The sequence below is a fragment of the Zonotrichia leucophrys genome, chromosome 4A (assembly GCF_028769735.1).
Source record: "Zonotrichia leucophrys gambelii isolate GWCS_2022_RI chromosome 4A, RI_Zleu_2.0, whole genome shotgun sequence".
Taxonomy (NCBI): Eukaryota; Metazoa; Chordata; class Aves; order Passeriformes; family Passerellidae; genus Zonotrichia; species Zonotrichia leucophrys.
The window spans coordinates 2,797,195-2,937,420 of NC_088174.1; the positions used below are offsets into that span (position 1 = coordinate 2,797,195).

Genomic DNA, 140,226 nt, shown 5'->3' on the forward strand with positions numbered 1-140,226 from the left:
GCTTGCTTGGTCCTTTCTTGCTGAATGTCCTGTCTACCTGGGGATTCAGCAGTGTCCTGCTGTCCCTTTTCCCTCAGCTGTGGCACACAGCTGTCCCAAAACACAGGATACAGTGTTGGTGCCACCACACACTGTGACATTCCTGCTTCACACATTTTTACCCCTAGGAGGTGACAGGAGAGCTTTTGAAATGAGATCCTTGTCCTAATGAATGAAGCCATTTCCCAGGGAAGGCAGGGCTGTGGGCTGCAGCTGGGAAGAGCTTTCCTTTCTGAGTCAGCATTGAGGAATTTAACCTTTGCCTTTGCAGAAAGCAGCACAGCATGAAGTAGTACAGGAAGAAAGAAAGGGATTAATTTCAGAACAGTTAAAGAGTTACAGCTCCTGTGGATCCAGAGAAGCCTCCCTTATCTCCTCACAGGAGTGCCTCTAAGGTTTGTCCACCTGCTGTCACTTGTGCTTCTGGCTTGGATTAGAAGTGGCTCTGGCCAGCTGTGCTTTGAGCAGGGGATCCCAGCTCCTGAGGGGAGGCTGGGCTCAGGACCCTGTTAGGATTTGACTCTCAGGCCTTGGTGAAGGCTGGACTCACACTGACACTTCCAGGTGTCCCTGCCCACAGGGGACACTGCGAGCACTGTGCAGGGGCTCTGGGTCACAAGGATCACCCGGTGGCTGCAAGGTTGGCTCTGATTTGCTGTGTCACAGGAGGGACCCCTGGGTACCCCCCAGGTTTACTCTGCAGTCAACATTGAGACCATTACTGGGCCTAATTTAATTTGAACCTCGATTGTAGATTTACAGCAATATGAGATAAACTACAGTGCCACACACTGACAAACTAAAGGGATGTTCCTGGTCTCCTCCATCCTAATTGGTGGCCAGCTCACAGGAGATTTCATGTCACCCTCAGTTTGTTTCCACTTGTGTAATTCAGCGTTTTTTGCTGTTGGGACAGACACCTTTAACATGTCTGGGAGGCCCATCCAGGCTTTCCTGAGTCTTGCAGCAGGAGACTCCCACCCTTCTGCCTCAGGCTGGGTGTTTTTACTAGCCTGGCTCTCTAGGAACCTTTGTGTTTCATTTCTTGTCAGTGTGTGCTCATTTGACTCAGAATCTTTTAGGTTGGAAAAGACCTCTGACACCACTGGATCTGATCTTTGACCGATCACCATCTTATCAATGAGCAATGAGTGCCACATCCAGTTCTTCCTTGAACACTTCCAGGGATGGTGACTCTACACCTCCCTGGGCAGCCCATTGCAATGTTTAACAACCTTTTCCATGAGAAATTCTTCCTGCTGTCCAACCTGACCCTCCCCTGGCCCAGCCTGAGGCCGTTCCCTCTGCTCCTGTCCCTGTTCCCTGGAGCACAGCCCGACCCCCTGGGCTGTCCCCTCCTGTCAGGAGCTGTGCAGAGCCACAAGGTCCCCCCAGTCCCCCTTTTCTCCAGGCTGAGCCCCTTCCCAGCTCCCTCAGCTGCTCCTCATAGGACTGACTCTCCAGACCCTTCCCCAGCTCACTGCCCTTCTCTTGACTCCCTCCACACCATCCTGTCAGCAGAGAACTGATTTTGTCACCACCACTTTCTCAGCGGTATCTGTACATTTTTGTGAGCGTGGCAAAAAAATAACCCTGTCAGCAACAGAAAGCCCTATCCTATGGGCAAAACACAAAGGACCATGAGCTCCTTTTTCACCCAGTACAGTGCATTGCCCTGTGCTATTGTCACCCAATGCACAGCCCAGTGCACTGCGTTAGAGGCTGCACGTATGTTGGGGCAGGTGATTTTGGGCTGCACCCAGAACCTGCTATGGAGGCATGGAGTGACACAAAGGGAATGGCTGTGACCTGGCAGAGGGCAGGGTTAGGATTGCCTCCAGCTCTGGGGTCCCTGCACAGGAAGGACACAGAGCAAGCCCAGAGGAGGCACCAAGATGATCAGAGGGATGGAATACTACTCCTATGAGGAAAGGTTGAGAGAACTGGGATTGTTCAGCCTGGAAAAATGAAGGCTTTCCAGTACCTGGAGGGAACCTACTAGAAAGAGGGAAAGACTATTGACAAGGGCCTAGAGTGACAGGACAAGGGTGAATGGACTCAAACTGAAAGAGAGTAGGTTGAGATTAGGTTTTAGGAAAACAAAATCTTCCCTGAGAGGGTGGGCAGGTCCTGGCACAGGGTGCCCAGAGCAGCTGTGGCTGGCCGTGGATCCCTGGCAGTGCCCGAGGCTGGGTTGGACACTGGGGCTTGGAGCAGCCTGGGATAGCGGAAGGTGTCCCTGCCCACGGCAGGGCGTGGAATGAAATTATACTTAAGGTCCCTCCCAACTCAAACCACTCCGTGATTCTACTAAACCATGCTGCTGCAAGGTATATCCCTTCAAACAGTTGTTTTGTCCCCACTTGTCTTGAGAAGTATTTATGTAGGTCACTTAAAAATATCCCGGGTTTTGTCTCGTCCTTTACAGTCGACTCATGGCCTGCCCCAGGCCTATGGCTCAGCCGTGAAGTGCCTGCCCTTCATCTGAAGGATTCGCACCAGCCGACACACGTTTAGACACCATTTATGGGTGATTTTCCCTCAGATAAGGTGCAGAACCGTTAATTTGGTACTCAGGGACAGGACCCCGCACTCTACCGGCGCCCTCAGGGAGCGGCGGCTGCGTGTGGGACGTGACCGGGGCCGGCGCCGCAGCCCCGCCCCCGTGAGGCGGGATGCCCGCTGACGGACAGGAGGTTTGACCAATAAAAACGCAGAGAGGACAGCACGGACCAATCGCTGACGGGAGGGGCGGGGCCAGATGCGCTGGGTGGTGGCGGCGCGGGCGGCGCTGCGGCAGAACGCGGAGGCGGCGAAGCGGAGCAGGTTGAGCGGGACGGTGTGGTTGCGGCGGGTAGCAAACATGTCTCTCTCCAACAAACTCACCCTGGACAAGGTGGACGTGAAGGGAAAGCGCGTCGTCATGAGGTGAGGCGTTGCGGAAGGAATGTGCGTCCCCTGAGCGCGGCCTTGTCTGTGCTCCACGCTGGGGCCGGGTCGGTGCCCCCCGGTAGCAGCCTCTTGCCCGAGCCTGGCGCGTGTCGATATATGCGGTTTTCATTTCATTTGTTTCGCTCGGTGGGTGTTGGAGAGGCTTCTGCATCATCGTGGAGCCGGCCCGGCTCCCCTGCGGGTACGTGGCGGCCGGGCAGGGTGTAAATCCCGGCCCTGGATCACCCCGCTCGCTCGCACGTGTGTCGGCCACAGGAGGCTGCAGGGCAAATCCATCCAGTCTGCCGAGCTTTTATTCCAGAGAGCTACTCCAAAAAACGCTTATTTCCCAGTAATTTTTTTTCCTTAATGCAAATTCAAAAAGCACTGCAATAAAAAAGTGAAGATACGGCTCTGCTCAGCTGTCCAAATACCAATAATAATTAATTTCTTAGGAGGAATCCAGTCATAGAATCACAGAATGCCTGGGTTGGGAGGGACCTTAAAGCCCATCTCTTTCCATCCCCATGCCAAGGGCACGAACACCTTTTGCTAGACCAGGTTGCTCCAAACCTCTCCTAGCCTGGCCTTGGACACTTCCAGGGCTGGGCTGTCACCGCAGGTTTTTTCAGCACATCCTGGTCTAAAACCTAAAATAGGCAGTCATTGCTTATTTATAAAGCATCAGTGCCTGAACGCCTCACGTTAAAATTGTTGCCAAGTCCTGGGAGATAAGGGCACGAAGGTACATCGTGATAGGTCCTGCTCGAAATACTTTAATTATGGGGTAGTTTGTTCAAGGTCACTATAACGTGGTTACCGTGTGTGTGTTATCTGCTCTGTGAGTAGGCAGTGATAGCAAAAATATAGCTCCTGTTAGTCACAGTCTGACACACAACTTGCTCTTTTTACCCCTTGTCTCTTCAACCTTGTTTTGAACTAGTTCCCTAATTTGATTATCGGAAACCAGCCCATGTAACAAGTGCAGAAGAAGCTTGCTCCGGATTTCCGTGCACTTTCTAAGTCTGATACAACAAAAGATCTCTGTGTAGAAATCTGTACCTGACTTTTTTTTTGGCCATCTGACTGGTTTTTTTCCATTTCTGAGTCATGTTACAGAGAGCAGCCGTGCATTGGCAGGCGGTGGGCTGGGTTTGCCCGCTCAAAATCTCCGTTAATTAATGCTAATTAATTAATTTTGCTGTTCCGTGAGGGGCTACCCAAACCCAGCAGGTGAGCTGCCGGGCTCCGGGTCTCCTGAAACGAGTCCCCACGTGCTCTCAGTAGTACTAAAATCGATACCTCTTCTTTTTCTCCTCATGGTCATGGTAATTTCGGCTTACTCACATCCTGCTTAGCTTCGGGTCCTGGTGCCGAAGCTTCAGGAAAAGTTGAGAATGGGGAGGAGAGAGGGCTCAGGGAGCTCAGATTTCAATGGCAGGGGGGAAGAAGGCTGAGCTGGAGCTTTCTTTTGTAGTTTTATGGCTCTGTAAAGCAAACTGTCCTTTTATTCTCTCCTTTAGGATAATGGTGCTTTTCTTTGCCCCTTCTAGAACTCGACCACGGTGCTGTGGGGTTGCCAGTTCAATTTCTTTCTGCTCAGCTACTCCTGCTTTGCTGGCAGCTTTTGTCCTTTCTTCCCGTTTGTTTCACGTGCTGAGTGGGCTGCGGGGGGATTCATTCACTCAGCTTGCTGAACGCGGTGTTTTTAATGTATAGAAGGATGAAGGATGCACGCTTTGCTCTCTGCTCCAGCCATGGGTGTTCCCTGCCGTGGCTCTGGGAGCAGTTTCTGCCTCCGCGGTTACGCAACGCTGCTTCCTGCACATGGGCACGGGGATGCCAGGCCCTGAAACTCCTCCCTGCCACAGCTCCAGCTGGCACGGCTCGGGAAGTCACCTCAAGATCCAAGTCAGGTCTTCCAGGGAGAATGGGATAAGCCACAGCAGGGAGATTAGAGCTGCAGAGGACAGAAGTTAAAGCTTCCTTCAACTGCCTGCTGGCCACAGTAGTCCAGCCAAGTATTTCTGAAGCCTCATTTGAGGACACAAGGTCACTAGTTGTTCATTTCCTTTCCTTTGGATGTTCCTCGTTGGGGTCTGAAATCATATTGTTTAAAAATGAAAAGTTGTATCTGGGTTTATTTCCTGCTCAGCATTACTGCTGCTCTGGTCCTGAGCATTAGGATGTATTGGTGGCCCAGCTTTCCTGAGTTACTGTAGCATTTGTGATGTTATCACAAGCAGAAATGGCTGATAACACATTGATTTCAGAACAGAACTTGTTGACAGGCCATAGGTGAACATCTAACTCTAATTGTAACACTGCTTTTTGAGCCAACACCTTTACTGGCAGGTTCCCACACTCATTTGTTGAATATTTAAAATGAAATAAATAAGTAATAAAATAAATTTGTTGAATATTTAATTTTGCTTCTGATTTTTTTTTTTTAGGGTTGACTTCAATGTTCCAATGAAGGATCACAAAATAACCAACAATCAGAGGTGAGCTGTAATTTCCATCCCAAATGGAGATCTCAAAGTCTGCTGTGTCTCTGACTTCATCCCAGTACCTGGAGCATTACCTTGATTAAGCTGTCACTGCTGAAACCAGAATATTAAAGGTGTCAGAGAAAGTCCAACAATTTTTAATTAAACCCCCTGCAGCTGCTAGCAAACTACACTTAAATACAAGGCTGATACTCACTGTGGCTGCTGTGGAAAGCATATGGAAAAAATATATTATTTTAGAGATTAACTTAAATTTCTTAAATTGGCTGTGGCCATTTCACAGCCACATTCCTTAGGCTGTGTGTGAAAGTTGTCTCTCTTGCTATCCAGAAGTCTCTGTGCCTCCTGCTTACCCTGGGGCTGTGATAACTTGTTGTCTTTGTTAGAGTAATTGTTGCTGTGCAGCACACAAAACCCTGGAGTTTACAAACAGGGATGCCACATGCCTTGCCCTGCTTGTGTGCCACTTGCAGAGGTGCCAGCTTTGCTCACCACAATATTCTCACTGCTCAACATTTCTGTACTGGTGCAGGATCCCAGAGTAACCCAGGGAGCCTGGTACTGGTCAGGTGTGTCCTGGCATTTCTTAGCTGAGCAATCAGCAGAACTTAGATTACAAAATGCATTTTAATTCCATGTCCATTGAAGATAACAGTGAAATGTATGAAAACAGGCTGGGATGGAGAATTTTCTTTAAAAGAAAACATGGAGAATGTTTTGCTCTTGTGCTCTGTTTCTTTTGCCATTTTTGAGGGACAGCTCCCAGGGCTCATGTGTAAGTGGTACTAATGTGCTTGCCTGGTAAACTCTAATTGATTCCTTATTAATTAGCTGTTGTGTGCTGTTACAGAATCAAGGCAGCTGTTCCTACCATCAAGCACTGCCTGGACCATGGGGCCAAGTCCGTGGTTCTCATGAGCCACCTGGGTCGCCCCGATGGTGTCCCCATGCCTGACAAGTTCTCCCTGGCCCCAGTAGCTGTGGAGCTGAAGGCACTCCTGGGCAGGTAAAGTGCAAAAGCAGCCTGGTGTGCACCAGGCCCTCCCTGCCAGGGAGCCTGGATGTTTTTCTTTCCACCAGGAAGCCGCTGGTGAGGTTCCAGTGTGTGTTTTGTGTTTGCAGGGAGGTGTTGTTCCTGAAGGATTGTGTTGGTGCTGAGGTGGAGAATGCCTGTGCCAATCCTGCTGCTGGCTCAGTCATCCTGCTGGAGAACCTCAGATTCCACGTTGAAGAGGAAGGCAAAGGCAAAGATGCTTCAGGGAACAAGGTGAAACTTCATGTGTGCCTGCTCTGGTCTTACCTGCTGTTTGCTGCAGACTGACAAGGAGCCAGCAGCCTCTCTAACACACTGATTGTGAGCCTGCTCTGAACAGGATGTCAGAGACCTTTAGTTCACTGTGTCCCACTGTTGTGCAAAGGCTTTGAGTGGAGTGCAGTGAATTTCTGAGATGAAATAGCTCAAGTGAAAGGCTATAAATGACTGTCAAAAAAGGAGAAAGAAACAAAATAGAGCTGTGCAAGAGACTGCTGCTTGTTAGGCTTCAGTATTGGGTGTCTGCAATGAAAACCAATATGGAGACAGTTTGTTGCCACCAGGCCCATAAGAATGATGCTTCCTTTTTGGGTTACATGGCTAATATTTCTGCAGCACAGGGATTATCAAACCCCCTAAGCCTGTCTGCTCTTCAGAGCAGTTCTCTAGAAGCAGGCTGCCTTGCACCTCTGACATTTTGCTGAAGGTCAGCAGAGTGCTTGCTCCAGACAGCTGCTTTTCTTAGCGATGGTGACCCCGCTGGCTCACAGAGATCCTGTGCTTGGAGGGAATGCTGACATGGAGTGTGCCCTTTATGGGCTGACACAGGACTCCTGCAGCTTAGGAACACAGCACAGAGTGGGTGAGCCTGTGCACAAGGCAGGGGGAAATTGAGCAGATCTGGAATTATTCACTGCTAGAACTGTGTGCCACTGCAGGTATAGTGGCAGGGAGAAGAGTGGGGCAAGAATTTCATTTTCTCTGGGAGACAGTCTGGTTTTGTGTGTTTGTGTAATTCCCAGGGGATTAGCTGGGTGTGTGCATATGGAAGCACACAGTGCACTGAGCACATCAGGGGAGAGGTGCCAGTGTCAGAGCTGCCTCTCCCAGCAGAGGTGAAAGTCAGTGCTATGGAAACAGTGATGCAATACAGGGTTGCTGACTGGTGCTTAAACTGTGTTTTTCCAAAGTAGATGCAGTGGTGGTGGTTCCTTGTGTCAGAGCCTCTTGTGTTCTGGAACTGGTTCTAACTGCAGCACTTAGTCTCTGCAGCCAGGCAGTTTGCTGAGTGAAGGAGCAGTTGGCAGCATTGTTGTAGAATCTCTGTTGTCTCCTGCACAGTCTCTGCTAAAAAGGGCCCCCAAGCTGTGCTGAGCCCTGCTGCCATCCCCTGGAGTGCCTTCCTGCCATTGTCCCTGTGGTGTCACACCTGGTGCTGGCAGAGGCTTCCCTGGGGTGCTGAGCTGACTGAGCAGAGCCCTTGGGAGGGGCTGGCCTGGCTCCAGTCTGGGCTGTTCCCTGCACCAAGGGGCTGCCAGCTGCCCCTGAGCACTCACCTGCTGCCCTGGGGGCTCTGCTGTCTCCTCATGCTGGGAGGGAGAGCTGGACTGCAAAAGCCATCCTGTGAGGATTTGGTAGGATGCTTGGAGGAGTCTTTTCACAGAAATACACCTGTTCTTACCCACTACATACTGCACTCATCTGTATTTCCAGCGTTGGCTGCTTTCACTGTGGCCTGCTGTAGTGTGCAGGCCTTTTATCAGACTGTTCATTGGTTAATCCTCAGTGCAGTTGCTAAATCAGTCCTTCAGGAGCTCAACCTTTTACTTGTATCTCTTGGAGATTATGCTTGCTTTGTTCAGTGAGTGAGCATGAATTTGTTTAGCCTGATCCCTGCCTTGTCTCTCCACACCCTTCCTGTGCTACCTGTGTTCACCACACAACACTGGAAGTCTGTTGGAGAGAGACTGGAAGGTTTGTGGTGCTGCAGTTCAGAAGTGGGAACAGTTTTCAGCAACAGCAGTCTGGGGGAGTTTAAAGTGGAATTTAAACCATTTAGACTTTGTTGCTTCTGCTGGACTGGGAAAAAGCAAATGAAGACAGTGACCCACTGGATGAGTTGATGAGTTCCTCAAACTGACCTTTGCTTTGGGTTTCAGTCAAATAGCTGACTTTGAGTTCAGATTCAGAGTCAAATCTCAGGGTACAAACTTGTCCTTCTTTCTCTTTTTAGATCAAGGCTGAGCCTGCAAAAGTGGAGGCTTTCAGAGCCTCTCTTTCCAAACTGGGAGATGTCTATGTCAATGATGCTTTTGGCACTGCACACCGAGCTCACAGGTGGGTACCCATTTCCCTTCCCCAGGCAGAACTGCAGAACAATATCTGCTGTGGAAACACATCAAATACTGCCCCCAAGGAGTTCTAACTTGCTTTTGGGCTCACCCCACTGTCATTGTGCTGTGTTTGTCCCTCAGTAGTAGATTTACTGGAGGAGGTTGCCATCAGTGTATGCTCTTTCAAGTTGTCTTGGGGTACAAGAGAAAGCTGAAACAAGATCTTCACACTTGCATTGGCATTTTTTTAGACTTTAAAGATGTAATGATTACCTGCTTAGGGCTTGTATAAATTGCCCTACAATCACAACAGCCCTCTTTTCCAAAAGATAATTTGCTCCAGAGTTATTATTTCATGGAGTATATTTGGATATGTGTACTTGCAGACTGCAGTGATACTCTTGGAAGAAAAAATTCCTGCTCTTGGCTATTCTTATTTGTCCTTCAGTATCTTGGATCACTAGTTGAGATGATAAATGTCTTGCAAATCAATATTTCTATGCAGAACCAATGTCAGAAATGAGGCATGCACAGCTGTCTTGTCAAACTAGGAAAACAAAGCCCCTGTGTGTTTTCATGCAGGTGCTAGCTGTTCTCATTGCTGCAGCTGACTAAAGGGTTGGCTTTGTAATGCTGTGAGACATGGGGCTGTTTCTACACCTTCATGTCTCGTGGAAAAAGGAAATTTTTTCTTTCCTCACTTTTTACTTTAATTCTGCAGCTCCATGGTTGGTGTCAATCTGCCTCAGAAGGCTGCTGGCTTCCTGATGAAGAAAGAACTGGATTATTTTGCCAAGGCCCTGGAGAGTCCAGAGAGACCCTTCTTGGCAATTCTGGGAGGGTAAGGCTCGAGAACATTGTGACTGTATTTCTCTAACTGCCCTAACAAATGACATGTTATTTAAGCAAGTGCTTTCCTTTCTGGTTTACCAGCAGTTCAGTTTTGTAGCTGACTCCTGAGATGTGAGGTGTGGATTAGAGAGGAGCGAACTGATACATCTGCTCCTGTGATGGTACAATCTGGCTGTTCATTGTCATTCCCAAATCAAGACTGTCCCCAGCAGTTTTTTGCCCAGATGAGCCAGGAGAGCAGTTAGAGCCATGAGGTGGCCCAGACATTGTCAGTGACCTTTTCCCCCAGTTCAGGGTACAGCAGTGCTCAGGCTCTGTAAATTGACATGACCTCTCATTATGCAACTGGGGCTGCATGGGCAGTCAGGGGAAATCAGGCTCTAAAGGGCTAATGAGGTTTATATTTAAATAGAAAAGAAGAAATGGAGGGCTGAATAATGCTCTAGGAAGTTGAATTTTAATGCTGGCCTGCTAACTTGCAAAATTCTCTTTTTGCCCATTCCCAACAATTCTTTTCTTGGATCATTCTCTAGAGCAGCCTTGACGTACCAAAGTCACAATATTCATTATTAATTCTTTTTCCTTTCTCTCTTACAGAGCCAAAGTTCAGGATAAGATCCAGCTGATCAATAACATGCTGGATAAGGTCAATGAGATGATCATTGGTGGTGGAATGGCATTCACCTTCCTCAAAGTGCTCAACAACATGGAGGTATGAGGAGAACAATTCCCTGTCTGCTCCTAGTGGGGAATGTGGTCTGAATGCTCCTTCCATGTTCTGGGATTGAGCCCTGGCTCTCTTGGCTCTCTGCAAGAGTAGGGAGCACTGAGAAATTACTTGACAATCCCTTTGCAAAACTCAGATTGCTCCTCTGTCTCTCCGTGTGCTTTAAGAAAACAATATTTCCAGAATTGCTGTCTGAGCAGTTTGGGTGCTGATGTTCTCTTCTGTCATGACCAGGAGCTAAACAAACACTTCTCTTAAATTTCCCAAATGTTTCCTTTAGATTGGCAACTCTCTGTTTGATGAAGAGGGATCAAAAATTGTCAAGGACCTGATGGCCAAGGCAGAGAAGAATGGTGTGAAGATCACTCTGCCTGTTGACTTCATCACTGCTGACAAATTTGATGAGAATGCACAGACTGGGGAGGCCACAGTGGCTTCAGGCATTCCTGCTGGCTGGATGGTAGGTGTGAATGGGACAGGGACTGACAGGGGGAGCAGTAAGGAATAGGGTGGGTAGGACACCTCTTAAAAGAGAGTAATTGTGAGCCTTGGCAAATGTTCCTGAGGGCAGTCAAGCTGTGTGGAGTCTTTTGGTTTAATGCAATTGAAGCCCTGTTGTTTGTTCTGAAATTTTAAGTCTAAAGTAGCTTCTGTGAGATTTGGATTAAACCAGCAAAATTCTTCTCCCAACATGCAGATCTGAATGCAGTAGAAATCCCTTTTATTTAACTAGAATTTAAGTAGGGTTGGCAAAGTTTTCTAACTAAGGCTTCAAGAGTCTGACATTGATTTAAAATTGACTTACTGGAAGATTAAGAAGTGTTAGGAAGATAAATACCCCCCCAGACTCCACCCTCCTGCAGCAGCTGCTGGCAAATCTGTCTGTGAATAGAGAGAAATTCTTGTTTCTTGTCTGGGGTGAGGGGGAAGCTTCTGGCTGGGCATGGGGGATTGGAGCTGGGGGTCAGCAGTGATGACTTCTCTCACTTCCTTCCCTTAGGGCCTGGACTGTGGCCCTGAGAGTGTGAAGAAGTTTGTTGAAGTTGTGGGAAGGGCCAAGCAAATCGTGTGGAACGGTCCAGTGGGAGTCTTTGAGTGGGACAAGTTTTCCAAAGGAACCAAAGCCCTGATGGACAAAGTGGTAGAAGTTACTGGAAAAGGCTGCATCACCATTATTGGTAAGTAGTTGTGTTCTTGTTCTTCTGTTTCTAAATGCATGGAGGAAGCTTGTGATGGCCAGCACTGTGATAAAAATACTGTCAAATTGTTTTCCTCAAGTTCTCCTCTGTCCTTCTGTTGGACAAAATGTGTATTTCTTGTGTCTCATGGATTCTGTTTGTGCTACAGGTGGTGGAGATACAGCCACTTGCTGTGCTAAGTGGAACACTGAGGATAAAGTCAGCCATGTCAGCACAGGAGGTGGAGCCAGCCTGGAGCTGCTAGAGGGTAAATCCTCTTTTATCTTCATTTGTTTGAGTAAATGTGGAGTTCTGGGTGCTTTGCCATTAGCATTTATCAGGAAAGCAAACAACAGTGTCATGGTTTAATGCTAACCTCTTTCACCAACCAAAACAAAACAAAAAAATTTCCCTTAAAAGTTCTCTACTTTTAACCCCCTGTATTCTCAAAAAATATCCATGTCCTCAATAGCCACACCAAATACCAATATTCAAATCTCAACACTAATTAATTTAACCACAAACTCCCAAAAAACTCACTTCCTTATCAAACCTGGACACAGAGCAATGTCTTTTCTGTGCCACCATGTGGAGTTAGTTACATGTTGCTTTGGAGCTACAAGCTCCTCTTCTCCTGTTCTGTGGCCCTCACAGAGGAAGAGAGGCAGGAAAATGGAATATTCCTGCAGACAACACAGTGTGCTCCTCCCAGAAAGGAAAAATACTGGGATAGAAAACAAGAGTGGGCTGGGTTTTGTCACTGATCCCTCAGGACATGCCAACCAGCCAGTTGAAAACGCCCGGTTTCTGATAGGGGAACCTCATCAGAACAGTCTGGAATTCTTGCCAAAAGCTTCTTCTTCCTGTTTGGAATTCCCTTGGGTTTGGGGAGCCCTCTAGTGCTCACCGACAAACCTGCACGAGGGTGCTTGGAATTCAAAATGGAGAGGATTGAAGGGATTCTTGTAACGAGTTCCATTGTTCTCGAAACGACTTTTCATTTCCTCTGGTAATTTGCCGTTTCCCAGTGTGTGTAAATTATCCGATGCTGTCAACTCCTCTGGAGAGGAGAAACTTCAATAAACTGCCTTGCAGCTGCTGTTTGCAGGAGTAAGATGGGAGACAGAGCTTTTGTTTCTGTTGCCTAGGGAGTGATGGGGAAGGGAAAGAATGCAGATGGCTCGAAGGAAATGCTGTGTATTCAAAAGCACAAACTTGTCTAAGTTTTGGCCCAAAATATGGGTTTGTGTGTGTGATCTTTTAAATGTAACGGAAGTCTGGCTAATTAGAAAAGCTTCTGAAGATGAAGAAAGGGGAAAAATCCCTGAAAACTCAGCAAACTAGTGAGTTGTGAACAGTGTTACAATTCAGTCCTGCTGCACAGCTTGAGCATTGGAAGGTTGTTTTTCTGAGGAAAGGCAAAACCAGAGTGGTGTCCGTTCATTATTAAAGTAGGACAAAAAAGCTATAAATGCTTTAGAAAATGTTGTACTTTATTAATCTACTACTCAAAGTTGAGAATATTCTTTGATTCCATCAGTTGGAAGAAGACATGTAAATGTCTCAACCTGAGTGTTTCAGTTATTTAAAGACCTGAGACTCATAGGAGGCTTTTTCTCTTAATTCATTCTTAAAATTTCCACCACACTCCCCAGAATTCTATTTACTTGCCACTAGGGATTTAAGAAAGCATGCAGCAACTCTCTAAATCCAATCAAAAATCTGTTTGCCATCAAATTTAATGGAAAAGGATGTTGGGTGTTTGGATCTGGCCCTAGCAGAGACTTGGACAGAAATGTGCCATTGCTGTTAATTGAGAGTTGATGCTGGGCTGTGTTTGGAATCCCTGCTGACATCCGAGTGCAGCTGTGCTCTGGGTGGATTCACTGTGTGGAACAGATCCATGGAACCACCATGGTCAACTGTAGCCATGATATTTTCTGAAAAATCCCTTTGCCAGGTTTTTTTCTCCTGAGAAGCCTCAGAGGAAAAGAAAAACAATGGTTATCTGCTGCTGTGGAATGCAGCAGGTGCATCCTTGATTGGTCCATGTTGGTTGTTTCTAATTAATGGCCAATCACAGTCAGCTGGCTTGGACTCTCTGAGAGTCATGAGCTTTTGTTATCATTTCACTTCTATTCTTAGCTAGCCTTCTGGTGAAATCCTTTCTTCTATTCTTTTAGTATAGTTTTAATATACTATATATCATAAAATAATAAATCATGCCTTCTGAAACACAGAAGAGATGAGGATCTGACTCTCTCTACCTGAGACCCCTGTGAACACCACCACAGTCAACGTGGAGCCAAACTCTTCAATTTTCAACCTATAATTCCTGATTCACTTTTTAGCATCTCTTTGAATGTTGCAGAGTTGTTTGAGAGGTCCCTAACGCTGCTGCTGTGTTTTCTGTGTCCCCAGGTAAGGTTCTCCCTGGTGTGGATGCCTTGAGCAACGTGTAGAGAGCAGAGCCCCAGCCTGGTCCCGTGCACAGCCCCTGAGATCCAGCACTTCAGCGCTTCCGTGTTCCAGCTCTGCCAGAGGCACATCCCAGAATGTAAACCAGAACGGGGCCTGGGAGCAGGAGGGAGCAGCAGAGAGCAGAGATTTTTCCTGACTGCAGTTTACATGATGTGGGTTTGTCCACTGTTACCCCACTTGAATTAACGTAGTTGAAGCTGTTGTTGTGAATTTAGAGTGTATATATTTATATTTTGCCTTTTCAAAGAGATTAATCCCTGTTAGATGTATATCTCAGAAAGGAGTGCACTGTCCAGCTTCCATCCTAAAGGCATTTTCATCACTTGACACGGTTCAGAAACCAGAGGGACTCCAGTTTTTTGGAGGTTGGTTGTAATAGCTGCTGAATAAACATATTTCAAGTGCTCCCAGTTTGTATGTTGTCCTTATTTCAGATTTTTAGAATGGTCTGCATTAAAATACCTTCTAGCATCTGGAATCTGAGCTATTTCTCTTATTTAGTCTTTGTTTCTAAATCTCCTTTTGTGTTTGTCTAGTGGTTCTATAAGCACCCACTCATCATCAAAGTGAACTTGGGAAGGAAGTAAATTGCCACAGATGAACTGTTATGTTAAAACTTCAATGCCCCTCTTAAAAAAGTAAGATGAAAATTTGAATGTGCAAGTCAAGTAAGAAAAATGGGAGTTCAACTGCTTGTCATTTAGAGAACTTGCCTCATAGTGGGCAACTACTGTATTTAATGTCAATACAAGGGGAAGTCCCTGGCAAACAATTGCAATGTGCCTCTGTTCCAGTTTGTGGTGCTACAAGCACTGAAAGTAGCATGGTGAAACTGCCCAGTTGGCCACTGAGGTTTGTGTGTGGCTGCAGCACAGGGCAGAATTGCAGGTACTGTCAGTGGAGGCCCAGCAAGGTTCCTCCAGTGCCTGGAGCTGGATTTCCACGTGGGCTGCCCTGTGCTGGCTCCTGTGCTCACTGCAGGGCCCAAATGTGAGCACAAAACCAAACCTGGGACTTGTCCAGCCTCAGCTTTGGGTTCTGGCAGCAGTCACAGCCCTGCTCTGAGGGGAGGCTCTGCTCCAGCTGAGCTGCTGCTGCATCTTCCTGCTGGATCCAGGAAGGGTGAGTGCTGTGGGGCAGCCAGGGCCTGCTCTGATTGCCACTGAAATCCCAGTGGTGCTCCCAGGAGCTTCTGCACAGCACAAAGCATTGAGGATGAACCGTGGAGGGAATCCCTAAGGTAAGCAACAGGTCACAGCACAGATTCTGCTTTTCAGTTCATTCCTATATATGAAATACTACCAAAACAAAATAAAAGTGTGTGTTAGAACACAGACACTGCCAAATTTTTTTTATAAGGGAGTATGAATTCAAACTCAATGCTGAAGTGTGGTAAAGCTGCTATGAAATATAGAGCTGTTAGAGTTTAAAGCTAAAAGTAACTATTGCAAAGAAAGTAGAAATAATGCAAATTACTGTAGCACTGTGGTCTCCTTCTCCTCTTCCTCCCCTCCTTTGTAACTCTCCCAAGCATTGTCTGATGGCACATGAATGATGCACATTTTTGCTGGGCTGTGCTCATGTTTTCCAGGCAGGGGTGCAGACCTCCAACAGCTGCAGGAACGAGGCAAAGAAAGGAGGGGGCTTGTCAGCCACAAAAAGAGCATGGATTTTGGAAATCCAGTACTACAAAAACAAACATTCCACCGTGTCTTGTAACAGATCCTCGTTGTCTGGCTCTGCCAAACAAGACCTCGTGACAGCACAGCCCATTTTTGTGTCACTCTTGTGCCCCTGTGCTGCTGGACTCCCATGGAGCAATAACAGCCTTTCCCCCAGCCCTCCTTTCTGGGTGTTTACAGTGGAAGGTTGGTGTGTGGCCACTACCTCTGCTGGCTTCTTCCTCTCTCCATCAAAAGCAACAAAACAAAGCTCTCTGTAATTAAATACAGCAAGCAGTAATAATGCTCTTTGCACACAGATGCCTCTGCTTGAAAGCCACTTTTCCACCTGAATTTGGATGCTTCCTACTCACATCTCTAAAATATCCTTTTGTTTCCATATGGCTTGTTTTGTGTACTGTGTTCAACACAGGAAACATGGCACAGCAGGGCCAGAGAGATACTCAGCTTTAAATAAAAATAAATCGTAGATAAAAATGTAGGAAGCATGTAAACATGAGCCCATATAAGCTGAACCCTTGATGGCCAGCAGCTCAGTTTTTCACTGATAGACTTTCCAGGGCCTTTCTTTAAGATTTGCCTGATAATCCTGCTTTGACAGGTTGGCTTTTACAGGTTATTGTTTTTGTTTAGAGTTCCTGTTGGAAACATGGTGGAAGAAAGTTTAGAAGCAAAGCTGTTGCAGAAAGCTCATGATGTGAAGGAGGTAATAGATACAGCAGGTTTAGGGGGCTGATGCTAAGAGCCAGGTAAAATAAAAAGTAAAGAACTTCACCCACACCTACTCCATGGAAGACTCCAGGCTGGGCAGAGGGGCTGGAAAGGGCCTGGTGGGAAAGGCCCTGGGGGTGCTGCTCACCAGCAGCTGAATGTGAGCCAGGTGTGCCCAGGTGGGCAAGAGGCCAAGGGCACCTGGCCTGTCCCAGCCATGGTGGGGCAGCAGGACCAGGACTGTGACTGTCCCCTGCCTGGGCACTGCTGAGGCCACTCCTCAAGTGATGTGTTCACTTCTGAGCCTTTCAGTTCAGAAAGGACATGGAGGGGCTGGAGTGTGTCCAGGGAAGGGAATGGAAGTGGCTGGAGCCCCAGGAGGGGCTGAGGGAGCTGGGAAGGGGCTCAGCCTGGAGAAAAGGAGGCTCAGGGGGGACCTTGTGGCTCTGCACAGCTCCTGACAGGAGGGGACAGCCAGGAGGGTTGGGTTCGGCTCCCAGGGAACAGGGACAGGAGGAGAGGGAACGGCCTCCAGTCGTGCCGTGGGAGGGTCAGGCTGGGCATCAGGAAGAATTCCTCATAGAAAAGGTTGTTAAACATTGCAATGGGCTGCTCCCAAGCAACCGGTGATAGGACAGGGGAGGTTCAGGTTGGATATTGGGAAGAATTTCGTCACGGAAAAGGTTGTTAAACATTGGAAGGCGCTGCCCAGGGAGGTGGTGGACTCCCGTCCCTGGAGGTGTCCTGGGAAGGACTGGAGGGGACCCGCAGCGCCCTGGGCTGGCTGCCAAGGTGGGGCTCACTCACAGGCTGGGCTCGCTGCTCTCAGAGGCTTTTCCAGCCCCGCCGGTGCCGCGATTCCCCTCGGCCAAGGCGCCCTGCCCGCAGGCGCCGGCGGCTCCCCCGCCCGTGCGGAACTACAGCTCCCGGCCGGCACCGCTCGCCGGCCCGCCGGGAGATGCCGGGCGCCGTAGTTGCAGCCGCCTGCTGAAAGTTCCCCACGGCATCGGCGGGGGGCCCTTGCCGGAGCTCCCCGGCGTGGCCCAGCGCCGTGCCGGCCCGGGATGGATGTGCGGGCGGCCGCGGGGCCCGGCGCCCGCGGGGTAAGGGCGCTGCGCGGGTGAGGGCGCGGCCGCGGCGGCGGGGCGAGGCCGGCGGGCGGCGCGGGGAAAGGCCGGCGCTGTCCCCTCAGGCGCCGCCCGGGACGGGCCCCCGAGGCGGGGCAGGGCAGGGCAGCCGGGTGTTCCCGCTGCCCTCATGGGCATCTCCTTCTCCTTCCCCGGGCGGTGCGGGGCGGTGCCGGGGCTCAGCCCGCGCTGGTGGTGGCTGTGGGGAGGCGGCGGGGCTCGGGGGCTCTGGGAGCCGTCCCTGCTCCGCTGTCGGGGCCAGGTGGGGCCGGGGATGTTTTGTCACCCTCAGGCTCTGCCCCAGCGCCAGGGATGGTCCCTGCTCTGCCCTTCTCCTCCCGCACCTGCCCCAGCTCTGAATTTAACAGAAATATCTCCAAATCCTCCTGCTTTGGTCTCTGGGAGAGCAAATTCGGAGGGTGATAATCCAAAGGGTTAAAAGCTTTGCATCCGTGCCTTGGTTCGGCCGTCCCCGGTACGATCATTGTGGATTTCATTCACAGAATGAGTCAGGCACGGCCATAAATATTCACCGTGACTTCTGCCACATGGTCTGAGCTGCTCAAACCCCTTCTGCCTCAATTCCCGGGTACTTTTTGGGGAAGGTGAGGGCTGGAAATCTTCATTGTGAAGGGGCTGTGGTGGACACAGGAGTGGGGGGATGTTGAACACCCATTGCTTTTCTTGGGGCTGGCTGCAGCAGGTGGGAGAGCCCAGCACTTCCACATTTCAGACTCCCGGGGGCTGAAATAATTTGAAATAATTTGAAGCTGAAATTTCAGACTTCTCACAGCATCCATGCCCCCACCCTGGCATCCTCACCTGCACTCTCCCATCATAACATGCATAAAGAAGATCTCCACTCAGTTTTCAGGTTAAAATTTTCAGCATCACGCCTCTGATAAATGGTTCTTAATTCAGCCCCAATACAGCATAAAATAGAAAATTCCATTTTAGTTCATTTTTCATTTTTATTCCACTTTCTAATGATATTTTTTTCATTAAGCGTCTAATCACATCCTAGCATTTCTCATCAGTAAGGCTCAAGGTGCTTTACAGAAGAGGGAAAAATATGATTATTCCAATTATCCTTATTAAGGCTTAGGTTTTGGGCAGCTTTTGCAGATAATACAGGCCATAAATAATTAAAAGTACAATCTAATTAGGAGAAATCCCCAGTTGTAAACTGAAGTGCCACATCGAAGAAGGTGGTGTGTTACAAGGCATGGCCTGGTAACCTAATCTCCCTGACCAGAACAGTATCCCATTAACCCACAAATCTCCCCTCTCCTGACCTGTGTGCCCCTAGGACAGGTAATTCCATGTGCAGGATCCAAGGGAGGGAGTCTCAGTGACCAAAAAGCAGCTTGGAGAGTGTTCCAGTGAAGTTCCTTGGCATTTGAATAAAGGTCTTTTGTTTACCAAAATATCCAGCCTGAGCTGAGCAGGGTTGGGCATAGAACTGATGGAGTATTTTAGCAGAAATAGGGCTCAGAAATAAGAAGCATTGCTCTAACTGGAGTCCAGAAGATGCAAAAGTTGTGGCCTGGATCCAGTTCATCCACATCCTAAATAGAATTCTCACCTGAAACTTGCTCTGAGCTCTTTGTCAAATTTCAAAAGTTGGAGATGGGCTTTCCTGTTTGGGAATTTAGTTTGCTTGTGCTGAACTGGGTCTGTGTGTCCCGACACCTGCTGTCCTGCTGGGGGCTGGCTCCATCAGGATCACTGTTTATCCACATAACTCAGCAGCAGGGCTGCGTGGATGAAGTCCTTGTTCTCATTCCAAGTACCTGCTGTCACATCTGAGTTATTCTGTGGGAATGTTTCTGCTCTGATCTGTGCTTACCCAGCTCTCAGCAATGACCTAATTGCAAGCTTCTCGTTAGGCAGAGAAATTTCTGAGTTTGGCTTTGCAGTTCACCTTCTCAGCAAGTAAATCTCTGCTCTGTGACACCACCTACCATCACTTCAGCCCAGTGTTCATGAGGATCATGAGGCTGATGGGGGCACTGAGTGTCTCTATAACAGCTTCTCCCACTGTAGCATTGCCATTTCTAACTCAGAGCAGGTGTGGACCATGTAGTCATGAAAATTCCTGAGTCTGGTGATCTCTAGCAACTTTTTACCACTAAAGGAGCTGCACCTGTGTTAGTCTGGTGTTGTGGAATTTCCTTGTAAGTGGGTGATATAAGAGCAGCTGCAATTAAAGCTGAAAAAGCCCAGACTGCCTTTCTGCCTAAGTCTGATGTTCCTTAATCTTGGCTAAGCTGGTGTAATTTTCAAATGTAACTCAAAGGGATGCTGATTGAAATGAGTCCCAAAGTTCCTCAGGGTCTTGGACAGACCTGTTTCTTGATATATCTGTGCTGTAATGTCTTCATTTGTGTTGTGTTGTCATCTCATTGCTGGAAGCCCTGAGTAGTGGGGCATGGCTGGAGCTCCCAGGAATGCTGGGGGTACTGGGATGTGCTGCACATGGCAGGGGAGGATGTGCAGAAATGAGGAAACTGGGACTGCAGACATTTTGAGAAGCAGAATGAGGGAGGGTGAGAGGGAAAAATAGAAAAGTCAGGAATAAAATCTAAACCACCACCAGGGTTGTGGGTGATGATGGGTTCCCTGAGAACATTCTCGTGTGTTGCTGAGGAGAGGGAGAAGAGAAGAGCTTTCCTGGAGAAGAGCATTTCCACAATGAAGCCTTTGGTTTCTTCCCTTGCATGTTTGTAGAGCACTCACATCTTTCTTTCTCAAACCCCAGGAGAAATTCCTATTTCCTTTCATTTCCCAGTGTTTGGAAGGAGATGAGGCACTGTTGGGCTCCTTTATTAACTTCACCTGTGGGAAGCTCCACGTAAATCCCTGGATTTCCCAGTCCTGACACTCAGGAGGTGTTTGTGGAGTCGAACACAAGGTGGAGGTTCCTGCACAGGGAGGGTTTGGTGCTGTCCCAGTCCTGTGACTCTTAATCCTGCCTTGCTTTGAAGTCTGAAGCTCAGGAGTCTGCATTAATGATCAAGGGGCAGAGCTGAACACAGAATTCCTATGGCACAAAGGTAAAGGTGTGGGTAGGAATGTGGGAAGAAAATATTTAAGGGCAGCCTGGCATGTATAGTTAATAATATTAAAAAAGTAATCATGTTAATGTCCTATAGGTGCTCAGGTTCTCAAGGCTTTCAGCATCTTCTCATCCCTTGTAGATCACTTGTCTCTGGCTGGATCCTGTCATGTGCACAATATTAAATTCCTTGAAGAGCAGAAAACTTCAGGTTTGAAAACTCTTGTCCTTGTCTGCGGTGGGAAACTTGCTCTGCCCCCTTAGGCAGCAATGTCTGTTCCTCATGCAGGGTTTCAGAGCTGTGCTTGGCATTTGGCTGTCACTCTGTCCCACTCTGCCAAGTGTCAGTGATCCCTGAATGCTTAAAGAGTTCCTTGGGACTCTCAGCAAATGTGAAGCTCTTCTAAATTTGAGATCTGTCAGGAGCAGAATGCATTAGAACAATTATTCCTGACTTTGACTTACAACTATGTTAAAACTCACTTATTTTTACCACAGAGCGTGTTCTTTTTAGGGCTGTGAGCTGTTTCTCTAATTCAGGAGCTGTTCTTCCCAAGTTTTACTTCATAAAGGAATATAGTCAAAAGGGCTGTATATCTCTACACATACTATACAGATATATACAGTGTTGTGAAGTCTTGTGTATTTGTTTTTGTTAACATGGAATTTCTGTATGTATTTAATAACTATAGTGTAAATGAATATTTATGGATGTGTCTGAGGTTTTCAGGTCAGCTGTGTCAGGTAAAAATTTCATCCAAATCCCAGGAGAAAAACCCCACCTCTGACATTGCATTCCCTTCTTGTCCTCAGGGAATTGAAGAGACAAAATATTTTAAGGCATTGAACGTGCACTGAGCTTTGGTTCATTAGCTCAGAAGGAGTAGGATGTCTTTCCACAGCTACATTCAACAGTGAAGAACAAAAAGCTACCTTGAAAAATGGCCTTTGGGAAGCAGATGGCAGAAGCCAAGAAACTTGAGCCCTTTGCTAATGAATACTCTGTCCTTAACATTGTCTCTTTTGTTTCCCACACTTCCATGAGCTGCACATGGGTTCAATTTGCCAGTTTTTAACCCTTCTTCCTGGTGCCTGATCCGAGCACAGTTTGGGAGCTGGGGCAGCTGGCACTGAGGGTTTTGCTGCCTCTTTGTCCCTGTGCCAGCTCTGGCTCAGGTGTGTGAGGCAGCCCAGGAGAGGTGGCTTGGGTGCATCCTGGGGAGAGGGAATCCAAGCTTTTCCAGCTTCCTGGCAAAGGGTGGAACAGACACAGGGCTGGGAGCAGGTTTGCTTTGATGAGAACACAGCAGCATTGCCACTGTGGCTCCTGTTGGGGAAGGTGTTGCAGCTGGGCTAGGACTTCTTAAAGGAGAGCTGTTTTTCTTGGCATAGGCCAAAAATTGATGGAAAGTCAGGGTGGAGCCAAGGGATTTGGCATTATGGGAATTCTCACACCAGCTTGTCTTTGTGTGGCAGCACCACAGAAGTGCTTTCTGCTGAGAGAAGCATTTACATCAGATGTTTATTTGAGACAGTGAAATTTATTCCAGTGAGTGATGATTGCCCCGAGTAAATGCAGTTCTTAGTAATGGCTGTGTTGTTTCCAAAAGCATAGCTAGCTCCTAGAGTTGCTGTTTGCTGAATTGTTAGGGACCTAATTAATCACCAATTTAAAACAAAAATGGCATTTCATATCAAGAACATAATGCACTTTCATCCCTCATTTTTCTCCTGATAACTGCTGAACAAAGATCACCAGCAGAGAGTGCTGGTGCTCTTCTAGAATGTGGCAGCTGCCTTTGAAAATGATGGTAAAATCTAATCAGACTTTTTTCCATAATTCTATTTTTAGTTTTTCATTTACATGAAAATGAAATGTTAATCAATTACCTGTAACTTGATATCTTGCTCTCTCTAATTATCAGTCTTTTGTAGCTTACTACAGGGAAAAGACTGCTTTTAGGAGCACATCTATGTATTCATAAAAATTCTAATTGGCACTTTTTGAAGAAGTTGTTTAAGAGAAATGAATCTATTTTATTGCAATATGTTTTTTGTACCTAACATTTTTTTCTCCTTTCATTTCTCTTCTTTAATTTCATGTTCAGAACAAGCTGGTTACAGTACAGCTCCTCTGTAGCAGGGGAAGATGGCTCTGCTCCTGCAATTACAGAGCTCTTGCATGCACATGGCACTGAGTGTTTCACTGAGACCATGCCTTTACCCTTCCCAGGCATTGCAAGGTTGCTCCCAGCCAGAGATTGCTGCTGGTTGGGCCTCTCTCATTTCTCACTTTTGAGTCTGCTTCTGATATCAGCATTAAAAATGAGTTGCAAGAGCTTTAAATCAAAGAGTCCTGTCCCCCCTCCCTGTGGTATTTATCAATACAGCTGCACCATTTTAAGGCCTGGAGCCTTTGGAGAGGTTGGGTTTTTGGTATCAAACCAGCCATGGTTGTCCCCTCTTAGGCTTTATGGTCATTGAAATATCAGGATTAGCAAGTCTGGTTTTTGCTGAAGAACCTGCTGTACATCTTGTTCACTTGTAATTTCACACAATCTTTAGTCCTTGGGAGCAAACAAATATTGTGCTGAAGTTCAGTGCTCCCATGCTTTACTCTTACAATTCACTCTTGTCCAAATCCACTGGAAGTTGAGGGAATCTTTCAGTTAACTCCAGCAGATTTTAAAGACACATCTCTATTTAAAGAGATTTGAAAGATAAGGGTGCAGGGAAGCAAGGGAGTGGTCAACTTTCCTACATCAAGATTGTTAACATATAATAGACATCAGCTAAAGGCTTACAGGTCCATCTTTGGGAGAAGAAGAGTGTTTTTTAAGGAAATGACTTTGTACCAGACTGACATTATTTTGCCCAAACTACATTTAACTGCAGGGCACTAGGTGTGAATGTGTTTAGGGCAAAGCTGCAACATTTGTTTTTCCATAGTTGGCAGTTGTTTACCACTCTCCTGGATACACAGCTCTCTTCTGCAGCTCTGCACAGACAGGGGCCAAGGTTCAGCAGTTAGAATAATTCTCCTTACAGGTGGTACCTGATCAATCACCTCATGGGTGACATGTCACTGCTGACCTCTATATTACATTTCACTGTGGTAAGCTGTTCCTTTTCTCCCCCTTCCTTACAGGCCTTTTCTTCACCCCAGGAACCACGCTGCACTTGAGTTACAACCCATTAGAGGCACCTCCCAGACTGACAGACTTTTAAAACTCTTCACACACAGCAGCATGAAAAATCTTAGATGAGCTGGGGCTGTGTTACAGTGTAAATCACAGGAAAGACAGGACATCAAGTTGGCTTTGCAGAGGTTTCTGTATCAGTTACTTCCCTCCCAGAAGTTATGTGGCCATCAAAGTTTTATTGTGTAGAATTGGTAAAATAATACACTTGTATGGAGAGACACAGCAGTTACTTTAGTGAAGGCCAAAGGAATAAGTAGTGTGTAACTGTTCCTGCTCGTGTGTTTTGAGAATACAATTTTTCTAGCAATTGCACGCATGTCAAGTTTGATGGTGGTAATTTCTGGTGCTCTTGATCTGTGAATAGCTGTTCTTGCCATCTTGGTGAATAATAACTCGTGTAGTTCATGCCTCAGTCTCTCATCTGTCTGATTCCCTTTCCATTCAGAAATCGTAGTGTCTCTCCAGCCATACCCAACGCAGGACCCAAGGGTGCTTTTCAGGCCTTGTTACAGCTCAGGGCTGGATGTGGCAGCAGCACCAAATCCTCTGCAAAGGACTCAAAGATGGCCATGGCCAGCCTGAAGGTGTGGGTGCTAAAACCAGGTGGTGAAAGAGCAGCAAAAGCTGCAGTACTGCATGTCTGAGCTCACTGCATGTGGGCAGCAAGGCCGGGCCTCTGCAAGTGCAGCCTGAACTCCCAGCCTGACTTTGGACCAACCACTCAGCCTTCTGGTACCTTGGTGCTTTCTCCACACATTTCTTGTGATTTTCACAAGGCTTTGAAATCTTTTAGTCTGGTTTTGATCTGTACTCCCAAACATGTGGTCATGGTTTGCTTACTTCCTTTTATTCAATGAGTATCTGTCAAACACACCTGGAAGTGTCCAAGGCCAGGTTGGACAGGGCTTGGAGCAGCCTGGGATGGTGGAAGGTGTCACTGTCCAAGGCAGGAGGTGGAATGAAATGAGCTTTAAGGTCCCTTCCAGCCCAAACCATTCTGGGATTCTGTCTTTGTCTTCTATGACAAGAAATACGCTCTCCCTTTTCAGAAATTCCTGTTCCTTGCTCCTGGCAAACATCCTCAGTTCCTCTTCTTAGGTTTTTTTTTCCTGTTTCTTTGTATTACTGTCTGTTTACTGTAGGGTCATTATTTTGCCCAATAATATATTTTATAGACAAAGAACCCCTCACTTTGGTGGGGACGTCCTGTCTGGCCCCAAGAGCTAAATGCCAATTCTGAGCCCTGCTAACACTTTATTTTTATGTGCGAGAAGAAAAGCTCTGTTAAACTGGCTCGAGATCAGAGCTGCAGGGAAATGAATCCAGGGCCCTGTGCAGTGGTGAGTGGATGCTGAGCTGAGCTGTGTCTGTACAGGAGGGATCATATCAGCAGCTTCCTGAGCTCCAGCTGCTGCGGACAAAGGGCGCCTGAGCTGCAGCCATTCCTGCAGGCAGGAACTTTAAGATGGAGGAATTTTAAAGAATGTGAAGGACAACCTCTTAAAAAATTGTAGGTGGAGCTACTCTAGGTTTTCCTAAGCCAGAGATTTATTCTCCTGCTTTGAATTAGTTGCCGTTGTAGCGTTTATCTTTTGTGCTTTTTAGCACAACCACCGTGACCTTTGTGTGATTGCATAAATTGGCCCGAGCACGCTGGAACAGTTATTAGGAACCCCTTTCTTGTGTTGTTTCCTGAATTCCCACATTGTGGCGTGATGTGTGTATGGAAACTGCTGGCTTCCTCCGCTGGCAGCCGTTCAGATGTGTGCTGGAGCTCCTGAGCACCGGCCTGGGCGGGGAGCTGGGTGCAGGGAGGATACAGGGGGAGAGTGCTTTAAGGAAGAGAGTTTGGATTTCATGCAGCTTTGTTCTTTTGCAGCCCCGATAAGGCTGCTATCTCCACTTGTGTGGGTTGAACGCGAGCGGTGCTCCTGGAATAGGCAGCGGAGGTTAACGCGCCTCGGGCAAGGCTCGCTGCTCCCCAGTGCCTGCATGGAGCAATGCTTGTGCTTTCCTGATGGCTCTGCCTCCTCTCTTTACTCCCATATTTTCTTTGAGCATGTGGGAGGGAGACAGGATGTGTGACTGAAGCACAGTTTATAACTCTTTCCCTCGCTCGAGCTGTGCTAATTCCCCTTGCAACGCTGCCCCACAGCATCCAGCAAATGTTGCCTTCAGTAGCTGCTTCTCCACTGCCTGTTTTTTTTTCCTTTGGCGTTTCAAGCTGTAAGGTTATGGGATGTTAATGAGCTGTTTACATGTGTTTCTGCATTTCTTCCATTAAAACATTCCAGTGAATGAATGTTGGTTATAAGGGGGGGAAAAAAATAGATGTTTATAGATGCTGCATTTGGGATTTCTGTAATTCGACTTCCTGAATTTTTGGCCAAGTCTTTCTTTTCAATGTTAACATTTGGGAATGTTGGAAAGGATTTATTTGCTCAGAGTGATTAAAAGGTAAATGGCTGAATCGTGCCATCTCTCCTCACATGAAAGCCAAATTTCACAATGCAGTTTTTGCACTTTCAGGGTTTTTTTTGGAAACTGGTGGCATCTTAGCCTCAAAACTTACTGCTTAGTGGGCTTCATATTTGCATGATCAGGCCTTTATGTATTAAATCAGCTGTGGACACACCATGACAGCTGCATTCAGTTTTCTGTTTTGCTTTTTTTTGAAATTCCAAGGAAATGAGCAGGAGCCAAGTGGAAGCTGTCACTGGGAGATTGTCCTCCTCTGGAGTTCAGGACAGGAATGGCCTCGCTGGGGGAGGATTCCAGTGCTCCCTATGCAAAAGCTGGAGGAGGAGGTGGATTGTGAGAAAGGCAGGGTAGATTGTTTGTACACAAATAAGTCCCCACTGAAGGACCAGTTTGTTATCTCTGGGCCTTGTTTAGACTGGGGCTTTGCCCTGATTACAGGGATGGGGTGAGCAGAAGTTGGTGCTGCTTAGCCCATTTCAGAACAAGAGCTTTGCCTCTCTGGTGCAAAGACTGGTTCCTCTGCAGAGCTGACTGTGTTACTGCCATTACTAATCCTCTATTAGATCTTCCAAAACAAGACTGCCTTAAGTATTCCTTTTTAGCAGCATTTTGGGATCCTTTTACAGGCTTTTGAATGGGGTCACATGCACAAAGGTGGTGAGTCCATGCTTTGCTGTAAAGGTTGTGGAATGTTTAAAGATAAACTGTTTTAGGAGTTGAAATTCCACACTCTGATTCCAGGCACTAAAGCCTTTAGTAAAAGCCACTTCTGAATGTGGCCACCATCTTTTGTCATGTGATAAAATGCTGAAACACAGCAAAATCAGAGTTGTATGTGGGGAGAACTGAAGTGTCTCACCTTTCTACACTCATCATTATTTCCAGCTGTGGCAGAGTAGTAGAGGTCTGTGGGTATTTCCCATCAGGACAGCCTAATCTTTGGAAGATCATGTGATATACATTTTGGTTTTAAGTAGAACATTATATACAGGGATCTCCTTTAATACCCTGCCTATGTGCAGTTAGTCATGATCAGTTCTTGCCTTGCTTTCATTTATTTTCAGCATTTGGCCAGCAAAAAGGGGGGTGAATCCTGGGGTGGTGTACACTGCTATAAACCCATTTCAGTCCAGTGGCTGGGCAGGTTGGTTTGGTGGGGCTGACTCCTGTAGGTGCTTCCACAGCTGCCCAGGTGTGGCAGAGGGACCAAGTCTGTCCTGGGGGGCACTGGGCACAGCATCACCAGCCAGGCCAGGGAGGGGATTGTCCTGCTGTGCTGTGCTCTGCACCGGGCTGATCTCACCTCCAATGTTTTGAGCCGTTTTGGGCACGAGAATATAAAAAAGATATGAAGCTTTTAGGAGAGTGCACAAAGGAGGCCACGAGGATGGGAAAAGGTCTAGATGGAAACTCTTATGAGGAGTGGCTGAGATCACTTGGTGTGTTCAGCATGGAGGAGACCTCGTTGTGTCTTCAACATCCTCCCAGGGCCACTGGAGGGGCAGCTCCGATCTCTCTCTGTGGGCACAGACAGGAGCCCAGGGAGCGGCTGGAGCTGTGTCAGGGAGGCTCAGGCTGGGAATTCGGGAAAGGTTCTCTTGCCCCAGTGGGTGCTGTGGCACTGCCCAGGCTCCCCAGAGAGCTCCAGGAGCGTTTGGACGCCGCTCCGGGCACAGGATGGGGTGGTTGGGGTGCGTGTGCGGGGCCAGGTCCCGCAGCGCTGCTCCCCGCGCTCGGCTCGGGCCGCTCCGTGTGTCCGTGTGTCCGTGTGTCCGCACACAATAGCGGCGGCGGCGGCGGGCGGAGCGGAGCGGAGCGGGGGCGGTGCCGCGGGCGGGCGGGGCGGGCCCGGGGGCGGCGGCGCTTCCTGCCCGCCCCGGCCCAGCGCTCCCGCGGGCCGCCCGCGCCCTCAGCAGCGGAAGGAGGCGGAGGAGGGAGCCCAGCCGCCCGTGCCGCCCGCTCTGCCCGCTCCGTGCCGCCAGCCCGGCCCCGCTCCGCTCCGCTCCGCCGCCGCGCACAGGTAACCGAGGAGCAGCGAACCCAGCGCAGCCCGGCCGGGCGCGATGCCGCGGGCCGCCCTTCGCTGCCGGGGCCGCGGGCGCTGCCACTGCCCCGGGCGGCGCTGCCACTGACAGCCCAGCTGCCACCGCCGGACGCGGACTTTCCCCTCTTTGTGTTTATTCTGCCGCTCTCGAGGTACCGCTATCCTCCTCCCAGCGACCGCGGGCAGGTCCTGGCTGACTCTGGGATTTTTTAACCCCCCTTCCAGCTCGATTGCCTGTTCTGAAAGTATATTTATTTTTAATAAAAAGTCGAGCCATAAATCCAGTTTGTATCACATTCCCCGTACTGTGGAGTCCGGTTTATTTCTGCGGTTAAAAAAAGTTTACTCCCCTCCTCCAGTTTTATTGACACTGAGGATGAAGAAGGATTTGCAAATGAAAGCGCCTTGAAATACAGCATCTTTTGGAGAGAGCTCTGCAGTTCTCCAGCCCGTTAAATCTCGAATTCCACCCTTTGCCCCTGCTGAATCCACTGTTCTGCCCTTTACTCTCTGGGGTAAAAAACCAAACAACAACAACAAAAACCCGAGGGGAAAAAGAATACCTTTGGCAGCAGGGAAGCTTTGTGTGACTGACCCAACGAGCTACAAGTGTCCAGTTTCTGAAAAGAAGAAAACCCTTTTGTCTTCAGCAGATCACTAGGTAAGAGATGTGCTCATGCTGCAAGGGACTCTGCATTCTTTCTCCAGCCTTAACCTGGGATTTAGACTGGCTCTCTTCTCTGTCAGCTTTTGTCCATCACTTCTCTCTCCTGTAAAGTTTGCTTTTCATCTTGCAAAAGAAAAAAAGAACAAAATACGCTCATCCACCTATTTCACCAGTGGTAGTAAATTGCCAAAACGAATAGTGATGTACTTGTGTGTAATTGGATTGAGTAAAACTCGGTGGAAGTCGCTGAAGTGGGTTTGTGTCAGGCTGTGTTTGAAAGCAGCCGTTTCTTGTGGTGCTCTTTTCTTTTGAGAAAATAATTGCAGTCATTGTGCTTGTAATCCACGTGTTGAAATTGTCTTTGCTGGTCGTGCTGCACCGAGGAGCATCTCTGTGCATTTCTGTATCACACGTGCAAACAGGGCTGCCACGATCGGCTGATTTCTTGTTTCACACTGGAATTTGTTTTACATTAAGTGCTTTACTGCTGTGTCACAAGGTGCAAAAGTGTTGCACCCATAATTAGCACGCCTTAACAGATTATTGAACATGGTCAGGAGCATGCTTGGCACTGTGCACAGTGAATATGAGGGGATGTTTTCTTTGTTTTGAGATTTTTTCTTCCCGAAGTAAGACTGAAAACGCAGCAGGGACATGTGCACATAATAACTGGATGGAGGCCCAGTCTCTGTGCAGGGAAACATATTTTGCAGAATACTCCTTTCTGTAGGGGCCAAGTGCTGAGTGTGTCCTGGTTTACAAGTGATAATACCACAGTGAATGTCTCATTTTCCTTCTCCCCCAGCTCTGTACCCGCATTCCTCCTTCCTTCTTTGTTAGCAGGCATTTCTGCAAGGGAAGGACCTGTGGAATTTTGTGTGGCTGCTAGTGGGACTCCTTGTGTCAGGGAAGATTGTATTGTTCCCTGTGGGATCACACAGCATCCCCCAGCAGGAGGAACTGCCTGTTCACGTGGTGGAACCAGCCTTGACACTGAGCTCTTCCCCGCTGCGTGGGTTTTTCCTGTGGATGATACAGGAAATGCTACATGTTGGTCTGTCCTGCTCCCTGTTCCGCTTTCTTTTTTAAGGTTTGTTTTTTCCCTTCCTCTTCCCTGGAGGGATTTGTGTGGGAAGAGAAGGTGGGATAGGTGGGGCAGCAAGGCAGGGTGCTGTGAGCTGCTGGACCCTCAGACCTGGGGGTGCCTTGGTCTCTGCTGAAGTGCAGCAGCCACTGGGGCACCTTGAGGGGACTGCCCAGGATCCCTCCAGGGGCTTGCTTTTGGCTGCTGTCTCACCTTTTTCTGCTTGACTGTTTCAGGGCACTGAGCCTTTGCTACCAGGTCAGGGTGGGAACACTGGAGCTGTGTTCTGGAGCTTTCCCTGCGCCCTCGTGCTGCTCCCCTGTGAGCATGGGCAGCATCACGTTGGGTTTTCAGGGCTGCTGTGAAAACACGAGCCCTACCATCAGGCCCATGACCCTGTTAAATCTCTGGGTCAGACTTTCACCAGGGTTACCTCAGTGATTGCTCCTCGAGGGAGCAGGGTCACGAGCTGAGCCTGGAAAAATGTGTGCTGTAGTTGAAGTTGCAGGTTCATCTGGGACACCTGGTCTCCCTCTCTTGTGCTTCCAGGACACTTATTTGGAACATAACCCCATCCTTCAAAGATTCCTACGAGCTAGAAAGACAAGAATGATTTATTTTTCTTGAGGAAAGGGTGGGATTTCCAGAAGGAGGGAATGGGGTGCCTGCTCATCCCACAAGTGCTTTGCCTTTTGGATTCTGGAGGTTTTTTGCAGGCAGTGCTGGCTGCCCTGGGGAGGGGGCTGGAGGCAGAAGGGAGCTGGGCAGAATGGCCATGTGGGATGTGATCTTGGAGCTTGCCATGACACTTGAATTTAAATTGTGCTGGCTGGTTCATGTGCTGCTAGCGTGGTTCATCATCCTGCCTGCTCTGGTGACACACAACATCAGATTGTGCCATGAACGTGGGACAAGCAAAGCATTCCCCTTTCCCAGAGCACACTTTGCACTAATGCTTTGTGGCAGAGCTTTGTGGCCACAGGGTTTTCATATGCCTGATACAAATGTATAAAAATTCTCTGTGGCCTCTAATACAGCTCAAAGGGCAGCTGATTTAGACGTGCCTGAGTGTTGAGGTCAGGAGATCACATTCCATAGGTTACTAGATGAAAGTGCTTCAAGAGGGTATAGCATAAATATTTGATTCATGCAGAAGGGATTGGTGCAAATCTTTTGTTCCTTCCCCAAAGATGTTCTGGGGGAAAGCACTGTTAGGAGGGGAAAAAAACCAAACCCACCGAACAACAGAAAACTTGTAACTTCTTTGTGCTGGAGGAAGTTGGATGGTAACATAGTGTATTATTGCTGAATTCCACTGAAATTCTTCTCGTGGGATACACGGTCTTGGAGAACTCTGAAGGGAACTAATGTTTTTAAGTGTAAAATGACTCATAATGCATGGGCTCTTGAGGTTGGGTTTAACATTGTATGCAAACATTGCCAGCTGGTGGGGATCTTTTGGGATAAATAAGAACTGTATTTGCACAAGAAGGCTTGAATGATGCATTTCAGATGCATCCTGATTAGCATAAGCCATTCACTTTGCAAAAGAATAGCCAGAATCCCAGAAGTGGAGATAATTTAATAGTTCTCTTGTTCTCTTTAGTCTGTCTTGCATCAGCAGACTGACCAATCTTTTTGTTTATTTAGAAATAAGGTTGCATTGCTTTGCTGCCACATTTTGCTAGCCATGACAGTGAAATTGAGAATTTGCAACCCCCATGCTTCTCCCACTTCTAGGCCTTCCTTTTGTTTCCAGTTGAGTGTAATGTGATTTATATTTTTTTTGATGGTTATTTTGATAGAACAACTTGCACCATTTAATTCTTCCTAGGGCTCAGCACAATGATGCCTTGCTCCATGGCTGGGGCTCACTGTCACTGCAATGAGCAAGCAGCTCAAGTAGAATTTGAGCTCATTAAAGCTTAATTTTCTTAATGTGGAGTAAAATCTGAGCTTGGTTTAGATTGTTGTAGTAATGTATACACAGGAATAGGTCTTCAGTTTTAGAATTATCAACAGTCCAAGAATGTGTTAATGTATAAATACTTCTGGCAGTGAAAGAATTTGTCTGTTTATACCCCCCTTGTGGGGCAGAACTCCTTGTGCACTTTTTGTTTCATTCTTACTGGTGGCTTTCAAAGAGCTGCAGACCTCTGACCTGCAGGGAAGACAAAACCCAGTATAATACAGTTCTTACAATTCAGAGTATGCATTAAACTAAAACCTGGCTCCAAACACCTGTAAATGATGAGATTCTCTGTTTGGTGCAGAATATGTTGTGAATTAAAAAGAAAATGATGACCTTGTTCTTGGCAAAAGATTCTTGGATTAATGGATGTTCCCACTTTGGGCTGAAGTGTAAATGCTTTCAGAATAAAGTAAGATGTCTGTTTTCCCCTATCTGGCTGTTGTTGCACATTCCCACATTTTAAGGTATTTTCAGACACTCACTTTTGAAGAAGTCCTCTCAAAGTGCTCCTAATCAAAGCAGCCTTATGGATTTTTCCCCCCTCCTTGCTATTGTGGAGGATATAGTGGGAGTGGAATGTCCTTGGTTGCCAATGTTTGCTGCTAGGTATCCCCCTTCCATGGAGACCAAGTGTTTATAAAAGTGTGAGAACAGCCATTCTTGGGGATTGGCAATAAGGCCCAGGCTCTCTTTCTCCTCTTGTGTCCACTGGAGTACAAGAGAGGACTTGGTTCCTCATAGAAGTGTTCCAAACTGCCTGTTGCTGGGCTTTTACACTTGCAGGAAGCACTGGAGGATTTGTCAAAGTGATTTAGTCCATTGTGTTGAATCTGGGCCACAACCCATTTCTCTAAGCTCATTCCTTTCAGGAATTCTTTGCTTTTTTTACTTTCTGATGAGTAGGTACTTTCTAGGTTAGGCTTCCACATACCTTGGTACCTGATTTTTTCTCTGCACATGCCCCAAATGTGGCAGCAGCATCATATTGTAGACTTAAATCATTGTCTTTTATGAAAGAGCAGGCACCTACCTGCCCTGTGAGTCCAGTTTGGCTGCAGGAGTTGTTAAACCCTTTTATACAGGACAGAGTATATTCCCAAGCAGCTCTGGAATGCAGTGCTGGCCACTGAAGGAAGAACTTCATGCTGCAGCCTCCATGGCCATACCTTCAGCCTTTCCAAAAGCATTTGGTGCATGCTTTGGACAGATCTGATACTGGAACTGTGTCCATGTGAAAGGAATGGGCTGTATGGAGAACTCTAAAGTCAGCAAATATCCAAATCTTGCATGTTACCTGGCTCTCCAAGAGCAGCCTTGAAATGTCTTCAGCACAGGAAAAAGATCCAACAGCTTTGGGGAAAAATAGTGTGAAGTTGTTCCTAGGAGCAATAATTTTTTTAAACATGCTTTTTTAGTCTTTTCTTACTGCCTGCTATGCCTGTAAGTGAAAGGAGTTTTTTGTGGTTGATGGAATTTGTGTTTGGATGTAATTTTTAAAGTAAGAATAGATTTAAAACATACCTGTGTATAAATGGCCATTCAGGGCAAACCAGGCATTTGATGTCAGCAAGATCTCGATGCATGAGGAGTGAGTAGGAATAGAAAATGAAATATGAATTAAAAAAAAACAACCTTGAGAACAGAATTCAAACCCTCTCAAGGCTTTAAGATGCTGCCTTAGCAGAGTGGAGAGGTTTGTGTGAGAGCTCAGCCCGGGTGCATGAGGAACGTGTGTTGGAGTCTCCCTGGGATGGAGCTGTGGATCCCTGGCCCTTGGATGTGTCATCCTCGTCCTGGGCAGCTCCCACAGGGCTTGGCTGGCCCTGGACGAGTGAGGGCTCCCTCCTGTTCCCAAGGGCTGAGTGTCTCCTCTGCTCCTGGCAGGCACTCTGCATTCCTGCTCCTGCAGAAGGGCTTCACAGATAAATGCTGCCATTCAGGCTCGCCGCTTTTTTACTTTCTTGTCCTCTCTGAGAATGACTCTCGTCTAGTTTGGTTGTGTCTCAGCTTAAAATAACTTTTTTTTTTTTTTAAATACTAAATATTTGAAATTCTTGGGGAGTTTGGAAAGGTCTTTGGTCATTTTCCTTGGTAACCACTGTTGGGCTAAGGCTCATCAGTATTGGTCACAGTACAGAACCAGACTTTGTGTAAATGACAAAAAAGTTCTCTGATCCAATAAAATTGGTTTTTAAAGGCTTATTTGTATTAGCAAAGCACTTAGAGTGTCCAATTGTAGACCAAGATGTTGTTGAACAGTTCTCTTATATGAATGTTTATGAATTAAGCCAGTTTAGGATTTTGTTTAATGAATTAATTAGCATTTGTAAGACCTTGTCTAAGAGTTGTGTCACGGTAATATTTGCTTAAAATGTTTTGTGTCTCTACAGAACTTGTTTTTTGAAAGAATTACTTAATATATCAGGAATATTTACTGGAACCCTCAAGGAAAGTAATTCCACATTTCAGTGACTTTGTTCCCATCAGGGTTTGGTGGACTTTTCCTGCTGTTCTAATTTGGGTGGTTCTGTGTTCAGCTGAAACAAATTTGATTGCTTCATACTGGGGCTAGCCTGTCTTGCTGTGGGGCTTGGGAAAATATATTTTCCTTGTTTTCCCATTGTCTTTTTGAAAAGAAACAAAGCTGAAACCTCCTCGGTATTTTTGGAGAGCCAGAATTTAAAACCAGTGTGAGATGGCATCCCTGCCTGTGCTGGGGGGCTGGAATGAGATGGGGTTTAATGTTCCTTCCAACTCAAACCAGTCTGGGATCCTGGGGTAGCTGTGGAGGTGCACAGGGAGCTGGTAATCTGGAATTTTCTGGAGTCAGCACAGCTGAGTGCTGATATTTGTGCTGGGTAAAAACAAATTTGGAACATTTTTGACTGTAAATGAGGAAGGTTGAAGAGACCAAGAGCCATTACATAGCCTGTTCCACCCTTCCTTTGGGTAAGATGAGGGATCTGTGGAGAGCAGGCACAAAAGAGCACTCCAAAGTTCCATGAGAAAGAGCAGCTTTTGCTCTTGTCGAGCTGGGATTGGGTGTGGAGCACTTGGATCTTCTTTAGAAGAGAAAAAGTTATGAAAAAAAGCTTAGCACTGCTGGGGGGAAGAGTGGATTTAGCATGTGCTGAAAGCCCAGTGGGTTTCTGATTTGGGGAGCAGGGCTGGCAATAGGAGCTGTGTGTGGGACACTGCTGGCCCCATCCCCTGCTGCTGAGGGGAGCTTCCATGAGCAGTCCAAAAGGCTGGGATGGAGGTCAGGGCCCAGGGAGGTGCTGGGGCAGGCACACTGCAGGATGTGTTCCCTTGGGAGCCCAGGGCAGCAGCTTTTCCTGCCTGGAGAGGCCCTGGCACTGCATTCCTCAGGCAGGGGAGAGCTGAGGGCATTTCCTGCACAGGCCCTGCTGCCATTGACTGAGCTCTCAGGGGAGCAGGGAGGGTAAATCGCCTTGGATTTGTGCTCCAGGAGCTGTGTGCTACCTCTGCTTTCTGTGCTCTCAATGAAGCTCATTTAGGCTCTGAATCTTTAACTATTTTCCTGCAGCTGCTGAGGATCCTCTGCAGAAGTATCTTCTCCAGTAGAAAACTCTCAGAGGGTTCCTGTGCCTTCTGCTTGCACAAGTCCTGTGGTGCCAACATCCCTGATCCATTTAGGCAGGATCTGTGCTTGCTGTTACTACAGAAAATCTTCCCAGCAGTGATGGAGTTTCTGTTAGCAAGGCAGAAGTTGTGCTGGTGTGGTTTACACGAGGTTTCCTAAGCAATACACCTAAACCCAATTATTTCCTACACTAACTGCATCTGTTTTAGAGTGGTTGCTGGAATACTCACATTGAAAGAAATCAATTCCCTGAGTGACATAGTTGTGGCAACAAAAAACATCAGTATAGGCCAAGGCTTAGCCAGTCACCACTGTGCTAAAATGAATGGAGTAATATCTTCCTCCCAGTGTGGTGGTGAGGCTCAATTAATCATCTTGTAGGTAATTAAAGGTTTTTTACAAGGTGCACATGAAAAGCCCAGGTGGTTATGATAAAAGAACAACACCAAAACCACTTTTATAACATCCTTGCTGTCTAAAGATGCAGTGGGCTGGATCTTCTGTAGGGTTTTAGTTTTAATTCATATTTTTACCCCATGGCACTCACTGAGATCTCTCAGTGGTGTTGGGCTGTCCCAGAACTGCGCTGGGTTTGTGCCCTTCCTTGGGCCACAGCATCTCTGGCTGATAACTGGCAATTTATCTGTATTTTAGCTGTTTCTTTTTCTAAAGGAAACAAAAAGCAGACCTGAGACCAAAGGAGAGGGCATTCCTGCCTGCTTTCTGGATTCTGTGGCTAGTCCCTTTAAATTCTGTGAAACAGCATTCTGAAATAAGAAGAGCTCCTCCATATGGGGCTTAAAATAGTTGAAATTGTGGTATTGCTAGAAAAAGCCAGAAAATTCCATGCTAAAGTTAGGCCATAGTGGTTGTTTTCTTCTCTGCATCCTCCTCCACCTACGTTTTTTATTTGTGTCAACTTATGATATAAATTTTCAGGATGTCACAACTGATATTTGAGGAAAAACTACCTTAAGGTGGCACAAAAATGGATATATCTCTTTGAGGATCATATTTCCATTGTTTTCAGGACTGCTTAAGCTTTTAGCTTTGAATTTTGACTTTATTTTTAACCTAGATAGTGATTCCAATCTTTTTTTTTTTTTTTTTTTTAATCTCAGCAGCAATTAAAAGAGTCTGATCCTATCTGTAGGGACAAATGATGCACTGTCAACATTTTGCTCCCTTCTGATAATGCACATGAAACCGGTTTGCGTGTTTGAAGATTACATTTTACTCTCACATGGTTTTCATTATCTGAGAGCCCCGAGGAGAGGCCTGGACTAAATCAGGGGAGGAATGGAGAAACCACACAATGCAATGAAACTGGTGCTGAGGCATAGCTGGGATGGTTGTGGGACAGGGGCTGCTGACGACAGAAGCAGGGCGCTGCCTGAGTGCCAGCAGCAGCCAGAAGTGGAGCGTTCTCAAAACACAAAACAAAGCTTGATCTTGAGTTCAAACTGCAGCAATTCCCCAGTTCTGCAGGGATAATAACTGGGAATCGCTGAAGTTTGAGGCAGATGAATCTTGCTTGCTGTGTGCTGGGAGGAATTTCTCTGAAATGAGACCTGGTGTGGCTGAAGCTGAGTGAGCTCAAGCTGGTTTTAGCAAGAAGACATCTAAAAGGTGAGATCTTGGCCTTTCTGGAGTTGGTAGCAGTGGAATTTGGGTTTCATTAATGATGCAGAAATGGCAGAACCTGCCCCTAAAGGGTTGTGACTGTGCACATGTGTGAGCAGTGTTAGGTAGTGCTGCATAACAGTGTAAGTAATTGAGTGGTGTGATGTCTTCATGTAGAAATATTCTCCATAAAAACAGCTGGTTTTCCTATTAGACTGGTATTTTGAGAATAAATTGTCCTGCTCCTGTCACTTTTCAAATTTTAGGGAGGAACTTGAAATCCCAAAGCATTCTTTTCAAAGTGCTTAAAAGCCACTACACATTCCTATTTATACTGGGCTTTGTAAGTGTTTATTCTTTTTTTCCTTTGTAATATAAAGCCTGAATTATGTTGGTGAAGATTATAGGAACTTCCCTGTGAAGAAATTGATACTTTTTATTGAGGGGAGCAGTAATTCAAAGGTCAAGTAAGGTCTTGTCAGTTTTTTCCTTTGAGATGTAATTTAGAGGGGATCTTCCCATGTTGATGTCTTGACTTACTTATCTCCAGCCAGGCCAAGCAACTTGCTGCCTTTTGTTCAGCCTGCCAGGCTGCCTGGTGCCAGTGTTTGAGGGGCAGGATTAGGGACAGCCTAATCCTGGCTCAGGTGGACTCATTTTGGCAGGGAGAGTTGTTAAAACCAGGCCCAGTCTTTGGTTGTTCTCCTGGCCTTTCCTTGCTGCAGCACGATGATCTAATACAATGGGTATGCATCTTATTTGCCCCCCTGCGGGTGACATTGTTCTTGTTTTTCGTTAAAAGAAGGAAGTTTTTCTTGTTTGCCCGGTGACTCTGCCCTTGTGGAATGAAGATGAGTAATGCTGGCAGCACTCCATGCACCTGCTGGGTGCCACCCTGCGGGATCACCTGAGCCAGGGGCAGCAGATGGAGGCAGGCAGGGCCAGGAGGGTTGGATGGGAGCTGGGGAGGTGTTTATGGATGGAGTCTGGAACTCCTCCTGCTTAGGAGCAGGTGCTAAAATGATCTCACAGTGCTGGGACTTGTTGGGTGCTGCCTTGCAGGTCTGGGTGTTGGCGCCAGACGTTGGGAATCTTTATTCTCCAGGACTAGCCTGGTGTGTATTCTCTCCCTCCTCCTCCTCCTCCTCCTCGTTGGGTACGACTGGAAGGAAGCAAAGAGCATTCAGTGATAACATCCACTGTTCATTAAATAATTTGGGACCTTGCCTCTGAGTCCCTGGTGCTCCCAGCCACTCCAGAGTGAGCCTTGGTGCAGAACAGCCACGGTTCAACAACACAGGTTGAGGGAATTCTGCAGGATCAGGGATCAGCCTGCTGGGCTTTGCGTGGGCCATGGAGCAGCAGTGTTTCCATTACCCAGGGGTGACTCAGCATGGGAGTGCTGCCCAGGGACCTCACAGCTGGTCCTTTCCACACTGTTTCCTGTCCCCTCCTCTATTACAGAGTGCAGGTCTGTCTGAGGAGAGCCCAGCATCTAAAAACCAGCCAAAAACTTCATCTGCCTGGTAGCATCCCATCCCCTGCTGCCAGCCAGGATGGGCAGTATCACAAGCACATCCTTTAAGAAACCACAGAATTGCTCTACAGAATTTGCTGCTGGAGTTTGAAGTCTGACACTGGATTGTTTCAGGTGTGAGTGACACAGAATTTAGGAGTAAAACTGAAAGTGCTTAACTGTAGTGCAGCCCTGATGAGGTGGTGAACCTGTTCCCATCCCACCTGATGTGTAAGCTAATTAGCTCCTTGGCTAAGCAGTAATTCTGGGCAAGTATGCACAGGCTGTCCTCACAGGGACTCTTGCATTCCTCTTGGTTTCACAAGCTAAAGAAAGATGCTTCTCTTTGCTGGTGAGGTTATTATTGCTCCATGCAGGTTAATTGAGCTATAGCATTAGAGCCACTCATCAAACAGTGGTGAGTCGCTCACTTGTCTAAGCTTGTTTATTTTTATAATGCTGGAAAATATTTGCATGCTGTACAGAAATGTGCTGCTTTGGTTCCCTACAGCCTGGCAGTATTATCATTTTAAATTCTTCATTAATCTTCCTTCCTCACGAGGGACTGGCAAGGTTCCTGTGCATAATTACATGATGTTTAAGACAGAAGCCTCAGCTACTGGGTTTTTACACAATGCCCTGCAAACATGAGGCTTTTCTTCCTTAAATAGTACCTCCACTACCCCCATTTTGTGCCCATTCTTGATCTCAGCATGGTGAAGCATTATTTGCAATTCCTGTCTTAGTTCTACCAGTTCTAGGTTCTGATGTTTCCTCCAGAGCTTTTCCCTCAAATTACCAGCAGTAATTTCAGACCAGAGTTTAGAATGAGGTGTAAGATGATAGAGCTGCAATGCTTGGGAGCAAATTGCAAAATTGATTCAGCCTGGGAAATCTCACTGTGGTTGCTTGGATGAGATTTGATCTAAACCTGAATTTTCCACTGGAAAAGGTGTTTCTAGGTTTTGTGCATCCAATCCGTACAGTTTGGCAGAGCTCTTGGCAGTCTGATTTCAGCCCTATCAATCATAATAGATGTAGGCTAAAATCCTAAATATGTCTGTTTAAAGTATCTACAGAACCTTCCCAATTTCCTTCCAGCTCTAGCATAACTTTTCCAGTGCATCTCACTAATTTCCATCTTTGGCACAGTGAAAACCGAAATTGCTGGAAGAGCCTGACAAAAAAAATAGAGTTTGGTGTCCAAATAAATAACACATGGGCTTCAGCACCAATTGTACTGTTCATTTTTGTGTTTTGTTAATAGAAAAGTTAACTCACTGGTTCTGCCAGGAGTTTTCAGCCTGCTCAGAAAGCAGATTCCAGGAATGCTGCCACCCAAGTTAGTTGCACAAGATTTTCTTTGTTAATTAAAAATAATGGGATAAAACTGGAAAAAAATAGGCTACCAGTTGGTATTTAAAGAAAGCGGATTTGTTGGCCAGAATATCTTCATATTATATCTCAGCCCACCTTTTGCTTTGGGTTTCCAGGTTGATTTCTAGTTTACACCCACACTAAAAGTAGTAGTATTGAGTTCCAGCAAATGTTTTTCAGTGTGAACTGTGCCCTCCCTCCCTCAGCTCAGCAGAATGAGCTGGTAGTGCTGAGGAGTGAAGCTCTGCGTGTGAAATGGTTCCTGGAGCATTTGAAGGAGTTAAACATGCACAGATTGGATTTGTCTGTTGAAAAAAATTCTTTAAGGCAGAGAGGCAGAATCTCAAGCTGGATTGTATCTTTGTATTAAAAAAATAAACAATCCCCCTCACCACCACCTCCTTAGATTTTTCCAGTTGAGACAAAAGAAATCTTTGGGTGGAAAGGCAGCATCATATTGCATAATAAAAGCCTTTTTATACTCTAATAAAAAGGGTTGCTCAGGGCAGCTTGGTTTTAAAAAAAATTATAAAAAGAAGAGTCAGTGATGATTCTGGTGTGAGGGGGATGAGGAATCCTTAACTTCTGTTGTGCAACACTGAGAAAAGAGGCTAGAAATTGCTCCAGTTATCTGCTATCTTTAATGCCTGCTTTAAAGGTTCTTTCCTGCATATTTGCTGGCAGCTGTTTTCAATATATCCCTCTCGAGCTAAGTCACCAGTTAAGAATTTGACATTAGCTGCTTTTTTCAACCACCATCTTGAAGTACCACACCACACAACACTGCCTTGTTCTCTCCTTAGATATTGTTCATGTGCCTTGAAATTGCTGTTGACACCTCAAGTATTTAACTTGCAGATCTGAGATAGTTTTTGTTGGGTGTGGATTTGTGCTGTAATAAGTCAGAGACAGAAGTATCCACGTCTGCATTCCTTCACTACATCTGTTCACTTTATTTTTTGCAACATTCCAGGAAATTAAGTTAAATTATACGTATCAATGAATATTTTTAGTTTCACTAGTTCTGTTTTCATTGCCTTTCCTTAAAGTATGAACACACTGAGTGCACAAATATGTTCCACATCTTTTGTATTGCTTTTTCTTTAGGACACCTTCGGTAACTGCCTCTTGTAACATGCCTAAATACACATTGTTCTGTATTCTCCTGCTTCTCCTCTCAATGGTTAAAGTTTCTTTACTGCTTCATATTCTGAAGGAAAAAAGTAACGTAATTAAAGAGTGTTTTGGGAATTAGAGCTGTGCTCTGCAATGTATTTCTGGCATAAACTCTTGTCAGTGTCCTTTTCTTCCCCTGACTTTCCCAGTCTGTAAAATAAAGCTAATATTCACAAACTGATCATTCTCACAGTCATTTCTGAGGCACAGTGTGTTGAAGTTTATCAAGCATTTCACAGTGTCACCATCCAGCAGAGGATTTCTGCTGACACAGTTTGAAATACTCAGCACCACTGGCAAAGGAGCCATAAGCACAGGGCATCCTCATCTGTGCTGCAGCTTTCATTCTGAGCAAAAAAATAAAACAATGGAGTTAAAGAATTAGCGGGTTTTAATCACTGTTTCACTTGGAGGCACAGATGGGACAAAGCATTACTTGGCAACATTTAGTCTTGGAGCAGAAATGGTCATGATTAAAGCAGCAGCTGGAGTAGATTGCTGGGGACACGGGGGTTCATTCATCCTAAAGGGATCAAAATTGTTGGGCTCTGGGAGAAAACAAGGAGCTACAAAAGGAAAATCTGAACTATGGGCCAAGGTTTATTATTTTGAGGGTCTCATCTGCTGGTTAAAATGGTGTTTTCAATGCTTTCCTCAGAATTGTTTTGGGAGCGAGGAGAGTATCAAGTGATCAGGCCTGCTGAAGAGGAGCCTGAAGCCATCTCTGAGTGGGGATCCTGGGTTTGCAGGAGGAAGGCTGAGTGTGTCCCCCCATGTGGCAGAACTGCTCCTCCTTCCCAGGGAACTGCAAGTGAAGGACAAAGGTATGTGCCACTTCAAACAGCATTTCAAAGGAGTCACATTCCAGGTCAGCTAACAGGGCCTGAATTCCTGCCGTGGTGGGCAGCCTGGAATGAGGTGGATTTTAACTTTCTCTTCATTAAGATTTGCAGGAGGCTTTTGTGTGCCCAGTGGGAGTCCTTGTGTTGCAGGGTTGGCTGGTCTGAGGGAGCAAACGGGGAGCTTGTGGAGGTGCAGCACAAAGCAGACCCTTCAGGCCTCCTGGTTCTGCCACAGAACAAACTGTTGGGAACAAGTTACCTTCTGCTGAGGGACAATGTAATGCAGAAAAAAGGAGACAAAAGAAAATGCCAGAACACCAACACGTGTTGTGCTGTCAGGGCAGAGCTGCAGCTTGGCCAGCGAGTGAGGCTGAGCTCTATTCTGAGCTGTTCTAGCTCAAAAGTAGCTCTGCTTTCAGTTACATGTCTCAAAGGTATCATTAATTTTTGATATTTCAACTCAGGCAAGGCCGATGGGCCCGAGTTTCCATGACACACTCCTGACTCCACTGGGAGACTGAGCAAAATGCAATTGCTGTTGGTCACTGGCCTAATCTGTGCTTAGGATGTGCCTGACATTGGCTCTTTGTGTTTCTCTCATTGGGACGCTGTGTTTTTTCCTGCCACTCAGAGGTCTTTTTCTGTTCCTTAGATCAGACAACTCTTTTTCCTCCCCTTGCATTTGCATGCATTCCGCTGAGGATATTTAGATGTGTGTGAGGATTTGGTTGCCTTTGTACAGCAGGAAGTTCCTGAGTCCTCACTTGCACCGTGCCTGGGCTTTTCTGCAGCAGGGAGAAGAGGTGCTGATCTCACTCTGGGCATTTCATAACTCTGAAAACCTGCTGGCTAACTAGGTATTCATTAATTGCTTTATTCAAGCCGAGAGATTTCTTTACTTCTTTTGAACCATATGCTATCTCAATGGGCCTCTTTTTTATTTTTTTCTTTCCCTTGAAACCGACAAGTTGCTGATTTCACACTTCAATCCTTGTCTGCCTACAAATATGGGAAGTGTATTTCACTGTTGGTAACTCCAAGTATAAAGCAAACAGGTTTCAGGCATTTTTACCATCATCCTGTGAATTCCACGTCTCCTTTTTGCCCGAGATGCTGTCTGAGGTATTTGGCACGCATCCCTACTGCTTGCAGCGGATTGATTTGCCTATAAACTTTCAAGTCACCTTTCATCACCTTTGTGAGGCTTTGCCCCTCGGGCATGCACGTCCTTCTTAGGTCTCCACGGGCCTTGATGACCCCCATTGTTATGGGAACCTTTGGTAATCTAACCTGCTTTTTTTCTGTATTTCAAGCCGTGGCTCCTGAATATCTCTCCCTCCATCCACTCAGGCGCTAATAACCGTGTCTCCTTTCCTTAGGTCAAGGGCAGCTTTTACATTCCACCCAAAAGGCACCAGAGTTTGAGATGAGGAATTCAGAAGAGCAAGCAGCTACGACAGTTTTACAGCGCCTGCTGCAGGAGCAGCTCCGATACGGGAACCCAAATGACAACCGCAACCTTCTGGCCTTACACCAGCAAGCCACAGGCAATGCCCCCCCTTTCAGCAGCACCGGCAGCCCGGCCTCTCAGAACGAAGGGCTGAGCTCCCAGGAGCACCAGCTGGTCACTCATGCTGCCCGCCAGGAGCCCCAGGGCCAGGAGATACAGGTGGACAACAGCATCATGGAGAAGCAGCTCTCCCCACGCCTCCAGAACAGCGAGGACCTGCCGACCTACGAGGAGGCCAAGGTGCAGTCGCAGTATTTCCGGGGCCAGCCGCACGCCAGCGTCGGGGCCGCCTTCTACGTCACGGGCGTCACCAACCAGAAGATGAGGACTGAGGGGAGGCCCACGGTGCAGAGGGTGAGCCCGGGGAAGGTGCACCAGGACGAGGGGCTGAAGGACCTCAAGCAGGGCCACGTGCGCTCCCTGAGCGAGCGGCTGATGCAGCTGTCCCTGGCCACCAGCGGCGTCAAGGCCCACGCGCCCGTCACCAGCGCGCCGCTCTCCCCGCTGTCCCCGCTCTCTCCCCAGCAGTCCAGCGACCCTTACAAAAATTCTGGCTCCAATGAGTTCTACAAGAACTCGGTGCAGCCCCCTTCCCAGCCCAGCATCAAAGGAATGGAGCAGCGGGGGCCTCCCCCAGAGTACCCTTACAAAAACGTGTCCACCCCGTCTATGAACTGCAAGCCTCAGGACTCGGGGCATTTCTATAGTGAGCATCGCATGAGCCAGCAGGGAAGATCTGATGGGCCCATGATGAGGTATCAGCATCCCCCTGAGTATGGCTCAGTCAGGTAAGAGAGAGCTTAAAACAAGCCCTGTGACAGCCACGTAGGGTATGACAACATAAAACTCAGTCCATGAATGACAGTGTAAAACTAAAACAGCTACATAGGGAATGACAACATAAAACTCAGTCCATGAATGACAGTGTAAAACTAAAACAGCCACGTAGGGAAGGACAATATAAAACTCAGTCCATGAATGACAGTGTAAAACTAAAACAGCCACGTAGGGAAGGACAGTATAAAACTCCTGAGGCAGGTTTTCCTTCAGCAAAGACCCCATCTTCATTATGTGAGATGACACCTTGTGTTCAGCTGTAGACTGTCTGGAAGGACTGTTACCTGCTTCAGGAGCTGACTAGAGGTCTGATGCGTTTTTACAAAAAAAAAAAATCCAACAAAAAAAAGAGATGCTGAGGCCTGATACTTTTTTACAAAGAAAAAAAACAAGCCAACTTGATTTTATGGTATGGGGAAGTTCAATGCTGAGGCTCCAGAGCCTCACAAAAGCTTTGCTACAAAAGCCAAAGTTATGGTGTGATTCATTGTAGAAACTTGCAGTTACTTATTGCAAGACTTAAGTTGTTCTTTAATTACATCCGCCAGACAAAAGATTTTTCTTAAAAGTGCATCACATAGGAAAGGAGAAAATGAATGAAAGCAATAATGGTGCAGGTAGCAAAAGTCACCTCTGAGAATCCTGTAGAGTTTTTAGAATTTTATTTTCAGTGGCCTGAAGTGTAGGAGAGGAAAATTGAATATGCTTTGTGCCTCATCCCAGGCTTGCTTGTTCAGCTTTTGCTCATTTTTCTTGCATCATTTGAAATCTCAGCCTGTTCTGGTTCCCTCTAGATAAGGAGCTGGATTTGGCTTGAGCCAAACACTGATGTCCATGTGGGAAGATGAAGTTTTATTAAGGTGGGCTAAAACCCCAGCCTCACTTTAGCTGTTCCCATACCATCTCACCTCTGCCTGACCAGCTGGGATCTGGTGTAATGATTTTTGCCTCATTTTGAAGCTAAAAGGGTAATTCAGAGGAGCAACAGGAGGATGTAAATGGAGAGGTCTCTGTGAATATGTGCTTGCACATTTTGAGGGGAGCATGAAGAAACCAGTCAGTATTTGGGAGCAGAGTCTGAGCTTTAGGGAGTTTGAATCTGCTTAGAACCTTCCTAGCCCTATGAGGAGCTATTTTCAGAGTTTGTCCACCATTGTTTGTGATCTGAAATGACTTCAGCAGCATACAAGCCTGATGAAAAGGCCCTTTGATCTGGCTAAATAAATAATAAAGAGGCCAGGAAAAGGGGAAGTAAAGGGTTTAGGGGGGGTAATGATTGTAGAAGCTCGTTGCAAATGTTTTTGCAAATTCAAAGGCCTCAAACCTCTGTGCACACAGGACAGGGAAACAGCTCCTCAGTGGTTCTGCTGCATCAGAAATACTCCTTATATTATATGCAGTGAGATGTAGCCTGCTTGCTGTTCAAGGGAGAGGTATTTGAAAACACGCCAACAGTCAGCTCCTCTAGACAGGGTGATTTTTGTCTGTATTGGATGGATCCTGGCTGCTTTGAAAGAACATGGTGGGGGGAAGGAGGGGGAGGAGAAAGGTTCAGCTGGCAAGGTTTCCAGTAGGGGAAGCAACTGAAATTTGTCTTCAAAGCACTGGGAATCTAATGAGGTTACTTTTTAACCTAAATAGCTGCACAGAGGAGAGGTTTCCTTTGCAGGCAAATGCTGGAGCAGTAGAACAATTGCAAGACTAATCCATAAATTACAGAGCAGCGTAGCAAAGGAAGGCAGCGAGTCCTCTATTCCCCTCCCTCTCCCACATGCTGTAAGAGAAACTGTCATTTAGACAAGAAACCTTCTGTGTTGCTAAAGGTGCAGCTGGGTGATGGCGTGTGGGGATTTTAAAGGCAAACAGCTCCGGGGAGAGCTTTTGCCTCTCACCAGGAGCGTCCTTGCAGCCTCCAGTTTTCCTGCACCGCGGCTCAGCCTTTATCGGGATTCATTTGGATTGGTAAATGTGTGCATTTTTTGAATTGTGCGTCAAGGAAACAAAGCCCCTTCTCTGTGCTCCCGAAGCCACACCCTTTTCTGCGGGTTTTTCCCCTCATTGTTCGGGGGAATTTGAGGGTGACCTAATGATGCGGTTAAATAAAACTCGTTGAGCAAGATAAACATTGGGGAATTCACAGCATTCTCATGCTTCACCCTCCCCAGTCTGGGAAAGGAATGGGCTGTGTGGTAAGTTTAAACCAGTCTGCAAACAGTTTGCCTCACCTGCTCCTGGGCGGTGCAAGTTTGGGAACAGTGTATGTTGGTAATGATGTTGGTTTAATGTAAATACCGGGCATGCCGGAGGCATCTCTGCTGTTATTTGGAAATTTTACAGAAAGTTTAGAAGAGGGCTGGCCACATGTGAAGCTCCAGAGTCGGGTTCTCTCCCTAATACTTCAGCTGCACTTTAGCATTGGTAGTGAAAACAACCCTCCAGTCTAAGAGCAGAGCAGGGGTGCCTTGGGCTCCGTGTCCTGGGGCTGCAAGGGCTCCTGTGGCAGCACAGCGAGGGCTGCAGCAGCTTTGGGTGCAGAAAAAGCTCCTGTCTGATGCATTTTTGGGTGCAATGAAGCTCCTGTCTGATGCATTTTTGGGTGCAGAGGGAGCTCCTGTCTGGTGCATTTTTGAGTGCAGAGGAAGCCCCTGCCTGATGCATTTTTGGGTGCAGAGGATGCTCCTGTCTGATGCATTTTTAGGTGCAGAAAAAGCCCCTGTCTGATGCAGGTTTGGGTGCAGAGGAGGCTCATTTCTGATACAGTTTTAGGTGCAGAGGAAGCCCCTGTCTGATGCATTTTTGGATGCAGAGAAAGCCCCTGTCTGATGGAGTTTTAGGTGCAGAGGAAGCCCCTGTCTGATGCATTTCTAAGTGCAGAGGAAGCTCCTGTCTGATGCATTTTTGGGTGCAGAGGAAGCTCCTGTCTGGTGTATTTTTGGGTGCAATGAAGCTCCTTGTCTCTCTGCTTCAAGCGCCATCCTCTGTCTGGAGCCCAGTGCCTGAGCTCCTGCTGTGGTGATTAATCCCATCGACTTCACAGAAAGTTTTTGAGAGGGAGGTCTGCAGAATTTGTCCCATAATTAGTGAATCACCGTGTGCCCTGCGTTCCCCTGAGCAGCATCAAAGTGGGGGCTAATCAGGTGTGACTGGGCAGCAGAACAAAAATTCCTGGGTTTGATTTCGGCTGTGTAATGGAGTGGAGCCTGCTCCCTCCCGCAGGCAGCATTTCCTGCTCAGTGCAGGAGGGGAACTGGAGCTTCTTGAACATGAAACAGGCAGGAGAAGCTGGGAAGGCATTAGAAAAAACCATAACGAGCCAGAGATCTTTCCTGATCCATTCTTCTGCCTTGTTCACTGTGCTGCTGTGCCACAGACCTTGTGTGTGTCCCTCTGTCCTGGCAGCCTGAGCACCCCGTGGCTGCAGAGCTGCCCTTGCTCCCTGGCTCTGCCTTCCTGCCCCAAAAGCTCAGCTCACCCTGCTGGTTCCAGAGCCATAAATCCAGGTTTGTTCTTGGCCTCTGTGGAGTTCCGAGCAGAAATTCCTGCCTGGTGCACAAAGAAGTGCCCTTAAAGTTATGCTTTCAAACCCAAACACTTGTGGGGGTAATTGCTCTGAGTTTTGTTTTGCCCCTGCATTTGGTTTATTCAGGTCTCTGTGACACTGAGGCAAATGGAAGGAGGTTGTGTAATTTTTGTTGTATATGTGTTTTGAGAGTCTGCATTTTTTCTGAAGTGGTTGGTTCAGATAAAATTGTGATTGCTGTTGTGGGGTTACCTGAGGACTCATTCTCTCATGGAGAGAATTTTCTGCTACCATTTTATCAGCAATACTTAAGTGACACCAATAGTCATTTTTACCTTTACATTTTGCAGTGTAGCATAAAAATATTGAAGAATCCAAATTGTGTTTGTTTACCTTTCTGACTCTCTCAACCCAAAATTGCTTTACCAGAGAAATAAATTCTTCATTTCTCTTGTTAATATAAAGAAATCCCAGAGCCAGGTATTTTTTACCCACAAAATATATGTAAGCATTTTATAAGACAAAATTGTAAGCAGTGGGAATGCCAAAAAGTTCTTTGAATGTGTATGTAAAAGTTTGCATGCAAGATTTTAAAAATGCTGGTGTCACTGTGAGGTTACAAGGATTTTAAATTTTTTTTTTAAAGGTGATATTTTTTTAAATATAATTTTTTAGGATGTATTAACCCAGCTGTGCTGTCTCGTTCTGCTGGGAATATAAATGCATTTGTGACATTTTGAAAGCTTTAATGCTGTTGGTAATGCCACAGAACTAGAGGCTCCAAGCTCTCATGTTCTAGCCTGAGCCCACAAGATTGATATAATTTCAAGACTATGAGAGGCTTTGGATGTGAGTGCCAAGATGCTGGAATTCTTGGAAATGTATCCTGTTTAGAAATGCTCAGCCATGATTTCCTAGAGTTGTTCTTTACAATAGGTTTAAAAAAAAAGGATTATTACGAGGCATGTCAGTTCCACTGGCCCTTCAGAATTAAAGTGCTGCTGTTGTGTTTCTGTGGCCATTATTTTGTTCATCTCATTGGTGCTTAGGATGGCAGGGTTCTGCCACTGGGTCTCTGTTGACAGAATAACAAGATGTTTTTAGTCAAATAGCTCAAAATGTTAACACTGGCATCTAAATCATCCTCATGAGGCTTTTAAGATTAACTCACTGACACCAGTCTTCCTGAGTATCTGCTCCAGGTTGTTTTCAGACTGGAAAAGAGTGTTTTGTAGGCTGAAAATTGGTTTTTTGCACCCATGAGGCAGACTGGCAATCCATTTCTTTTTGATCTAACTCTGTAGGTCATCACAGATGAAATGTCACAGCAAGGTTATTCCCTAATTGATTACAACATCAAAGCAGAGCTGTGGTGATAGGTAAAGAGTAAACTCAGGGAGATGAGTGGTTTGTGAGGATGCAAAGTTTTAACTCTGCACACAACTGGGTGAGCTGAGAAAGCAGCAGGAAGCCACCTGAGACAAACCAGGTGACCTTGAGCATGGCCTGTGATGGTTTTGCCTCATTCTTCATTAGGAGAACCGGCAAATGAAGTTAATGAAATCAGTGCAACAATAAGTAGAGCTGCCCCCCTGGGAGGAGAAGAACCAAATTGCTGCTACTAAACTGAACATTCCTGAGGAAATTAATTGCACATCACTCTTCTGCATGACCCCTGAAATCCTCATGCTGCAAATGATCATTTCTGGGGAAATACAGCTCCTGAAATGATGCTGCTGGCAGGCACCACTGTCACCTGAATGGGAGAAGGAGAGAAACAGTAGCTAGAGCAGTGATTCTTTGTTTTTTCTTTGCTAACAAAGGCTAGATTTGTTTCCCCATTATGGAATTTGAGCAGGAACTTGGAGGTCTCTCTGCAGGGAAGCAGGGCAATGCGACATAAAGGGCATGATGCTGAAATAGTGAACCCTGTGCTGGGCTGGGAGCTGCTGCCAGATGTGAGTAAAGCCCAGATGTGAGTGATGGGTGCAAGGAGTGATTCCCTATTTCTTGGAGAGCAGGAAGGATGGTGCTGAGTGTTTGCACTTGGCCTCAGAATTGCTGTGTGTAAGCCTTGAGCTCCCAGCTCAGCTTCCTGCTCACTGCTCAGTTCCTGGTGCTGTGGGAATGCTGTGTCCATCCTCTTCAGGGCAGGAGTCCCTCCTGGGAGCACAGGCAGCCAGGGGGGTGTTCTGTAGCAGCTCTGGCCAGGTGGAACAACAGTGTGTGCTTTTCCAGCTGCAGGGCTGAAGTGCATCCCAAAGGGTGGGAATTGTGTCAGAGCAGCAGGACACGCTGAGCTGCCAGGCTGGGCCTGCTCTGGCCTGAGCTCCATGCTCAAGAGCAGACTGGCTGCAGCATGGAGAGGGAGGGACTTCAACTGTTAGAATAAAGAACATCCAGAGAAGTTAAAGGTTGAATGTTTTTGGAGGAGAAAGCAAATCCTGCCTCCTGAGGTCATCCAAGCATGATAAATCCACACAGTCTTCTCAGGGAGATTTCTTACTTGGCTGATGCAGCAGGAGTTGAGCTGGGGATCTCCAGAGCCTGGGAAATGTCAGAGGGTGTAGCTTGGCTTTAGTTCTGTGGTGGACTCAGGCAGGTTATAGATTGTTAGAGTGTCTCTGATACCTGCAGAGTTATTGTTAGGAGCAGTAAGCACACCTACTGCATAGGACAGGGGAGAGTGGAATGAAAATGCTGTTTCTGATTCTTTGGCTGGTTTTCATATCCTTTATTTGTCTCACTTAACCAGGCTGTAGTTTATTGATTGATATTTCAGAAAGCTCAGATCAGTGATGCTGGAATAGTAGCATCAAGCTTAGCCAATGCTTCCAACTCTCTATCCTGGCTTGCAGAAGAAAATTGTTTTCTCGATGACAGATGGCACATTTAAGGCCAGAACAAAAGAGCCTGTTCCTAGCACTCCTTAGTTGAGCAGTTTTATCCACAAAGTGTGGAGAAAAGTTATGAAAATAATTTTGGCCTGTAGTTGTTGATGCACTTTCTCTTAGTACTTCTGTAAAAAAAAATTAGTTTCTAGGAAACACCTTTGTGCCCTTAGAATAAATTTTCTGCTAAAGATTTGATTTTGAAATGCTTTTTAAATGGAAGAAAGCCTCACTTGAGCCTTTTGTATGGGAAGACCTGTGCACAGGAGCTACACAGCTTGTCCCTGCTTTGTGCACCTTCCTGTGCATGACTGTGATGGAGCCTGTGCTCTCTGTTTTCCAGGCAGAACCCAGATGTGCAGCTGCAGTTACAACAGAGACCACCTCACCACCACAGCCCAACCTCTTCCTTGACATCCCTGGGATCTTTGACTTTGCTCCAGTCTCCTCCACCCTCTAGGCTGTCCCCATCCCAGCACCAGCAACCTCTGACTCCCAGCCAGGCAGACCCTGGCGCTCTGCCCCGGCCCCAGCAGCCTTTCCTGTCCAACCCAGTGCAGCAGGGGGATCTGTACCGACTGTGCCAGCCCTTCCTGGGCCCCCAGCAGCAGCAGCAAGGAGACTCCTACTCCATGAGAGCCCAGCAGATCCCTTCCCCGTACCAGCAGGTGCAAGTGGATCCTTTTGCCATCGTGTCCAGGGCCCAGCAAATGGTGGAAATCCTGTCCGAGGAGAACCGGTCCCTGCGGCAGGAGCTCGATGGGTGCTATGAGAAGGTGGCCCGGCTGCAGAAGGTGGGTGGATGTGTAATTCAGGCATTCTCCTGTCTCTGGTCTAGTCCCTAATTGAATCATTTCATCTGCAAGTGTTGAATTCCTGTGCTGAAGGGATTGATGAGGTGCTTTAGAGTCTTTGGTATGCAGATTGATTAGTCTGTGTCCTGTGCCTTTGGGCAGCAGCTTAGCTTTGGTAGAAGATGGAATCAAAGCCTTCAGTTTTCTGCTAACAGTTCATTGACCATGTCAAAAGCACATCCTCCTCAGCTGCTGAAGAGGCTGACTGCTTGGCTAAGTTAAGGCTTGTCCTTGATAGCAGCAGGTTTCATTTTCCCTAAAAGACTTCAGAGCTGCAGGAAGGGCCTGCTTGGCGTGGCACAAGACCACAGCCACTCAAGGAGGCTCAGGGGACATTGCTACAAACTGGTTGGCACCACAGTGAGCAGGGCAAGCAGTGCTGCTATGGCTACACTAAAGACAATTGGACTGCAGGACTGGGACTAACACTCCTTTTGTTAGTCCTCCTCTCAACATCACACAATTTCCATGAAAACTTAATGTCTTGATTTGGACCCAGCTATTTGCCACCTTTGGCTTTGTGGAACGGGCAGAATAAATGATGCTAAGACATTTCAAAGGAAATACCCCAGTGAGACCCATCATTAACGTGCATGTGTGGAGGTATTTCCATGCTGCCTCACAGAAATAACTTCTTGATGACCAGTGGTTTAAAGCTGGGCAGCAGGTCAGCTTTGCTTTTGCCTTGCAGCTGTGGAAAAGCTGATGCTCCTTTAGCAATTTAGGACTTTGTGGGCCTTGCTGTGCTCTTTGCACTGAGCTGTGTTTGGGGCCAGAAAAATATGTGGCTGCTTGTCCTTGAGTTCAGGTGACCAGTGTGGCTTTCCACACTCCTTATTCCCTATGTTACCTCTTACCAGGGACATATGTTCGTTTGGTTGTATTTTTTGGAATTTTTCTGGCCAGGAAATACTTGAGATAATTGTTTGACAGCTTCCTGATAATGACAGAAGGATACAAATGCACTTCCCTCCACCTCCCTGTTGATCACTTGCTGTAGACAGTGCTGATGGGGTTTGCTGTGGTGTGGATCCACACTTCCATAGCAAATCATGCCCAACAAGGGGAGTTAGGAGAGAATCTCCTGCTCTGGATGATCAGAGAAGCTTTACACTGAAGGATAAAGCATATTTTATTGCAAAATTATTCAGCCACTGGTATTCTTTCTGTAGAGGGATTCATCACAGACCTGAGACTTTCTTTTACTGAATATGTAAGTGTAGGTGTCCCTCAATAAAGAACACTTGAGACAAAGTAATCTCCTGTCTGAGACAGTGAAATTTGTTAGTGAAAAAAAATAAGTTCTTGTTTTCACTTCCACTGCAGCTGGAAACAGAAATTCAGCAAGTTTCAGAGGCCTACAAAAACCTGGAGAAATCATCCTCTAAGCGGGATGCCCTGGAAAAAGCCATGAGAAACAAACTGGAAGGAGAAATTCGTAGGCTTCATGATTTCAACAGGGATCTAAGAGGTAACTGAAGTAAAACTTCTGCTCTTTAATGCTGGGGGTTTTTATTGTTATGCTTACTTGGCAGGACAGAGTTTTGCTGCAGAATTCACATGACTGGAGTATGACAGAATACTCAGGTGCATTCAGTAGTCAGAGATTTTTAAGCACTTGCTGGAGGAATGGAAAAGACAGGTTTAGGAGAGGGCTGCAGCCTTTCATTTCCAGCCTGTTTCTCATTGACAAGAAACATGTGATAAGCCAAATACCATAAACCAGATGCAAGCCTGGAATTCTCTCATGTCTTATATCCTAGAGACAATTTGTACAATTTGTTCAGTTTACACAAATGGAAAGAGGTTTTGCTGACTGCCTAATCCCACAGCAGGCACGTTCACTTTATTTCCTGTCCAGTGACCCTTTTTGCACTGACATACAAACTGCAGAGTGTCTGTTCTTCCTGAAGGTCTTGTCATTCCTTATCAGTGTAGGCATCTGGTTTTTTGGATCTCCCTTCCTTTTCCAGAGTGAGCTGCTGTTGGTGTCTGGTTCTTGCTAAGAGGCTGAGGCAGCCCCAGGCTGGCAGCAGAGTGGTGTTGAGTGGTATTTGACCTTACTGGGGGGAAAAGTTTAAGCATTAGTTTGGAAGGTGGAAATCATCTGCAATTTGACATTTTTGAAGGTACACAAACAGTTGTTTAAACTGTAAGTTTAGTTTTTTTAAGAAAGGCTTCTGATTATCCTGCATGCTCTCACTGCCTTATGTCTTTTACTAAGACTCACAGAAATTGTTTTGCATCCAGGGAGTAAAGCCATGCATTTCCCAGTACTGTACACTAAGGCCTGCATTAAATAATCTTATTCATAATAAAACACAGCATAAACATTTCATTCTAATTTTCACAGACTGATACAAGTTTTTAGCAGCTTGGAGCAGCAGAGCTGTTAAGCTGTTTTTAGGGTTTTACACTATTCCCTCAAGTAAGGTAATTGGACAACAGTAATTTAATCTCCTATTAAGATTTAGTGGAGAGTTATAAGAGATCTTTTAATTGCATGGTGGGATTTATTTGTGTGGAAAAAATAAAGGTATAAATTGAAAAAATAAACATCTGTGTTATAGACGTTTAAAATAATTTCTTTGGAACTTTAACCTTTTTTTGTTTCATTGAGTGTATTTCCTTAAGGACATAATTAAAAACATTTCAAAAGTCAGTGCCAGTTTCTCATAGGCTGTAGAATTAGCAGATCCATTCCCCCAGTATCAGGAATGCCCTGAGCAGATGTAACTTAATGCTTGAAAGTTGTTAATTTTTTCTTTTGCCTTTATTGCATTGTTTTGCAGAACGCATGGAGACAGCCAACAAGCAGCTGGCAGAGAAGGAGTTTGAGGGCTCTGAAGACAATCGGAAAACCATCTCCCAGCTCTTTGCACAAAGTGAGTTTCACAGCCTTTGTGGGTCACTGGAAAGCTGCAGTCACCTGCCTGGGAGGGAGGACAGTGCAGCAGGTTAATGATCAGCACAGAAATCAGGGCAGTGGCAGCCCAAAGCTGGCAGTGGAGAAAGGAGGAGGGATCCAAGAATTCCTTTTCTGTCAGTATCTAAAGTCCATCTGATGGGATTTATTAGAGATATTGAAGCATAGGTAATTTTCAGTTAAACCATAAAATTAGTGTTTGCCCCATAATTTACATATTTTATCCATCTATTTTATTCCTGGAAAGCTTTGAAATGAAACCTTCCCAAGCCAACAGTCCTGGCATGAGTTAAGGCCAGCAGGAGAGGAGCCTGCTAGGTCTCCTATCTCCTTCCTCTTTAATTTGCCACTGCCCTATCCTGTTGAGCAAAAATAAAGGGGATGATGAACACTCCTGCAGTCTGCTGGGCTGGGTGAGGGTCAGGAATTGTGTCCACAGCAGTGGATTTATCACAAGGCAAACCAAAATGACGGGTGTGAAATGCTGCTTTTCCTTTGTTCTGAAATGTCTTGAGGCTGACGGCGTCGGGCCAGCTTTTCTCTCATCCCACAGTGTGCTCCACCCTTCTGACAATGCTCACTTTTCTGCAATTGTTATATAAAAAGGTAGTGCAATAAAATTGCAAAACAGAGTTTTTCTGTGGTGTAATAGACACTGCAGCTACCCTGACAGATTCTGGTGTCCCTCTCTTGTGTCATCTTTAGCTTATTCCTTGTGGTTTGCCTTGCAAGCAAATGGCTGGCAGGGAGTGAATTCCAAACTCCTGGTGGTACTGGGAAGTCTGGGAGTTTAGTCTCTCCTTCTGCTGGTGGACACTGAGGTTCATAGGTGCACCCAGAACTTGGGGAGGTCAAAGCTGTGGGGCCTCTCCTTTTGGATGAACATGGAAGCCACAGTCCTGCATTTAATCAGTCCCAGCATTTCTAGGGGTGCTGCAGGCACTTGTCAAGTGAAGCAGTTCTCATTTGGAGAAAAGTGTGCAACAAAACCTCCCAAAGCCTCTCTGCAAGCATTTCCAGATTAACAAACAGCCTGGTAGCACTGACTGCTACCTGCTGGCACAATGCCACCCTGTCTCAATGCAGCTCAGTCTCTGCAGTACAGTGCAATGTGCTCAAACTGGCAGCAACTCATTCCTGGGTGGAGGAGAAATGCTGGGAAAAGATGGGCAAAAAAAAAACCCCATCATGTGATGACATTTGTCCTTATGTCCTGGGCTGGCCCTGGGTTTGCTCTGCAGAGCTCTGGGTGCTGTTGGTGGACAGGTTTGTTTTGCAACCTGTGTGTGGGCTGTGTTGATTCCCTGGCAGAAGGGAATCTTTAGCTCCTCTGTGTTGCTAAAGCTTTGCTCCTGGCTCTTTGCTGGCAGAAGAAAGGGAGTAATTGTGGTCCTGTAAATATAGTTATGCACATGCTTGCACAAATGGGCCTGTGTGCTCCATATGCAGTCTGTCCTAACACCCAGCACCTCGTTCCTGTTTTTCAAGCCTTCCACTCCTTGTCCTCATTCCTTTGTCGTGGGATATTGGTTTCTGGAATGCAGTTTCTCTGGTGTCATCAGTGCTGGGTGTAGATCACTCCAGGGAGTATTCTGTGGTTGTGTATGCAGCAAGTGGGTTAATGTTATCTTTGGAGCTGGTTGGTTTGAGCTGGGAATGGCAACATACACAGAGGACATCAGCTCTGTGTTGTGGCTTTGCCTTACACCCTTTGTGATAATTTCTCCAGTCTCCAATTATTTTTATCCTATCTATGTTTTTATGAAGGCAGTGCCCTGTTCCTGCAACACTCAGCATTGCTGCTCCAGCTTTTCCTGGAGAGCAGCAGAAAAGGAGGAGCTGCTGTGTTTGGGGTGGCAGGTCTGCTCTGGGAAGGGACAGAACAGATGTATGTGCCTCACTTCTGGCCCAGGGGGTCAATTTTACAGGCAGTAGAGGAGGACTGAGGAGTTCTTACTGCTGGTTTGTTTTCTGACTCCTCTGAAGATATTGCTCTGGGAAAGGACAGAACCCCCTTCCAGTCTGGGGGGTCAGTGTGGAAAAAAGGAACACAAGTTTTTCAGGAACACCAGCCTGCTATCTCTCTGCCCAGCCTGAGATATTAAAATTACTCAGTTTGTTTTCCACTGCTGAAAGCTCAGAGGTGAGGAAGTGCCAAGTTTCACTAACCATCTGTATAATCACAGCAAATTACCTGAGTAACTGTACTGAGTGATGCACCTTCTGTTCCTTCTCACTATCTTTGTGGCACATTGTTGCTTGAAGGTACCATACTTGTTTTTCAGGATTACAGGTCCTTCTCTTCCTTGAAAGCCATGTCCTTTTCTTTTCCCTCTTAGCACTAGATTTGCATTCTCTTTCTTCTGAGATGTCCCATTGCAATCTTCCCTTCACCTCTGGAGTGAAAGGCTCCTGAAAACTGGACAGAGACAAGTGCTGTGCATTGATAACTATCACTTTTTTATCCACAGACAAGGAAACACAGAGGGAAAAAGAGAAACTGGAAATAGAGCTGGCTGCTGCCCGCTCCACCAACGAGGACCAGCGGAGACACATCGAGATCCGAGACCAGGCCCTGAACAACGCTCAGGCCAAGGTGGTGAAACTGGAGGAGGAGGTAAGAATGCTGAGAAAGAGGAGTCAGGGGAGCTTGTGTGCCAGCAAAAGTGGCTGTGGGCATGAGTTTGTCTTGTGGAAGTTATAAGGAAATCTGTTTTCCTCAAAGCTGTTTCTGTCAGCTTAGCTTTGTGTTGACTGGCTAAACAGATAAGCCACAAATCTCTATTTCCTTGGAAATGCTTTTGTCTAAGCAGCCATATTTTGTTTTCCTTTTGTTTCAACTTGTAAAAGTGGGCTGGAAGTGGAATCTCAGCCCTGGAAACCTGCTGGACTTGGCAGAAGTTCAGATCTGGATGGACTTTCAAGTAATATCAGATGAATGTGGCTTGTCCCTTTGCCAGGTGTGGGGACAGTGCAGATCCCCGTGTGTGCCCAGCATTTGTAATAAGCTGGGCACGACCTTAGTTGTTTTCTCTGCCTTTCCTCCCAAGAGGGGATAATACATTTGAGCTGCTCAGCTGGGCAGCTTTCACAGCAATTTCTTTTGCAGCCTTGTCCCTGCCACTCATGGCTCTCACCTTTGTCCCTTCTGCGTCACGGTGTCCGTCCTTTCCTCTCCTGCCTTCTGCTCTCCTCTCAAAGGCCCCACTTCCCACTCCAGCCTCTGCTTCCTTTACTCCTACTCTTCCTCCATGGAGAGTCTCAGGAGGAAATCTCCTGGCCAAGCACACTTCCTCACTGCAGATTTGTTCTCCAACCCTGCCATCCTCCTGGCTACCAGCACTCAGCTGGGCACTGTGCCTATGTCCACCTGAATTTTGCTGCTTTCAGAGACATTCCTCAAACCCTCCCCCTTGTCTGCTTTTAGTTCTCTCTCCCTTCAGGATCCCATTGTGCCAACAGAGGAGGAATGATCAAATACTAAGTGAATATCCTCCTCTCCCAGGTACAGGTGTAGCTCATTCCTGAGTTTCAGCCTGCTTTTCTCTGAGCTCTGGATTTGCCTCAATAGCCCTCCCCTGAACCTTCCTGTGTCTCTCCCTGGTGTCCTTAATTTTTGTCATTCTTTCAGTCTCTTCATGGAAGCCTTCCCTCAGTCCCTCTGGATCTCCCCTGGACCTGCTCTGCTCATTCAGGATGTTCTTGTGGGTTTATCTGCTGTCATAACCTCTTTTAGCCTGCCTTGGCTGACTTGCACTCACTCAGGGGACAGGGAGCATTAGGTTATATGATAATTTACATCTGCCATGGCTCTCTTTAGCTCTCAAACTATTCTCTCCTTGATTCTGCAATGTATTGGAGCTCTTTGGCTTTCATTCAAATTTCAGCACCTTATTTAAAAATCTGATGGGTCTCTAACTCCAAGGACATGGGACATCCTTGTGGTTTCCCTGGAAAATGCTTGGAGTCAGTGTGGATGAGGTGCTCTGATAGCTGGGCCAGCACACACAGCACTTGGCTGGGTTGAATCTCTGTGTAGGCACTCTTTCTGGCTCCCTCACAGTAAAGTTGAAGCCTTGAGGGGTAGTAATAATAATGGTATGTTTTATTTTCAAAAGACTGCTCTTGTTTCACTAGAAGAATTGAGTTCAGTGCTGTGGTAAAGTATTTCTGCCTAGGTAGAACAGTGAAATAGGTAAGTCACTCTGGGCTAAATTGCATGATAGCTTAAAAAGCACACACAGGCTGATCCAGGGTGAAATGATCTGCATGAGGGCTTGTGGTCACAGGCATCCAACCTTTGCTCCAATCCCAGGGTGTGCAGGAAGTGCCACCCTTCCTGCTGTAGATAAATATGGAAGTGTCTCAGTGAGGGAGCAGGAATTAACTCTGCTTTTTCCTAGAGGTGAGAGAGAATAAGGGGAAACAAATGCTAAAGAGTCACTTTTGCAAGTTTCCCAAATCACTTTTTAATGAAATACTTAGGATTAGAACGCATTTGTTGCCTCATTAGTGTTGAACCGTGGAAAGTTCTCCAATCCCCAGGCTGTTTGGTAATTCCCAAAGGCAGCCAAGGAGTTGCTCAGAGCTCAGGGCACCTTTAGAAAAGGCTGGGAACACCATTCTGAGTTAGTGGCATTCAGTGGCCAAGAGATATGAACCATTAGTGGATTATTTCTTTATTCTGGCCAGGTTAATCTGAGTGACTAGTCCCTGTAAGTGTCAGGAATTTCCAAACTGGTCCTGCAGCAGAGGGTGGAGTTTCTTAGGCTCAGGTTTGGCAGCTACTCTGGCTCAGGGCCTGAGGGGGGATGCATATTTCAGTTGTTGCCTCCTGTAATGTAAGTTTTCACCTTTTCTTTTTACCCTTTCCATTTTGACTTCCTATTAAGCAGAGTAACCTTGCCTTGTGTGCACCAGATCCTTTATAAATGAGTATTTCCATTCTAGGGAGAGCTATAAGCCATATATGACTGTAACTGATTTTAAATGTTGCATTGGAATTGGAGCTTTAGATTCTTTTCAAAACCCTGGGCTTGAATTGCCAGTCTGGACAAAATCTGTAAAATGTAGACACTTGTCTACACTTGTGGAGCTTTGAGTGCTTTTATATATGCTGGATTTTAGCATCCAAGTTAAAAAAAAGGAGAGATAATGGGATGTTCAATGTGATGGAGAAAGGAATGATCTTGGAGATACTGAAGTGCAGTGTGAAGCAGTTGGATGCAAAAGTAGACATTCACAGAATGCTTCTCCTGTTAGCAGGGGTGAAATGGCTCTTCAAATTTAGAACAAGCTGCCATTAAAGTTTTTGATAGTGTGGGGTTTATTTCTGCAAAGTGCAAAATAGGGTGAGTGTTCATAAATATTTAAAGCAAACTTAAATGTGTCTACGAACAGAATTGCTAAGTATGTATATGTTTTATATATAATATTTAAACTTTACTACTTCTCTACTCTCCATAAAGATACACAGTTATTAACCCCTATTTTCACTTCTCTATTTTTGTTCTTCCCTTTAAGTAAATGTTCCACAGTTTTGCATAAATCAGCAGCTTACTAAAATGGTTTCTAGTGAAGTATTGGTCTGTGGTTTCTGAAATCAAAACTTCAGATTATTTTCATTACATGTAATACATTTGACATAAATTGAACATATTTGAGGTAAAATGAAAGTTGGCTTTAAAATGTATATCACAGTCAGAAAGAGTTAGTGTTAATATTTGGAGGTAAAGCAATGAAAAATTCTCATTTTGGAGCATTTGTGAGGGTCTCAGGTGGGATGGCAGCAGGGCTGTGGTTGCTCCCACAGGATTTAACCCCATGTGCTCTCATCCACCTGGAGCCTGGAGCAGATGGAGCAGCTAAGCTGGGCTTTGCTTTGGGCCAGGGCCAGAACTGCTGGCTTTGCAGAAAGGACCATCCTGAGCCACCTGACTGAGGAAATGCTGACTTGCTGCCAGTCCTTACCAGACTTGGAATGTTGCAGGAGGGAGTTTGGTGCCAAATGCTTTATCTAACCACAACTGCTGAGTGCAGAGGCTGCAAGTGCTACTGGTTTTACTTTGTTTTTCCCCTCAAATTGGTCATTTCTGCTTACCCTATTTAATTTATACCATGGAAGACCACATTTCAACTTAACAAAAGTTTGTGGGTTTTTGATGGTAGTGTAACTTGTACTCCTTTGCTCCATTGCTTTACAAATCACTTTTTTACCGAGTGCCTCAAGGAGACAGCTTTGAAGAATAATGACAAGCACCAGGAAGATAAAAACATCAGCTCTTTGCCATCCTCACACACACACCTTAGAGTGGGGAGAGGAGACAGACCACCTCTCTAATGGGTAGAAACTGGGGGATAAGGCAGGGGGCAAGTTTGAATGAAATATCTTTTCTAAAATTGCTTGTGTTTAGAAGTTCTTAGATCCTTCAGCCATCACAATTCCAAATGTAGCAGATACCAGCTGAGATAATGTGTTCATTTCTCACTGTGCTGTTGTGCAGAGAAAAAATGCTCTATTTCTGATAACACTGAGGGTTCTGTCTGGGGGGAAATGCAAAAATACATTTCCAATGACATCTCTTGTACTTTTTATGCTGTGCCTGAGATACTTTCAGAACAGAGCCCTGGCTTGTAGGGAGAGACCCGAAGGAGAGCTGTCTGCTTGATGCCTGCTCTAGTTTTTTCTAGTCACTATAAAAAGATATTCCTGGTCTCCACAGCTTTGTTTCACATAGACTCTGAGAGCTACCTAATAATCCTTTCAGGAGAGAGTTGCTTCTAAAAGGGACAAGTTTTGGATGGCTTGTCACTCCTGGATGGATTGGGTGCCGAGGAGAGAAACCTCCCTGTTTTCCCTGAAACTGCTTCCCTCTAATGAGCTGCATTCTTGTGACAGAGCTGCCTTTTTATTGCCATGCCACTGTCTCACATGTTCTGCCTGTTAGTGATTTTCCAGCAGCGGCTTTGAGAGTCAGAACTTTATTTTAACACAAACAAACTGAGCGACGACATTGTGACATTGCCATGCCACAGACACTGTTCCCTAGCACGGGATAGTGTTACCAAATTGTTTCAGCAGGAATTCTTGCTGAGGCCACTGGCGCCTTGTTGGGCCTGAATTCAAACAAACTGAGGGTTCAAAGGCATCCTAGAGGAATATATTCCAACTGCAAGAGGGTGAGGTGATGTAAACGTGCTTGCTGGCTTTTTCTTTTTTCTTTTTTTTTAACTACATTTCTGCCATAGCAGGCAAATTCTTGTGGGGAAACACATTTTCAGCTGCATCTGAATGGATTCAGCTTTAGGATAAACCCAGAAATGTTATGAAAACACCCTGAATATATTAAACAAAGGACTTTGAAGACATCAGAAAGAGTGGGTGGGAGACAAGCAGATGCTGATGAGTGTTACCAATTTGCTGAAATAGGAGCTGTCCAAGATGAAGAGGGTAATGGCTGGGTTTGACAAAATGCCTGGGAGAGTTCTGAATCAGTGCAGGAAGTCTTCTCTTCTTCCCCAGAAAAAAAAAAAAAATAAAAATCTTTGCTGAGTAACTCATCTGGAAGCAATGAATCTCTTCCCTCAAAGAAGATCCTTCCCCCTCACCTGCTGTGTCCAGGGCTGTGTTTGTCCTGCACAGGCAGCTCCAGTGGAGGATGTTACAGCCTCCTTTGTGCCTTGACTGAGAATTCCTCATTCCTGTGTGCCCCTGCTCCCTTTCCATGAACCTCTGTGCCCTCCTCAGAGCCTTCCCTCTGCAAGGAGCTGGGATCCCTGAAAGGCATTGCATGGTTTGTCAAAGCCTAAAGAAATGAGGAACAGGATTTGTTTGGCTTTTAGAATGTTGTTAATTCCCTTTCTGCTGGGCAGTTGTAGTAATAATCAAATATCTCCCATTTCTGAGAGGAAAACTTGTCTATGGCCATTGATTTTAGACCATGCAGGTACATGCCAAGGGAGAGGGGAAGTTAAATGAAGCTGGAAATACTTGATCAGGCAGCCAGGGAATCTTTCTGGGATATTCCCTGCCTTGCTTTGCTCTTTGTGCCCTGGATTTCTGCAGAGCCCAGGTCAGTCGTGGTCATCTTTATTTTTCTTGTCCTGAGTCCTGTTGCAGAATTTACATAAACTTTGTAGTAAATGGCAGCTGGAGAGTGGCTGCTCCTGTTTACATTGGTTTAGTTAGAATTACAGCCTGACCTCTGATGCTTGGTTAGGACATTTTCCAAAGCAGGCAGAGACTGACCTGGAGATGATAAGGACATTATTGAAATTGTGCTGCAGGAAATGCTGGGAGTGGATACAGTCATCCTGCTGTGCTTCCAGACATGCACTGAGGTTATTTGAGATCTTACATCGTAAATAGGTGTTAAAATAAAGATACTCTCATTAACAAAATGCTCTGCATTTTCAGAGCACCCTTGGAGGCAAAGCTGTTATGATACATTAAGTGAACATGAGCTTGCTTCTTAGTTAAATGCTGTACCATCAAAAGGAAAATTACTATCTTGTCAAATTTATTTAAAATTACATCCCAAAGGGTGTGACTGCATCCTTGTAAAGCTTCAGGAATGAACTCTTATCTGGAGCACGTGTTCTCTGCAAGGTCTGATGCAGAGGAGAGAATTCCTGTGTCCTTTGATGCCATCCCTGCCCGGGTGGATGTTGCTGTGGCCCTTGGCACTGAGCAGCCAATTTTGGTTCTTTGCTGGGAGAGGGAGGGTGGGGAATCCATGGCAAATGACCAAGAACAAGCCTCAGCTCGCTGCCTTTTTTCCTTCTTCCCATCTTAGTTATGTCTTCAGCACCTTGGCAATACTCAGGAAATTGTTTCCAATTCCTGTCTTAGGAAACAAGATCATACTCTTGATTTCTGGTAATGAAATCCTTCTGTGCATGAAGAATCACTCCTGATCCTCTTTACAATGGGAGTTAGATCCAGTCAGAGAGGTGAAAACCAAAAATGTATAAATTTAAATTTCCCTTCGACCACTTCTGGAGAATCCTGGTTGACAGAAAAGTAAATTTTTCTCACAAATACTTGCAGCAGCAGAGTGGCAAAACTGGAAATGAATGAGAGTGCCAGAATATGCAGTGACTTCATTGAGGGCAGCAAGTGCATGAAATGAGATTATCTTATAGAGAAAGGATAATTCTGACAAAAGACATCAGGAAAGTTGAGTTGTCTGGAGCACATTTTAGCTTTTAAAGCTTTCTGAACACCTGGGTTCCAAAAACCTGAAAATCATTTGAGAAATTGGTGAATTAATTCGGGTTTTGAGCTGTTGAAAAGAATACACACACCAGCCCTAAATCTTCCAACATTCCTAATTCCTCCTGATGCTAGAAGATGAAGTGCATCTTGTGAAGGGATAAAAAAATGTTGTGTTTCTGCAAAGCCACTGAACAAGCTGTGCCTGTACTGGGGCTGGTGCCCGATCAGGCGTGTGCAGGCAGTGCTGGGAGCTTGGGCAACACCTTGTGTTGCAACTTTTCACCTGCAGGTTTGGCTGATGGGAGAACCTTCAAAGTGGATGTTTCAGTGGAATTTCTGTGTCCTAATTCTGCTTTTTGGCTGGGCTCTTGGTATTCTTTGAATGCAGGCCAGAGTGTTAATCCCCACATATGCATACTCAGGTTTGTTAATTGCGAAACTGTAAAATGTTAGTGGTTGCTGCTTTTGCAGGATTTTACCTGTGTGTTAAAAAACTGCTCAGGAATTGAAATGCTTGGTAGTAAGTAATGAGAACAAATGTCCATCACCTCATCCTTAACTTTATAAAGAAGAGAGAGGTAGGAGAGCTGGTTTTGAAGGGATTATTTTTCAGCTCAGTGTGTGGTATTTCACTGCTAGTGAGTTTATCAAATTGTTCCTCACTCTTGTTCAGGTCAAAACCCAAGATACTGAGTGCTCTCCATATCTGGGTTCTATCTGACCCTATATTTATCACTTTTGGCTACTTTGAGCTGCTCTTAATCTAAGTTTAAAACTGATGCATTAATGCACACTTCAGTGGAGTCTGACAAACTTTGAATTGGTGTTATCAAGTACTATGATCTGGAATAAAAAGATTTATTAAGTATAACACATTCATTGATTTTCTGCAGAGCAGCAGTCGACTATTAAGTTACATTTAAATGTTCTCATCCCTCCCATTCCAAACAAGCTTGAAATCTTGAGCAATCAAAGAATAAAAATACCTTTCTACTGTACATGCACTGGGGAAAGTCCTTTGGCTGGATTGCTCACTGTTTGTTGTAACTTTTATTATAAAATTCTTGTTTGGGGAAAATCCTCTAAGGCAGCAACATTCACGCTGTGACATTAGATGCCTGCTGACTTTATGGAGAGAAGAAAAGGATACTATGTCTGAGATTAATATTGCTGGGAGATTTTTCTGTCTCTGCTCTTTGCATTGCCTGAAGGAACAGGAGTGAGAAAAGGGAAAATTTTTTAAGGAACACATGATAAGACCTTTTTGGAGCAAAGGTGTGATGTAGGAACAGCTTGTGTTGTTCAGATCAAAGTATCCTGTGTGTGCTGAGGCTGAGAGCAGATTCCTGGGGAGCACTGGCAGCATGGGGCCAGCCAGCCCTGATACTTTCCCAGAATACTTTCCGCTTCCAAGAAGGACTTCCTGAGCCAAAAGTGGTGTCTTTTGTCTTTAATATCCCTCAGTGGACTTTGCTTCCATCAAGCTGTACAGCAGCTCTTTGAACTCACATAAGGGAGTCTGTGTTTTGCATTGTGGTGCTTGTCTAGAGCTTTGGCTCTGACTGTTGGGAAAAGTTGCCTTCTTCCTGCTATTTTTGTATTTCAGGGTTTATGACAATCAGAGCTACAAAAGCAGTGCCCCAGATTTGCTGCACAGGGCCAGCTAATTGCAATTGTTTAATCTTTTCCTAAACAGAAAATAATGCCCACAGGTGTACAGTATTCCTTATATTTGAATAGAACCAGGCCCTGGATATATTTTATTTTATTTTTAAGTTATATTTTAGTTTTTATTCTGTGTGAAGTGTGGATTAACCTTGCTAAGGCAGTTACTGAGGGGCTCAGTGTGGTACTTTTTGTTGCTTCTTTTGAGGCAAAATGGCAGCTTGGGTTGCAGGATGAACAGTGGAGGAGGATGGAAGGGTAGTGGCAGGAACAGAGCAGGACCTCTCAGGCCAGAAGAGTGTCCAGACTGCTGGGATAAATCTGGATAAACCTGCCATGGGGAGAGCCCAGGCCATGGCTGGTGTGTGCTTTGATCCTATTATCTTATTGTGATTGGAAAGCAATAGGATGCTACAAATTTTGATTCAGTTTCTGAAAATGCTGCCAGCAATTTTCAATTCTGCACTGAGAGTGTTCCCAACTTGAGGATCAGCTCTAAACACTGCTGCAGTTTCCTTGGAAACGTGTGTCAAGTCACTCAAACTCTGTTTCAGTCCCTGGTGCCCTTTCTAGTCCACTGCTGCACTCAAACATTTGCCACAGATAATTTCTTCTGTTTCCCCATCGTTACCATGGGGTCACTGAGGACAAAAAGGACAAAAACACCCAGCAGGAGAGCAGAGCTGGGACAGAGCTGGAACATCCTGAGTGGCCAGGCCAGAGCAGGAGGCCAGGACCCACTGACAGCATGGAATCTGTCATGAACCATGGAATGGTTTGGGCTGGAAGAGACCTTCAAGATCATCCAATTCCAACCCTCTGCCATGGGGACACCTTCCACTGTCCCAGGCCCACTGACAGCATGGAATCTGCCATGAACCATGGTATGGTTTGGGCTGGAAGGGACCTTCAAGAACATCCAATTCCAATCCTCTGCACTGGGACACCTTCCACCATCCCAGGCTGCTCCAAGCCCTGTCCAGCCTGGCCTTGGGCACTTCCAGGGATCCAGGGGCAGCCACAGCACCTCTGCCAACCCTCACAGGGGAGAATTCCTCCCAACATCCCCCTGGCCATGTGAAGCCATCCCCCCTTGTCCTATCTCTCTCCATCTTTCCTGTGGGCTCCCTTCAGGTGCTGGAAGTCCCCTGGACATTTTCTTCCCAGCAAAGCCCGAAGTTCATTCACTCATTGCCATTGTTTATGCTGCCTTTTCTTGCTTTGTTTCAGCTGAAGAAGAAGCAGGTCTATGTTGAGAAGGTGGAGAAGATGCAGCAGGCCTTGGTTCAGCTGCAGGCAGCGTGTGAGAAGAGGGAGCAGCTGGAGCACCGGCTGCGCACCCGGCTGGAGAGGGAGCTGGAATCTCTCCGCATGCAGCAGGTACCCCTGGCTCTGCTGGGCTCCTCCACACACAGGAGAAAGGCACTGCATCTTTTATCTTAAAAAACTTCTTTTTCACTAGTTAGATTCATAAATTTCCTGGCTATTGTATTGCTTTCACCTGATTTATAGATAAGGAACAATAGAGGATCCATCCCGTGACAAGATCAGCCTCATAGCTTCATGCTGCTGTACCTTTAAATACCATGGTTATGTTATTTGAAATGATTTAAAAATTCTTGTTCACAGTTTGTGATTTTACATAAAATTCATTAACAACTGGCCTGAAAAGAGCCCCTTCAAAAACCTTTTGAATTTGAAAAAGCAGACAAGGCGAAACTAGCAAAGTCAATTCTATAAATGCAGTTGATGGAAATAGATGGGAGTTTCATATAGACTGTATTGCAGTATTATTGAGAGTCTTTTTCGGTGAAAAGAATGAATGAGAAGTAGATTGTGCAATTGTGTTAAGAATTGCATTAACTTCAGCCTATGTTAAATACAGATAAACTGTCAGGTGTCTGAATTTTACTGGAAATAGGATGCAGGCCTGTGCTCTAAATCACATTTAGTGATTAGCTTTAGTGATTTAGCTTACCTTTATCCCCTAACTTCCATCTCTGCATAGAAATAGATATTTAAATCTTGGGGTTTTGTGTAGGTTTTAGTAGGAGTTACAGTAATTTGCTAAACTTTTTTGTTACACTTTTGGAAGAGCAGGTATTCTAAACCCCACAGCTTTTTACATTGAGCCTGAGTCAACACCAAAATTGTTTTCCTGTCATGGTTAAAATTCTGAGCTTAGCATAAAATAGTTAGTTTGCCCTATTCCTATTCCTTTAAACTATTTATTTTATTTTTAAAGTCAAATGTCTTGTTAATCCTACATGACACTTCCATACAAAACTGCAAGTTTTATTCATTGAACTATTATCTGAGCAAATCTCCATGTGTCCTTACTTTAAAAGGGAACATTGCCTGCCTTCCAAATCTTGCTTTAGAACTGAATTATTTCAGTCCCCAGCTATGCACTGATCATATTAATTTAGTAATCAAATGCTTTAAAATATTTTGGATGTATTTTTTGGAAGTGATAATACTAGTCAGTGCCTTGCTGAACACTTGGGAGTCAGTCTGTGTTACAGCAGGCATTATGGAAGGGCTGTGCACATCACATATCTATAGCACAGTCCAGCTCTGGGATGCATATTTGGGACTTAGGAAAGGCCCAAATACACATCTTTGGAAAAAAAGATACTTTTGGGAAAAAAAGGCCTTGGGAGGAGTATTTTGCATCTTGAGTGTTTTCTTGTTACCCTGCCCAACACAGCATAAAGCCACTGTATTTCCCTCTGGTGGGTTCTTGTGTCAAACCAGTGACAAAAAGCAAAGCAGCCAACCCTGAGCCTTACAGCTGCATCCTGAGACTCCTGTGTTTGTGTGCTTTGTTCCTTTCCTCCTGGGGCTCAGCGCCAGGGCACATCTCAGGCTGCCAATGTCTCAGAGTACAACGCCACAGCGCTGATGGAGCTCCTGCGTGAGAAGGAGGAGAGGATCCTTGCTCTGGAAGCTGACATGACCAAGTGGGAACAGAAATACCTGGAGGAAAGTGTGATGAGACAGTTTGCTTTGGATGCAGCTGCGACTGTGGCTGCTCAGAGGTAAATGGGACTTTTCACAGCACTGGGATTATTTTCTTTTTCCAGTTGAATGTCATATTTCCCACCCAGGAATGTTGTCATGCCATCCTCCTGTGATTGCTTATCCTGTGGTCTGAACAGCTCCTCAGAGCTCTGCAAGCAAGTGGAGCTTGGCTGCTCTTCCTGGGAGCTGTGCAATTGCCAGCAATTAGAAATGTTTTTCCAGGGGAAGATTCCTCCACATGCAGGATCCATTTTCCAGACTAAAATTGTTCTGAGCCATTCCTAGATGCTGTTGATTCAAAGGGGAAGAGGTTTGGGTTTTTTTTATTTTTAAAACAGGGATCAGTCCTTGCTGAAGTCATGTGAGATGGGGTGAACTTGGTGATTCACATCATTCACCCTGAATGGCTTCCTTGTTCTCCAGAATGTTTTTGCAAATTTCTTTGTGGTATTGTCTGGTTACTAACCAGAAGCATCTACTAGGAAATTCTGCTCAAAACATTCTGCTGTGTATGGAAAGCACTGCTTGTGGGGGTGGAAAGGGTGTCTGAAATTTGGTAACAAGCTCCCATTCCAAGACAACTGTACAGAAACACTTACTATGGCTGTAATAGGCCAAGTGCCTCAGCTGGTTGGTAAGCAAGAGCTGTTACTGGAGTGCAACTCCTTAGCATTAGGCCTTGCTTGCATGTCATTTCATTGCTCACTAGTTCATGGCTCTGGACAGCAGATTTTCCTGTAGATTGTTTCATGAGCCAAATCCAGATAGGGATGTTATCACAACTGGCTTCCCAGCTTGTAAGATCACACTGGAATTACAGGGGTGAAGCTGCAGATCTGCTGTGTTAGTGTTTAAAGACTTATCTTATCTTTCCCCAGAAGGAAGCTGTTATTTTAGGGTATTGATGCTTCTTGTGCACTGTTTTCCACCTCCCCAGAGATTCCCTGAAGGCTCCAGCTGCTGCTTGTGCTCAGAGGCCAGGTTATATTTTCAGCGTGGGCTGATAAGTTGGGGCCTGGTCTATTGTTTATCATGGACTGGGAGGGGATGTGTTAGGCCTGCTCAGGTTTCACCAAATGAACAACAATGTTGTCCAGTCAGGAAAGAGGCTCTGCTTTTCCATTTCCATCTAGATTCCACTAATTCCAGTGGCAACCTCATCAACACTGTCCAGATTTCTTTCCCTTTCCTTTAACAGTGGAAGCTGGCATCCCTTGGGAAGCTGAGGTTGCAGGAAGGATGCTTTAGAGGCAGGAGCTGGGTCAGGTTGGGTTTCTTTGGGGAAGGATCTTCTCATGCCCTGTCACATTCACAAGTAGAATGAAATACTCATTATTTGCTTAGTGGACTGACCAAGTATCACAGTGCTAACATTAGGCCTTATGTGGAATTAGTCTGGAACTCTTTTCACCGTATTCCAGATATTTTGGAATAAAGCTGCTTAGGATTGCTTAAGAAACTTCCACGCCTTGTTCCCTTTGATATTCACATCCCCTGTATGATACTGTTGGAAGGGGAAGGAAAAAAAGCTTTTAATCTGAAGTTGAAGAAAAGTGTCTGGTATTCCCTTCCCCTCCCTGTGTCCTTGGATTTGCCTCCTTGATCACTTCAGAGTAGTGCAGTGACTCAGTTTAGGTGAGGCACTGTCCCAAAATGGACAGGAGGTTGTTGTTATAAAGATCTCCATGTTTTTGTAATCCCTCTTCACTAGGACACAAACAAAGTTAGGAGCTGAATTTTTGAAAGACACTGAGCCAGCTTAAACACAAAAAAAATTGTGGATATCCATGTTTGTTCCATTTGAGCAGTACTTTTGTGCTGCTGGGGGGAAAGCAGCAAAGTTAGCAGGTCCTTGATGTGCTGTGAGGTCCTTGATGTGCTGTCAGGTCCCTCATGTGCTGTCAGGTCCCTCATGTGCTGTCAGGTCCCTCATGTGCTGTGCTGTTTGTTGCAGGGACACCACGGTGATCAACCACTCGCCCAACCCCAGCTATGACACCTCCCTGGAAGCTCGCATCCAGAAGGAGGAGGAGGAGATCCTGCTGGCCAACAGGAGATGTCTGGACATGGAGGGAAGGTAAAGTGCACTTTGGTCCTGTCTGGCTTCTTTGGGACAGGGATTTGAGATGAACTGCCTGGGTAGACGCCTCAGAACCAGAAATTCTTGTGTCTTCACCAGCAGCAGCCATGTCAAATGCCAGACACTCATTTGGCCAAGGAAGTATAAACACAGCAATCCAAAACCTGTCTTGATACTGAGGACTAATGCAAAAAAGTCTTGTCTTAGATTTTTTGCATTTAGTTTGTTTCTCTTCTCTCTTCAGGGCATCTTCATCAGACCCCAGGCTGCAGCCACCCTTTAACAGGCTCACAGAGCTGTTTTCCCTGGGGTTAGGCCCTCAGTGCAGACTCCCCAAAATGTGTTAATTCTTTCTGTTGGTCTCATGTTATTCTCAGGTTTGTTTCAGAGCTCCTTCCATGGCTGTTTAGAGCAGTTTCCAGTAGCCAGAGGGGGGTGGGAGTGTCTCACATGATCTGCTCTGTGGGCCAGAGAGCAGCCAGTGCCCAGGACACATCCTCCCTCCACCTCTCCAAGTGCCTGAGCAAGCCCTAATCACAGCCATGGGGACACTGAGGCCTCAATCCAGGGAGAGGGGAAACACTTAAACTGTTCTTTTTCTTTGCCCCCAAGGATTAAGACCCTGCATGCCCAGATCATCGAGAAGGACGCCATGATCAAAGTGCTGCAGCAGCGCTCCCGCAAGGAGCCTGGCAAGACAGAGCAGCTCTCCTCCATGAGACCTGCCAAGTCCCTCATGTCCATCTCCAACGCTGGCTCAGGCTTGCTGTCCCACTCCTCAACCCTGAGCAGCACCCCCATCCTGGAGGAGAAGAGGGAGGACAAGAGCTGGAAGGGCAGCCTGGGTAATTTCCAGATACCAGTGGCAGTTCTGATTCAGAGCAGCACAGGAGGGTGTGTTGGACAGATAGAACAGCTGGCCTGGCCTGCAGTAAAGCTGTAGGATGGGACACATTTGAAATAGGTGCTTATTTTAATCACTTCTGGGAATTAGTGACTTCTGATACTCAGGCTCTGCCATTAAAAATGTAAGCCTTTATTCCCAATTTGCCACCTGACTTTAGGGATGTCTGGGATACAGTTTCCAGGGTTCCCAAGCACTTGCTTTCAGCTGGATGTTACAGCTGGATGTTGGTGTAAAGTCTCCTTGAATTGGAGCAGAGATTTTAATCAGGATTTCCATCCTGTAGTGTTGTGCCTGCAGCAACATGACTTTTGTCTGGAATGGCTCAACAGCATTGTTTGAGAAATGGAGTTGTAACAAAGCAAATCCCAGGTGATTTTTTTTTCCCTGGGAGAAGTTAGGCTCAGAACTGAGAGTAAAAACCCCTGAAATGTAAATGAAGACCTGTTGCAGGTGATTTCAGAGTGCACATTAGTGCCCAGCTGCAAGCAGCAACATGGGGACACTGCTATTGCTCAGGTACTTCAGCACCCAGGGGAGGAAGGTGCTGTGAAAAGGCAAACCTGTGCTGCCTCTTGAGGGAGGGTGCACTTTCCAGCTCCTGCAGCAATCAGTGCAGAGTGGTGCAGAGCTGATAGCAGTTAGTTTTCTGTGATTGTGACATTTCCTTCCCTCTTCCCACACAGGTGTTCTGCTGGGAACAGAATATCGCTCCGAATCCATCCCCTCCACCCCTTCTCCTGTCCTGCCCTCCACACCACTGCTGTCAGCCCACTCCAAGACAGGCAGCAGGGACTGCAGCACCCAGACAGACAGGGGCAGTGAGCAGGGCAAAGCTGCTCCTTCCCCTGCAGCTCCCACCCCAGCACGACTCCCCAGCACCAACCTGAGCTACAGTGCAGAGAAAACAGGTAACAGAGCCGAGCCCCAGTGCCAGGGGCACCCTGCCACCCACTCCCCATCTCTGGGGCAGCCCTGACCTCCCCTCCTCCCTCCAGGCAAACTGGGGTTAGTTTCTGTGAGGACAAGTGTGATTGAGTGGTCTCAAACACACTGAGGGAATAGAAGAAAAGCCTGAGGAGTGGCAGCATAAGTGTGGGCACACTGGGCAGGGAGGTGCAGCAAGATTTGAGAACTGAGAACAGGGAGATGCAAACCCCTGGGCAGTCTCTGAGTCAGTCTGCTCTGAAGTAAGTTGTGAGTAGGATGTGGGGTTTAAACACATGGAAATGGGCTGTTCAAAGTGGCTATTGCATTGAGAGGGCATCCAAAGCCAGGTGGACTCAGAGAGGGGGAGGGAGAAGGAGGAGAGGGAGCTATCACAATAAAGCTGCCTTGGTACCACCCCAGTCACAGGGGCAACTTGAGCCTTGGAGATCCAGTTGGCAGTGACTGTCCCAGGAGCTGAATTTGCTTCCCACAGAGCTCCCAGCTGGCAGGAGCTGCTCATTTTCCAGCCCACTCTGCCAAATCAATGCAGATTACACAACCTTGCCTCTTCTCCTTACAGACACATTACAATGCTGTTGTTCTTCATGGCAGAGAGTGTTTGCCTGGGCTCTGCCTCCTGCCCATGCTGTGCTGTTTAATGGGTATTGAGGGAGAACAGGTCTGGTGGTGAAAATCCACCCTGACTGCATTGGTTTACATGCAGTCACTCCAGTTCTGTGGATTTGTGTATCAGTGGGAGGTACCCAAAGGGAATTTGATAAAATTGCTTTATTTGTCTGGCTGCATATGTGGGAATTGAATTTTTTAAAACTAAATAAGTTATTAGCTGTCTTTAGCCAATGATACAAGATGACTTAAAATGTTAATGTCACATTTCTAACCTGATTGAAGTTTCACCTTTAATTGTCTCTTGTTTTTTCCTCACCACATAGATGGGCCACTCTTCCACTCCAGCACTCTTGAAAGAAAAGCCCCTGTTCAGACTGTGGGGCAGGACCTCCCAGATGGAGAGATGGTAGAATACCTCATCTGAAAGGCTGTGCCAGGATCTGAGCTGGGATAACAGTAGCAAGAAATTTTTAAAAGACATTTTTATTGGGAAAAGAAAAATGTAGTACCTGAGTAATAAAAGAACACTCAGCTGTTTGCTCTTGTATATTATGTCTCAAAAGTTTGGACAGGTTAATTTATAATTTGTTCTAAATTATAAAAAACCCGTAACACTTGTTCTTTGAAAGTTTCCCCCTTTATTTTTTAAATACTGGATCTGGTAACATCTGGAGAAAAAAAACTAGATCTTAGGTGCACTACATCATTTCAGTGTTTTTAAAGTCTCTTAAGCAGAAGTACCTGCTCCCACAGGTGCTGATACATGTCTAGCTTGAATGTAGTGAGGTGAGCTTAATGGCCTTAAAATGATCAGAACCAGGGACATGGTTGTGAGCATCACTGAAGGGTGTTGGAATTCAGCTGTTCTGGGGAGCTTTGACAAATCTGAGCTGTGATCAAGGGAGATTTCCCTTTCACTTCCTCTTCCTCTCAGTGTAAACTCAGAGTAGGTGTTTCATGTTCATAGGTTGAAAAGATGTCCATTTTCAGTGTGGTAACTTTTTTAACTCCCCAAATTTATTTTTTAATTATTTCATTGTTAAAACAAACTACTCTGGTGATTAATGTCACATTTCATATTTGTAGTTCCTTTTGCAAGATTTGCCACACTTTTATACTTAAGTACTTTTTCAATAATTTTTACAGTGGATAGTAAATAATATATTGCATTCATGTTTTACATAAATTAATAAGGAGAATGTACAGGCCCAGCCCTGATCTGCTAGATCAGATTTCTGACATCATAATTCCATTGGCTTTAGTGAAACTACTTCAAATTTACCATAGCTCAAGTGGGAAGCTCTGTTGTAGATATAACAACTTAATCTACTGCATCTGTGGAGATTTTTCTCTGTAGCAGACTTTTCTATATTTCAAATACCCTTTCTATATTTCAAATACCTTTTGTATATCCCTCCTTTCTGGAGAGACTGGATTCTTTTTCACATAGCAAAGCCTCAGAGGTAGAGCTTTAAAGAGAAGCTCTGTGTAAAGGTTCAGATGGCAGATTCTCTCCTTTCAAAATACTTCTTTAATTCATCTGAGGGGAGAGAGCAGTTTAAAGAAAGTCCCAGAGGCATTACAGAAAAAAGTTACATATTTAAGTCATGAGGTTCACTTGCAGAATTTTGGGAACTAGCACAGATGCAGCAGTGCTTTGGTTACAGAAACTATAAGGAGATATTAAGACCAATAGAAGTACATGAGTATTTTTTGTTACTGTCTTTGCATTTTATTAAAACACTTCAATATTAATTTCTGTTAAAACCTACTCTTTTTTTTGTACTTGAAAATTAAAATATTTCATTAGCCAGTGATCACACACTGGGAACCTGGCTAGTTTCAGCTTTCTGTTCAGCATTAGAGTAGCAAAATTTTCATTACAGATAATTTCATTCCAGAAAAAAGGAAATCCAGCAATTAATTATCACAGAGTTAGTGAATGTCTTGAATTCCAGTTTGACCCTACTGCTGTGGTGTTCAAATGAAATGGCCTCAGCAGCCCACCAGGGATCACAGGAGTTGCACAGTGGGAGGGGACAGGAGGTGCCTAAAGCTCAGCCCTGAGCTTTCCTTCTGATAATAATCACTGCAAATCCAAGGAAAACCCTTCCCACCGTTTGTGGCAGCTTTGCTGCTGCTGAGGGGCCTTCAGGCCCCACTGCCAGTGCTGCAGAAGGCAGAGGTGGCCAGGGGTGGGCTGGGAGATGCTGTGGCCAGGCACAAACCCCTTCCATCAGGCTCTGTCTGTCCTGGGGGACAGTGTCTGTCCAGACAGTGCCGGAGCTCCCTTCCCTCTCAGCCATTCCCCACTCTTGTCCAGGCACTCTGTCCACCACCACCTCATTCTCATCCCTGAGAATGTCTTGTTTTATTTCTCTTGGTTTAATTCCATCTCACTTTATGATGTAATGCCCACCCTGGGTGATTTGATTTCTCTTCCTCCTCCGCAGTTGTTGGAAATTCAGCTTTTCTCATTAGCTCAAGGTGTTCACCTTTTTGCCATTTCAGCATAAGTATCTGTATTATATTTTATAAATTTGGCTTAAAATGAGCAAGGGAAATCAAATGCCATTGAGTGGCAGTGTGAGGGGGGGAGAACTGTTTGAATGCTTTTCTCTTCCTTTAGAGTCAGGAAAAGTAATATTCCATCTTTGCAAATACATTTCAGCATCTGGAAAAAAGTTTTATGACTGTAGGGCTCTAAATAAACAGTTACAACTCTCTTGATTCACATAAATTCTAAAATGTCTGGGAAAATTTGGATATTTTACAGATAAAACCTCTTTCAGAAAACTGATTTTCTCCAATCAGTGTTGGCTGTTCAGGTGAAAATAATTGGTTTATCCTCCCTGCAGCTCACTGATTTCAAGTGGAGTGCCACTGCATTTTATTTTTACAAATCAAAAAGGACATGATAGCTTTTTGTGAATAAAATACAGCAACTATCTCCTCCAGAAATGGAAGCCAGGCTGTCTCAGACAGCCTGAACCATCAGGATTGCAGCAGCCTTGGCAGTTCCTTACCCATTGGAGTAATTTTGGAAGAGGATGCAGTTTCACACTGCTTAGGTCGGGCTCTTTGCCTTATTTTGTAATTTCAATTTCTTCCAAAAAAGCAAAACCCCAAAACTTTGCTGTGGAAGCTGGAGGTTGTTTTCTTGGGAGCCATCAGGAATGTATTTTTCCCCTGGAGCTTCCTCAGAGCCATCCTGATGTGAATGTAAACGAGCTGCTTGCTTTGAGGAAGATGTGTACCATAGTCTTCAGTCTCTGTACAGATTTTTATTTTGTTTTTAAAACAGAACCTGCTTTAAGGAGACAAACTGCACACCTAGTTCCTTTGCCTTCTGTAGAGCTTTTTTCTAGTAGAAAGTGGTTTTTAACAATGATTGCAACGACCTTTGCAAACCAAAATTTTAGACTAAGAGTTTTTCTTAAACTCGGGTATTAGAAGCAGAATTGTAGCTTTTATAAAGAAAGCCACATATTCTTTGTAGAGCAAAACAAGAAAATGAAGTTTAGTTCTTTTTCCTCTTTCCTTTCACCGCTTACAGAAAGGCCAAACTCCCAAGTCCTTCCCTTGGGCAGTTCCTTTGTGGTTTCACTGCTCAGGGAACTGCCTGAGATCCAGAGACTTTTGTTCCACCTGGCCCAAGGTTGTTATTAAATTAAACAGCTCCTGCCTGCAGCTCCTGGAGGGTTAAAGTAGGGATTTAGTGTCTGGGGATGTGTGAGGAGTCTGCAGGGGGACACTGAGGTCACCACGAGTGCTGGGCTGAAGTTCTGCCTGTGTGGGTTGTGCTGGAAGCTGAGCATGGCCTTTGCTGTGGGTTTTGGGGCTGCCTGGGTTGGGGGGATGGATAGTCTCAGAGTTGGGGGACACTCTCAGAGTTGGGGGACACTCCCAGAGTTTTATCCAGACCCATTTCCAAGGCCACCTCCTGCTCCAGGGGCCAGAGTGTGCGGGACACGTGTGACACCCTCAGACCCGGGCTCTGCACACCAGGCAAACCCAAATTCACACCAGGCAAACCCAAATTCACACCAGGCAAACCCAAACCCGCAGTGCCCAGGGCAGGAACAGCCCGGGGTAGCTGAGCTGCCCCTCCCCAGGGCTGGCACAGCTTATCCTGGATTCACCCTGCTGCCCTGGCTGTGCTCTGTGCCAGGGGCTGGGGAGGGGGGGAAGGGTCTCTTTTCATGTATTTGTATAGGAACTCTTTTGTAAAAGTTAGTGGTTTTATGTCTAGGAAGTAAAAAGACATTGTAAAATGTAATTGTACTGTATTTATGAAGAAAATACATTTCTTTTCAAAAAGATCTTCTTCTAAGTTGGTTTTAGAGTTTGGTTTCCACCACCATCATCTTGCAGGGTTTTTGGGGGGCAAATGGTTGGAGCATTTTCTCTCCCAGCAGGGTTGTGGTCTAACAGGGCCCCATCAGCTGCTTCTCTTTGGGACCCAAAATATCAAAGCATGAATTAAAATACTAAAGTTTACCATTTGACAGCCACAGACAGTGTGTAAAGAGAATGATCTTTCCTATATAAATCTATATTGAAGTGAGTAACATGGTTTGGTTTTTTTCCCTTTATTTAAACCATCCAAGTTTATTCTGTAATTTGTGACTAGGCTGTTTTGTAATTCAGCTGTTGAAACAGCCCTTAAGGTTTATGGCAGCTTTAATTCTAGAGAGAAAACAAAATAGTCAGTGTAAATATGCACTAAGAAGCCTTGTAAATGTTGTGTATCCATGTATTTTTAAAGAATGGACCCTGTGTTTTCAGCTTTTTTCCACTGATTTTCTTGTTTTGCAGTAAATTTGTTTGGTATGAGAAGCTTATGGAATATAAAACAAAAACAATCTTCACCTTCCCTCCTCCTCACTACTGCTTGGCCTCTGACTTTGGGTCTTCAACTCCTAATGGGAGATTTTACAAGATAAAATAATTCTCATTCCAGTCTGTTCCCTTAAGCATCCCGAATTATTTTTCCCTCTGGCCGTCCCTGCAGCTCACACCTTTTATCAGCAGATTAGCAGCACTTTGAGCTGCGGTGAGAGCCACCTCTCCTTTGATGCTGCTCCCTTTTCCAGACATCTGAGGCCATCAGCACACGAGCAGCCTTCAGCCCTGTGAGTATTTCCCACATCACAGCCTGCACTAGACCCTTGTGCCTTTTGTTCCTGTATTCTTGGTGCATTTTGCTGCCTCCTAATTTATCTCTCCCCTCTGCTGGTGCTGTCACAGGGAAGGAGCAGGGATTACTGGGAAGCTGCTTGAAAGTTGTCAGCCTTGATGCAATTTCACTGTTGACTTTTGAGTTTGATCTTAACATAGCTGTCACCTCCCCTGCTGTAATAAATACCAGCCTGACAAATCCCGGGGCCAGTGGTCAGCTCAGCACATCCATCCCCTCCACTCTCAGGCCTTTTGATGTTGTTTCTATAAATCTCTCTGGAGCGCCAGAGCAGAAACAAGAAGACAAAAAATCCCCCAAAAAAACCTCTAAACAAAAACAACAAATAAAGACAACAACAAAACCCAAACAAAAACAACAAAAAACCAACAACAACCACCAAAAAAAACCACCAAAAAAGCCTCAAAAACCCCAACCTGGCCAGATAAAACTGGAGGAGCTGGCTAATAGCTGCTTTATTTAATAACACAAGTGTGGCCCATCTGCACAGGGGTGTGAGAGGAGTCCTTGGGCATTTCACAAGCCCATGTGGGCAGCAAAGATCCAACCCCTGCTCTGTGGGGAGCAGCCAGGAGCCGTGCAGGGAGGATTTGGGATTTCTCTGGGATTCCACTGCCCTCACCTTTGCTGCTGTCCAGCCCTTAAACCCCTCCCAGAGGCCATCCCTGTTCTGCTGCTGCATCTGCTCAACACCTGCAAGGCAAAGGCACCTCCTTCAATCCCATTATCTGCTACTCAGCCTGCCAAGAGCTGGGGCTTAAAAGGGAATAAAAATGAAAAGGCTGGTGGTTTAGGTTGGGTTGGTTGGGCTTTTTTCCCCCCTCTCAGTTGGCTCCAGCCTTTAGGTGAAAAAGCTCCTTTGCTCCAAATCCTCACTAAGTGCAGTGGTTGATTCCGCGCCAGCCCCATGGGTGGGAGGAGGGAGTTAGAAGCTAAACCAGTGCACAGCAAGTACAGCACATTCCCAAGGGCTGCATTATTCTATTTATTGTAAAGTCTTGCCTGTTATTGCTGTTAAACACCTCCAGAGAAAAGCAAAATTCCATAATGCCACAGGACCTTTCCCAGCAACAACTCTGTGCCTCCCCTTCCTGCTCCCCAAGGCAAAATTGGAGCATTTTATGTATTTTGGAGCATTTATCTGAATTCTGTAAGGAAGAACAATATAAAATGGCAGCAAAACACTGGCCCTGTAAAGGTGCTTTTACAGTGCTATTTATGTACAGTGACGTTGGAATGAGATAATCTTCACTTTGTACTGTGGAGGTAAATGGGAGAGGAAAATTGTCATTGATGCCTTGCCAGAAGGGGCACTATTCTTTTAAATACAAGGCTTTTTATATATATATACACACATAAATACATGCAATTTATAAAAACTGGTAATTTTGAGAACCTAATTGTACCTGATGAAATTTTCTTTTCCTCCCTAGTCATGTTTTTCAAACATAAATGGGCGGGTTTGGAACCTCATTGTGTCTCTACCCTTCTGTTTCCTGTTGCTGCATTTCAGAACTCAAAAATAAGAAAGAACCCCTCCTGTCTGCAGCTTTTCAGTTCTTTATTTCAGTATTTTGAGTGTATTTTGGTTGCTCTTCCTTTGCTGGTCACCCCAAAGGACGGGATGATGCCTGGGTCATGTTCATTCACAGCTACAAAATCCCTGTCTGCACATCCATCCCCTCTGGCAGGAGGAAAATCCCTGTCCTGTCCTTCTGTGGGAACCACCAGCATTTCCCTGCTGGAGCACCCAGCCCTGCAGTACCTAAAAGAGACCAAAAGAGCTGGAGAGGTGTGACAGTGTTCACAGGGGCCTGAGGATGAGGGAAGAGATGAGGATCTGACTCATGTTTCAGAAGGCTTGATTCATTATTTTATGATATATATTACATTAAAACTATACTAAAAGAATAGAAGAAAGGATTTCATCAGAAGGCTGGCTAAGAATAGCAAAAGAAAGAATGATAACAAAGGCTTGTGACTGGGACAGAGAGTCTGAGCCAGCTGACTGTGATTGGCCATTAATTACAAACAACCACATGAGACCAATCCCAGATGCACCTGTTGCATTCCACAGCAGCAGATAATCAATGTTTGCATTTTGTTCCTGAGGCCTCTCAGCTTCTCAGGAGGAAAAATCCTAAGGAAAGGATTTTTCAGAAAATATCATGGCTACAGAGAGGGACTTTGGACCAGGGAATGTGGTGATAGAACAAGGGGAAATGGCTTCAAAGGGATTAAGGGTGGGTTTAGAGGGGATATTGGGAAGAAATTCTCCCTTGTGAGGGTAGCAGGTCTTGGCACAGGTGCCCAGAGCAGCTGTGGCTGCCCCTGCATCCCTGGCAGTGCCCAAGGCCAGGCTGGACAGGGCTGGGAGCAGCCTGGGATAGTGGGAGGTGTCCCTGCCCAGGGCAGAAGGGTTTGGAACAAGATCCCAGCCTGTTTAGAGCCAAAAAATCTACACTTGGGCCCGCCTCCAGCAGCAAACACCTCTCCCTGCCCACCTGGGGACACAAACCAAAGGCAAGAGGCCCGAGATGTCACTGGCATGGCTGGGAGGCTGAAAGCAGTCCTTGAGAGCCTCCTCGTTGTCTGGTGAGCTTGTCCCCACACTTTAACCCTCTGCAGCCACATTATCTGGGATGTGGACTCAGGAGAAATGAGATTTGCCAAGGGAGAAGGGCTGGAAGACTTAATGAGCTGCCTGCTGGCCCTCAGCAATTAGTGCTGGACTGTACAGCCCAATTAGGGCACTATTAACATTAGTTCTCTGGAAATACAGCCATTAATATTACTAATAATTCTCCTGACCTCAAAGTAATTGCAGAACATTAAAGGAGAAAACTGTTTCTAATTAAGCAATTCCCAATCCTTCTGTTTTCCCTTTTTTCTGAGCCTCTGGTGCCCTCTGAGCCATCCCAGTGTGGGCCTTGCCTGGCTCAGAGATGGGATGTGCAGTGGGGCAGGAATTGCTGTCCCTGCTGCTAAGAGGTGACATTCCTGGAACTCTTCAGCACTTAAACTCCCAAAGTCTGGACAAGCCATAATCCTGCACTCTCTAAACTATTACTGATGGGAAATCTTCTTCCAGTGCCAGATTAAGCCCTTGGAAGGAGAATCAGAAACTTCCACTGGTCCCCAAATGATAAAATCACAGAATGGTTTGGGTTAGAAGGAATCTTGTTCCAAATCCCTCTGCCATGGGCAGAGACACCTTCCACTGTCCCAGGGGGCTCCAAGCCCTGTCCAGTCCAGCCTGGGACACTTCCAGGGATCCAGGGACAGCCTCAGGTTCTCTGGGAACCCTTGCCAGGGCCTCCTCACAGGGGAGAATTTCTTCGTAATATCAATTTAAATTAAAGTAATTGCATTTGTGGCAACTGTGAACAACTTGTGAGGAGAAAATGGAGGTTAAAGCTGGGAAAATAAACATCAGGAGTTGGAGATGCCCAGCTGGCACAGCCACGTGCTGCAAATCAAACTCAGTTTGACCTGCAGAGTGAAACAGTTCTGCCTGTACAGACACAGTGGGCAGGGGCTGCTCTCCCCCCTCACAGCCCAAACCAAGGCTGTTGACATCACAAAAACCCAAATTTAACCCTTCCCACAGCCTGCTGTGATAATGAAACCTAGATTTCTGTTCCATTTCAAGCACCAGGAGGAGTGAGGCTAAGCAGCTGTGCCAGCTCCACTCACGGGTGGTGGTTTGGTGGTTTAACCCTCAAATGCTGCTGCTGAGTCTTCAAAAAAATAATTAAAAAAAGATACCCCATGGCTGGATGGGAAAACAAAACTCTTTATGGAGTGGCTGAGCAAACCAGGCTTGAATCTACCATGGGTAGGAAAAGGTTTTGATGCTAACACATGTATTTATTTGTTATAATTATTAACCAGGGGCTTGGGGTACCAGGGCCAGCACAGTGATGTTCCTGTATCCCTCATTGCCACACAAAATGCTGCTTCTGGCCCTCCTTGGCAGGGCAGGGACATAGGGGACAACTCTAAACGTGGACTTTTGAGCTGAGATCTGACTCAGCTCTGCCTGGGCAAGAGACTGACAGATAAGGATGTGCTACCAAAGAAAACTCAACACCCAGCAGGACACAGAAAAGAGAAACAACAAATTTCAACCATGGTTTACTGTTGATAGAAACTTGTGTAAAATCTTCCCTTTGCTAATGGATTCATATATTGTATATATATCGGATTCATACATATATTGTATGAAAGATTTTAATTATTCTCTAAAAACTGAAATTTCTCAATTTAGGTAGTTAGGGTAGTTAGGGCACCACCTCAGGCACCGGACTGGCAAGAAAATCACATTTTGCAGAGTGCAGCCCTTCAGGGAGACCCAGCTGAGGCAGGGCTGGAGCCTGTGCCCAATGCACCTTTCTCGCTTTGGGTTTTTAACATGAAGGAAGGCAAGAATGGGATTTTGGAAAGCAGCATTTTTCCTCGAGAGTTTCAAGCAAAACACGGAAGTTAAACAGCAGGATTTGGGCTTTGGGGAACATTTCCACCTGCAGCTCAGCACAACAGGGAACATAAAGGAACCGACTCTCCCAGACATCCGTGCTTTTAAAAAAATGAGCACTTCATGCTTCAGAGAGCAGTGGAAGAGAGGCAAATCCCATTTCTCAGCCAAACACTGCCATCAGTGCCGCGGGCAGGTCCTGGTCACTACTCCCAGCCCCGCAGATAAACAGATTGATAAGGGATCGATAAGGGAGCGATAAGACAGCAATAAGGGACCCAGCCCTGGGGCTGCAGTGCCACAAGGCAGTCCCCAAGACCTTTATGAAATTCATCTGTGCTCCCGAAACAAGCGGTGCCTCGTTGGTTCCACAGCTGCACAACGCTGCTCTGGAGGGGGCAGGAAAGGCAGCGCTGCCCTGGGGGCTCTGGGGGGACACCAAGGAGCAGGGAAGCCTCAAATGTCATTAACTTAAAAAAAAAAAATTAAAAAACAATCAAATCAAACCCACCCTGCACCCGTCTCTTGCTGAGCACATCAAAACCTGAGGAGTGAGGCTGCACACACTGTGAGAGGAAAGATGAGTTTTGCCACAGTGCCACAAAAAACCCCTTTACAAGCAATACAATACTGAAATTATGGGCCTGGGGGCAGCATCTTTGTGAGCTGATCCTTTTTGGAGTATCTTTGCACTTCACCATCTCACAAAGCAGAGCCCACACCCATCCCTGGGCAGAGAGGTCAGAACTGGGCAGGTGCCCACGGCCTGGGAACAAGCACAGAACAGCCCTGAGGGCGCCCCAGGCTGTGCCCACAACTCCTGGCCCATGCCAGCTTGTCCTTTCTCTGGGGCCCCATTGTCCTGTAGTGACAGGACAACGAGGAATGGGTAAAAATTAAAAAAGGAGAAATTTAGCTTAGACATTAGGAAGAAAATTGTCTTCTGAGGGTGGGCAGGCCCTGGCACAGGGTGCCCAGGGCAGCTGTGGCTGCCCCTGGATCCCTGGCAGTGCCCAAGGCCAGGCTGGACAGGGCTTGGAGCAGCCTGGGATGGTGGGAGGTGTCCCTGCCATGGCAGGGGTGGGACTAGATGACCTTTAAGGTTCCTTTCCAAGCTTTAACATTCCATAGTTCTATCTCAGCCACCATCAGCTTTTCCTCCGTGCTCCGGCCCGGCTCAGCCACCCCAGCGCCGCCGTGCAGGCCCGAGGGGCTCCTCCGGGGACATCACGGCCACTTCGGGTCCCGGAGCACCCCCGATGTCACCCACCGGGTGGAGGAACCCCCTGTGTCACCCACCGGGCCGGTGTGACGGCTCGGGCTGTGTCTGTAGGGTCTGCAGGGTCAGGGCACTGCTCTCCCCAAAGCCTCTAGATGGCAATCGCTCCCAGCCCTGCCGAGCCTCCTCCCGCAGCTCGCCGGAGCCAGCCCGGCCTCTGCCGCCTGCAGATGCTCTGAGCCGGTGTCATTTGTCACATCCCTCCTGTCCTGCTCCCTGCTGGCTCCCCGGGGCTCTGTCCCTGCTCCTGACCTCCCTGCTCCCGACACGGGGCTTTGGGAGGGACAAACAGGACGAGCCACTAACCCTGACATCAGCTTCTGTGTCTCACAGGGGACCAACACACCTGGAGAAAAACAACCAGGTCACCCAGTTTATTCCCAGCTGGCTAGAAAGGATTTTCTCATTGTAACCAAACTTTAAGGTGTATTTTCAAGTGCAGAGTGAATGGCAAGGCAAGGAGGAGTTTGCAGGCTCTCTTGCTGCCGTGGGTGCCAAGGAGAGCTGAGCCCAGGGCACCCCAGATTTGGCCAACCCCACCTGTGAGGGACAGGGACCAGCGGGGTCCTGCTGTGGAACCAGAGACTGGAGCAGCTTCCAGCCGGGAAACTGCAAATCCCGCCTGTCCCTGGCTGTCCCCGGCGATGGGTGCAGAAAATGAAATTTATTGTGCTCACAGGAGAGCTCCCAGACTGCAGCTGCCGGCAGCTAACAGGGCAAATATTGCTGCTTTCTCCGGTAAAATGTAATCACAGACTGCAGCCTCACTGGTGGGAGGTGGGGAAAAACAAGAGTCACTTTCCAGCTGTGTTTCCTCAGGCTCACACTTGGGCACTGCTGCTGCTGCCTAATTTCCATTTTCGGGTTCCTGGGCTGCTGGGGGAGCCAGGCAGGGGCACCAAGGCCCTGGGTCTGCTCCATCTGCTGCCTCCAGCCAAGGACCAGCCCTGGCTCATCCTGCAGCTCCATCCCATCCCACCCACCCCACAGCCCACCCTTGGTTTTCTTAGCTTTTACAGAGACAACTGACAGGTGTTTTAAAATATTTTATTCTATTATCAGTCTCAATGAACAGTGAGACACAAGAGATGTAAAACTCAATGCCATTTCATCAGAAGTTAATTTATTTTTTGTTATAATATTTCATAATTTTTTGTTTATTAATTTTTGTTATATAATGTTATTATTTTAATAATAATTATATATGTCTTCTTTATGTGGTTTTGTTATATTTTTATAGTATTTTTAGTAGTATTTTAATAGTATTTTTTAACATTTTAATTTTTAAAAATATTTAGTTTTTTTGCAAGGTTATATTTTGAAATTTGTTGAAATTTTTTAAAATTTTAATTTAAAAATGTTATTTTTATTTTATATTTTTTTAAAAGTTAGTATATTTTATTTTAGTGTTTGTATATAGATGTATAAGGTGGTGTGAGCTTTTTGTTAGGTTTTGAGAATTAAAATAAAATCTTTTAAAATGCCTTTCAGTTGCCCCATCTCTGTAAAAGCTAAGAAAACCAACACACTCCATCCTCCTTCAGTTTCAACAACTTTTCCACAGATTCAGATTTTATGAGGAAGGTACCTGGGCTCTTTTCTGCCCCTCTTCCCATCCCCACCAGTGCCACGGGCAGGTGAGTCTGTATGGAGCTGGCTTGCAAGCAAAGCTGAGTTAATAGAAGAAATAACAACTGATGATTTTTGAGTGTATCCATAGCAAGGAAGAAGACAAGGCTGTCAGCATGGAAACAGATTAGAAAAGATACATGAAAATATTTGTAAGCTAGACTACGTGCATAAGTAGATGTGTATACGTGCTTTTCAACATTTTTGTAGAACTTTTGCCAGTTATATTCACGTTGCTTTGCACCAATGAATATAATAAGTTACTGTGATGTAGTTAATGACTCAAGATCATGCTTTGTGAAGAGTATATAAGCTGGAGAACACACAGAATAAAAATATTTTTTCTTCTTGGACCCTGATCACGTGTGGATGTCACGTCTGACCCAACAGTGACAAGGGTGCAGCACATCCAGAAAAAGGAGCTGCTCACTTTCCCTGCCTCAGGAACAGCATGAGCTGCAGGCATGCTGGACACCAAGCAGCTTTCCCAGCAGCTTTCCAGGGCTGCTTTTCCCTGGTGAGACATTTGCCCAGGGCTGGAGTTGACTCAACACCAGGGATGAGGAGCTGCAGAAGGGAGCAAGCAGAAAATAATGAATCATGATAGAAAATGATAAATCCCTGCAATAATAAATAATGCAGTAAGAGGTAATTAATTATCTCCATTTGTGCTGGGCTGCCTGGTTATTGATTTAGATGTGTTGCCAGCCTAGGCAGCCCTGACTCCTTCAGGATTTCAGGATCTGTGTTCCTCCACCTTCCCTGCTGTGCAGGACTCACATCTCCCGGACCAGGAGCTGCTCCTGGGCTCCCTGGCAGGGCTGTCCTGTGCCTGTGCTGTCACCAGGTGTCCCTCAGCACGGCTGTGTGTTGGGATCAGGCTGGAGGGACAGGACAATCACCCCTGGGTGACCCCGGGAGGACGTGGCTGCATCCCAGCCCCGGCTGGAGCCGTGATGTCAGAGGCACCAGATGGCTCCTTTCTGCCCGCTTTAATGGTGCCTAATGAGGTCACTCCCATAAAAGAGTTAATTATTTCCTGGGAGCCATTTGCTAACGTAATTAAGTCTGTTTCATGCCTGGTTTTAGCGACTGCCTGAGAGCAGGGCTGGTGTGAAAGGCAAAGCAAGGGGTGACTGCTCCTGCAGTGCCTTGTGCTGGGCACCCACACCAGGAGCTTTTCTGTTCCTCTTTCCCATGGAAATGGGCAGCATTTCTCATCCTGGGCTGATTTTTCATCCTCCTTCCCCCCAGAAGCACTAGAAAGGCCATTCCAGGGCTGCACCGTGTGTAATGTCATTTGTAAGTGCAAGGGATGGGTTTTAATGACTTGTTGTGTCTGGTATCTTGGAGGTGATGGAGCCTGGAGGAGTTTCTTCAGTTCTTCTTTCTTAGGAAGCACAGATGGCATCCTGAGCATTTTTATTGAAATAACCAGCAAAGGGCTGTGCCCCCAGAGGCCATCCTGCTCCTTCTCCCAAACCTGTGGGTGAAACACAACCATGAGCATCTGCCAGGGCAGCGCAGCCACAGGAGCAACAGCTCCAGCTATTCCCACACAGGCACGGCTTTAATTAAAAAATAAACTGTCAGACACCATAAAAAATTAAAACTTAAATGCCTTTAACATCCATCTGCAAGTCTGCTGGCAAGGCTGAGGAGGCAGAGTGGCTGCCACTCCCCTCTGGGCCTCGGGAGGCTCCATGTCCCCACTCAGGATCCTGGATCTGCTGCTGGTACCTGATGTTGTCCCCCCATGGGGTGGCATTTGGGGAGCACACCCTACTGGGTGTGCTTTGAGTGCTTTCACTGAATTTTATTAGGGTTTTTCTGCTCCCTAGTGGGTGTTGAAGGTGTCAGCCAGGTGAGGAGGAGTTTTGTGGCCACACAGCAAGGCTAGTGCAGCAAGGAGGTGCCCCCGTGCTGCAGAGCCCAGGGGACAGGAGGTGACAGTGCCAGGTCTGGCCCTGCTCCCTCTCAGGGTCCCAGTGATGGGGACAGCCAGCAATCCCACAGGGGAACTTTTTGTGTCCCTTATCTCACTCATCAGGAGCTGGGGCAGTTAATCCCTGCTCTGCAAGACAAAAGATTCAGAACATGACAGTGCTGCTTCCCTGCCAGGCCACCACTGAATTATTTAACCTCTTCTGAAAAATCTGCCCAGTGCCTGGAGTGGAGGGAGACTCCCCAGGCTCTGCCTGGAACCTCTTTTCCTCTCCTTTTTTGTTTTTTTTTTTGCATGAATCTGCCTTTTGCTGTTCTGCCCCTGGAGAAGGTGGCACCACCCCCTGCCCAGTGATGACAAACCTGCTCCCCTCCAGCGTGTGCTGCTGCTCCTGGGTGATTATTCCTGTTAATTACTTCCTTCAGAGCAGAAGCCAGATGCAGAGCTGTCAGCTCTGAGTGCTGCTTGGCTTTTGCCCTCCCATCTGCAGCCACTGGCCTTGGAGAATCCTCCTGGAGCTCTCAGTGCCTCTGGCAGGAGGACAAAGAGCAGAGCTGCGAGGGCACCGTGCCAGCAGCGCTCCCAGCCGGGGCTGTGCTCCCAAATCCTTCCCTTCCTGCTGTTTGTCTGGGTGTTTGGGCACAGGGATGTGTTGGTCAGAGCAGAGGATGCAGGAGCAGAGGCTGTGGCTGGCTACCAAACCCTGTCTGAGATGGGCTGCTCTGCCCAGCCTGGGCCCAGCCACAGCCCACAGCTGCTGGCCCTGGGTCCTGCAGAGGGGCTCTGGGTCCCCCAGGGGGGCTCTGGGGGCTCTGCAGAGGGGAGCAGCTCCTCTGGGGCCAGAGCAGCGTCAGCATGGCTGTGAGACCAGGGCTGTTCCAGCACAGACCTCAGGGGGCTTCCTCTCCCTCTGTGTGGGAACCCAGGAAATTCCTCTGGCTGCCCTGGAGGACTCGAGCCCCTTCCCAGGGGGCTCAGAGACCCTGGCACAGAGCCCAAGACCTCTCTGTGCCTTTGATTTAGCCCTTGGAAAAAACAATTACCAACCTTATATGAAGAATTACAAGCCATGAAAGTTCAAGTAAAATGATAGTGAATTTATCACAGGGTGAAAAATAGATTTTTGTGGTTTTTAGAATGGGGGTTCAGGGGGCAAGATGGAGGAATCTGGCTGTGTCCAGCCTTTCTCCTTCTCCTTCTTGGCCTCCATCTTCTGCTGTGATGGTGGCACTTTTGGATTGGTTTAGAGTAGAAACTCACTGTCTTAACACAGGTGATGGGTATTGGGAAGTTATGGTAAATAAAGTACATGTAGTTTTTAGTATAAAAAGATAACACCACTCCAGGGGCAGGCAGAGTGCCTCTGACTGTCCTGCTGGACGGACCTCAGCTGGACAGGAGAAAGAATTTTATTGATAAGAAACAATAAACAACCTTGAGACTGAGAACTGAAGAGTTCTGACTCCTTCTTTGAGTGCCAGGCTGGGAAAAGAGAATTTCTGACACATCTTGGGGTCACTGTGAGCAGTGAGAGCCCTGAGACCTCTGGATCAATGCACTGAGTGATCATCAGGAGGGACAGGCTGTGCTGGGCATATCAGCTGCCTCTACTTCCCCTGCCTTCATCCCAGGCTTGCTGATTGCTCTGGCCCAGTTTGCACATGGGGAAAGCCCAGCTGGGGATGATGGACAGGAAGATGCTGCTCAGCAGGAGCACCACTGAGTTATTCACTCCCCACTCACCCTGGGAGCACCCACAGGCTGCACCACGGGGCTATTCCAGATTAATAACCTTCCTGGCAGGGCTGTGAATGAAAATGGGGTTTCACATGCCAGGTTGCACCTTGCCCTGTGCTGAGCTCAGCTGTAAAGCAGCAGAACCCAGCCCAGCTCTGCTCCTGGGGCATTGGATGTTCCTTCAAGGGGCTGATGCTCTCTGTCTCTCGTGCCTCCTCTGAAAAGAGGCTGCAGGAAGGAACCCCAGAGCAGGTGTTTGCTGGCAGAGCAGTGTTTGGAGGCCTCTCTCTATCCATTTTTCATTACAGTGCTTTACAGCACATTTCTGAAAGCAGAAGAGAGGAGCATCTGCTGACAAGAACTCCCCATGGCCACCAGAACTGGAGAGAGGCACTGGAGCCAGGGCAGCAGCTGGGCACAGGCACTGCCCAGAGCTGGGTGGATTTCAGTGCCTCATCCTTCCTTGCTGAGGGGGCAGAAGGGAGAGGCTGTGTCTCCTCAAATCCCAGTGGCTGTGTCTCCTCAAATCCCAGGGCACCCCAGAGCAGCAAAGGCCAGCACCAGCCAGGGCCCTGAGAGCCTGCTGCTGAATCCCCCATCTTTACAGTGCTGGAAAGAATTCAAAATACTCTCTGCTGGTGTTTGGCACGTCCTTTTGTAATCTTTAATGCTCACCTCTCCCTGCTGAATGAGCTCCATGGATTTCAGGAGGCCTGGAGGGAGAGAAATCACCCTGACTCACTGCAGTACCTTCAGGAGGAGCACAAGTGCCCCAGGTGAGCTCTGTGTGTGAGGAGCTGGTGCCAAGGGCACAAACTGGGTGCCACCATGGTACTGATGAGCTGCAGAGCCACCATGGACAAAGCTGAGGGGCAAGTGCTGTTCCAGGAGGTGATGATGCTCACACTCATCATCATCATCAGTCCAATGTCACAGCCCAGGGCTGGTCAAGCCAAGGCAGAGCCACAGCCAGATGGACAGGGCTGTTTATCTGCACTACCACCACACCACCTGTGTGTCTACAGCACTGTCAAAGAGCAGTAATCCCTTAATCATCTGTAAAAATGCCAGTTTTTCTTGCAGGGAGAATGACTGTCAAAGGGTTCTTGCAAATTGCTCTGGAAGCTGGGACAGAAAAAAAGAAAGCAAAGCCTATCTGCTCCTCAGCCACCTGCCCCAAGTTATTTTTTGCTTTCTCATACCTGGCTTTTCTCTGGGGTGAAATGCTCAGGGCTGGTCTAGCAACAGAAAGCAGAGTTTGGGCTCAGTGATCCCTGCTCCAGGGTGGCTCCAGCAGCAGCATCCCATGGCTGGGGAGGCTCCTGCACAGCCAGGCCACGAGGGACCCTGACCTGCCCTGATCACCCAGCACAGACCCAGCACACAGCCTTGTGTCCCTCTGTCCTTTATCCCACCTGGGCTGGCAGAACCCTGTGCCAGAGGGGCCTGGGGGGGTCAGGGAGCAGCTGGAGCTGCTGGAGGGCAGGACAGGAGCCCCTGAGCCACTCCCAAACCTCCAGCCCTTCCCAAACTGGGCTGAACCCCAGGTGTTGGCCAGGATGAAAGTTTGACCAGAAAGTCTCACAGATATGTGTGCTTGGCAGAAAGATTTTTAAATGTAGAGTCTGATGAAGGAATAGAGATGGAAGCAAGTTTTGATATGGAAGAAAAGAATTGCTGAGCCAGTCTTACTGGATAACCAAGGGTATGCTCGTTAGAAGGGGTTTTTATGGCTTAGAGCAAAGGATAAACCCACCCCAAACAAGAAGATGTTTTTACCAAGCAGGAAAATAGCACAGGCAAACAAGTCAGCAAATGTTGCAAGTAGAAAAAAGGTCTCAGAATTTTCCACTGCAAGAAAACTGAAAAACAACTTCTAGCTTAAACTATAATGTACTAACATTTAGTGATTGGAGAACAGTAACATGAATATGGTAATTATAGTAGTTATGATAGGCTATAGATAATAGTTAAGGTATAGATTGGTTGTACTGTATGAAGATGCTCAGCAAAGAAAAGTATATAATGCATTGTAGCCAAAAGAAAAGTATATAATTCATTTGTAACCTAAACTAAGGGTCTCCAGGCCTGCCTGCAGCTGGAGCTGTCAGCTGTAGGCACAGCTCTGTCACCCACCATCCTGGACTGCTGTAACCTCTTGCATGGAATAAACGGCATTTGGAGAGTGGCAGGAATCCTGCATCCCTCATTCAGGCTCTTACACCCCTTGGACTGACGGAGCTCACCTGAGTGCAGTTTGGCTGGAGGCTCTGCCCTCACAGCTGCAGCACTGCTGGGTGCTCTGCTGGCTCTAAAACCTGCATTCTGTTGCTGAGCTTTGCTTTGTGCACCTTGATTTTGCATCCAGGTTTTGCCCTGCACATAACATGGGTTATGACAGTGGTGAACCCCCTCAGCTGTTTTGGTGGCCAAGCCAATGTCCTCATGCTCTGCCTGGCTGATTTGTCCCTGTCATGGGCTGGCAGCAACGTTTGCTCCTTTACTTTGGGGCCTCCTGGCTGAAACAGCTCCTCCATGGCCAGGTGGGACACAGGAGAGAGCAGCTGGGTGGGAGTGGGGTGGAAAGAGGTTGTAAATCCCACCAGCACAGGAGGAAAGCAGCAGTTTGGAAGTTGACTGAAGTAAAGGATTGAAGTGGAAGTCAAAGTTTCTGCTTCTTCCCCATATTCTCCATGCCCAAGTCCCCAGCAGCCCCAGCCTTGCCCTGCAGCCCATTCTGCTCCCAGCCCCTTCCCCTGGGGATGCTCCCTCTGCAGTGGTGCTCCCAAGCAAATTGCCATGGAAACAGAGCCAGGGCACACAAAATCTGCCTCTGAGCCTGGGCTGAGGGGTTCTGCCAGGGGAGAGGCTTTGTTCATCCCTGCTGCCTCCCCCCTCTGCCCCTGGGGCATGGAGCTCCAGAGGCAGCAGGGACAGGGCAGGGAAACCTCAGGGAAACTCATCCCAGGGCTTCCTGGGCATGTTCCAGCTTTCCCTGGGACTCTGAGGGTTAATGGTCCCTATTTCTGTGACCTGGCAGGAGTTTGCAGTGATTTTTAATAAAAATGCACATGTTGAGCTGACACTGGTGGGGACCAGCTGCAGGCCAGAGCTGAGGGGAGAAACTCATTAAAGGGCAAGGCCCTGAGTGCTTGGGCATCATCAGAAACAAATCAGTCCCTGCTAATTGGCTCAGACTGTTGCATGGCTGCATTCAGAGCTGGCTGCTGGTCCCAGTTTCCCTTCCCAGTGGCACTGGTGGCTGGCTGGGACCCCCTGTCCCTGCTGTCCCCTCTCTGCCCTGCCCCTCCCTGCTGGATGGGCCAGCCCTCACCTTGCTTGGTCCTTGTTTTGTGGCCAGAAAACAAGGAAATCTGGCTACTGGGTGGGGAACAGACTCTAAATTATTCTTTAGTAAATCTCAATCCCCAAATAAAGCCCAGAACCTCAGCAGGGTCAGACCCACCCCACAGAGGAGCTGCAGTGGGAACAGAGGAAAGGCAGAGCCTGCTCCCTCTTTTCCTCCACTGTAAGGTGCCCAGAAGAGGAGGCTTTCCCAAAACGTTCCTGTTCCTTCAGGAATTTCTCTGCCTCTCCCTGGGTTTCGATCCTCCAGCCACTTTTGGGCAAGGTTGTTCAGCTGGGTCCATTGCTGAGCAGAGCTAACTTTGCTTTCTACTCACTTAGGTATAAATAATCTTTTACTATATTAATTACTTTGCACAGAAGGATAAGACATAAATTATAACCCAATGGTTATAATTGCATGTTCTTAGCACGTGTGCTTCGTTACTAATTATCCCCCTTCTCCCAGGCAGATTAAAAAGGAGAATCATTGGATTGTGGCTGCCAGGGAATGAGGCTGCTGAGGGAGGAGAGGGAGCCCCTCCTTGCCACCAAAGGGGTGTGAAATACTGCCACAAATACAAATATAGCCCCTTCCCTCCACAAATTAAATTAGTTGGAGGTGGTGCCTGCAGCTTTCCTGTGGGACAGTGATGCCCATGGCAGCTCTGAGACCTTCCTCCCATTCCATGCCTCCCATCCTGCCTCCTTCCACTCACAGTGGAGCTTATACAAAAAAACCCCCAAAACCTGTATTGAAAGTTTTTTTACTCATTCCTGCTAGGACTGTGGCTTTTCCTCAAGTGCCCTTTGGGGCAGGGTGAGTGGTCACTGGCCCTGCAGAGGCTGTAAAAAAGAAAGAGGCAAAAAAATGTCATTGTTGTGGCTGTGAGTGATCCCCAGCATGACCTGCCATCCACACTTGGGTCACTGCAGGAATTGAATAATAAAATGAATAATAAAATGTTCTTCACATCCTCAGCCTGGGTACAGCACTGGACATCACCTCTGGTTCTGTGTTCACCATCAGCCCCACAGCACCTTGGGGTACCCAGGGATGGCCTTGGGTTGTGTATTCATTTCCAGATTTAACAACCCAGAGCTTCCAGGTCCTGCCTGCTGTTCCTGCTTAGGGAAAGGACACACTTGTACCTGCAGTGGGCAGCACATCCTGGCTGAGGCACCTGGAGTAAAGCTGGAGAGCTCCCTGAAGCCACACCGGGTTTGCTCTGCTACAAAATCAACCAGCATCTCACCCGTGGGACAGTTTCTCCTCGCCTCCCTCAGCAATCCTGCACACAAAGTCCCTGCTAGGAGAGCTCAGCTCTGCACAGCCCAAAGCCTTCCCCAACCCACCCCAGCCTGCAGCAGGGCCCTCAGGCTCCAGCCCCTTCCTTTCAGCTCAAATAACACCTGGAAGCTTTTTTTGGACAATTTTCCAACGTTGGATGTCCCAAGCTCTGTTTGGTGATGAGGCTCAGGGGCAGCAGCACTTGGCCGTGCTCTCAGCAGGGAGTGAGACCACACTGAGCCCGGGTTTAGGGTCCCCAGCAGGGTCCCCCAAGGGTTAGGCTGAGGTTAGAGGTTTCCAGAGGTTCTACTGTGGGATGGAAGGCAGGGAGCAGCAGCGGGGTCAGGGTGATGCTCCTCCCGCAGCAGCGCCTGAGCCTGAGCCTCCCTCCGGGGGCTCTCCAACACCCAGCCCAGATCCCGCTTAAAAATAGCTGCGAGTGTTAATTGCAGGCACTGATGGTTCAGCAAGCTCCTGCTGAAACCTCAGCTGAACCTGGGAAGGAGCAGATAAAGCACGATCCTTTTCACAGCTTGTGGAAAAGCTCAGTTCTTTGGGATAGGCGGGAGAGCAGGGAGCGTGTCGGCTCCGTTCTCTCTGTGGCAGGAATACAGAGTGTTTGCAAGGTTATCTCTCTCTGAATGGCAAATTTCCTCTCCTCTCATAACTCCTTTATTGCTATCAGCTTCCTTGACAGAGTTTATTTTGGAGGACGTATCCCATCATTTATCAAACTCATCACAGAGATACTTGGACTTTCAGTATGAGGTGTGAGAGGCTGTGCCAGCCTCGCTGAGGAGCTGCCCTTGGCAGGGTGGGTGCTCATCCATCCCTCCTCACTGCAGTCCCTGCTCTTATTAGAGCCCAGAGAAACCAGCATTTGTTATTTTTCAATCAAAGAAAACATCCCAGCAGCTCACAGCCGTGTTAACAGCACATCCCTGCTTTGCCTGAGCCTGGTGTAGGAAGATGCAGGATTTTTTCCCCTCTTTTATCTGAATTTCTGCAGGGAAGCAGCCCCAGCTCTTTGCCCTGAATGAGAGAAATATTGCTGCAAATGGGCTTAAAAATGATTCTATTTTACATTGCAGACTTTGAGACATGAGCAGAACTCACACATAAAAATGGGTTTTTGTTGTGCCACAGTGATTTCACAGGCAGAATGCTGCAGGTGAAGCTGAGAGATGAAATGAATTCCTCCACCCTGGAGGCAGCTTCCCAGGGCAGAACCCTGGTGCAGCAGTGGGGATGAAGGAGCGCAGAGCCAGGAAAAGGGATGTTCATCCTCCTCCTCCAGCCACGGGGGAACAAAACCCCCCCAGCCACCAGGGTGGTCACAAATGTCACAGGTGCCACCCAGGGCGCTCAGTGCTCCCTCAGACACCGCTTTGGGAGGTGTCTCTGAGCTTCACCAAGTCTCGGGTTGCTGTTGATATTTGCTGCCCCGAGATGTGCAGGATGTCTCTGCTTTGGCCCCGCAGCTGAAGAATGAGTCTGGACTCTCCACTTTTTGGTCTTGAGGTTGTTTATTAATTCTTATCTATAAAATTTTCTTTCTGTCCAGCCGAGATCTGCTCAGCAGGGCAGCCACAGGCACTTGGTGTTGTCCTTTTATACTACAAACTACATATAACATATTTACACTTAATTCCCAATACCTACCACCTGTGTTAGACAGTGCACTTCTACTCTAAACCAATCCCAAAGTGCCAACATCACTGCAGAAAATGGAGAACAAGAAGAAGAAGAAGGAAGGCTGGACATGCCCAAGTTCCTCCATCTTGTCCCCATAACCCCCATACCAAAAATCCTAAAATCTACATTTTCACCCTGTGATAATTTTATTTTTACACCATTCAAACCTGTGTGACTTTCATGTCCTCATACAAAGTTGGTAACTTGCTCCAGGGGTCAAAATCAAATCCCCAGGTGTTCTGGGCTGTGTGCCAGGGTCTCTGAGCCCCCCAGCGGGGTCCCAGCAACTCTGGACACCCGGAGGGATGAAATTCCAACAACCAAGATACTGAATTCCAACAACCAAGCACATAATTGCTCTTTCAAATAATTGTGCCTTGAATTAAAACAGTTCCTGAGCACCCTGAAACCTTCATCTCAGCACCTCAGCAGGGAGAAGCTGTGACAGGGCCAGGAGATGAAGATTCCATGGGCAGGGATGGCTGCCTGGCTCCCAGCCCTGAGGGATTGTTCTGCCACTGCTATCACAGACATGAACTGGCTGTGGCCAGACTGGGGAATTTCTGAGTTTTCTGGGAATTTACAGTATTTTTATCATATTTTGGTTCTGGCAACCCCATCCACCCCTCCCTCCTGTGCTGCTCCCAGAGGCCACATCCAGCATCCCACCCCTTTTGTGTCTGAAATGGAAGAGCATCAGCAAATGCCTCATTTGCTGTTTTGCATATGCATCAAAAAATGGCATCATTTGTCATGGTTGACAAAATCATCTTTCCTTTTTTTCTCCCCTTTTTTTAATTTGCTGTTATTTGGGGAGAAAACAAGGTAAGTAGCGAGTGGTGTCCTGTGCAATGACAAACAGCTCCCAGGCAGAAACGCTGCTGTGCTGCCTGGGCTCTGTAAGAATAATAATAATAAAAAAGAAAGACATTAGTATACCTGGATTCATTACAAGTTCAGTAAAAGCCTTCAGGAGGAGAGGAAGCTTTGTCATTTAACTTGCAGAATTGCCTAAGAAGAGGAGTTAATCAACCCATGAGTGATTTACACTCACTGAAGGGATCTTGTCAAAACGAGCCCAAATTTTATGTGTCTCTCCTCTGGAGAGGAACAGGATATACATTTTCCACAGGCTGGTAATGTAATAAAGCAACTTTTTTCCTTTTTTGCAGCTGAGGTGATTTTTGTTGGCCTCAAGGCTGGCTGTGGTGATATCCCACCCCATGGGCACACAGGAGGTGTGGGGCAGCCCTTGTGTCTCACTGCCCTTGGGCTGGAGGTGCCTCAGGGGCTCTGTGTGCTCCACTTTGGAATATTTCTGCTCCATTCCCCATCTCCATCCCTGCTGTGCCTCCGGCCATGCCCTTCCCTCCCTTCTGCACGTGGTTTTGACTCTCCTGGCTGTGCCAAACACCATCCCTGGTGTCTGCTTCCCCTTCCTGGCTGCCAGGGCTTGGTCCTGTGCCAGGGCCAGGGTGGGCAACCCAGAGTTCCTACCCACATCAAGCCTCCCCTCCACTCCTGTCTGCTTTGGGGTGCTGAAGCACAGCAAATAATTATTCCCTGCTGCTCTAGCCTAATGTGTGTCTCCATTTCCTATAATTACGTGGCCATTCTGATTTATTTATTTATTTTAAAATTGCAGAAGCAAGCAAGGGGGCATGGCCAGGATTGATGCCCAGGCTACTGTAGGAAGGTCTGGGCATTTAATAACCCCTTTCATAATGAGGATCTGATAAATAAGAGCCTTTTAAGCCCCATGCAGTGCTGGGTGAGTGAAAATGGGAGCTCCTGCCAATCTGCCTCCCATTGCAGGGAGCTCCAAGAAGGGTTCTGGGGGTGGGACCAGAGCTTTCCCCTGCCAGGCTTCATCACTCCCAAGTATTATCAGAGAATCACAGAGTAGTTGGGGCTGGAAAGAACCTTGAAACTCATCTCATTGCATCCCTCTGTGGGACACTTTCCACTATCCCATGTTGCTCCAAGCCCTCATCCATCCACATACTGGATGTGCTGGCCTCTGTTCATCCCTCAGTGCCTTTCTGGCAGGGCTCTGGTGTTGGCTGGGTCCATGAGGAGCTCTGGCTGTGCCTTCCAGGAGCAGTGGGACGAGGCTGATGCTGGGGAGCAGCTCCCCCTAACCCACAGCCTCACCTCCAGCCCCCTCCCTCTCTGGAGCTGGGGGTTTTGCCCAGACCCCTGCTCAGGGTAATGCCCTGAGCACCTCCAGGTGTGCTGGAGCCTTTGGCAACTCCTGGGATTGATGTGGAGCTCCGAGAGGCTCCATCAGCTATTGGAATAATTACCAATACACCCAGATGGGACAGGCCTGAGCTTGTCTGGGCCTTGGTGCTAAACCAGACAGTGGCACTGTGGTGTTCCACCCCACAGACACTTTTGGCTGTGGGTGTGTGGTGTTTCACCCCACAGACACTTTTGCCTGGCTGGGTGCTGCACTGGGCCCGTGGGGACAAGGCCAGGCCTGCAGGAGCTCAGGTGGAGGTGGGATAGAGCTTCCCCCCATAACAGGGGCTGCTCCTCAGGTTTCCCTCTGTGGAGAAGCTTTAAGGGGATGGTGAAGGAGAGGAGTTGGTTCTGATGGAGGGTTTGGATCCAGAGCTTTATTCTGGCCCACAGGCCTCTGAATGCAGCACCAGCTCCAACAGAACTCCCTGAGCCCGTGGTTGCTGCTCCTTTACATGAGGAGAGGGGCAGGGAAGGGGTAGGGAGCCACCAAGCAGGGACAGGAGGGAGGGACAAAGGGACAAAGGACACCTGGATGGCCCAGTGCCCCCCAGGGGTAGAGGGCATCCTTTGAATCTGCCAATGACTCGATGCCCTTCTGGAATGCCAGGACTGACAGACAGTGCTGGGAGGGGAAAGGAGAGGTGACTGACACACCTGGCAGGGATCATCAGGGGAGGGACCGCAGGTTCTGAAGTAAACCCTGAAATCACAACACCACACTCAGCACTGCAGGGCTGCTGCAGCAGAGCTCAGGCTGCAAAGGCAGCGCCTTTCCTCGGGCTCTGCTCCTCACAGAGCCCCCTGCAATTCCCCCCTTGGGCAGGCAGGCTTTCTCAGGAGTGACTTCCATTAAGCTGTGTGCGAGGGTTAATTAATTTTTAATGTTAACAACCTTTCCTTTGTGTCACATGGAGGTTGAGCAGGGCTGCAGGGGAGGCTCCGTGCTGTGGACGCCTTTCAGCAATTATCCCTGTGAACAGAATTTTCTCTGCTCCATCCTCTACCCTGTAATCTAGAGAAAGTGACATTTTCCGTGGCACAATGTGGGTTAGGCTCTCGTTCTGATGATGCTGCCTTTGCCAAGGGATTTTTTTCCCAGTGGCATATGGCACGCACTGTTACATCTGCTCCCATTTCCAAGTGATCCTTTACCCTTTGTTGAATTTTTACAAATGCTATCAGTCTAAATAATCCAGAAGGCTGCTATGGCAACAAAACGAGAATGCTGCTGCTCTCTCTTCCCTTCTTCCCCCCCTTTTTTTAACCCTGGAGTACAAGGGAGGAGGATGTTGGCTGTGTCCTTCAGCAGTGTGGATGCCTTGGGATGGGGTTGGATCCCAATCAAACCCCACCACCCTCCCATGTCTGCTGAATTGTCCTGCCTGCAGGAAAGAGCAGAGAAAAAACACTCAGATGATCTCTGTAAGGGCTGTGTCATGTGTGGGGATGAAGCTCTTCAAGGAAAACACCATAAATCCCATGGCTGTGCCTGGTAGGGAGGCTCCCCAAAGCCATTTCCTCCATCTCAAGGCCATTTCCCCCATCCCAAGGCCATTTCCCCCATCCCAAGGCCAATTCCCCCATCCCAAGGCCATTTCTCCCATCCCAAGGCCTGTTCCCCCATCCCTGGTGGGGAAGATCCTCAAGGCCATTTCCCCCATCCCAAGGCCAATTCCCCCATCCCTGGTGGGTGGAAGTTACCCAAGGCCATGGTGGAGGTGCAAAGTCTTGCACACAAGTGTCAGAATCAGCACCTCAGAAATTCACCTGAATTAACTTAAGGAGGCAGGCACAAAGGGCTGGTGGATCACTCACCAAGGAGAGCTGGGCCCAGGCCTAGAGAAGATGCAAATCATTTAGATAATTAGCTGCAGATAAACAATCCATGAACCAGCTGGAGTGAAGAAGGGCTGCACACTGGGACCTGTTGCTCTCACCTGGACTTTGTTCCTTGGAGGGAGGGGCTGGGGCAGGCAGGGCAAGCAGAGCTGGTTTTGGGGCGTCCCAAGGGCCTCCCAGCCATGGCTGCCAGGGTCTCATCCCACACCATCCCCATGAACCCTGCAGCAGGGATATCCCTCTGTCACAGCACACAGCCAGGACCCCTCCCCACATTTATGGGTACCCCTCTCCAGTGTGAGCTGTGGGGGTGGGACACAGGGAGGCTGTGGATGGGTGCTTGAGCACTGCTGGTTATGGCTGGGAATGAGATTTGTTAGCAAACCATTCCTAATTCCTGGTGCTCCCAGGCACCAGCTGTCCCTGAGTGCTGCCAGCCCTGGCTGCCAGCTGGGGTGGCTCCAGGCCAGAGGCTCCTCCAGAGGAGCTGGGGCTGCCCCTGGATCCCTGGCAGTGCCCAAGGCCAGGCTGGATGGGGCCTGGAGCAGCCTGGGATGGTGGGAGGTGTCTCTGCCCATGGCAGGGGGTGGAACAGGATGGTCTTGAAGGTGCCTCCCAACCCAACCCATTCCATAATTCTGTGATTCCTCCTCTCCTACAGGTCCCTCCCAGCCCTGGCCCACCTGAGGAGGATGGATTTGCAAGGAGGGTGGGTTTGTGATCTCCTGCTGCTGGGTACTAAATGTTTCTGATATTCTTCTGCTGCACAGGAGAGCTCTCAGCCATAAGAAACCTGTCAGACCTCTCTGGTACAAAGGTACTAAGTTAATAAAATTTGTCCATAAAATCAGACAAAAGGCATCACAGTTTTATTAAGATCTAAACTGTGCAGTCTGTTTTATTACCATCCCTTATAAATTATCCACCCAAACCTCTGTCTTATGCAGACAGCCCGTACACAGATTTACTGCATTCCAAAGACTCTGAATTCCCTGGTGTAGTGCAGGGAATGGCTGTCCCACCCCTGCCATGTCCAAGGCCAGGGTGGACAGGGCTTGGAGCACCCTGGGACAGTGGGAGGGGGTGGAACAAGGTGATCTTTAAGGTCCCTCCAAGCACAAACCATTGTAGGATGCTGTTCAGAGAGGGAGGTTCCTGCAATGTGCCCCCAGGAGATGTTCCTGATCACTTCTGTCCAAGAGATCAAAGACAGGCTTTAAAAACCCCCCAAAATCTCCAGGCAACACTAAAAGCCATTGTAAAGATGTTTAGAAACATGACATTTGGCCCTGACAGCAGATCTTAGCAGGCTCTGAGTGTTTTAAATGCTGTTTTTTCCTCTGTTTGGGGAAGGGAAAAGCTGGTGTCATGTCAGATCCCAGGCTTGCAGGTGCTGTGAGTATTTTACAACCTGTTGCAGCGATGCTGGAGGAGATTTTGCATATCCTGACCCCTTCCCACGTGGCCAGAGCCACTCCTGGACTTGCCACCATAAATGAGGAGCAGCACTAAGCCCTGCTAAACCAGGCAGATGCCAAAGCAGCAGCTTTTCCTCTCAGGGCAGGGAAACTCCACAGGGCTGGGGCAGAGGAGGAATGATCTCCCCTGCTTCCCCCCAGCCTCCCTCCAAGCAGTTTTCAGCTGGTGGCTTGGGAATAAAAGAGTCACCTTGGAAATAGCAAAGTGAGCTGGGTTTATCTTTAAAAGCAGGTGTCTTTTAATAGATTGGCAATTTTGTCTCCATTATTATCTGAACCACAGTGCTGCCTGGGGAAGGGGTTGTGTGTTTTATACCTGCTTTTGTGAAATCATACAATTACAGAATGATGGAATCACAGAATCATAAAGGGCCTTAAAGCCCCTCTTGTTCCAAGCCCCTGCCATGGGGATGTTCCACCAGACCAGGTTGCTCCAAGCTCTGTCCAGCCTAGAGCACTCACAGTCTGGGGAAAAATGTGTCACTGAGATAAACAGTTTATTAATGAAACCTCATTATATAGGGCATCATTAACTTCCCTCCTCATCCTCATAACATCCAGTCCTGGGTGCAAAGGCATGAGCAGGAGTGGGTGAAACCTTGGGCTGTTTAATGGAAAACAGCTGCTCTTTGGGCAGCAGAAAATGGGTTTCAGACTCAAGAAACCCATGTGTGGAGGTATATGTGTATATATTTATAAAATAGAGATTCTTTCCTCCCTTGGATGAGTTCCAGGCCCCACTCCACTGATTCATCACCCTCAGCCTCAGAGCACTGAACGGCTCTGACTGCCACACACGGATGTGATCTTCCCTGAACAGACAGCAATTCATCACTTTTGCCATCAAAAAGCAGTTTTTCTTGGAGATTGCAGTGCAATCTAATCTCAGGCCTTCTCCCCTCCTACAAGGTGCATCTGATGGATGCAGAGATGACAGCAGAGCTCCTGGCTGGATCGAGGTTCTGCAATCATTTCCTGCAGGGGTGTTTTGTTGGTGGGGTTTGGGGTGACCTCACACTTGGTGTGAGCTGGGAGGGACAGAGAGGGGTCCTTGGTGTCCCTCCAGGAGGGGTCACTTGGTGTCCCTTCCCAGTGACATGTTAGAGGGGGATTTGGAAAAAACATGGCTCTCCCAAAAGCCTCCTGAGTGCTGCTTTCACCAATGTCTCCTTTGGGGCTTCGGTCCCAAAGAAAACACAGTGCTCAAACCCCAAATTCCCCAGGCTGGAGAGACGTGGGGTGGAGCCCTGTCTGATTTCCTCCATCCAAATCCTGCCTCCTTCTGCCAAACTTTCACTCATTGCCATATCCAAAAATAAAAGTGTCCTGCTGTGAACTTTTGCAGGAAAGGATTGAGGGCTGCTCCTCACATGCAGCAGCCGGGCTGGGAGTGCTGGTTCCTACAAGGACAGAAGAAATTGGACTCTCACAGCCTGGTGCAAGCTCTGAGTCACCCTGCAGCCTCTAGAGCAGCTGGGGATCCCAATCCACCATTCCCTGATCCCCCAGCCAGGGAATTCCTGAGCAGCCCCTGGAGCACTCCAGTAAAAACAGGGATTTGAGCTGCCACACCATCACAGGGATGTCATCCTGTGTCACTGCCAATAACAAGAGAAAAAAGGCCAAAAATGCCACCCCAGAGATGCAGCACAGCTCAGGAGGCATGGCTGAAACACAGGAACAAACTAGGAAATAGTGATAACTATAAATAAGGTTTGTTTTTCTGAACCATCCCATTTCTGTCAATGAGGCTCAGAGGTTTGTCATTTATTGCCTCTGATTTTCCCATTTCTTCAAAAGCAGAAAGGGCAGGGAAGTGATTTCTGTCAGAGCAGTTCAGAGGAGGAAATTTACTGGAGGAATTTTTCAAAGGGGAAAGTACAAAAGGATTGATTTTCTTAAAAAAATAAAAAAGCCCAGCAGTAAAAAGTAACCATAAATCAAGCAGCTTTCTAAGAAGATTATTTTAACAACATTTGACATCAGTAAGGGTGAGCTGTTCTGTAAAAATGGGTGTCTGTGTTGTCACAACAGCTCGAGGGGGGGAGGATGGGGCTGAGGGCAGCCTGGGTGTTTTGGGGAAATAGGGAAACTGCCTGCCAGAGAGGACAAAACATTGCTGGGGAAAATGCTAATAAGAACAAAGAAGTTTATCAGTGTTATATTCTTTGAGTCTTGAGGACTTTCCCATATTTCAGCCAAATTTCTGAGCCTGTGCAGAACCCAGCTGGTGGAAGAGAGCAGAAATCAAACCCCAGTGGGTTTGTGTTGGGAAAACGATGGCAATGGGCTGGGAATGGCCCAGAGGGGCTGTGCCACTTCTGACCAGAGGCACACACCAGAGCCATGGCCACCTTCAAAGTGAATTTCCAACCCTTCCAGGTGCTCTGTGACCTGCCAGGGTTACCTGGGCAGTGCACAGTGGTGTGGCATTCACATCCTCTGAAAAATCCCTTCACCCAGGATTTTTCTCCTGGGAAGCTGAAAGGCCTCAGAGAAAAGGAAAACAATTCTTATCTCATCTGCTTCTCCTGTGTTGTGCTGGTGTGGAATGTGTTTGGAGATTGTTTACCCACAGGTGATTGTTCCATTGGATTCTGCTGGGAGTTGTTTTCACTCTTTGGCCCATCAGGGTCACACAGTGGGGCTGGAAAGAACACTGAGTGAAAGAGAAGAAAACTGAGTGTTTAAATCAGGCAGAACATGTTTGCTCAGGCTGGAGATTACCATCCAAACAGGACTGCCCAGGTGTGGCATTCACATTCTCTGGAAAAAGGATTTTTCTCCTGGGAAGCTGAAAGGCAGCAAGAGAGGCCTCAGAGAAAGGAAAACAATTCTTATCTCATTTGCTTCTCCTGTGTTGTGCTCATGTGGAATGTGTTCGGAGATTGTTTACCCACAGAAGATTGTTTTACTGGATTCTGGTGTGAGTTGTTTTCACTCTTTGGCCAATCAGGCCCAAGCTGTGTTGGGACTCTGGGAGAGAGTTTTCATTATTATTATCTTTTTATTTATTTATCTTTTTATCTTTCATTATTATCTTTTTATTTATTATTATCACGAGTTTCCATTATTATGTTTTTAGCATCGTGTAAGTATCCTTTCTGTATTCTTTAGTATAGTATTCTTTATATATATAATATATATTTATATATATAAATATAAAAAAATAAATATTATATATTTTTTATTATATAAAATAGATATGATATATTTTAATAATATATAAAATATATATTCTATATATAATATAATATAATAATAAATTAGCCTTCTGAGAGCATGGAATCAGATTCATCATTCCTTGGGAGTCCCCACAAACACAACAGAGGGGAGGGAGAGGTTTTGCCCTGGCTGGGGGGCTCTGGAGCTGGGCTGGGCAGAGCAGGAGCAGCAGAGATGATTCCCCCAGCACAGCCCCTGCTGCTCCCTCCCTGCAGACATCTCCTCTCCGGGAGCTGCCTGGCTCCAGGGCATTTTTAAAGTGTCATTTATTTAAATGTTGCAGTTTAATCTAACGCCCCTGCTGCGGGGCTGATGTGCCTGTAGAGTGAAAATGCAATTCTGGCTTAAAAATAGCATCGTGGTGAGGAATTTCATTTTGGGTCCATTTTTCACCCCTCCGTTTCTGGGCGAGGTCTCGTTTAATCCCTCCGGAGGTGGGAGCGGGGCTGTATCTCTGTAAACAGCCATGTGCTACAATTAATAACACCTTGTAGCTGGCTGTGCCTGTGCTCAGGCTCCTTGTCACAGTAAAGATCCGCTTGTAGATAAGATGGAGAGTTTATAAAGCAGCATAATTAATAACCTGCTACATTATTGCTTCCCCATCCTGGCTGCCAAGCCGCCACAGGCCCAAACAAGTGACAATTACCGGAGAAGATGACACAGAAATAGAGCTCCAGCTCTGCTCCAGGAAGCTCTAAAGTCCTTTTTGGAAGTTGTTTGGCTGTTAGGAGTGATGGGAAGGGTTCCCCTCCCTGTGGAGAGGTGATGCTGGTCCTGCAGCCCCAGTGCTCATGCTGGAGCAGGGCTGGGGCTGATGGATGTGTCATGAAGTGACATCCAGGTAAGTTATCCCTAATTTTGAGCCCCCTTTCAGCAGCTTGTTTCACTCAATCCCCCTTCCAGTTTCAAGCAGGAAACAAAAATTGGGGTTTGTTGGTGTTTTTCTAAGTCAAACCTTAATTTTTAATTTTCTATTAAAAATAGAAAAGGAGGCTAGATTTCAATTCAAGGTAATTAAACTCTTAATGAAGCACCTGAGCAGTCCCTCAGGGATGTGCAGGGGGGGTACAAACAAAGAGCTGGGGGGGAAAAGCCATGACACAGAACAACAGCCTTCCCCCAGGAAGGAAATCAAACACCTACAACTTGTATTTTGTTTAATTAATAATATTAATTAATATATTAATTATTCAGGCACTGAGAGAGAAGCTGGGGAATGTTAACCTGGTTGGCTGGGAGGATTTTGGGTGTGAGAGGAAGGTGGGAAGGGACAGTGTCACCCTTGGCTGTGTCCCCCAGGGGAGAGGGACACAGGAGGAGGCAGGAGGAGGAGGAGGGTATGCCCAGATTCCTCCCTCTTGTCTCTTGAACCCCCATTCTAAATCCCCAAAATTCTACTTTTTCTCCCTGTAACAAATTAACTATCATTCTACTCAAACTCTTGTGGCTTGTAAATCCTCACACAAAGTTGGTAATTGTTTCCATGGGCTAAAATCAAAGGCACAGGTGTTTTTGACTCCGTGCCAAGGTCTCTGAGCCCCCTGACAGGGTCTGGAGTCCTCCAGGGCAGCCAGAGGAGTGTCCTGGGTGGCACCAGGCTCATCTCAGAGCAACCAAATCCCAAATAATTGAATTCCTTAATCTGGCAGAAACCTGGGTGTCCATGGCAGTGCCAGCCAAGAGTCACAGCTCTGCTCCTCAGTGCAGGGGAACAGCAAGTGAGAAATGTTGCTCTGGGCTTAAATACAGGGGAGGGAGAGATGGAAACATCCAGGAGGAGAAAACACAACACACTTATCACTCAGCAATTATTGGCAAGACTAATTTGCCCCTGAATGCTGCAATAAAGTGATTCCCAGAATAGTGCAGCTGCATGAGTACCAGGAAAAAATGATTAAATCTTATATATGTGTGTGTGTGTGTGAGTGCAATGTTAAACAGTGCTGAAATAGGAAGGTCAGACACTTGGAAATCTTGAAAAAGCACCTTTGGGCCCCAGCTTTGCTGCTGTCCTCAGGGGGAACAAGGCCCAGCTCCAAACACAGCCTGGCACTGCTGCTGGATCTCTGAGGGCTTTGCAGACATCAGCACATCTGTCCCAGAAATTCTCTCTCAGAGCCAGGTGGGTATTTCCCACTATCTCAGCACAAGCAAGGTGATGAGCTTATCACTTGTTACAAGCCCGTGGCCTCATTTTCTACAACTTGTCAAGTGGCCACAGGATTGAGGTTTCCACAGGAAAATCTGTCATTTCATACATGTTCACCAGTGAAAGACAGAAACTGGTGAGAGATGCCTTGCAGACATTTCTGCTGCCAAACTGATTAAAATAGTACTGGGGGAAAACAACAAAAAATACAAGAAAAGCTTTTGCTGTTCTTCTCTGAACAGTTTAATCTTAGCAGTAGTGCAAGCCATGCCCTGGGCTGCGTTTGTGTACCTGAGCTCTTCTGCTTCCCTCCTGACCTCGTGGGTTTGATAGCTCTCCTCAGATCCCTCCTCTTGTGTAGTGCTGCTGCTAAGGGAAGGGCTGTGCCAGATATTGATACCTAAATACTGCTCATTCCTGGAAAAATACATCTCCTCCACCAGGAGAATCCACAGCAGGGCTGGGAGGGACAGGGCTGGATGGGCTGGAAAGCCTGAGCTGGTTTAATGGTTTGACAGCTTGGTTTCAGCTTTGGTCTCTTCAGAGCAGAGGCAGCTTGGGCTGCCAGTCACCAAAGCCAGATAAGAAACTTTGCTTTGGGGGTCCAAAGCTGGTTCACCCAAGATGAGCTAAAATGGTCACAATATGGACAACCAGTCACGGGGTCTCTCACTTTTATAGATTCTGCTCCATTTCCATATTGGAGCTAATTGTCCCATTCCAGCTTTAGCCCATGCAGTCCCACCCTGCTTGTTTTTCTCTCTCCAGCCCACGCTGTTTGTGCTCGTGGGCTGAGATTTGGATCATTTGTCCTTGGTGCCCAGCTGGAGCAGGAATTGTTTTGTCTCCCTGCTCCGTGCACAGAGCTCACCATCCCCTCATAGGAAACCCAGACCCACACACTAAAGCAGCACAGAATCTGAAAAATATGAAAGCAAAACCTGAGGCATCAATAGAAGTTAATTTTATACACAAGGTGGCCTCTGAAAGAGGCTGAGTGTAAAGATGGGGCAGGAATACAGTGACATTTAATGCTAAATGTGCTAAAAATTAAAATCTCCCCCTTGCAGGGGGACATGAACCCCTCAGGCTCCCCAGGGCTGTCAGAGGATGCTGCTGAGCTGGGGGTGACTCCCTGTACCACAGCACAGCCTCTAAATCACTCTGGTTATTTACTGGCTGAGGAGACATTAATAACCATTCCCCTCATGGTGAAATCAATCTGAGTGCTCGAGTCAATCAGGAATAACAGTGTGCTCCATCTCCTCTCTGGGCACTTTTCAGCCTCTCTACAGTAGCTGTAAAATCAGGTTTTATGATCTTCCCTTGATGAAATAATGAAATTAAATCCCTGATGGACGATATACCAGGCACTACAATTCATGGGTGGAACAGGAACGTGTGTTTGGACAGCTCAGGACAGCAGGCAGGGCTTTTTTATAGAGTTTGGGGGTTTTTTTGCTACTGTGCTGTATTTCATTCCACAACCTTCACATTATACCCAGCATTAATTCATGGGCCATCATTTGAAGCTTAGAATGCAAAACCAGCAGAGTGTGCAGGGGGTGAGTGTTTTATGTGTGTGCACAATTACTTTGCTGAATGTCTTATTCACTTTCAAGTGCCTCTTTTTCATATATCCTAATGTTTTAAATAACATTTTTATCAGAGTGTTTAGGATTTAAGTAGGTATCCTCCTCTGAAAGATGCTTTCTGGGGAGCTTTGGCATTTAAAAAATTAAAGCAGAGTAGCTGAAGCTTAACTCTCCAAGCTCTTTAACATGTGCTATGTGACTTGGATACTAAATTTGAGGCTCTCTATGCCCTTTTTGATCCCATAACTGAAGTAGCTGGAAGAATTTGGATGAATTGGGGCAGTAATAGATTGTGGGATCTCTCAAACTGACATTTCCCCACAGCAGAGCAGCGTGGTTGATGGGAGGCAGTGCACAACAGAGGCACTACAAGACCAGTTGGCACCAAGATAACATTTCAAGCAAGAAAAATGAAGTTGTTTCAGTTCTAAAGGCAGCAAATTACCTGGCTGGGTTGCTGTGTGTGACAACCAGCATCTGAAACACCATCATGCAGCAGGAGTTTTTGGCTGATGCCTTTACTTTTTCAAACTGCTCATTGCTTGCTCAACCATTTGTACATTCTTCTCCTTTTTCACAGAGATATTTCCATTATTTGCTCATCACAGAGTGTTCATGTTTATACACACTCTTATAAACCTGCCCTGAGCAGAGAGAACTTGCAAAAGCCACAAATCCTCCAATCCCTTGTGCTGGGGCAGAGGGATCTGCAGGATGAGCCCTGTGCTGGTCCCTTGGGGCTGTGGATGCTGTGTCTGCCTCCTGCTCCCTCTTTTTGGGCCAGATTTTGCCTCCTTTGTGCCATGAGACATCAAAGTGGGGCTCTGCACATCCCACCTGGGTTCTGCACATCTCACCTGGGGCTGCCACAGCTCCCTGGCTTTGCTCATCCCCTCCTGGGTTCTGCTCATCCCACCTGAGGTTCTGCACATCCCGCCTGGGTTCTACAGGTCCCACCTGGGTTCTGCACATCTCATCTGGGTTCTGCCATCACTCTGGAGTTCTGGGCATCCCATCCTGGGCTGGGATTCTGTAATTTCTGGGGGATTCTGCACATCCCACCCAAATCTGGCTTTGCTTCAGAGTTCTTCATGTCCCACCTGCGGCTGCCATTGCCCTGGGGCTCTGCATTGTCCCACCTCACATCCCACCTGGGTTCTGCCATCACATGTTCTGGGCATCCTACTTGGGGTTGTCATTTCTTTGGGGCTCTGCACATCCCACCTGGGGCTGCTACAGCTCCCACTTGAAGTTCTGCACCTCTCACCTCACATCCCACCTGGGTTCTGCACCTCCCACCTGGGCTCTGCACATCCCACCTGAGGTTCTACGTGTTCTACCTGGGTTCTGCTCGTCCCACCTGGGTTCTGCCATCACTCGATCTTTGGGCATCCCATCCTGGTCTGGGATTCTGTAATTTCTGGGAGATTCTGCACATCCCACCTGGGTTCTGCACCTCCCACCTGGGCTCTGCACATCCTACCTGAGGTTTTGCACATCCCATTTGGGCTGAGCTCATCCTACCTGGGTTCTGCCATCACATGGTCTGGGCATGCCACTTGGGGTTGTCATTTCTCTGAGGTTCTGCTCATCCCAGCTGGGTTCTGCACGTCCCACCTGGGCTCTGCTTATCCCATCTGGGGCTCTGTCACCACTCTGGGGCTCAGCACATCCCACCTGGAGCTGCCTTTGCTTCAGAGTTCTTCATGTCCCGCCTGGGGCCGCCATCCCCCTGGGGTTCTGCACATCCTATCTGAGTTCTGCTCATCCCACCTGAGGTTCTACATGTCCTACCTGAGGTTCTGCACACCTCACCTCGTTCTGTCCTTACTGTTCCGGGCATCCCACTTGGGGTTGTCATTTCTCTGAAGTTCGGCTCATCCCACCTGGGGTTCTGTCCCCTCTCTGGGGCTCTGCACATCCCACCCGGGGCTGCCCCAGCTCTGATTTCCCGATGAGCGATGAGCGAGGCCAAGCAGCGCTGTCACACTGCCGGGCTCATTAAATTAACCCTTAAAGGGCCATCCCAGCGCCCGAGGGCCAAGGCAGCTCGGAGCCTCTCTGGCTCCATTAAACACTAACGAGCAGTGGGTAATGAGGCGTGCTGGCAGTGATAAATCCTGCCATCAGTGCCTGCCTTCGGGACAGCCCTGCTGCCGGGACCCTCTCCCAGCCACCCTTCCCCAGGAATTAAGTGGTGACTGAGCCGCGCCAGGTGTGAAAAATGTGTATTTTATGATTGGCTTTTCGCAAATATTAAAATGAATATTATACGTGTTGTGTTAGAAAGTTATGCTGTGTTAATTCTCTTGAGTAGTGTGGTAAATATAGTTTTAGGCTATAAAAATTGTTAAAATAGAAACGATGCTATGTAAGATTTTTTTTTTTTTTAAAGAAAGGACTTGCAGTGAGATAGCAGCCACAGGACACTTGAATCTTTCAGAGAAAAAGAATTTATTGCTCCATTATCAGAAGAAATGAACTTCTTCCTGACTCGAAGGTGCTGTCAGGATTCAGAGGAAGAAGTTGACACTGCTCAGACAGAATCCTGTGTTTGAATGGAATTTATGCATCATGTATGAGGTGTATGAATATGCACCAGGTTATTCTTTCTAAGGGTTAATCCTCTGTTAACGTGGGTCCTTTTTTGAGCTTGTGCTGCCCAGAAAGAGGTACCCGGACTGTCCGTAACTCTTTGTCTCTATCGTCATATTGTCCTAATTCAAAATGTCCAAATTAATATTACTCTAATTGCATGACTATTTTTATAACCATTTTATTACTATTAAATTTTAAAAATTTTAAAATCAAGTGATTGGCGTTTTTCACACAGGGATCTCTCAGTGTTTCCCCACAGCCTCTCCATGTGCCCATTCACCTCCAGGTGCTGCTGCCCACTGGGTTTTACATCATCCTTCTGGGAGGAACGGTGGATTTGTCTTTACAAACAAGCTGTGGGTCTGCTGGTAGGTAAAACCAGCACTGGGAGGTAAAAGAAACAAGGGGAAGGATTCCACTGATTGATGAATGGAAAAAGATATTTGTTTTTACAAATAAACATTAGGTTTGCTGGTAAATGAAATTAGGCATTGAAAGATGAAAAAACAATGGAGAAGAAAACACCCTAAATTCTATAAGAATTAAAAATGAAAAGGGAGGGTTATACATTAGAGGGGAATCTTTGGTATCAGGTGTATTGGGAAGTCTGAACCTCTCACGTATCTCAGAAATGGGGAAAGAGAGAAGGGAAATGTGGGTGGGAAATTGGGATAAAAAGGAGGCTGCATCCTCCAAAAATTGGAGAGGTCCCAGGGGAATGCCCCATGGCCTCTCCCTTTATTCAAATAAAATAAAAAGGACTCTGTCTCCTTTTTGCACATAAACCTCCAGTGTTTGTGGATTAATTTTCCTAACACTTCTTCAACTCGGAAAAATCTTTCTGGAGTATGGTTTTCTCTTCCTTTCCAAGTTATTAGATTTTTCTGCTGCTTTACAGCATCTGCCATAATACCTGTCTGCTTTTATTGCTTTGGAAATAACTGTGTGTTAATAAGGTGCTTTGGATTTCCTGCTTCCTTGTCCACACAGGGATTGGAGACACTGCAGTTCAGTGGTGATGGAATAATTTTAAAGAAAAAAAAAGGAAAAAAAGAGAGGGAGATAGGAAATGTTATAAATGCAGGAATTTAAATATGGAATTATTTTTATGATATATATTCTTTTATCTCCATGAGCTAGATAAACCAGCTGTCTGATGGAGGGGAGTTGAATGAATTGTGCCCTTGGAGTGGGACACTGCAGCCCAGGGAAGCCAAAGCAGTGAATGGATTCAGGTGGAAATCATTGTCAGGTGTCAGCCTGCTCAGACTGAGGGGGACAAATGTGGCTTTTGGAGACACTGAGGTGACACCAGGGCCGGGTGCTCACCTCTTCTACACAAACACGAACAGAAACACAAACACAACACCCTGAAACTCAAACCTGTTTAAAGAGCCAGTTCACCCCTGCTCATGGAGCATTGAAGCCACCTTGGAGGTTTTTATTTTATCTCTAAGCACAGCCAGGGATCCCACAGGGTGCAAGGATGGGATTGATGTTCCTGTAGCTGAGCACATGCTCCAGTGTCTTGGGACTTTAGCTGCTCACAGTGACCCCCAGATGTGTTAGAAATTCTCTTTTCCCAGCCTGGCACTCAAAGGAGGAGTCAGAGCTCTTCTGTTCTCATTCTCAAGGTTGTTTATTGTTTCTTACCCATAAAATTCTTTCTCCTGTCCTGCCAAGGTCTGTCCAGCAGGTCAGACAGAGGCACTCTGCCTGCCCCCAGGGTGGTGTTGTTATCTTTTTATACTAAAAACTACATGTACATTTTTTACAGTTACTTTCCAACACCCATCACCTGTGTTAGACAGTGAGCTTATACTCTAAACCAATCTGTAAGTGCCACCATCACAGCAGAAGATGGAGGTAGAGAAGAAGAATGAGAAAGGCTGGACATGCCCAGATCCCTCCATCTTGCCCCTGAATGCCACCACTAAAAACCCCCAAAATCTATTTTTCACCACGTGATAAATTCACTATCATTCTACTTAAACTTTTGTGGTTTGTAATTCTTCATGTAAGGTTGGTAATTGTTTTTTCCAAGGGCTAAATCAGTGGCACAGGGGTCTGGGGCTCTGTGCCAGGGTCTCTGAGCCCCCTGGGCAGGGTCTCGAGCCCTCCAGGGCACCCAGAGGAATTTCCTGGGTTCCAGCACCAGTGCCCTGCTGAACAGGGCCCTCAGAAGCTTGAGCAGAAGATGCATCTCTGATGCTACAAGCACAACCAGGCCCTCCATTTATATTGACTAATCTGACTCTAAACTGTGGCAAAACCACTGTTTGTATTATTACCTGCGAGCCTCCTGCATCCATCAGATTTTTCAGCTGTAACAACAGCTCTAAATGATGTTTGGAGTGTGCAGGCTGAATGTTTGCCTATAAAATATACATGTCTACAAGGAAAGCTCATTTGTAGGTTGTGTGGCTCAGGGCAGCAGGAATGAGTGCCCCTTCCCGGGATTTTCACCGACAGAGCTCAGTGCCCTGGGCACAAAAAGGAGTCCCTGCCTTGGGGACAGGAGCTGGGGGTGCACAGGGTGCATGAAAATTGGAGGCAGAATCTGCTCTGACATGTAAACAAGGGATTTCCTTTCCTTTCCTTTCCTTTCCTTTCCTTTCCTTTCCTTTCCTTTCCTTTCCTTTCCTTTCCTTTCCTTTCCTTTCCTTTCTTTCCTTTTTCCTTTCCTTTCCTTTCCTTTCCTTTCCTTTCCTTTCCTTTCCTTTCCTTTCCTTTCCTTTCCTTTCCTTTCCTTTCCTTCTTTCCTTTCCCCTTTCCTTCCTTCCCCTTCCCCTTCCCCTTCCCCTTCCCCTTTCCCCTTTCCCCTTCCCCTTCCCCTTCCCCTTCCCCTTTCCCCTTCCCTTCCCCTTCCCCTTCCCTTCCCTCTTCCCTCCCTCTCTCCCCTTCCCCTTCCCCTTCCCTTTCCTTCTCCCTTTCCTTCTCTCTTTCCATATAAACCATCTGCATTTCCACACTTCCAGCCCATGCTTTGAAGACAGGGAGGAGAAAAGAGTGGTGGATGTCTGTGGTTGAGGAGGGCAGAAGTTGGACTGGGAAGTTTTGATGGATACTAAAGGCCCATCCATGTTTTCAGCCAAATAAAAATTAATTTTTCAGCACACAGATCATTAGAGGATGATATGGGAACAAAACCCCTCAAACCCATTTTGTGGTGCAGATGGGGGAATTTTCTACATTTTTGAGAACTCCTGGGTATGGCACAGGACATTTCACATGATCACCCAGATTTCCAGCACATGAAACTTGGGGAATGTGTGTTTCCCACAGCAAACACATCCAGCTTGGCAGATAAGCCCCATCAATCCTTATTTAACCTGATAACCATCAAATCAAATCTTATTCCAATACTAAGAACTGTTGAAGTTTTTTCCCTTCCTGTGCTCTGGGGGCAGTGGAGCTGTGTTCATCCTGGTGCCAGCTGAGCTAAAAGGAAAGCTGTGTTCTGGCAGTGCCAGGGAGCTGCTGAGGGATGTTCTGCAGTGCCAAGGACGGATGCTCCTCAAGGTTCTCACCCTCTGCAGGCCCTGGGCACCAGCAGGATCAGCTGGATGCCAGGGCAAGGCAGAAGTGATGGCTGGGGCCATGAACAGTGGTTCACCACCTTTTCTCATGGATTTTGGCAGGTCTCTGAAGCAGGAATGATCCTTCAGATTGTGACAGATGAGTAATGTGATGGTTCACTTTCACAGTTAAAAGGCAAAAATCATGTATAATATATGTTAGGGAAGTTTTATAGATTTATAGTTATGTTTTACCCCTTTGTGTTGTTATCAGGGGTGGCCTGCGTTTGGGACATTTGGGAGGGTCAGATTGTCACTATGGCAGCACCTGAGCTTCAACCAAGATTTAAGGCAGTGATCTCCACCACTAGGCAGGAAAGGAGTCAATGGATGGAACTTTGGGGGAGCTAAAGGGTTAAAAGGCAAAACCTCCACTGTGTGGATGAGCACATGGTGTGAAAAATCCTCTGCTCCCAGCTCCACAATGTTTTTTTATTCAGTCTTCTGTTGTAATTTTGATAAGGCTTTAATAAACTTATAAAATATTTTGGAAGTGAGTAGTGTTTCTCACAAGATGCCCAGATCCCAGTGCCCTCTCCCCAAAGCCATGAGCTGCTGCACTGGCTGAAGGGCTCAGTCCCACTCTAACAGCATCCTGCTCTGATCTGTCTGAGCTTGGAGAAGAAAACTTCACCTGAGAGGGTGGTCAGGCACTGGAACAAGTGCCCAGGGAGGTAGTTGAATCACCTGGAAGTGTTCAGTGTGTAGATGTGGTGCTCAGGAACATGGTTTAGTGTTGGGTTGATGTGATGGTGTTCACAGGGTTTCTTGGATGAGGGAAGAGATGAGGATCTGACTCCATGTTTCAGAAGGCTTGATTTGTTATTTTATGATATATATTACATTAAAACTACACTAAAAGAATAGAAGAAAAGGTTTCACCAGAAGGCTGGCTAAGAATAGCAAAGAAAGAATGATAACAAAGGTTTGTGGCTCAGGCTCTGTGTTTAAGCCAGCTGACTGTGATTGGCCATTAATTACAAACAACTCTATGAGACCAATCCCAGATGCACCTGTTGCATTCCACAGCAGCAGATAACCATTGTTTACATTTTGTTCCTGAGGCCTCTGAGCTTCTCAGGAGGAAAAATCCTAAGGAGAGGATTTTTCATGAAAAGATGTCTGTGACAAGCTGGCAGTGGTTGCACTCGATGACCACAGAAGGCTTTTCCAACCTCTGAAATATGATAGAAACCACATTTCTATGGTTCTGTGATCAGCAATCTCTTTAAAATATTCACTGCCACACAAATGTACCACCCAAGGCAGATGTAGCCATTGCTCTACTCTGAATCCAAGGTGTCTCAATTGGAAAACAAGGGTACAACACCTGTCATCCCCTTGTTAATTATTTCTATCTTGTCTTCAAACATATATCTTGTTTAGGGCACACCAAGTCACAGCTAGATTAGATTACAGCAAGGAAACAGGATTATTTTAAGTAGATAATATAAAACATGTCTATGGAAACTCTAGGCTAATTGCATTATCTATGGTACATTGTGAGAGAATTATCTATATGGTATTAGGGGGTGGAAACCTGCCAAAATGCTCTTTAAAGTGGGAGTGGGTTGTAACAACGAGTCATTCATTGGGCACAAATAAATTAAAAGGCAGGAGGCTTTGGGGCTGATCATTTCTGACTCTCATTCTGTCTCCCTGCAACCACACATTGGTTCAATCACAGAACCATGGAATGCTTTGGGTTGGCAGAGGCTCTAAAGCTCATCCAGTGCCACCTCCTGCCATGGCAGGGACACCTCCCACTGTCCCAGGCTGCTCCCAGCCCTGCCCAGCCTGGCCTTGGGCACTGCCAGGGATCCAGGGGCAGCCACAGCTCCTGCCACAGCTGTGCCAGTGTCAGAATTCAGGAAATCCCTCTGGCTGTCCTGGATGGCTCAAACCCCTGCCAGGGGGCTCAGAGACCCTGGCACAGAGCCGAAAACACCCGTGGGTTTGATTATGACCCATGGAAAAAATGACCAACCTTATGTGAGGATCTGCAAGCCACAAAAGTCTAAGAAGAATAATAATTAGTTTGTCACATGGTGAAAAATAGATTTTTGTGGTTTTTAGAATGGGGGTTCAGGGGGCAAGATGGAGGGATCTGGGCATGCCCAGCCTTTCTCCTTCTTCTTCTTGGCCTCCATCTTCTGCTGGGATGGTGGCACTTTTGGATTGGTTTAGAGCAGAAGCTCACTGTCTAACACAGGTGATGGGTATTGGGAAGTTATGGTAAATAATGTACATGCAGTTTTTAGTATAAGAAGTTAACACTGCCCCAAGGGTGGTCAGAGTGCCTCTGTCTGACCTGCTGGAGAGACCTCAGCAGTCCAGAGAAGGAATTTTATAGATAAGATACAATAAACAACCTTGAGAATGAGAAGGGAAGAGTTTTACTCCTCCTTTGAGTGCCAGGCTGGGAAAAGAGAATTTCTAACACATCTTGGGGTCACTGTGAGCAGCAGAATCCTGAGATCCCAGGGCCTCCCCACCCTCACAGGGAACAATTCCTTCCCCATCTAAATCTCTTTTCTTTTAGTTTAAGTCCAGTCTCTCCTAGGAACCCCCCAGCCAGGTGAGGGGTGATCATGTTTGCCATCAGACAGCCCTTCCAACTCCAGCCCTTGCTGCTCAGAGCACAGTGAGGCAAAGGCAGCAAATGCCACTCACAGTCCATAGCTCTGTTTTCGTGAGACATTAAAGTTTCCATCATAGTCTGTCCAATCTGGACCAAAGGAAAGTGACAAAATCTGTAATGATTTTTCTCCTCCTGCTGACAACTGGCTGGGAATAACAGAGTCAGCCACCAGCAGTGCTGTGGTTTGCTTGGAGCTGGAGCCCAACCAAGTGTCATCAGCAAGATCAGAGATAATTCATCTGACAGGATACTAATGAACCTAAATATGACAACAGAAATGACTTTCTAATCCACCCGAGAATTTAGGAACTGAGAAACCTGCTTGGATTCTGGGTCTGGGGATCACACTGCCCTTATCCCCACAGCTCACACCTTATAGAGGTTCAGAAGGAAATGGAAAAATATTCCTGAGTCAGCAGGAGTTTGGCTGGGAGGGCCCAGAGGGGGAGCTGGCAGCCCATGGCCCTCACCTGCTGCTGTCCCTGCCAGGCCTCACTGTGTCACCCTGCACACCTGACCTCCAGCTTCTCCTGAGGGTGGAAAGCAGCTATTCCCTCCTTTAAAAAGGTCTGTTAGAACACAGAATCACACCACTGCTGCAGCAGGAGGCTGCACACTGCACTGGGAGTGCTGGGGAGGGAAGGGCCCACCTGGGTTTTGCAGATTTTGCTCAACTTCTTGCTCAAAAATTGCAGTTTTTGGGCTCTGCTGTGACTTGCTTTGCTGTTATAATTTCCCAGTTCTCCAGAGAAGAATTATCAAATAGCCAGCCCTGCTGTGGGCTTTGATGCCCATCTCACACAGAACTCACAGAACCACCAGGTTGGAAAAGAATTTAAAGATCATCGAGTCCACCCCAGCCCCAAAATCTCACCCAAACCCTGGCACCCAGTGCCACATCCAGGCTTTGTCAAACACACCCAGGGATGGGGACTGCACCACCTCCAGTGGTGGACGAGGTTGGGAATGGGAACAGGACCAGGATGGGAATGGAACCAAATGAGTCCAGAATTTTATCACCCTTTTTGTAAAAACTTTTTCCAAATATCCAACCTGATTTTCCCTGGGCACAGCTCGAGGCTGTGTGCTCTGGCTGTGTCAGTTCCTGCAGACAGAGCCCAGCCCCAGCTGAGCACAGGCACCTTTCAGGAGCTGTGCAGAGCGATGAGGTCTCTCTCTGAAGCAGGGCACACTTCACAAAGTTGGGAAAAACTGATCCCATCCTGGAACATTGGTCACAGTCAGTTCCTGAGCTCAGGCAGCTCAGAGAAATTTGGAACCGTGTCTGTCACCCTGATTTTTTAAGATTTTCTAAGCCTTCTGATGTTTACATTCTTGTAACGAACTTTCTCACACACTTTATGTAATTAACTTATTGCTTTGCATTCTTTTATGGAGGAGGAGAAATTTGATGGATTGTTGGTTTGTCCAGTGTCATTGGAGAGGTGGCACTTTCACTGTCCACTTTTGGAAAATTATAAATATTAGAGTCAAAAATTAAAAAGCTTCTTTTCACCTTGAAAGAGCAGCGCGTCCATGTCGTGTTGGGTCCTATAGTGACCACGTCCCTGCACTAAGCACTGAATGTTATTTCCTTGCTGGATGATGCCTCTGCCTCCAGCTTGCCAGCACAGTTGGTGCTCTCTGCCCTGGTCTTCCCCTCCCAGTGTGAGGTTTGGAGGCTGAGCCAGGCACCAGCAGGGCCCTGGGGATGCCCTGGCTGGGAATTCCTTGGTGCCAATTCCTGTGGTGTGTGAGGAGCAGGCAGGGCTGGGCTGGTGCACTGGGAGGATCCAGTGTGAGCTCTGCCCTGGGCTCCTGCAATGTCTCCACACTGACATTTCTCATTATCCAGGTGTTAATTAAAGACTTGGGGGGGAGCTTCTGCTTCTCCTGTGGGCTCAGAGGGAATTGCAGCTCCTGCAGGGCCTCCTGCCAGGGCTCACACACAGTCCCTGCTTCACCTGAGTTAAAGCTGCAACTTTGGCCTCAAAAGCTGCTCTGCTGCTGGTAACAGGCTCCTGCCAGGAAATTTGGGACCATTTACTCTTAAAATCTCTTCTGGGAGCTGATTTCTGTTCCAGCAGAGCTGCAGAGAGTTTATGAAACATGAGGGTTGGAGGGGGAGCAAAACTGCCTTTGCTGGCGTGTGAAGAAAATGGTGCAAAGAAAAGCAATATTTTGTGTGCAGCACAACAAGCTCCTGGCCTCCCTCTTCTCTTTCATGATTTAAATGCTCCAGAGACTTGCAGAATTTGCAGGGCAAATGCAGAGTGGGCAGGGCAATGGGAAATTCCTCCCTAAGGGCTCTGACAACAAGGTCTGGAAAGGGACTGTTGGGGCAGGTGGAGGGCAATCTGTAGCCATGGCAGGTCAGAATTTTAATAAAATATCATGCCAATGGTGGTATAATCATCAGAAGGCAAAAATTTCTCACTTGTTTGCTTCCTACAGGTTTGCCTAGAGCCAGGAGAGTTTTGAAGGCGAGTTTACTCTTCATAAAATACAGATCAGAGGATTGATGTTGGTGAATCTCATTTTAGTGCATGCAGCAACTTTGGCTTGCCAAAAGGGAGAAGGGGAATTTTGTAGTTCAGAACCTCCTAGATTTTCATCAACAACAACAACAACAACAACAACAACAAAAAAAAATCCACTTCTCTACAGAGAAAAAAAAACCCAACAAAAACCAACATTTAAGTTTTCAAAAAGTCTGAAGAGAACAACATCAGCTTTGTCCCCTGAGCCTGTGGCAAGGCCTTGGGTCATGATTTCCTTTGTGCTTTAAAGCTCTGTGCTGCTCTGGGGTCAGGCCCCGTGGATGCTTCCCCAGCAGCTCATCCCAGTTTTCATCTCAGACACTGAGGCAGAGAAGCTGGAGCTCTCTGTGGCTCCTCAGCAGAGAAAAATCCATCAATTAGATCAGAAATCAGTGAGAAATCCCTCCCTGGAGGGTGTGAGGCCCTGGCACAGCTGGGGCTGCCCCTGGATCCCTGGCAGTGCCCAAGGTTGGGTTGGACATTGGGGTTGGAGCATCCTGGAACAGGGGATGGTTGTTGGAACAGGAGGCAGAATGAGATGATCTTCAAGGCTCCTTCCAACCCAAACCCTCCTGTGATTCCATGAAATGCCCTCCAGGGCAGCCTGAGCAAGGCCAGAACATCAAAGCTGCTCAGCAAATGTCCCTTTTTCCCTGCACAGCACTTGGTGTGGCAGCACTTTGCTGCAAGGGAGCTGGCAGGCACAATTAAACCTGGCTTTCTATGAAATTTTTGCAGTTGCTATCCAGGCTGCTCTCAGGCCTCATGTATTAATTATTCCTCTTCCCAAGCTGTTCAGTGGGCCTGTTACAAAGAGGGGAAAAAAAAAAAAACCAAATTAAAAGCACATTGCCCTGATTAAATCTCTGCTCTGGTCCTTCTGGCTGCAATCACCTCGGTGTGGCTGAAAATCCTCATTTTACTCAATTCTGCTGCTGAGCCTGCCTCAGGATGGGCTGGGGGGGGGGTTGGGTTTGCATCAGCCCTGAGAAGAAGCTGCTCAAGCAGCAAGTCCAGCAAGCCCGGATGGTCCAGCAAGAGAAAATCTGAGAGAGAAACCAGTAGCACCTGAACATGTATTTTAAGCAAAAAAAAAAACAACCCAAAAAACCCCAATACCCCCCCAAAAAAAACCAACCAAAAACCAACCACAACCCCCCCCCAAAAAAACCCCAAAACAAAACAAAAACAAAACCAAACCAACAAAAAAACCCAAAACAAACAAACAAAAAAACCCCCAAAAAACGCAAACCCAACCAGACCAAAACACACCAAAAAACCAAACAAAAAACCCAATAACCAAAAAAAAACCCCAAAAAACCCCAAAAACCCCAAAAAATTAAAAGGAAAAAAAATAAAAAAAAAAATAGGATTTCCTTGCAATTTTCTGTTATTTTCCCATTCTGCTCACATGGAAGCTCACCTTCCTCTGTTTAACTGGACAGGACCCTGCTGTTGAGGCTGGACTGAGAGCCTGTGAGGGCTCTCCTGAATTTCCAGGCTCATTTCCCCAGGGCAGGAGGCAGCAGGGATGGGCAGGAGCCTGTGTAGGTTGCTCCAGGGAATGAGCCAATAAAACGTTCACAGCACATGAGGCACTTGCAGGAGGATCTGGGAATTCAGCTGTGGAGAAGGGATTTGAGAGAGGCTCCTGCCAGTTTCAAACTTTTTTTTTGGCAAGTGAGGGTTTTGGACTCTGCCACCTTTGAAAGAGGAGCCTGGGGAGGGTGGGTTGGAGGGGATGGGCTCTGTGGGAGGCACAAATCACAGCTGGGCTGTTGGCAGTCCCAGATCTTCTATATTGTTATTTATGCAGTCAATTAGAGAGCCATGTGTGCCTGATGCACCTCTGACCACCAGAGCAGCACGTAGCAGCACTCCCAGCTCCCTCCCCAGCTCTGCAGAGTCACTTTTCACAGAAATGTGCCCTTCTTGCCACCTAAAAAGCAAAATTTCTATCAAAATTCTGTGTTGTTGGAATCCAGCTCGGGCCATGTTGTGCCTGGGGCCATTGGCAGGTTCCAGGGCTCATTAGGTGTGGGAATAGGAACCTCCCATCCGACACAGAAATGTTGTCAGGGAGGGCCATAAAGATTTCATCTCGGTCTTGGTGACAATAAAATGTGAGATTTGATAATCAGAACATGCTGTGACAGCTGCTTGTAGACGTTTTCTGGGCTGTAATGTCAATCTGCATCTCTTGTCAACGCTCTATTCAGCAGAATTTGCTGAGATGCCCTTGCCTCCTTGGAGAAATGACGAAGGAAATAGCCCTTAGCTCAGCAAAACTGCTCTGAGCAAGAGATTTTTGGTAGGATAACTGCCTGCAAACTAACCAATATGTTGTTTTTTTTTTTTCTTGTATGAAATGCCTGTTGTTCCAAGATAAACTTTCAAATAAAATTTTCCATTAAAAACCTGCATGAAAAATACTTCCATTTTGCTTGTCATTATTAATAACACTGCTCTATGAACAGGGGAACTAAGACATTAATCAAAACCCCTAATATCTATATATTAAATATCCAGCTTCAAATCTGATGTGGAAATGAATTTTTTAAAACATTAGTTTTCAATAGGAAGGTATCATTCTTGCTAAATGAGAATGAAGCCCATTATTTTACTTAAGCAGCACATGTGACATAAAACATTAAAGACTTTTCAAAACGTTATTGATTTTCTCATAAATGTGACAATTCCAGCAAATTACACCTTCAAAATATACATTACAATAGAAATACCCTCATAGCCATTCTGGGTAGTGACCCTATTAAAAAAACCTGTTGCCAGCATAGATAAAAACCACTTTCAAAGCCCATATTCCCCCAAAACATTTTCTGGGCCAGGAATGTGCATCCACTCAGCCAGAAAGCCTCTGGCCTCCTTCCATGGAACTGGTGGGGTGGGATGATGCAGGTTTTGTCTTGCCAAGCTGCAGTTTCAGCCACCTGGACAAAGGGCAGGGTTTGCAGGGGTGCCCTGAGCCCTGGCAGAGCACCCACCCCGACCTTGCCAGGCTTTCCCTGGGCTCCTCCAGCTCCCAAATGATTCCCTGCTCCCAGCCCCCTGCCCTGGCTCTCAATGCGGCAGTGCAAGTTGTAAAAGAAAGAAATCTCTGTCTTTATGAAGATGTTTTCTTTTCCAGTGAGGAGGACGGAGCTCCCCTGCTCCCTTTGGCACCCAAAATCTGCTGCCTCCAACGCTGCTCTGCAGCCCCCAGACGTGCTGGGCACCCACCAACACCCTCAACCCACTGCCCTCTGAGGCAAACTGCTGCAAACAAACCCCACAGCAGGGTTACACTGGATATTAGTGTTGAAGATTGCAAGGCAAGATGTTTTCTATTACCATCTGTATGGCAGATTACCTTTGTCAAGGGGGCAGTTTGCCTTATCTCTCTCTTTGAGTGACCACATTCACTCCTCCCTGGGAGGGGACATTGCTGATAACAGCTATTGAATGTCCCTGCATGGCTGATAAGGACTACAGCATCCCATTGGGAGATGTGAGCCCAGAGGGAGGAGCCAAGCATTCCTACCTGGATATAATCCAGAGGTTTTGAGACACCAGCACAGCTTCTCCACTGGATTCCCCAGAGGAACAGCAGCTGCCTCTCCTTCCCCTGGATCTTCAGAGGAAGAATCCATCCTTCTCTACAGGATCCTGCTCCAGCAGAACCACCCCTGACCCTGCAGGAGGGCTGAGCCACAATTCCAATGGGACTGCTGCCAACACCCTGACCCACAGGGTGTCAGGCTGGGTTCTGACTCTGGCAGTGTTGTTCTAGTGTACTGCATTGTTTATTTTATCCTTTTTTTTTTCCTTTCCCTATTAAAGAACTGTTATTTCCTGCTCCCATATTTTTGCCTGAGAGCCCCTTAATTTAAAATTTATAGCAATTTGGAGGGGTGGGGAGGGTTTACATTCTCCATTTCAGGGGAGGCTCCTGCCTTCCTTAGCAGACTCCTGTCTTTCCAAACCAAGACAATTAGGAAGAGATTTTTCCCTGTGAGGGTGGGCAGGCCCTGGCACAGGGTGCCCAGAGCAGCTGTGGCTGCCCCTGGATCCCTGGCAGAGCCCAAGACCAGGCTGAACAGGGCTTGGAGCACCTTGGGACAATGGGAGGTGTCCCTGCCCATGAAACTAGATGATTTAGGGTTGGAATTAGATGGTCTTGAAGACGCCTCCCAACCCAAACCATTCGGTAATTCTGTGCCCTTAGATGACAGGCACATTAAAAATTGCAGCCTGGCTGCAGTCGAGCCGTGCTGCACAAACAAAACCCTTCCAGTTGTGTGCAGCAGCTCCTTCTCCTTGCCTGCCTCACACAGCTCCTCCAGCCATCCCCAGGCTTTCTGTCAGTGATTAATGCACAGCAGGAGCAGCTGGAGAGCCTCAGATGGAGCAGGCTGCACGAAATGGATTGCTTTGGTAAATGACAGTGAAAATGCCATTTTTCCCCTTGTGAACACCCCAGCAGGCTCTGGAACCATCCCAGCACAATGGGGCAAATTTATTTGAGGACCACATTCACTGGGGATGTTTGGGGCTTTCAGAGGACACAGCTGCACCCAGGGTAGCCCATGGTGGTGTTTGAGGGTCCCCAGGATGAGGGAAGAGATGAGAATCTTGACTCCATGTTTCAGAGGGCTGATTTATTATTTTATTATATATATTATATTAAGAGAAAATGATATATTAGAACTGTACTAAAGAAAGAGAGAAAAGAGACATCAGAAGGCTAGCAAAGGAATGAATAATAAAATCTTGTGACTGACCAGAGTCTCAACACTGCTGGACTGGGATTGGTCATTAAGTAAAAACATGGAACCAATCAAAGATGCACCTGTTGGTAAGCAACCTCCAGACCACATTCCAAGCAATCAGATAATTATTGTTGACATTTCTTTTCTGAGGCTTCTCAGGAGAAAAATCCTGGTGAAGGGATTTTTCAGAAAAGATATCCGTGAAAGTCAGGACCCAGCACATCCCTCTGGCTGTCCTGAGCAGCCAAGACCCCTACCAGGGGGCTCAGAGACCCTGGCACAGAGCCCAAAACACCTGTGGGTTTGATTATGACCCATGGAGCAAATTACCAACCTTGTATGAAGATCAGCAAGCCACAACAGTTTAGGTAGAATAATAGTGAAATTATCACGGGGTGAAAAATAGATTTTTTGTGGTTTTTAGAATGGGGGTTCAGGGGGCAAGATGGAGGAATCTGGGTGTGTCCAGCCTTTCTCCTTCTTCTTCTTGGCCTCCATCTTCTGCTGTGATGGTGGCACTCACAGATTGGTTTAGAGTAGAAGCTCACTGTCTAACATAGGTGATGGGTATTGGAAAGTAACTGTAAACATTGTACAGGTAGTTTTTAGTATAAAGACATAACACTGCCCTGGGGGCAGGCAGAGTGCCTGGAACTGTCCTGCTGGATGGACCTCGGCAGGGCAGGAGAAAATTTATTATAGATAAGAAACAATAAACAACCTTGAGACCGAGAAATGAAAAGCCCTGACTCCTTCTTCAAGCACTGGGCTGGGAAAAGAGACTTTGGAACTCTTCTCGGGGTCCCTGTGAGCAGCTGGAGATCCCAACAAGTGACAGCACCCCGTGACTGAGTCCTTGTATTGAGCCAGGAGATCCCTGGATGTGTGACATGGAGCCATCCTCTCTCCTCTGCCCTGCTCCACCTGCAGTGTTTTATTGCAATTCCTTGGGCTGCAGCGGGACTCCTCTGCAGAGAGCAGGTGGCTGGGAGAGCCAAGATAAAGGATGTGCTTTGCAGTCAGCTTTAAAGCAAGAGTGATAACTGTTCAAAGGAGTCCACCAAAAGTTGGGCTGCTATGGTTGTTTAATTAACTTGAAAAATGGGCTTTTGCTTTTCTGTTCTTCTTATTCTTTTAATATAATTTTGCCTTTCCCCAGCTAAATATGTGTCAAAAGCTGCAGTTATTTTGCTTGGAGCAAAAATCACTGCTTCCTTCCCTGTTTTTGTTGTTGTCCTCTATATAATACTGAGAACATAAGAACACAAAAATGTGGCTCTGTAACAGCTTTTGCATTTTATCAGGCCCAAGTGCACATAAATACCTCTGTGTGTGTGTATACATTATTACTGTTCTAACACTGAGATTGGGTGGGTTTTGCCACCCCTAAAGAGTGAGAAACCCTGATTTAGGGGAGGTTCCTGCTCTCCCTGGTGCCATTTGCATTTTGCCTTCACTGACACTATCCACAATGTAATAAGAAGGAAATAAATCCTCCTTTCTTTTTACCAGTGAACCAATGTTTTCCTTCCCTCACTTTACAACTCCACAGCCTTTATGCTTTTAACTCCCCTGAGTATTTTAGGTTGTAGCTTGCATTCCATGTGCTGTACAATCAAGAGCCCAGCTGGAGCAGAAAATTCCTAAAGGCACAAAGCCTCTGTTGTTGGATGCTGCCAGGATGAAATGAGCACTTGAACACTTCCCCATCCCTGGAAGTGTTCAAAGCCAGGCTGGATGGAGTTCTGAGCAACCTGGTCTAGTGCAAGGCAGGGGGTTTGGAAGGAGAAGATCTTTCAGGTCTCTTTCAACTCAAACCATTTTATGAAAATCAGGTTTTTGCCCTCTATCTAGAGGGACATTGTGCTCTAGATTTATACTAGGGATGAATATACACATATGAATATACATATATATATATATGTATGTATGTATGTATGTATGTATGTATGTATGTATGTATGTATGTATAAACACATACATGTGTAGAGAACCACTGAGATTTTTTAATTTTTTTTATATTTTTCATTGAATGTCTGAAATGCAAGTGCAGAGGAGAGATCCTGCGCTTGGGAAATGCAGGTAATATCAGCACCCTCTGCTCTGCCAAGCTCAGAGCCTCGGGGATATATCAGCTTCAGTGAAATTCAGAGATGGGATCTAAATTCAGAATCTTTCCTGCTTCTATCTCTTCCAAGTTTACTGCTTGGGAAAAGTTTTCCAGCTTGCAGTAAAACCCATTGGTGAGATTTCCAAGACTTTCCACCTGGCCTAGAGGAAGGGGAGCCTGCCCATGGCAGAGGGGCTGGAATGGGGTGAGATTTAAGGTCCCTTCCCACCCAAACCACTCTGGGATTCTCTGGCTTTGTCCCAGGGCGTGTCACCACCCTCTCCCCGAGCCCAGGGGTGTCACTGATGTGATAATGATGCCTTGACACCCCAGCTGATGCCGTGTGACAGTGACTGATGACTCCTGTATCATTAGGGATTTCCTTTCCTCCCCCTTTGGGGGAACATCAGGAGATCTGTTTGCTAAACAAGAAGTAGTGCCCTGCCTCCTTCCCGGGTAAAAACTCCCCCCCAGAAAGAGGGAGGATCCAAATTTGCAATTCCAATGTGAGGAGCTGGTGCCACATGGGTGGTGCTGCAGCTCTGCACCCCTCGAGGCAAGGAGGCTGCCAGGGGAACGTGCCAGAACCGAACACCCACCACTTGTCACTCTGCTGCTGCTGCACACAAAGCTCTGCTCCGCCACGCTGCTCTCCCGCTTCCTCCAGGGTTACACTGACATCTTTTATGTCCTTTAATAGCACCTGCTGTTAGACACCAAATGACAGCAATAGATTGGAGAGTTTATAAAAGCTCGTGGAGGGCTTTCAGATCAGGAGGCAGCTCTGAAGCTGCCTGTGAGTTTTACACACGCATGGGAAATGCATATGAGGACAGCCTTAAATTTTTATTTTTTTTTTTAAACTGAACTTTGTTATTCAGGCACACTCAAAAAAGTGGAATAAAGAGTCTTGAGTTCCAACAGCTAATGCAGAATCAAAGATGTGATGAACAATCACATCATTATATGTCAGGAGTGAAGTTAATTTTAATGTAGTGAAATTTCACATTAAAAGCTAAAAATATATAGGGATGACATCCATTTAAAGTGTGCTCTTATGAGAAAAGTTAAACTCTGTGTGTCTGCTTGTCTTCTGACTTGGCACTGCTGCATCCAGAGCCAAAATGTTCACCCAGGATGATCTCTGTGACTTTTTTGATAATCTGTGTTCATTATGGATTATTCTCCAATGTGCTGCAAGGTCAATGGGCATAAGGCTCCTCTGAGGGGTTGGGGATTTTCTGTGCCACTTTGGAAGAGGAGGTGAGCCTTGGAAATTCAAATAGCACTTGATTTGTGGGTGAGAAAGAACACCTCTGTGCAGGGAATATTCAATTTCCAGATGTCTTTTCTCTCTGCTTCTCCCCCACTGCACACCCTGAGTGCTCAGTAACCTCTGGACTACTCAAAGAGAGCTGAATGAAAGATCTGATCAGCTCAGAGCAGCACAGCAGAAACACTTCCAAAATTGAAAGCAGGCAGGTTCTGTGGGCAATAACACTGAAACGCGCCTTTGGGACTGTTCTTATTTTCACATCCAGTTTCACAGAATGCTCCATGCTGCATCTGATGACAAGGGACGCCACAGTCTCTCCCCAGGACGAGGCACGCTGAAGCCTCAACATGCACCCAAGACATTCCCACTGGTTTCTTGGCCACAAACAGGTCCAGAGGATGCTGTGTGTGAAGCCAAATGGTGCTCCAAGAGTGCCTCACATCACAGTGTCAACACCAAAGGTGAATCATTGCCCCAGGTGGTGGCAAGAGCCTTGGTCTGGGAAGGATGATGGTCAGTGGGGCAGTGGAGCTGTCACAGCACTATTTGGGTCTTAAATTCACTTTCATTGCCATGGTAGGCTGGATGGGAGGGTCACCAGAGGGAAGGTGATCAGGCCTTGGTGGCAACCCTGGTGAACCTGGCAGGGTGACCTCCAGTCTGTAAAGGGGCTTGGAGAGCTGAAAAGAGCTGAAAGCTGGCATGTTGAAATGCTGAAATATCAGTTTGTATGTGTGTTGAAGATTACAAGGCAAGATGTTTTCAATTACCCTCTCTATGGCAGATTATCTTTTGTCAAGGGGGCAGTTTGCCTCATCTCTCTCTCTGAGTGACCACAATCACTCATCCCTTGGGAGGGGACGTTGCTGATAACAGCTATTGAATGTCCCTGCATGGCTGATAAGAACTACAGCATCCCATTGGGAGATGTGAGCCCAGAGGGAGGAGCCAAGCATTCCTACCCAGATATAATCCAGAGGTTTTGAGACACCAGCACGGCTTCTCCACGGGATTCCCCAGAGGAACAGCAGCTGCCTCTCCTTCCCCTGGATCTTCAGAGGAAGAATCCATCCTTCTCTACAGGATCCTGCTCCAGCAGAACCACCCCTGACACTGCAGGAGGGCTGAGCCACAATTCCAATGGGACTGCTGCCAACACCCTGAGCCACAGGGTGTCAGGCTGGGTTCTGACTCTGTCAGTGCTGTTCTAGTGTACTGCATTGTTTATTTTATCCTTTTTTTTTTCTTTCCCTATTAAAGAACTGTTATTTCCTGCTCCCATATTTTTGCCTGAGAGCCCCTTAATTTAAAATTTATAGCAATTTGGAGGGATGGGGAGGGTTCACATTCTCCATTTCAGGGGAGGCTCCTGCCTTCCTTAGCAGACTCCTGTCTTTCCAAACCAAGGCAATGTGATGCTCCTTCACCAGAGCCTGTCAATGCTGAAACACCAGTTTGTATGTGATGCTCCTTCACCTGAACCTTCCTGGCTCAGTGTGAAGTGCCTCTGCAGCAGAGAGGACCTTGGCACAGCTCAGCAGGACCTTGAATTTTGCTCAGGCTCATCCCAGGGCAGAGCCCCCTTTGGCATCAGCAAAACGTGGTGCCCGAGATGCTGGGACTGGAATAAGGAATAAAATCCAACATTCAGCTGTTCCCGGGCTGCAGGAGCAGCACCTGCCAGGACAGAGCTGCAGCTGCTCTTCCCACTGCTCCCAAGGACCAGGCAACGTGAGCACTACAATTACTGAGCACAATTAATTCATTCTTGATTCAGCTTTCATTTCAATGTTCTCCAAGGGGAATCTTCCTGAGACTCAAGACTGGAAAGCACAGTGCAGGCAAAGCAGAACTTGTTCAATGTAACAGTGCAGACGTCTCCCTCCCACAGAAATTATATTGTGGATGGGAGATTATTCTATCTCTCACTCTGCATTTTTACATTCTGTTTACTAGAGCAGCCTGAGACAAAACCCTTGTGTTTCCTAACATGGAGAAACCTGGCAGATCCCTCACATTTTTCACAGCTCTTCCTCACCAGCTCACTTTCCTGTGTGTTTTTGGTAGTACCACAGCGAGAGTAAGGAGAGTAACAAGTGCTGGACTCCAGCAAGTCCCAATATAAACTCGCCTCAGTGGGAAAAAAATTTATCATCTTGCCTCATTTTATTTCCTATACAGAGCTAAATGAATCATATAAGAGGGATCACAGGCTGAAGGAGGCAGTGATTTGCAGGAAGATTTGTTTCCAGTGCTTTTGAGCAGCATGGAAAAAATGGATCAGATCAGAAACACGAGCCCAGAAAGGACCAGGATAGATCTGACTCTTTAGGATTAATTTTCTTTTAAGATGCCTATTGTAAGAAATGTGATTATGTAAAAGATGACACAGTTACAGATTAGGAGTGATGGGCTGAGGAAATAGCAGATAAAAGAAGAAAAGAATAAAAGCAAAAGCTGAAATGGGTCAATTAATTATCTTTAAAAACTATATATAATTTTGGAGGAAATAGTGTCTTTCTGAAATGGTGCCAACCTTTGATCACATCTCCCTGGCTGTACTAAATCATCCTCTGAGGAAATTCAGGTGGGAGTATGTGTGTGTCTCTTACTCCTGTCCCCAAATTCAGCTCCCACCCCTGCACTGGCTCAGCTGCTCCCATGGAGAGACGGACAAAAATCACCCCTGACCTGAGCTGGGGGAAAGCTTGAAAAGACAGAAGGGTTTTGCTTTCTCTTGTTGTTCCAGGGGTGATGGTGACTGTGCAGGCTCTGTGCTCCAAGGCTGAGCTACAGCTGAATGTGGCTCGTGGATTTAGGGGTGGATTTAAGGGAGAGCAGCTCCCAGCAGGGCTGGAAACACTTCCCATGCATCAGGTCTGGTCCTGGTTTCCTGCAGGAGCTCTGGGGCCACCAAGAACAGAGAAGGTTTGATGTGCCCACAATGGTTAAAAGCTGTGTTTTCCTTCTCTTTTCCTTCTTCACCAATAATTTCCCCCCAAAAGCAATAAAACCAGCAAAAGCATCCCAATCCGACTCATTACTTTGTTTGCCACAGGGAAACTGGCTCAAGCTGAGGGTCTCTGGGATTGGTGAGAGCCCTGAGCATGTTCCCCACCTTTGGCAGGAACAAAGATCCAAAATTTCCCTCAGGGGGTCCTTAGGAGCCTCACTAATCCTTTTTTGGGGACCATCCACTTGGATGCTACACTGAGTTTTTTTCCTGGGTACAGAATTGTCTGGAAGGTATTTAAAACATTGGCATTCTGAAGAATTACTGCCTCTAATTGTATTTTCAACTTAAATTGGTTTCATAGCACAGGAGGTGTGAGAGCCTGTGCTGGCAGGCAGAGCTGGTGCTGATCTGCAGCAAGGGTCTCCTCTCCATGCATTCCTCATGTTCAGCTCCCAGACAAGTGGCCACAGGGTGAGACCCCACAGAGAACACATCTGCAGAGAAAAATGGTTAGAGCAGCAAAGCTCCTGAAAGCTCTCTGCATGGACTGAGGCAAATGCAGGCCAATAAATCATGTGGAGAAGGGAGATGGGGACGTGCACTCTCTCCAGGGCTCACAAGCAGCAGGATTTCATCCAGCTTGTTTTTACAACATTATTTTCACTTGGGTTGACAGAGCTGGTTGTGCTGTGCACAGGAGATGTGTTTGCTGTGGCAGGAGGCCCTGCTGGTGCCCCACCAGGGTGTGTTTGGTCCTTGCAGGGGCCATGGGACACTCTCCATCCTGGGGCTGCAGAAAACAGACCTGAACTGCTCAGTGCATGTGAACATCATGATTCCTAAACCCACACTGATGGAGAGGCACACCTGGGCCAGTGGAAAGGCTGGGATGGGAAAAGAGGGTGTCTTCACAAGGTTTGCTCAGGTCCCCTCCCATCTGTGCACTCCCAAAGTCCTTTAGCTATGGGAAGGCACTGTGAGACTAGCAAAGAGTTGTTAATATCTGTTAGACCCAATGTAGAAACATTTTAGAAGATTTAAGGATTTGTGCTCCTCAGGAGCTCTGCAGACAGCCAGGGTCACAGCATCTTCTGGGTTATTAGAGCAGCTCTGTCAATACTGGCCAAACTAGGCTAAACTGTCTCCTGGTTTCCATAGTGACATTTCTGCCTGTGTGAGGAATTTTGGGCTCTTCTTTGTTGCACTCAAAAGCACAGAGTAAAACAGAGGCTGAGCAGGCAGTGTGACTGTTTGCATGAAGGGGATGCCCCAATGGAGCTGCATCCCCAGGGACAGCACAGCACAGATGTGCCTTCCCAGGGCAGGGCAGGGCAGACACACTGATTTCTCTCCCCCGCTTTCTGGTGTATAAATACCCAAAAAAAGCAAATTGTCTTCAGCTTTGTTTCCCAGCTGGTAACAGTGTCTGCCCAAGGACTGGCTGTGCTCTGTTTGTTTATATCCAAAATAAGCTCAGAGAGCAGTGCCTGGCACCAGCATGAGGGCAGTGATGGTGCTCTGGTGCATTCAGATGTGATTTTGAACCTCAATTCCCAATCCTTTAAATGGGAAAATCTCTTCTGCAGAGAGAACCACTGTGACCCTTTTAGCTCTGCTGGTTAATTAGGACCGAACCCTAAATTAAACGCTGCTAATGAGCCTAATTTGGGGTTACCAGTGGGGTGGTTTAGTCTCCAGCACTGGCCTTTGTGGTGTCCAGTATCCCCAGAATGGTCAGTGCTGTGCTCCAGCACTCCTCCCAGCTCAGTGGGTGTGGAAGAGCAAATTCTGTGAGCCAGAGAGAAGTTTGATAAGAGGATCCATGTTTGATAAGAGGATCCACGTTTGATAAGAGGATCCATTTTGATAAGAGGATCCACGTTTGATAAGAGGATCCATTTTGATAAGAGGATCCACGTTTGATAAGAGGATCCATGTTTAATAAGAGGATCCACGTTTGATAAGAGGATCCACATTTACCCCTGAAAGAATTTTCTACCAAGGTCGTTGACAAAGAAACCAATAAAGAAAAATGGGTTAAAGATCTGGATACTGCAAGGTGGACTGGCACAGTGGAATTAATAACGTGACATGTTCTGACAGAGAATGGCCCTGGTGGGGTTTTTCTCATTGTGCTGTCTTATCTGGAGTGTATAGGAAGGAACAGGATGGGTGGCTCCACAGCTGAAGGAGGATGAGTGGGTGACACAATCACCAGGTGGGTTGAAGCATGGGCCCTCAAAGAACATGCTGTGAAGATGATAACTCATAAGGATAAATAAGAGAAACCTAAAAATGCCTATTCCAATGAGCACTTTGTTTATCTCTCGTGACCAATGAGTAAAGTGTAAACTGATGATTTTTGTTAGAATGTATAAAAAGCATGCAGGCTATAAAAACAACAATTTGAAGCCTTCTGAAAATGCAGTGTGTTGCTTTGTATTGTCTCTGTCTCAACTACAACAAGCAGGAGCTGAAGCCACATCATCCCTCCAACCTTGTGCAAGCTGGTGAACAAAACAGCCCCTGTTTCCATGTGTTTTACCAAACTCACATTCTCTAATTGCAAAAGAGACACCCCAGTCTGGAGAACAAATGGCCAGGGTCTGGTGATCAACATGATGAATTTGGCCATGTGTGCTGTGTTTGTTCAGTGAAGTACAGTTGTCAAATAATATGCTTCCAGGCTCTGTGAAGCAAATTAATTTTGTATCCTTTAATCAAAAAACCCTTATATTTTTCAAAACAATACCCTCTTTGCCTCCCCTGAGGGCCGTGCAGAGCATAAAGCAATGCACAGAAAGGAGAGAAATAGATGGAGAAAATAAACGCAGTGACAACATGACAAATCTTTATAATCTGGGAGAAATTTCTGTCGTTTTTTATTGCTGTGTGGATCTGAGCCTGGAGTTCTGTTATCTGCTGTGGTAAATAAGGATGAATTAATGCGAAAAAAAATTGTGTATTTATAGCATGAATATACTGCTGAGTAATACAGTGGGTTTTTGCTGCTTGGGAACACAGAGACCAAGCCTCATTCCAATGGAACTCTTCTGCAACCCTGACAATCCTGCTGACACATCCTACAGCCAGGAATGTCCAGGGTCATGGGATGGCCTGTGGGGAGTCAATCAAAACCCCAGGAATGGAAAACAACAAGCAGAAAATCGGTTTAAAAAAGGGTTTTTATGAGAATATGTGAATTGGTATTGGAACTCCTTGTCACAGGGTGCTGTGGGTGCTAAGAGATTGCAAAGCTCAAAAACAAGTGGGGGAAATTACAGAAGAAAACATCATGGAGGGATCTCAAATACCAGGACAGAATCTCTGGGCTGGGCAGTGCCAGGGCTGCATGTGAGAGTCTGGGAGCATTTCCTAGGGAAATATTGCTGTCTGTTTGTCCCTTTGCAGTCTGTCCTGGCTGCCAGAGTGACCTCCAGCATGGATCTTGCCAACTTCTGAGGGAAGGGTTGTCGCACACATCTTTTATGGAAAATCCTTTCCTTAGGATTTTTCCTCCTGAGGAGCTGAGAGGCCTCAGGAACAAAATGTAAACAATGGTTATCTGCTGCTGTGGAATGCAACAGGTGCATCTGTGATTGGCTCATGTTGGTTGTTTGTAATTAATGGCCAATCACAGTCAGCTGGATCGGACAGAGAGCTGAGCCACAAACCTTTGTTATCATTCTTTATTTTTCTATTCTTAGCTAGCCTTCTGATGAAAGAATTTCTTCTATTCTTTTAGTATAGTTTTAATGTAATATATATCATAAAATAATAAATCAAACCTTCTGAAACATGGAGTCAGAGCTTCGTCTCTTCCTAAGATCCCTGTGAACACTGTCACAAAGGGTTTGTCCACAGCCTCCCTCACTCCTGCTGCACATAACCAGTGTGGACCTAAACCAGCAAGAAATTGTGGGATTTAGGGTCTCTAAGTTCTGATTCAGGGACAAAAAGAACAAGGGAATTTGGGTTAAACTGATAACACCCCTGATGTAGATAAGGCACTGATACCCTGGGTGTGATGCCATGGAAACCAGGTGTGAGCAGGACGGAGGTGCCCCCTTGAGTGGTGACTCATGAGGGAGCTCTGGGAAGGTACAGACCCAGCACCTCAGTGTTCCTTAACAGAGATGAAATCAGGTTTTAACCAAAAAATCTTCCCCCACACCAGTTTTCCACACAAGCTGTACTGTGTCTTTATATCTTTATAGTGATTGTTTGGGATGAAGCTTTCCTAGGGCTCAGCCAGGTAAAGTTTTTGGGTTTTATGGCCCTGCTGTTTCAGCAATCTTATCTGGATAAATAACAAAACTGACCAGATCTCTTCTCTTGTCTTATTCTGGAGTGTCAGAAGAGAATGAAAAAGGGGTGAATGGCCTCTCTACCTGTTCCAAACAAATTCCTGTTCTCTCAGGTGAGTGTGAATGACAGAAGCTGCTGTTCAGACCAGTGCCTACCCCAGAGAACAAGCTAACATGTAGGGTTAAGCGGGGGAAATGGTTACATTTCCAAATCACCAGTTTTGTGTGTTGCAAATTCATCACTAAGGCTGGGAACTCTCCCCTTGCCCCAGTGGGAGCAGAATCATCACTGCTGTCTGTGTCATCAGCCTTCCCAGCCACTTTTATCTCATGCCATAAACAGAGTTCATGTCCTCAAGGGACACCCAGAGCAGCATTTTGGCTTCCCTGCTCCCTCAGAGCTGATCCCTGCTCCAGATTAGGGTTTGCACTTCAGTAAATACCTGATTTTAGCAAGTGCAGCAACTCCAGTGAGGCTTTTCCTGTGCCAAGCATCAGGCACTCACCTGAGGATCCTGTACTCGAAATTCCTGTATCACAGTTCTGTACCACTGGTATCTTTCAGAACTTCCTGTACTTACTGAGTGTCTGTACTCATCGGGTATCCTGTACTCAGCACTTTGCTGTACTCACGATACCCTTACTCATGAGTATCCTGTACTCAGCACTGTCCTGTACTCACCTGAGTATCCTGTACTCACCTGAGTATCCTGTACTCAGAAGTTTCCTGCATTCACCTGAGTATCCTGTACTCAGCACTTCCCTTTACTCAGCATTTTCCTGTACTCACCTGAGTATCCTGTACTTGGTACTTCCCTGTACTCAGAACTTTCCTGCACTCACCTGAGTATCCTGTACTCAGTACTTTCCTGTATTAAGCACTGAGTATCCTGCACTCAGCACTTTCCTGCACTCACCTGAGCATCCCAGTGACCTGAGCCCCGTGCCTCTGTCCTTGTGCAGTGAGCTGTGCCCAGGGATGGATCAGGTGCAGTCAGAGGTGGCCCAGAATGTCCCGTGCACCTGAGGTGGCCTTTGGTGGCCTTGAATGGTGTCCATCCCTGCATGGTGCTGAAGGGATGGATTTATCACAGAGGTTGTGAGCCCACATTTCAAGCATTCAGCATCTGCTGTCACTAAGGGACACGCAGCAAAGAGCAGCCACAGCAGTGCTGGCAGAAGCAGCAGCCTTGGCTGTGGGTGTGTGGGGATGCATCTCCTGGCCTCTGCCAGAGGAAGGTCAGGCTCTGCTGGCTCAGATCCCCTGCCCTGGGCACTGCCTCAGATCTGCCACCAACAAATGGGTGTGGGGAAATGAGCTCCAGCCCATTTCCTGCTGACAGAATCACCTCAGCACAGACAGAGTCTCATTTTGAGAGCTGTGAGGGGAGGATTTGCTACTAGAGAGCAGGGAGGATGTTGGAGCACCACGTTATCACTCACTGCAGTTACACTCATGTTTAAAATCAGGGATTAAAACCTAACCACGGAGTCTACAAAGAGTAACAGATAAATTCAGCCCATGCTCTGCTTTAATTTTTTCAGATGAATGTTTCTTTTTATACCAAGCATATGGTGCACTAGATTTCAAGTCTCATTGATAAAGACTCTAATCTCTGTCGTGTCTTTATTATATTTTCCCATTTTCTGCTGAGTAGGAAAATGGCATTGGATGCCATCTGCCAGCATGATCACGGTGCAATTTGCAGAGGTGCCAGGCCAGGGTGGTGCTGGTGGCAGCTCACTCTTCTCCTCCAGTCTTGGGTTCTTATGGAACCAATATAGCCCCATTAAACAGTTCCTTTCCTAACATCAACTCGTTTGTGCAGCATGCTAATGATAATAATGCAAATGAATCTGTCATCTTTTGTAGCTACTATCCCTAACCGCCCTATTCATGAATATATGGTAATTAAGCTATTGCTGCAAATGTAACTGTGTCAGCACTACTAAATTAAGGGCTGTACTGTAAATAAAAATGGGGTCATAAAAAGGAAAGGAGGCAGTAAAATATAATGGGTAGAAACACTAAGAGCAAAGTAGTAGAGGCTTTGCACAAGCAAAGGAAATTACTTTAAAGGCTCCTACCAAAGGACCTGTTTGGATACCATGGCTTGAAATTGCAAATAGATGCTGATTCCTTACAAAAATAGCTCTTTTTGTCCTCAAATGCAATTTTAAATCCCATGACACCTGCAGGTTTGTAATTAAATCAATAAAGGATCATTAGTGTATTACCCCTCTACTGTGTCTCCATCCCTGAGCTCATTAATAACTGTGTAAGGTGTGACAACATGACTAAATGGACTCCTTTTGGAAAAGTTTGCCACAGGAAAGTAAGAGGTTCCTATTGCCAAAGAATGATTTGTAGTCTGGACTATGCAAAGTCATGAGTTTTTTTACTTGATAAACTCAGTCCCCAGTGCAGCCAGTTTTAAAAGCCAAGCAGAATTATTCCCAGAATCATATTTCCATTAAATTGGAGAGAAAATGGATATTTGTAGCAGAAACAATTTTGTTACACAAATGTAAATCATTAAAAACACCACTGAAATCAATATTTTGCTCAGGTTCAATGCATAAATTATATCAGAGTCTGGCTGTGGGTGAGAACTGCAGGGGCACACCAGGTGGGACCTGGACAATGCTGCTTCAGTAGGAGAGACTTGAGGGTTGAAGAGATGAAAAGAGAAAATCCTCAATTAAAATAGATGTCCTTGCTGAGGGGGAGAGAGAAAAGATGGGAATGATTCAGTTTGGGGAGGTGAAACAGATTCACAGAAAGAAGGATGGACTATCATGGACTTTTATTGCATATTCTGCATTTGCAGACTTCTCCTGAGCCCCTGATTTTCATGGCACATAAATCCCAAGAGCACAATGCTCAAAACTGCAGGACCCTGCACACAAAGAAAGCCACAGCCTGCAATTAGCCTGGGAGATGCACAGAGGACAAACAGCCCTGAAGATGGCACACAGGGAGATTTATCTGCAAAGGGAGAGTTTTCTCCACCGAGTCAGATAGAAGAAGTTTATCTTTCTCTGAGGGATCTAATCCCTTCTGCTCCAGCACAGAAGCTGATTGCCAGCAGAGATTGGGAGATTTTCTCCAGGTTGTTTATTCCCCTTGCATCTACAATGTGATTTTCTGCCTTTTTTCCTCTAGCTCTGCCAGAACAGAGCCCTGAGAAGGATAGGGCACAGGATTTGATGTCCCCAATATGCAAATCCTAATTGAATACAGATGAGTGTAGGCTGCATCTATTTGCAGCACAAAAAAAACCCCAAAAACCAAGAAAAAAACCCCCTCAAAACAAAACCAAAACCAAATGAAACTCCCTATATATCTTTATATCTTCATATCTATATATCTATATATCTATATATCTATATATCTATATATCTATATATCTATATCTATCTATATATCAATTATGTTGGGACAGGCACAGTACAGAGCTATGTGGTTCCACACCATTTTCAGATACTGTCTGGGAAGTTCTGGCTGAACTCTCCAATGCACATCACCTGGCAGCCACCCTCCACAGCACATCCCGTTCAAAAATTCCTTTGCTGAGCATCTGAAGCCAACTGGAATTTGCAATGACCCCCCTATTTCTGAAGCACTGGGCACAGACCATGCAGTACAGAAGGGATCCCCTTCCTTCCTGCCATTTCAAGCAGTTTTCACCCCAAATCCCCACTCCTGTCCTGCCTCTGGTGTCTCCTAACCTGGGGCTGGGGCTGGGCAATGTGATGCTGGGGGAAATAAAAAACTCTGCAGCTCTGCAGGTATAGCTGAGAGCAAACCCTTCTTGTTGCCCTCTCAGCATTTGCTTTTGCCCAGCTGGGGTGAAAGCAATGATTTACCACTACATTTCCAGTTCTATCTCGAGATTTCAGTGGTTTTTGTGAAATGCAGGGTGGCTCGGAGCTGCTGGGGAAAGGAAGTCTGTGAACCAAGGACTAAACGTAGCAAAAATAATTCCATCAGGCAGTGATGGGATGTAAAATAGTCCCAGTCACTTAATGCAAAGTAACCATGCCCAGCTCCAGAGTAATTATAGATAGAATCACAGAATCACAGAATCACAGAATCACAGAATCACAGAATGGTTTGGGTGGGAATTGGCCTTAAATCTCATCCAGTGCCACCCCTGCCATGGCAGGGACACCTTCCACTGTCCCAGGGTGCTCCAAGCCCATCCAGCCTGGCCTTGGGCACTGCCAGGGATCCAGGGGCAGCCACAGCTGCTCTGGGAAACCTCTGCCAGTGCCTCAGCACCCTCACAGTTAAAGAATTTCTTTCTAATACCCAAAATTCTCTTTTAACAAGAGTTAATATTTGCACACTAAGGAAAAGGCCAGGTTTGAAGACAGATATCCAGAGCAAGAGAGCATAAAGGAGACACTTCAAAGGGATTTGTCCTAAAGCTAAAATTAGAGGTGAATTGTGGGAAGATAGGAATTACTCTTTTGGTGTCATACAAATACTCTCACATTGCTGAGTGCTCCTGGCTGCCAAGCCCTGTGCAGTTCCCTGGCACTGTGTGCCATTACACCCTGCTCTTCCCAAGAGATTTATTGCCAGCTCAAGGTCTTTGCTTCCTTTTCTGACAAGTCCAGCATGTACCAAACCCACATGTGTGTCTGTGGGGGAACCCCTGGGACATTTCTGAGCACTCCCACTGGGTGCAGGCATCCCTTAATTCCTGTTGTCACAATGTTCCCTCCATCCTGCAATGGATCAGAGTCATGGAATCAGCAAGGCTGGAGGAGATCTCCAAGATCACTGAGTGTTGAAGATTGCAATGCAAGATGTTTTCAATTACCATCTGCATGGCAGATTATCTTTGTCAAGTGGGCAGTTTGCCTTATCTCTCTCTTTGAGTGACCACATTCACACCTCCCTGGGAGGGGACATTGCTGATAACAGCTATTGAATGTCCCTGCATGGCTGATAAGAACTACAGCATCCCATTGGGAGATGTGAGCCCAGAGGGAGGAGCCAAGCATTCCTACCCGGATATAATCCAGAGGTTTTGAGACACCAGCACGGCTTCTCCACTGGATTCCCCAGA

The 140,226-nt window shown here is 46.8% G+C and overlaps 2 protein-coding genes across 4 annotated transcripts; both read left to right on the forward strand.

Moving 5' to 3' along the window:
* Positions 1–2,805: 2,805 nt before the first annotated feature.
* Positions 2,806–14,489, forward strand: PGK1 (phosphoglycerate kinase 1). The gene is made up of 11 exons (XM_064713064.1): positions 2,806–2,967; positions 5,424–5,474; positions 6,331–6,486; positions 6,603–6,747; positions 8,747–8,850; positions 9,568–9,687; positions 10,296–10,410; positions 10,706–10,885; positions 11,426–11,603; positions 11,773–11,871; positions 14,025–14,489. The coding sequence occupies exons 1-11, from the start codon at positions 2,903–2,905 to the stop codon at positions 14,063–14,065; spliced, it is 1,254 nt and encodes a 417-aa protein (XP_064569134.1). The 5' UTR covers positions 2,806–2,902; the 3' UTR covers positions 14,066–14,489.
* Positions 14,490–17,178: 2,689 nt separating this feature from the next.
* Positions 17,179–73,856, forward strand: AMOT (angiomotin). 3 transcript variants are annotated; one of them, XM_064713065.1, is made up of 14 exons: positions 28,237–28,366; positions 28,750–29,051; positions 42,068–42,233; positions 43,631–44,549; positions 51,353–51,803; positions 53,190–53,334; positions 54,656–54,748; positions 57,261–57,406; positions 66,902–67,051; positions 68,522–68,712; positions 70,650–70,772; positions 71,388–71,620; positions 72,366–72,590; positions 73,563–73,856. In XM_064713065.1, exons 4-14 carry the CDS (start codon positions 43,678–43,680, stop codon positions 73,661–73,663), a joined length of 2,730 nt encoding a protein of 909 aa, XP_064569135.1. In that variant the 5' UTR covers positions 28,237–28,366; positions 28,750–29,051; positions 42,068–42,233; positions 43,631–43,677; the 3' UTR covers positions 73,664–73,856. The 3 variants fall into 3 exon arrangements, with proteins under 3 accessions (XP_064569137.1, XP_064569136.1, XP_064569135.1); XM_064713067.1 differs by lacking the exons at positions 28,237–28,366; positions 28,750–29,051 and adding an exon at positions 17,179–17,269; XM_064713066.1 differs by lacking the exons at positions 28,237–28,366; positions 28,750–29,051 and adding an exon at positions 17,432–17,580.
* Positions 73,857–140,226: the final 66,370 nt, after the last annotated feature.

Bases quoted from the DNA above. Each gene is read 5' to 3' on its own strand.
- AMOT (XM_064713067.1), top strand. From the start codon at position 43,678: ATGAGGAATTCAGAAGAGCAAGCAGCTACGACAGTTTTACAGCGCCTG. The intron at 68,713-70,649 runs GTAAATGGGACT...TGTTTGTTGCAG, and splicing joins GCGACTGTGGCTGCTCAGAG to GGACACCACGGTGATCAACC. The intron at 70,773-71,387 runs GTAAAGTGCACT...TTTGCCCCCAAG, and splicing joins TGTCTGGACATGGAGGGAAG to GATTAAGACCCTGCATGCCC.
- PGK1 (XM_064713064.1), top strand. From the start codon at position 2,903: ATGTCTCTCTCCAACAAACTCACCCTGGACAAGGTGGACGTGAAGGGA. The intron at 6,487-6,602 runs GTAAAGTGCAAA...TTGTGTTTGCAG, and splicing joins CTGAAGGCACTCCTGGGCAG to GGAGGTGTTGTTCCTGAAGG. The intron at 10,411-10,705 runs GTATGAGGAGAA...TGTTTCCTTTAG, and splicing joins AAGTGCTCAACAACATGGAG to ATTGGCAACTCTCTGTTTGA.